This window comes from Triturus cristatus, chromosome 8 (assembly GCF_964204655.1).
Source record: "Triturus cristatus chromosome 8, aTriCri1.1, whole genome shotgun sequence".
Lineage (NCBI taxonomy): Eukaryota > Metazoa > Chordata > Amphibia > Caudata > Salamandridae > Triturus > Triturus cristatus.
Window position 1 is genome coordinate 1059684991 of NC_140591.1, and position 144179 is coordinate 1059829169.

General features: G+C 44.3%; 1 protein-coding gene across 4 annotated transcripts; it reads right to left on the reverse strand.

Annotated features, from left to right (window-relative positions):
• Positions 1 to 3250: 3250 nt before the first annotated feature.
• SLC67A2 (solute carrier family 67 member 2) lies at positions 3251 to 118076 on the reverse strand. Of its 4 annotated transcripts, XR_014967833.1 has the most exons (7): positions 117687 to 118076; positions 85125 to 85212; positions 64793 to 64836; positions 59645 to 59774; positions 42161 to 42370; positions 38394 to 38547; positions 5373 to 6473 (listed from the first exon to the last, which is right to left on the reverse strand). XR_014967833.1 is itself a non-coding variant. In XM_085622599.1 (6 exons), the coding sequence occupies exons 1-6, from the start codon at positions 117771 to 117773 to the stop codon at positions 5662 to 5664; spliced, it is 1371 nt and encodes a 456-aa protein (XP_085478725.1). In that variant the 5' UTR covers positions 117774 to 118076; the 3' UTR covers positions 3251 to 5661. The 4 variants fall into 4 exon arrangements, 3 of the variants coding, with proteins under 3 accessions (XP_085478725.1, XP_085478726.1, XP_085478727.1); XM_085622599.1 differs by lacking the exon at positions 38394 to 38547 and having other exon boundaries at positions 3251 to 6473; XM_085622600.1 differs by lacking the exons at positions 38394 to 38547; positions 117687 to 118076 and adding an exon at positions 117005 to 117117 and having other exon boundaries at positions 3251 to 6473.
• Between the last annotated feature and the right edge of the window lie 26103 nt (positions 118077 to 144179).

Consider the following 144179-nt stretch of genomic DNA (forward strand, 5'->3'; position numbering starts at 1 on the left):
CTTGTAACTAGATGCTGCTGGCTCTACAGCTTCTTGCCAGAAGGAACTGTTATGCTGCCAGGAGAAACCGCTATTGGACAACCTCGCTCGACATGCTGGCCTGTGGGGCTACAAGAAGGACTGCCACTTTGTCTCAAGGACCCTGATGTGTTGGACTGCTCCTGGTTCCCTGCTTTGTGCCCCCAAGTTGCTCTCCAGGGACGGGGTAGTGTGCAACCCCTCCTGTTTTGCTATGAATTTGTGGTGAGAGCTTTGGTAGAAAAGTGCAGGTGGAGCACTTGTCCACCCAGAAAGGAGCTACCTGGATCGGTGCGTGTTGAGCGCTTTATTGTCCTGGTCGTTATGAACGACCAGCGTGTGATGGGAGCTGTTTACTGCTCAGTTTCCCTTTAAACCCTTAATGGGGGTATTGCCCCGGGCTCCACAAACAGCGCAACGTAGCGTGGGCTCCACAAACAGTGCAACGTTGCGTTGACCCGACTTTTAGGAGGACACCAAAGTGTGACTGTGAAAGCACTTCCTGTTTTCCCCAAATCCGAAGAGCAGCAAGTCCTTTTGTACATGAAGTGGCCTAGAGGGTTGATTTCCATGGTGCGCCGCAGGATGAGAACCCCCCCCCCCAAGGGTGGCCGCCTCCAAGAAACCAGAGTTGGCCAGAAAAGCCAGCACGGCCGGAAGCCACCCGGGTACAGCGCATCAAGTTTTGGGGGCAGCCAAGTCCTGAATGAGGGCCACACTACCGACTACACGCACCGGGGAGAATCAGCGCAGATCGCAAGGCTACCCAGGTCCTGGGGGCCTCCAGTACTCTTAATCTCCCTGAATACAGGGGACCTTGCGAGGTCTGCCCCCAACTGCACCGTGTGGAGGGTTTGTAGAGGCTGTGTTGGCCAGCAGATGCACTGCACGGACGCTGGCTTTGGATTGTTCGCCAGGTGGTGGCTACACACTGATTAGGGACTGGGGTGTGTGTTCTCCCCTCTCCTTCTGGTGACATACTTGTGGGGGGGGACTGAGCCCTGTAATTGCACTGCGTGATCACGGGCACCTGCCTGGTCACTAGCTTTAGGGGCTATAGTGGGCACCACTAGTCGGGCGTAAGGGAATCCTCCATGTAGGGACCGTTCTGCTCATCCTCCTGCTGGAATCACCGTAGCTGTTAGAAAAGGCCCGCAGGAATTCTGGCGCCCTATGCGTTATTGGGGAGTGCCAGATAAAGTGATATAGGAGTGCAGGGAAACTGCACCCTATTTGTTCATGATGACATACGGCAATTCAGGTATTCTGTTCCTAAACCAAAACTGAAGCATTTCCTTTATGCTCTGATGTTCTGCTAATTAGTCGTTGTATGCCTAGCAGTGACAGGCCAATGTGAATTATTTCAGGAGTGGCATAATATGTACAGTGGTGGTGTAAGGTGACGTTTTCATCATATTTGTAAAACATGTGCAATTTAGGAGTATTTACCTTATTGCACTACCTATGCTGTTATGAACATTGCCTAGTGGCAAAGTGATTTAATGATCTATGTGAGGTTATGACAATTGCCTGGTTGGCAAAGTGATTTATGTGATTGTGGTCTAATGTGTTTTATGTATAATACAAAGGAAATGTTTATATAACCTTCTGTGGAGTCTCTTTTTGTGGTGTGCCTAGTCTGTCACTGGTGTGTATGTTGCCTAAACACTTTACATACTGCCTCTGGGATAAGCCTGACTCCTCTGCCAAACTACCAATGGGGTGAGGAGGGGTTATCTTGTGTGTGTGTGTGTAACTCTCTTACACGGACAAGAATTGTGGGTTCTGCTTGGCTTAGGTGCAAACCCTAGCCAAGCAGAAACCCCATTTCTAACATAATCTTTCTGACTTTTGCCCATTATGAGAAATTACTCCTGCCTTTTTAGGTCTTGCTTACCAACAGTGCCGTCCCCTGGAAGGGGTATTGTTTAAAAAAAATGCATTAAAACAAATTCAACAGATCTGCCTGTCTGGAGCATCACAACAAGCTTATACCATTTAAGCAGCTCTGGTGAAATGACAGTGGTAGCACAATTTAGACCGGCGAGAAAGAGCAACAGAGATTTGTGTGCATGCCACACAATTCCACTCCACTCCGCGGCACACAATAGCACTCCACTCAACTTAATGCCACACAATTCCACTCCAAGCCACACAATTCCTGCGCATGCCACACAATTCCACTCCACTATACTACAAGCCACACAATTCCTCGCCACACAATTCCACTCCACACAATGCCAATCCACTCAATGCTGCACAATTCCACTCCATTGCCCATTAACGCCACAAAATTCCACTTCACTCAGTGCCACACGATTCCACTCCATTCCAGATAATTCCACTCCATACCACACAATGCGACTCCACAAAAGTCCAGTCTATTCCACACAATCCCACTCCAGTCCAATCCTTTGTACACAATTCTACTCCATACAATGGCACTCAACACCACACAATGCTATTCCAGCTCATGCCACACAAATTTTTACTAAACGATGTACAACGTCACTCCACTTCAGACAATTCCACCCTACTCTCCTACTCTATGCAATTCCACTCCACTCAACACACTGCCACTCCAATCAATACTTCTTCAATCCATACAATGCCACTCCACACCAGCCACACAATGCTACTTCATGCCGCATAATACTATTCCACTCCACCTAATGCCACTCCACACAACGCCACCACACTCAATTGCATTTATATAGGGCTTACTACCTCTGACAAGGCATTGAAGCAATTTGCTGCATCCCACTCCACTCCACTCAATGCCACTCCACTGCATACAATGGCACTCCACTCAACATCACTCTACTGCACCCCACACAATGCTACTTCACACTATTTCATTCCACTCCACAGATTGCCACTCCACTCCACTCATCACTCTACTCCACAGAATGTCACGCCACTCCCACAATGTCATGCCACTCCCCACAATGTCACGCCACTACCCGCAATGCCACCCACTCCACACCATTCCACTCTACCAAAGCCAATATATCGCACATAGGTGCGACTTATTGGTCTTTCCAATACTTGTTCCAATTTCTAATCCAAAAATGAAAGTATAGCAACCTCTTTCTTTCTCTGGCTACTGGGAACTTCCAAACGTAGCATTCACAGCCTTCATATTTACATTCTCACTAGCACAGACATTCTTTTCAAATATCTGCACACTAACTCTAGAAGACACCAATGTTGCAAAAACATATACAAAACAAATTGTTACAAACTTTATTGACAAACTTTCATTTTGCATTATCTACTTCAAATGCATATTCAAATATTGATATGAAAAAAAACATGCCCAAAACCCAAATGCTTCATTGTACCCATTAACAAGTCTTCTAAATGAGATATTCCTATTGCTTTTTTCAATGGTTGTTTTCCCAGTTAAAGAAGGTATTGTTAACGAATGGTCTCATTTGTGTAGGTTTCGAATGAATATATTAATTTTTGCATAAAATATGTCTTTGTGTGAGGCTCAGTAACTGGAGAGCAACAATAGACAGCCTAAAATACACAAAACACACATACAGGACAGTGAACAGATCTAAAATGTTTGGCTACCATCACTAGATCAGCTACATAGTGGCAAAAAGTTTCACTGAAACCATATCTTCAACTCTGTAAATAAATACATCTTTGACATGATACACCATAACATACTGTGCTGTTTGCTCCATCATTAACAAACTACCTTCAATAGCATACAGTCAATAAAGCTGAAACAGTCAAGTAAAATACAGCTATATAGCCCAGCACTGCAGGCTATTCAGGCCAGCAAATGCTGAATGTGAAACTAAATAACAAAAGAGCAGGGCATTAATGGCCGGTAGAGGCTGCTGTGGCAGGTTCCATGTCTATGAAGACATTATACCCTATGAAGGCAGAATGCTCCATTTTGAAAAAAAAGCCTACAGATGGACGCAGGCTATAAATTCATCAGTGGCTCTCTGGTTCTTTCCTCCTCTCTTCTTTCACAGCTGCCGCTGTCATTCTGGTCAGTTGCTGTTGGATCCTTGCATGTCACTGTGCGCTTCCTCAATAGTACTGTCCTCAATGGACGACTTGACACTTCAATATTCCATTAAATATAAAAAAACACCACCAACAGGAATACAGAATTTAAGTGTAAGGCGTAAGCAGTCACTACGTGGGGTTTCCAGAAAGGACATGCCGTAAATTGCCGTATTATTGCACATGTAACTTCATGAGCCTCTAATGTGGCTTCAAAAGTGGGCGGTCAGCAGTTTGTTCCAAGAGTACTGACTCTTTATGTAACCTTTGAAATCCTTATATATCAGCAATTTCAATACGTTCTTCAATAACCATACTATTTGTATAAAAATGTGTCTACAGCGCTCATTATCCATTTAGATATCTCTATACACAAATAATTCAATCGCAATTTAAATATGTGGTCTATATCAGAACATCTATAAAATTGCAGTTTACCATTATACATTTATTCATTTAGCAGCCTACAATATTTTCTTTAGTACTATCCAAAACAAATGCAAATTCCAGATTCAGGAAATTTTCTAGCAGTCACTCTTCATTAGAACATTTTACCCATGACTCAAGATCTGCCACCTTTAAAAAAAATACCTTGATCATCAATTTCATTTAAGGGTTCCTACATTTCCACTACAGTGCCCTGGGGCACAACGGGTGTTTACACCTGTTTTGCGCACCCCCATGACACTTTGATATCACAGAGGAGGTCACAGATGCATGTGCGTCCCCTTCTGTAACACCAATAGCGCTGGTGCATGTAAAGCGCCAGCGCTATTATCAGAGTGTGTTCCCGGGAGCCTGGCCCCATGCAAATGAGGGAACCTCTTTGCCTCTGTGCCCGCGTCATATTACAAATACAGGCGCAGAGGCAAATAAGCTGTCAGGAGGCGCACTAAAAAGTGGTGCACTGTCAGTGTGCCCCCTGATGGCAGCCCTCTGGAGGGGAAAATGGGGTCCCATGGATACTCCAGACATTCCCTTGCAGGAGGGTGCACTCACACTCTGCACCCACCTGGGATCTCCACTCTCCTAAAAAGTGCAATGGGTTGCCACCTGCACTGTGAAACAGACTGTGGCTTCTAAACAAGCACTCCATTTTCACATGAATGCGCAGCCTGAGGGCAGCGTGAGTTCGCGGCTGCCCTGGGGGTAGCGCATTCATCCCAATATATGGCACTTTCCATTGATTGTGCCCGGCGCAAACTAGTAAAATGTGCTGTATATATGATACAGCCCCTGGAACTATTGGTGCCAGGTACTTATGGAGCCAAAAAACTAGATTTCTCCTAACGCATCCGGAAGGATTTTTTTTTTTTTTTTTTACAAGGTGCACTTAAATATCTCTCAAATATTACCAAGCTTGATCTTCTTGCAGGTGAAAATCTTACATAAATATTTGCAGCATCTCTTAAAGTTTCACAGCAGTATGTTAGATTCCTTTTACTCAAGCATCTCAGCGTTTCATGTCTACAACACCATGAGGTATAAAAGTCTAACTGCAGCATCGGTACCAGAATAGGATCTAATGAAACCTACAAGAAAAAACAGATCTGGCTTACCTTGCTCCACTGTTTGCCCATCTGTAATGATATTTTAACTTATACGATAACCCTAATGTCTTTTTAATTTGGAGTCTGTATGAACACAATAGCGTCGTTGATTTATGAACATCATCATTACAGCACACAAAGCCAACAATGCACCGAGGACTGGAGGTCCACAAGGGCTCAATTCTTGAGCAATTCCAGAAAGAAGAGGGGCAAATATTCGTGCCACTGAAGTCACTGACTGCCCAACGCCTAAAAGCGTGCCACTGGCCTGATTTCCACCTAAAGTCAGCTCAAGGTCAATGATGCAGATCCTTCCAATCGTGGTTGAAAAATACAAAAAAGTAGAAGATACAACAACCAGCCAGATGGTGGAGGCAGCTGAATGCAGCAAAATTGAGGCAAAAGTTAGAATGCTTGAATGGAGCAACATTCGGTATGTGTTGTACATGTAGAGTCTTGTTATTGGTCCAATAATGAAACCGGCGAGGGCACCAAGTATGTTGCTGTAACTAAGGAGGTAGCCAGTGACCTTCGGTTTTATTCCAAATCTTTCTTCAATTCCAAGTACAAAATTGCTGTAATACAGCATTAATGCAATAGCCATTAGCAAACGTACCAAAAATATGTCCCATAACTCGGAGCATGCTAATGTCATCATCTTCTTCAAAACAGAAGCTACTTCAGTCCAGAGAGACTGAGGTGTTTTATAATGTTCTGATCCATTAGCTATTGACTTAGATTCTTGGTTCAACTGCATATTTTCTGGAATTTGCTCCACAAATGCGTTGGAGCTGACGAAATCTGCTCCGGTACTCAGACAGCCTTTATTGTTTAAACCAGGATTATCATTCCATGGTAGTATCCATACAAGACCTGAAACATAAAATGTACAAGTTACACTATGTATTGACTCTTCTCTTAGTTCTGTAGGCCTGTCCTCTCAATTCAAGTAACAAGCTCTCCAGCAGTGGGAAGAAACCTGAGCATTTTGAACAGTATTAAAAACAAGTTTGGGAAGCACAATCCATCGCCCATGCACTGACCAAAAACATGATTGGATTTACCGCAGATGGTCTTCTCTTCTATTTGTCTATATAGTGGTATTTACAGATAAGACAGTCAGTCAGTCAAGGGTGAGCTAAGGTTACTTTGGAAACAGGTGTACCCGAATTTCTCAATTTAAAACCTTAAAAATACCTGAAAAAATGTATGCTGAGATGACGTTAGGGTTATTGCTCGGCTGATGCGACAACTCAACGTTTGTGGCGAAGTTGCACTTGTACTTCAAACAGACCAAGAAAGGCCCTCCTGTTCATTACAAAACAATCCTGTCCATCAGTAATTGATGCTCCTATTCTATTTAGGCTGGGTAAGGCCAATACTATCTACCTAGGTTTGCTCATCTTAGCTGAAATAGCTTCAACGCATCCACGATGCAGCAGTAAAACTAATCTTTGGTCCTTGCAAATGTGATCAGTGGCGGTATCTCCATAGGAGCTGTGCAGAAAACTGGAAAAATAAAATGGTTATAAAAGGATTTTATTTTTCCAGCTTTCTGTCGAACGGAGAGGGCAGGGCGGGGAAAATGCATCATTGCTGCAGATTGGCAGCAATGAGGAGTGGCCCCTTCAGTAGGAGTTGTGCATCCCGGTTTGGCTGGCTACCTTGCTATGACCAAACCACAATGCGCAATTCAAACTCTTCAATCCAGCTGTCTTTGACAGCTGGGTTGGAGAGCAGGCACAAGCCTTCAGTGCCTTTCAGAGCAGCCTGCTCTAGCCAATCCAGAGATTCACTCATGTTGCTTTACAGCATGAGAGCAGCGTCTGGTAGTTGGCTGTGTGACGTCAACTTGTGCTTGGAGGAGTCTAGAGGCAGGGACTGGAGAGCATTCAGGACGTGCTGCATGTTAAGGCAAGTAACTTTTATTTTTTATTTTGTCTACGTTTATATAGATGTGTTTTAATGCAGTTCTTTAGTGTGTGTGTGTGTTTTAATCTATGTAGCGATGGTGCACCACCGTATTTTGTGTCAGCAATCGCCACTGAATTTGACCTGTAAGAAATTGGCTTATTATTTGTTAAGAACATGAGTCCTGCACAAGTAATACATCCACAATTGTCTTTTTACTGAGAACCAAGTATCCCATTGTAGCACTTGACAGGGTAGTGAGGCAGAGCAGTCCAAAGCCTACTCACGAGAGGTGGTGTGGACTAATAACCCCAGTCTGCTAGTATGCAACAACTCAATAGATCATTGTGTAGTCAGAGCTTTTTCTTTTATAAAGGAAAAACACTTTAATTACACACACTACTAAATTACTAAGCATTACATTACAAAAATGTAAATCTGGTAGATGGAAATACCTTTGGTGTCACCTTTGTATCACAATATGCCCCTAGTTGGCCCTAAACCACATAGCCACAATATTCCCCACCTATTCAGATGCAACACCTTAATATAAGGAGTTGTCGTTTTAAATAAGGCAGGTAGAATGTCATCATATCACTATAAGCAATCATCAAATCTCATATTTCAATAGTGCAACGCCATTAAAATCAATGGAAGCAATGCCATTAGTTAGAAGCATTCATTATAACGAGAAACATTGTCAATATTGTCATAATCAAAGCAATCAAAACACCTGCTTCTGAGTATTTCTTTTACTAGAATTAGACTGTTACTGCAGTGAAGGAGCTAACCACAAGGAGTTTCTACACTCCAGAGCCCAAGAGCAAAAGCTACAGCTCTGTGAGGGCTTAAAATCAATGAAAATTCAGTGATCTCATAATTTTAAAGCTCAAGGAGACTTAGACTGACATTAATTAAAAATTATCTGCTGCACCTCCTGCAGCCTCCAAAGCACTCCAAGCGCAGTGGTGTTTCTGCTCTGGCCTGTGGGCAAGAGCCGTGCCATGTTCCCACATTGCAGCCAGCACAGGCAAGAAGTTGAAAGGCTGGAGTGAGCCACCACCCTCTACACAGGGACAGGGGTCTTGTAGCGTGCCGGGCCTGGTGTTCCTGGGGTTCCCAAGACCAACTTCTGTTGTGCCAGCCAGTGGTTAGATAGGGGCTCCACGGCCAAAGTAATTAGGGGAAGAGGTCCCCAAACATGCCTCCTCCACCAGAGAAGGAGGAAATTAAATTTAGAGGTGTGAGAAATTGGGTTTCGGTTTGGCAGAGGTATGCAAACTGTCCAAGCAGGAACCACAATCCCAGTCAAGGTAAATTACAACACACCCTAAATTATCCTGTGCTCTCCCTCTGGTAGCTTGGCACAGAGCAGTCAGGCTTATCTTAAAAGGTAATGTGTAACGTATTTGTGCAACACTTCAAACAGTAACAAAGTGAAAACACACAAAAAAACCTCCACACAAGGTTAGGAAAATAGATCATGATTTTATGAACAGGACAAGTCCAAAATGACAAAAATCGAGATATGAATTTTTAAAGAATAAATGTAAAATAGCGCTTAGAAGCAATAAGCACTTAAATGGGATATCTGGTGGCGCTGGACCGGGGCAAAGTCAAAATTTCAAGCCAACCTTGATGGAGCACAGGCCATATAGAGACCTGGGCATGCTGAAACAATCAAAGTACCTTGATCCCGGATGCGTCATCATTGATGCAAGGTGCAGCCAAAGTGATGCGTCCATGATGAGCCACGCAGTGGACGAGATGCATCATTTTTCTTCACGCAACTGCGACGATGTGTCGGTTCCGAGTGCGAGGCGCTGGTTACGAATGCAATGTGCGGCTGCTGCTCCCATAGCAGATGATGTGTCGATTTGCTGGTTGCACCAGGCATGCATCATGCAACAACGAGGATGCACTGGTTCTGACTCACTCAAAGGCAAGGAGGCACCTGTTCTGATGAGGATGCCTGAGTTCTGATTGAAGCAGCACTTTATACCTACTTCCAAGGGCCCAGGACTTGGTTGGCACAACTTGGATGAGCAAGACTTGCAGCAAAAAAAGCCCAGGTCCAGTAGCAGGATGGGTTGAAGTATTTGATGTCCCTAAGATTTAGAACAGGAGGCAAGCCAGTAAGCCCTTGGAGTCACACTGGGTTGAAGTGATGCAGGTCCAGTCCTTCTCATTTAGGCAGGAGAACAGCAGGGCAGCTCACCAAGGCAAGAACCCAGCAAAGCAGCAGTCCAGCAGTCCTTCAGAAGCACATCAGTCTTCCAACCTGGCAGAGTCTTCACAGATCCAGACGTTGTACTGAAGTCATGTTGTCACAGGTCCAGTACTTCTACCCAGTCGTGCCTTTGAAGTTGGGGAGACTTAATAAAACATCTTTGAAGAGCACAGGGGTCCTCACTTCCTGCCCTGGCTCTAGACTCACTCCAGAAGGGTATGTTGCCCTTTGTGTGTGGACAGGACACAGCTTATTCAGGTATAAGTTTGAGGTTGTGCCCAGGTTCACCTGCCCATCACCCAGGATGGCCCATCAAGACACACCTATGCTTCCTGTGTGTGTGTCACTGTCTAGAGGGAATACACAAAACCCAGCTGTCACCCAGCCCAGACTGAACAGAGATGGCTAAAGTAAGTAAATGACAACTTTCTAAAAGTAGCATTTGCTAAACTGTAACTTAAAATCCAGCTTCACCATCAGTTGTGATTTTAACTTGTGAGCCCAGAGACACTAAACTTGAAAAGTTCATATTGTCACGATTGGGAATTACACTTAAAAGATGTAATAAGTAAATGCCAATGTTATCCAATGGGAGAGATAGGGCTTGCAGTAGTGAAAAACTAATTTTGGAGTTTTTTCACTACTAGGGCATTTAAACCGTAAAAGTACATGTCCTGCCTTTTAAATACATTGCACCCTGCCCTCTCAGTTACCCAGTGACTTAAATGTATACTTTGAGAAGTTGGCCTTGTATATGCTGTCCACTAATTATAGTGGGCTCCCTGTACCAGTCCAAACAACCCCTTATTGGCTATAGGTTAAAGACAACCTTTATTGAAAGCTATCCTAGTGGTAGCTATGAAGAGCAGCCTTCAGACTAAGAATTGAAGGAATGAAAAGCAGCTTGTTTTACCAGTCTATAATCTCTTGAGTAGCTAAATGAAAGACAACCACACCAGGTATATATATAAAATATATGTATTTATTTCTAAACACACCCTCCTAGTCTCTTTATGAGACTAGAGATCAAAACACATAAGTTACACTTCAAATAGAACAGTAAAGTAGCACAAATACACGTCAGGCCCTAGGGGCGAGCCAAACCATATACTAAAATAGTGGTATAAGAACCACGACTTAACTAGAAACAAGGCCTAGAGCCTGTAGAATCGCTGGGACCGCAAGGAACCACCCAAGGTAGTAACACAGGGGACCCACGGGGGCCGTGTGCAGTGTGAAAACACAGCCGCGAGCTACTGTTAGCTTCTATGGGAAAAGTCGCTGTTAGATTTTTAAAGATCAGAGACACTTAGAAACGAGTCAGGACCAAACCCTTTGGGACTTAGAAAGTTCTAGGGTCAACACCCACAGGAGCACCGGAGTACTTGTGTTACCACACCCAGGGAAGCCGGGTGCATAGGTGTCAATTGGTGTTGGGTTGCGTCATCGATTTCAATTGGGGCTGGCAAAGAAGTGCTGCTGCCGGGAAGATGCGAAGTGTCCGAAGAGATCCAAGCCTGGATCGAAGTCGAGAAGAACCTGAAAGCAGAGGGGACAGAGTCTGGGTCACTTGCCAGAGACCAGGAAGGTGATAGGCGGATGCCCACTGATGTCGGGTGATTTCCAATGAAGCTTGACTCTTCGGCCACGAGGACCAGGACGCTTCGAGGACAACCAGGAGCTGGATTCAAGCTGTCCTGCGAAGGATGGGGAGTGCTGCAGCATCGGTGTCCGGATTGGACACAACAAGCCTTGGCAATAGCAACCCACGTCAAAAGGAGAAAGATGCTTCGGTGCAGACCAGCAAGGTCTGAGGGACTCACCACTTGGTTGGGAGCCAGGGAACGTCTGGAGCAACCAGCCAAGCCCAAAGAAATTCAAAGTTAACCCCTCAGGGACCCACCAGTCAACGGACCAGGGATCGCGAAGGGACCTCGAGAGGAAACACAAAATGGCGGTTCACGGGTCACTCGGGGTGACTAGGCCGACAATCTTCGGTGGATTCTCTGCTCGAGGTGGGTACTACAAGTAACCCCAGGAACGACTTCAAGAAACGTCGAGAAGTCAATGCACTTGCAAAAGTGCACGGTGACAAGGTGTTCTGGTTCCATGCTACTCACAAGGGCTGTGGGTCTCAGCTTTGCTGGGAACTCGGGTTGGCCTCTGAGATGTCTGGAAATCCTCTTCCTGGGCTGCAAATACTTCTGACTACGGCTGGAGCTTCGGAGATGAAGACCGGCAAAATGCTTTGTTGGTGCCTGCCAAGCAGTGGAGTCACTCCTTGACCCAAGGGAGATTTCTTCAGTCCTCTAGTCGTTAGTAGAGCGTCGAAGTTCCAGGATTCAGCTTCAGAGTTTCATCCAGGGATATCTAAAATTCTGGTTACAGAGGTTCCTTACTTATACCTAAGGAAGGGGTTGGACTAGCTCCGGGGACCCACCTATGGAAGGGTTTGGAAAGAGGGGTGGCTACAGCCATTTCCTTTGTCCAGTTTCGCGCCAGAGCAGGGGCTGGAAGCCCCTGAACCGGTTTGAGCTGGACTATGCACAGGGACACCAAATGTGTCCCTAGTGCAGGACTTCAAAGCACTCTGAGAGTGCTCCCACCCAGTCCCAAAACACATCATCCTGTCTGGGAGGTGGTTACACCTCCCTGTGACAGGAAACCTATGGTCCAGGCCTCCCCTGCCGGAGTTTTGGTCAGCAGCAGGAGGCCAGACCCGTGTCTGTGGCTGCAGCATCCATTTTGTGTTTTCAGGTCTCTATTAGATTTCTACCGGGTATACCAGTACTGCCATGTCTCTCCCTCTAGAAGGGTGGGATCATATCCTCACATCAAGAACTGATGTGGGGGTATGATTCCAAGGTGTTTGACACCAAACACAACATGTTTCCATGCAGCCAGTCCAAAGTTAGCATTAACCATTTAAGATATAATGCACTTAAGAGTATATGGTCAGGCTGCACCACTGACAACCCCGGAGAAGAGATTCCGAAGGCTGCAAATGGGCTCAGCTCATGCCTGGGCACCCTCTCACATATAACCAAGCACTCTGCCTTCAGGATTGTTAAGTCCTGCCATAGTAGTGACTGATACGTTTGTATGTGCAGTGATAGGTGAGGTATAGTGAACCTATACCTCAGTAAGGGGTGCATGCACCACCTTACCCAGGCTGCAGTAGCAGACCTGTGGTGTCATTTTGGGTGGCTTTCCAGGGGTGGTATAATACATGCTTCAGCCCCTGGTAGGCCTCAGGGGTATCTATGCCCTGGGTACATAGTATACCATATACTAGGGACTCACAAGAGTACCTCAGGATCCAATCTGCGGTGTACCTAAAGTACATGCAATCAATTTAGAGAGGAAGCAGCTAGGCAGGGGCCCTGAATAGCAGGGTCCCAACCAGACTAAAGTCGAAAAACAGTGAAACACCAGCAAAAAGTGGGGGTAAACTTGTGAAGCAGATCCTACTCTCCTACACAACCCCCCCCCCCTCAAATGCAGGGACATTAAACTAACCTTTACCAGTTGAGTCTTCATGTTCTAAGTGGAAATATCTGGAGAGTCCATCTGCATTGGCATGGTTACTCCCAGGTCTATGTTCCACTGTTTAGTCCATCCCCTGTAGGGAAATGGAGCACCTGAGAAGTTTGTGGTTTTCACCCTTCATCTGTATTAGCCATAAGAGGGGCTTATGGTCTGTCTGAACAATGAAGTGAGTATCAAACAAGTATGGCCTCAACATCTTCAGAGCCCAAACCACAGCAAAGGCCTCTCTCTCAATGGCTGACCAACGTTTCTCTCTGGGGGTCAACCTTCTGCTTATGAAAGCTAGTGGTTGATCCTGACCTTCATCATTCAACTGTGACAGTACAGCCCCTACCCACAACTCAGATGCATCTATTTGGACAATGAACTTTTTGGAGTAGTCAGGACTTTGCAGAATGGGAGCATTGCACATGGCCTGCTTCAGGTCATCAAATGCCTTTTGACAGCTAACTGTCCACTGAACCTTTTTGGGCATTTTCTTAGAGGTTAAGTCATTCAGGGGTGTCACTATTGATCCATACCCCTTGACAAATCTTCTGTAATACCCAGTCAGGTCTAAGAAGGCTCTCACCTGAGTCTGGGTAGTTGGAGCAACCCAGTTCATTATGGTCTGGTTTTTGCTCTGCAATGATTGAACTTGGCATCCACCTACAAGGTGGCCCAGGTACATAACCTGACTCTGCCCTATCTGGCACTTAGTAGCCTTGATAGTTAGGCCTGCTTTTTGCAGGGCCTCCAAAACATTGCTCAGGTGGACCAGGTGATCTTCCCAGGTGGAGCTAAAGACAGCAACATCATCTATATATGCTGCACTATAGTCTTCTAGGCCTGTAAGGACTTGATTCACCAAGCTTTGGAAAGTGGCAGGTGCATTATTCAAACCAAAGGGCATTACCACAAATTGATAGTGCCCACTAGGGGAAGAAAATGCTGTCTTTGGCTTTGCATCATCAGCTAGTCTGATCTGCCAGTAGCCAGCTGTCAAGTCAAATGTGCTTAGAAACTTGGCTGAGGGCAAAGTATCTATTAGCTTGTGGTAAATATTTCATTACCGGTACTATTTTTTATGCGGTAAAATCTAGTAAGAATAACTCAGTAAAATATAAGAGGCAGAATCCGTGGTATTAGAGGTTCTAAAAGGCTTTATTCCTTTACAAAGGAAATACAAATCGAATTGCAGGCTTCAAATTCCATCACCACGAAAGTTCAGGAAGGAAGGCAATACATTATTGACAGGTAATCACTTTTATAAGAAATGCATTATAGTGAAACAGATGCAGGAGGCGTAACAGTTGATAAGAGAGATAAAATATGCATACGTAACCAAAAAGGCGGACATATAGGCGTAACTTAGAAAACGTCATTATACATGATGTCACAAGTGGGTGGATCCATAAGAGAATCCTGCAATGTCAGCAGAAATATTTGGCAGAGATGCGAGCGCAGCCGCATGACGTGTGATTGACGTGCAACTAGAGGGTGGAGGGGACTTGACATTTAGCTCTACATGTGGAGACAGAAGTCTGAGGGGTCATGTCAACCTAATCCCAAATCATATCTAATATCTTATGTTTAAAGAACTGTATTATCCAAAAGGAAAGGTCTCTCGGACGGAATCTATTCTATACTGACCGTTAGTGCGTGTACGAGCGTCTAAGTGTCTACATGAGATGCGAGGGGGCAGGAATCTTCCATGGTAACAGGGGCTATGAATTACTTGCACGAGGACAGTGAGGCCTGGCCCCTTGCACGGTAGCTGGAGGAATGTTTACCTAAACTACTAGACAGGAATGCGTCAGATGAGGAGCGGAGCAGATAATCTTGAAGGTGAAATACAGTTTTTGGCAGGCAACAGGCTGGATCAGGCACCGTTAGCCGCGCAGGGAGTAGGACAAAGTTCATGGATACAGATGCAGGCTCGGGCTGGAGCTTCCAGAGGCAGAAAGCAGGAAAGGCTTGATGGCAGAATTCAGGGCCTACTCGCCTGAATCTGTAAAATGTGGAAAGTGAACCACATAAAGTCGGTGGCCTTCCATACTTAGGAATAGAATATCTGACCCATTCATGGTGGATCTGAAAGAGGACATGTTGACGGTGGACGCACATGTATTTGCGTCTTCAAAACTGGAACTGGAGGGAACATACATGTACTTATAGCATGCACATGGAGCCGTTGGGGTCTACGATAGGGGACATAACTGATCACAAAATTCATATTTCCTCATTCCCTCCTTGTCCCCTACGGACCCTCAGGAGATATCGATCTTCATCAATCCATTGATCTGTTCATATAGCATCATTTGTTCTTCTTTCTTCTTCCGGGATTTTGAACGAAAACTTGGAGGTGGGATGCACGATGTGGCACACAGGCCACAAATCGCTGGCCCACATTGTAGACATAAGCAGCAACTGAATAGTATGAGAAAGCCAATACCTAGGAAGGATAGGATCCTCCATCCCCAGGTGGACAACACGCTCCAGAACCACCCGGACCAAGTCCAGGTGCCTGGACTCTGGTGTATCTGGTTTATAATCTTATGAAGGCGGGTTATGGCTTTATATACGGACGGTGAATTTTCTGGTATGAAAATGCAGCAACTTGATCCGATGACCCTACAAGCTCCGCCCCTATCGGCCAGGATGACGTCAAGGACAAGACGATTTTGAAGCACAACAATCCGCATAGCAGACTGCTCTTCTGTTAAATTGCCTAAGGCGGAAGTAGTCTCGTTTACTACTGCTTCAAGGGTTCTAGTTAATCTACGTATCAGTTTACTTTTAGTGACTGTTCCTATAGAAGGAAAGAAACCTTTATTGAAATCTGTGTATTGCTCCCATGCCGTTTCAGTGTAATCGACAATCGGGAGATCTCTCTGCTGTCTATTGTGTACTAAATGGGTATTTCTGTGATAATCAGGAGGAGCTAGGAAAACAGGTGGCAGAAGGAATGCTATGTAACAGGTACCATCCCAATCTAGAGGTAGACGTATATATGCGGTCTGGCCACATATGAAGTAGGAATGACGGGAAGCTCTAAATGTAGACTTGCCTTGATCACTGAATTTTATTACAGTGGTGCATTTACTATGGCCCATGTGTATGGAACCATTCTTTCTTACACATAATTCCCCTTTAACTGGGAATACTGACATAGCGGGCAAGATTGGTGTGGCTTCGGATTCAACATTCAGGATCATGAGGTTAAGTGTAAAATTACCTAATCCATATACTTCATTTTCTAGATCAGTTCCTGTTCTTTTGGGAAGTCCCTCCTTGTTAGGATAGCAGACTTTAAGCAAAACTAGGTTCAGGTTTCCCCATACCCAGTTGTCTTGATAAACTGCGGAATTTGAATCTAGGGAATTAATCAAACTAAACCATGCTCCACAGGAGCCATTGTGTGTGAACGGATATGGAAAGAGGGGCAAAACTCCCTTATAGTTCTGATAGGGAGGGAGTCGGCCACAGATCCAACAATTTGTAGCATTGCTGGTCTGATGGGAATGATGTAACATACTAATGAATGTGTTGTTGCGCAGCGCAAATCTATAAGACAACTCATGCGGAGGTAATTCGCTAAAAGAATGTTCAGCAGTAACATTGTAAGCACGTTTAGAAATAGGGTAATACATACGAAGTAATATACTAGTTATAATGATCAGAAAACTTAGAAAAAACAAAATTAATAGTGTTACTGTGCAGTGACTACGAAATGATTTACAATACGCATGCTTTTTAAGCTGCATCTGTTGATTTCTTTCTCTATTCCGGTCTAGAGGATACATGTCAGAGACAAATTCAACCGATTCACCTTGGAGAGGACTTAAACAATCAAATTGTCTGACTTGCTAGACCTTAATTTCAGTTTATAAAGTTCCGTTTTCGTGGGTTCAACCAAGGGGAGCTTTGAGTCTGTCTGTGAGGAAATGCAGGGCTGAATGTTCACACTGGACGGTAGTCCATAAAATTTCTTGATATGACTCGAGTGCAACCACCCTTTACGTCCCTCGATCTTCACGGCTGTCCTTGTTGCTAGTAGAACAAGTTTTGGCGATTTCCACCTAGGCTCCAGTTGGGTCTTCCGGTCGAAATTCCGTACCAGAACCAGATCACCTGGAACCACGTCATGGGGCTTCACCTCAGTGTTATCGGGAAAAGCTGCAGCTACCTGTGAACGACAAGATTGTAGTGCAGACATCAAGGAAGCCAGGTAATCTGTCAGCATATTACAGTCAACATCAGTGATTTTGCGAGGTATAGGCGTCCCCCACATATTTGGTGGTCTACCGAAGATCACCTCGTACGGGGATAGCCCTGTTCGAGAATGTGCTACCATTCTCATGTAAAAGAGTGCAACTGGTAAGGCTACTATCCAATCGACACCTTTTTCTCTACATATTTTGGACAATCTAATTTTCAGAGTTTGATTATGGCGTTCCACGAGACCTGCTGCCTCGGGATGTCGGACACAGTGGAATTTCCATTGGTAGCCTAACAAAAGGGAAACATGTTTCATTAGTTCGGATGAGAATGGCTGGCCGTTATCTGAGTAGACAACACGTGGCAAACCATACCGTGGGAAGAATTCTCGAACTAACTGTTTGGCAGTAGTCGGGGCAGTGTAATCTGAAACCGGGTAGGCTTCTGTCCAACGGGAAAGAGCACAGACAACTACGAGGACATATTTGAATCCTCGACATCGTTCCATCTGAATATAATCCATCTGGAGGACTTCAAAAGCATGATCGGGAGGTTGAAATCCACCCTGCTCTACGGGGATGCTTTTACCTGGATTAAACTGACAACATATCATACAGGTACGTACTTTCTGTTTGGCCGCTGCTCGCAAGTGTTTGTTGAACCAAATGTGTTGAATACTGTCTAGCATAGCTTTTTCTCCTAGGTGCGCTGGACTATGTATTGTGTTAATGATGACTTGAACCATGGAATCGGGAAGAAACCATATAGATTTTTCCTTCGTCATCCATCCTTGATCCGTTTGGATCCCTCCTAATTCAGTCCATTTCTTTATTTCTTCTGGTGTAGCATGTGTCTGTATGTCAATTATATCAAGGGCGGGATCCTTAACTGTCATGCAATGTGTTGGTGTCGGAACTATTGTGTTTGTCGCTTCAGTTATATGAGTCTGGTTCTGAGCAGTCTGTTTAGCTGTTCTGTCAGCTAGGTCGTTACCCTGAGAAATGATATCGGTAACTTTTGTATGGGCTTTGCATTTCATAATTGATATTGCAGTAGGTAGATGAATCGCGTCTAATAGGGCTTGAATGAGGGGTCCGTGTTGGATGTGGGCACCGTGAGAAGTTAGATAACCTCTCTCTCGCCACAGCACGCCGAAGTCATGGACGACTCCGAATGCATAACGTGAATCTGTGTATATGTTGACTTTCTTATTTTTAGCTTGAATACAGGCTTGTGTCAGAGCGATGAGCTCTGCTGCTTGGGCTGACAAAGTGTTAATACAATTTGTTTCAATGACTTCAGTGTCTGTTGTGACTGCGTAAGCGGCCACTAACTCTCCCGTACTTGTTCTCATACATGAACCATCTACATACAATGTCAGGTCCGAATCTGATAAAGGGATATCTGTCAAGTCTTGTCTGGGTTTCGTCGTGATAGTAATGACTTCTATACAATCATGTGCTAATGGATCTGTTCCGTTTACTGGCAACAGTGTGGCAGGATTTAACGTATTACAACGTCTGATTTCTATGTGTGGTTGAAACAATGTTAATTCGTAACCGGTGAGTCTCGCTATAGTCAAGTGTTGTGTTTGTGTGCGGTTCAAGAGAACCTCTACTGCGTGTGGTACTTGTACTGTCAATTGATGTCCTAACACTATGGCATCGCTTTGTCTGATTGCTAAAGCTGTTGCTGCCACTGATTTCAGGCACGCAGGAAGAGCCTGAGCTACTGTATCTAATGTACTAGGGAAATAAGCACATGGTTTGTGTGATCCGGCTTGTTCCTGAGTGAGTACTGACAAGGCAGTACCTTCGCGTTCTGTAACAAATAGTGTAAACTGTTTATTGTAACATGGTGTTGCTAAAACAGGTGCTTGGCATAAAGCTTTCTTTAAGCTTTCAAAGGCATATGTGTGTTCTTGAGTCCAAGGGAGGACAGTCGATGTGGCTGCCTCCTGTGTTGTCAACTGGATGAGTGGTTTTGCTAGAAATGCATATTGAGGGATCCACTGCCTACAGTATGAGGTGAGGCCTATAAAAGCCCGCACCCCCTTTTGTGTCTTGGGTGGTGGCATGTTAGCAATTAACTGGATGCGGTCGGGTGTAAGCTGTCTTCCCTCCTTGGACAGCGAGTGCCCAAGGTAAACAACTTGCTGGACACAGAATTGCAGCTTAGAAGGGGACACCTTGTGCCCTTTGTCGGCCAGAAATTTCAAAACCGTCAGTGACGCTGTTTCACATTCAGGTTCGCTTCGGGCGGTGATCAGCAGATCATCGACATATTGAAGCAAGGCAGTGTTGACTGGCATGTGGATACTGTCAAGTTCTCGTTTTAGTGCTTGGCTATAGATGCTGGGACTTTCTGTAAATCCTTGAGGTGCGCGTGTGAATTTAAAACTTCGTCCATTTAAACTGAATCCGAACAGATATTGACTTTCCGGATCTATTGGGACGCTAAAGAAAGCATTCTTGAGATCAATTACAGTGAAGAACGTTGCTTCTGAGTCAATAGCTGTTAGTAATGAAGAGATATCTGGGACTACAGGATATTGTGGTACAATACATTTATTTAATTCGCGCAGATCAATAACTAATCGATATACTGGTGGTGCTTTTGGATCCGTTCTTTTAAGAATCGGAATTATCGGGGAATTGCATACATTGGAGTCGGTTTCTACAACCACTCCTTGTGCAATGAGTTCGTCAATGATTTGCAGTAAGGCCGCAACAGCATCTGGTGGTAACTTGTATTGTCGCATTCGTGGTAGTACTACTCCTGTTTTTAGTGTGACTCGATATGGTGTAATGTTCATGCAACCAACATCAGTGGGGCCTTGTGCCCATAAATGCGTAGGTAAACTCTGCAGCCGGTGATCCATGTCTCTGGACACGTAGTGACCTTTAAAGTCACGTAAAAATAGTCGTACTCCTTCCGGAGAACAACATATTATAGCTCCTAGAGCTTTCAATGTTTTTATACCTAACAAGTTTTCTGGGCATGATTTAGTAAGCAATAAATCTGTAGTACGTGTCAATGGACCAACCGTAAGTGGAAGGGGTTGCGTAACTTCATTAATGATAGGCTTTCCTGAGAATCCAAGGGAAATATTCTGTGAGCCTGAGAGGGGTGCCCCTGGAACTTCACTGCGTCGTATAGTTGTTCTGCTTGCCCCTGTATCAAGTAAAAACTTTCTGTCTTCCCCTAATAGTTCACTATGTACATAAGGTCCCTCTTGATCTACAGGAACCTCAATAAGGGGTAAGCCAACTTCCCTCTCTAGGCTATTTCATGTGTATCGCTGATAATCGGGATAATCTGCTTGTGCATACTGATACATCTGTTGCGTTGTCGCTTGTGTGGCAGCAATAGGCTGCGCTTGTGGTGGTGCTATGGTCTGTTGTGGAGCTGCCTGTTGCGGAGCTGACCTATGTTGTGCATGCTGAGGAATTTGTTGTCGATTCTGATCCTGTCTAGGTGGACGTGGTCTTTCCTGAGTCCTACCCGTGGCGATATTGTGTTTCAGAACTGGACAATCGTGTATATAAGGACCTTGTTGTTTACAATAGTTACATGTCCCTTTAACTGGACCTGTTGAATCACCCTTTTGATGACGATCAGCGGGAACTGACTGAGCAACAAGCATTTTCATTTTTGTATCTTTCATACGTCTTTGTTCGTGTTCTTGTTCTTCTCTAATTCTATTGTGGTGATATTGTAACATCTGTAACATCTGTGACGGGGTGTTACCTTGCCAGGTACTCTCAAATTTCAATACTCTATTCTTAACTTGCGGCAGGGAATTTTCAACTAATTTTGTCACAAACAAATGTGGATATGACTCGCTACTTGCTTTTATGCCACCATTTATACCAAAACATTTTTCAAATCGGGAATAGAAATCACTAGTGTCTTCATCTTGCTTTTGTTTACAGGCTGAGATTGCACCCCAGTCCTCCTTTTTCGTAGTTAATAAACGTGGCAGTACCTGCACTAGTAATCCTGGTAGTGCTGTAGTCTTTTCCCCAAGCCCTGCTCCTGCAGCTCGGGCCTTTTCTTCGTTTTCTAGTGCTGTCCAATCTATCTTTTGGTCTCCCACCTCCCATTCCTTTCTCTTCCTGTCTGAGCGCTTTTTCTGTACGTCTATATGATTCTTTACGCCATAATTCAATGGCATCTTTCTGTGACTGTCTGGCTTTCTTTTTCCATAATTCTTCTTCTACTCTCATGATGCAGTCTGCATCCCAGGTCCCCGCTGCGGGCCACCTCTGACTTTCTGGCAACTCTTTGGTGTAGTCCACCCATAAATCAAGAAATAACACGGCATCTAGGCCATGCTTATGATACATAAAGTATCCTGGAGTGTCCCTCGGTGGAATGGGAACAGCTTCTTCGAGTACCCCTTTCCTAGTTTTGATCTGTCTTAATTTCGAAAAGAACGGCATTTTTAGATCTGGTTACTTAATCTTAAACACACTTAATACAAATAAACACAATAATGAACAGTCATTCACACCACAATGTATAGAACGTATTAAAACATTTAACATTTACCATTTAACGAATAATGATGACTAATAGGAAACTAGTTACTGACATAATACTGACACTAGGTAATACTTATTTATATGCAAGACATACTAGATATACTGCTAAACAGTACAGATACACTGCTGAAACAGTGCAGACCGGACTTGTGTACCCAAACCCGTCTTGACCGGCACAGACTATGTGCACGTTTAAATGCCTCCCCGGCAATGGTACTCACCGGGTAGCTCGGAACGGAAGGCCTCGGAACTGAACTGAAACTGGACCGGACTGGACTCGACTCGACTGGACTCGGAACTTCGGAACCTGGTGGGCCTCTGTATACCTCGGATCTTGCTCTCTCAGCTAGGCTCTGGTCGGGATACTTCGCACTTCTCACCGCCTCGTCTGGGTGTTGATCGCAGCCTCAGTCACCCCCGCTTGGCCGGAGGGAGATACAGGAAATCCTGCAGGTACGCGTTTTTGTCCGTTCAGCTGTGGCAGGAGACCGGGCCTGCAACGCACCTCCGGCGCGTGAGATGAGAAAGTGTCCCTGTTCGGGCGCCAATTTATGTGGTAAATATTTCATTACCGGTACTATTTTTTATGCGGTAAAATCTAGTAAGAATAACTCAGTAAAATATAAGAGGCAGAATCCGTGGTATTAGAGGTTCTAAAAGGCTTTATTCCTTTACAAAGGAAATACAATTCGAATTGCAGGCTTCAAATTCCATCACCACGAAAGTTCAGGAAGGAAGGCAATACATTATTGACAGGTAATCACTTTTATAAGAAATGCATTATAGTGAAACAGATGCAGGAGGCGTAACAGTTGATAAGAGAGATAAAATATGCATACGTAACCAAAAAGGCGGACATATAGGCGTAACTTAGAAAACGTCATTATACATGATGTCACAAGTGGGTGGATCCATAAGAGAATCCTGCAATGTCAGCAGAAATATTTGGCAGAGATGCGCGCGCAGCCGCATGACGTGTGATTGACGTGCAACTAGAGGGTGGAGGGGACTTGACATTTAGCTCTACACGTGGAGACAGAAGTCTGAGGGGTCATGTCAACCTAATCCCAAATCATATCTAATATCTTATGTTTAAAGAACTGTATTATCCAAAAGGAAAGGTCTCTCGGACGGAATCTATTCTATACTGACCGTTAGTGCGTGTACGAGCGTCTAAGTGTCTACATGAGATGCGAGGGGGCAGGAATCTTCCATGGTAACAGGGGCTATGAATTACTTGCACGAGGACAGTGAGGCCTGGCCCCTTGCACGGTAGCTGGAGGAATGTTTACCTAAACTACTAGACAGGAATGTGTCAGATGAGGAGCGGAGCAGATAATCTTGAAGGTGAAATACAGTTTTTGGCAGGCAACAGGCTGGATCAGGCACCGTTAGCCGCGCAGGGAGTAGGACAAAGTTCATGGATAAAGATGCAGGCTCGGGCTGGAGCTTCCAGAGGCAGAAAGCAGGAAAGGCTTGATGGCAGAATTCAGGGCCTACTCGCCTGAATCTGTAAAATGTGGAAAGTGAACCACATAAAGTCGGTGGCCTTCCATACTTAGGAATGGAATATCTGACCCATTCATGGTGGATCTGAAAGAGGACATGTTGACGGTGGACGCACATGTATTTGCGTCTTCAAAACTGGAACTGGAGGGAACATACATTTACTTATAGCATGCACATGGTGCCGTTGGGGTCTACGATAGGGGACATAACTGATCACAAAATTCATATTTCCTCAAGCTCATCTGCCCTTGGGATGGGATGGGCATCAGTCCTAGTGGCTGCATTGAGACCCATGGTATCCACACAAAACCTCATCGCTCTCTTGTAATCTTTGGTGTGAGGTTTAGGTAACAGGACTACTAGACTAGCCCAAGGGCTATCTGAGGGTTCAATGATTTCCAAATCCAACATCTTTTGGACTTCTGACATGGTCAGGTTGCCTGCAGATCTTATTCTTCACAGGCAGACTGTCACCAGTGTCCACTTCACGAGTGCACCAGGTGGTCTGACTTGGAGTCAGAGAAAACATATGTCTGTACTGTACCATCAGGGTTCTGAGAAAGCAGGTCAGGGAGTGGGTCACTCTCTTCCTCCTGTCCTTCACCAGTAGCCATGAGCAAGCCCATGTCTGCCCTGTCAACATATGGTTTAAGTCTGTTGACATGGACTACCCTGTGGGGACTCCTAGGGGTTCCAAAGTCTACCAAGTAGGTGACCTCCCCTTTCTGTTCAACAATTGTATGTAGGCTACTCCATTTGTCCTGGAGGGCTGCTGGGGCCAAAGGCTCCAACACCCACACCTTCTGTCCTGGCTGGTAAACAGTCAGTACAGTATTTTGGTCATGCCAGGCTTTTTGTAATTCCTGGCTAGCCTCAAGGTTTTTAGTTGCCTTTTTCAAGTACTCAGCCATCTTGCGGCAGAGACCAAGTACATAGTCCAATTTGTCCTGTTTAGGGGGTTTGAGAGGTAACTCCCATCCCTCCTTCACCAGACACAAAGGACCCCTAACAGGATAGCCAAACAAAAGTTCAAAAGGGCTGTAACCAACCCCCTTTTGTGGCACCTCCCTGTAGGCAAACAAAAGGCAGGGCAAAAGGATGTCCCATCTCCGCTTAAGCTTCTCTGGGAGACCTTTGATCATGCCCTAAGGTTTTGTTGAATCTTTCAACTAAACCATTGCATTGTGGGTGATCGGGTGTTGCGAACTTGTAGTTCACTCCACACTCCTTTCACATTGCAGTTAAGTAACTTGACATAAAGTCTGCATCTCTGTCAGATACTACCTCCTTAGGAAAGCCCACTCTTGAGAATACAACCAAGAGAGCTCTTGCCACCACAGGTGCTGTATTGGTTCTAAGTGGGATTGCTTCTGGGTACCTAGTGGCATGGTCCACCACCACCAGGATAAATCTCTTCCCAGATGCAGTTTGAGGATCCATGGGACTAACAATGTCAATCCCAACCCTCTCATAGGGTACCCCCACCACAGGTAGTGGTATCAGGGGGGCTTTGTGGTTCCACCTGCCTTGCCACTGGCTTGGCAGGTCACACAGGAGCGACAAAACTCCTTAGTGTCTTCAGACATGTGGGGCCAGTGAAAGTGAGGGACAATTCTGTCCCAAGTCTTGTTCTGGCCCAGGTGTCCTGCTAAAGGAATATCATGGACTAGTGTCAATAGGAAGCCCCTAAACTTCAGAGGTATAACCAACCTCCTGGATGCACCAGGCTTGGGGTCTCTACTCTGAGTAAAGGAGTCCATTGTCCCAATATATCTTATGGGTGCCACTAGCATTCCCAGCAGCCTCATCAGCAGCTTGCTTTCTGAGGGGTTCATGAGAGGGGCAGGTTTTCTGCTCCTGACCCAGATCTTCCCTGGAGGAGCCCCCTGTCCCCAAGAACTCAACCTGGTCAGGTTCAAGCTCCTCTGGGACAGTTCCTTCTTAAGGCTCAAGATCATCTCCCTGAGGAGGCTGATCTGTACTGGAAGGCACTGCCTTAACCCTACTGCTCCTCCTCTTGGGAGGCACCTGGTCCATTATTCCAGAATCCAGGGCCTGTCCAGCTTTAGACATTTTGGCCTGTGAACTAGTCACAGCAAAGACAAGAGCAGGGATCCCTAACATTTCTGCATGTGTCCTGAGCTCCACTTCAGCCCAAGCTGAAGTTTCTAGATCATTGCCAAGCAAGCACTGTACTGGTACCTGCACTTACCACAACCTTCTTAAGGCCAGTTACCCCTCTCCAGGAGAAGTTAACAACTGCCAGAGAATGGTCTGTTCTGACATTGCTAGCATTGGTCACTTGGTACATTTCACCAAGTATAATCTGCCCAGGATCCACAAGATCTTTTGTCACCATTGTGACACTTGCTCCTGTGTCCCTGAATGCCAAAGCCTCTTTTCCATTCATCAAAGGCTGCTGTCTGTATTTGCCCAAGTTACTGGGACTCACAAAGGAGGACATATCCATGCCTCCCTCACAGACTAGGACAGCCTGAGTTGGAACTCTGACTAGGCCAGAGTCCATCTCAGAACCCAGGGGCAACCCTACTACACCCTTATTCTGAACATTACCACCACCAATTGTAGCTGTACTAGGGGAAACAGATGTCTTAGGGGCAATGGTGGCTGGAGTTGATTCTTTGGACTTGGTGCAGTCACTGGTCCAGTGAGTTTTCTGCTTACAGATTTTGAACCATGGTTTCTTTTGGCCTTTTCCCTTGTTAGACTGTGAATCCCCACCTGAAGCAGATTTTTGAGGCACTTGTGAAGGCTTCTGGTCTTTACCTTTCTCCCCACCCTTGTCAGAGTTTTTAGGATCTTGCTTCTTGGATTCACCACCTTGGTTCTGTACCTTATGCCTCACTCTGGTTCTGACCCACGTGTCTGCCTTCTTCCCAGGTACACCACAGATTGGATCCTGAGGTACCCTTTTGAGTCCCTAGTATATGGTATACTATGTACCCAGGGCCTAGGTACCCCAGAGGCCTACCAGGGGCTGAAGCATGTCACCCTGGAAAGCCACCCAAAATGACACCACAGGTCTGCTACTGCAGCCTAGGTAAGGTGGCGCATGCACCCCGTACTGAGGTATAGGTTCACTATACCTCACCTATCACTGCACATACAAACGTATCAGTCACTACTATGGCAGGACTTAACAATCCTGAAGGCAGAGTGCTTGGTTATATGTGAGAGGGTGCCCAGGCATGAGCTGAGCCCCTCTGCAGCCTTCGGAATCTCTTCTCCGGGGTTGTCAGTGGTACAACCTGACCATATACTCTTAAGTGCATTATATCTTAAACGGTTAATGCTAACTTTGGACTGGCTGCACGGAAACATGTCGTGTTTGGTGTCAAACACCTTGGAATCATACCCCCACATCATATCTTGATATGAGGATATGATCCCACCCTTCTAGAGGGAGAGACATGACAGTAGTGGTATTCCCGGTATAAATCTAATAGAGCCCTGGCATTACAAAATGGATACTGCAACCACAGACGCGGGTCTGGCCTCCTGCTGCTGACCGAAACTCCAGCAGGGGAGGCCTGGACAATAGGTTTCCTGTCACAGGGATGTGTAACCACCTCCCAGACAGGATGATGTGTATTGGGGATGGGTGGGAGCACTCTCAGAGTGCTTTGAAGTCCTGCACTGGGGGCACATTTGGTGTCCCTGTGCATAATCCAGCTCTAACTGGTTCAGGGGCTTCTAGCCCCTGTTCTGGCATGAAACTGGACAAAGGAAATGGGTGTAGCCACCCCTCTTTCCAAACCCTCCCATAGGTGGGTCCCCAGAGCTAGTGCAACCCTTCCTTAGGCATAAGTAAGGAACCTCTGTAACCAGAACTTTAGATATCCCAGGACGAAACTCTGAAGCTAAATCCTGGAACTTCGATGCTCTACTAACGAATAAAGGACTGAAGAAATCTCCCTTGGGTTAAAGGAGTGAAGCTCCTGCCGGACTCCGAAGTATTTGCAGCCCAGGAAGAGGATTTCCAGACATCTCAGAGGCTGACCCGAGTCCCCAGCAAAGCTGAAACCCGCAGCCCTCGTGAGTAGCGAGGAACCGGGACTCCTGGTCACAATACACTTTTGCAAGTGCATTGACTTCTCGACGTTTCTTGAACTCGTGCTTGGGGTTACTTGTAGCCCCCACCTCGAGCAGAGAATCCACCGAAGATAGTCAGCCTAGTCACCCCGAGTCACCCGTGAGCCGCCATTTTGTGTTTCCTCTCGTGGTCCCTTCACGATCCCTGGTCCGTCGACTGGTGGGTCCCTGAGGTGGTAACTTTGAATTTCCTTGGGTTTCCCTGGTTGCTCCAGATGTGCCCTGACTCCCAACCAAGTGGTGAGTCCCTCAGACCTTGCTGGTCTGCACCGAAGCATCTTTCTCCTTTCTGCGTGGGTTGCTGTTGCCAAGGCTTGTTGTGTCCAATCCGGGCACCGACGCTGCAGCACTCGACATTCTTCGTGGGACAGCTCGAATCCAGCTCCTGGTTGTCCTCGACGCCTCCTGGTCCTCGTGGCTGAAGAGTCAAGCTTCACCTTCTTCTTCTGATCCGCCCATCACCTTCCTGGTCACTGGCAAGTGACCCAGACTCTGCACCCTCTGCTTTTAGGTTCTTCTCGACTTCGATCCAGCCTTGGATCTCTTCGGACACTTCGCATCTTCCCGGCAGCAGCACTTCTTTGCCAGCTCCCATTGAAAACGACGACGCAACCCGACACCATTTGACGCCTATGCACCCGGCTTCCCAGGGTGAGGTAACAGGAGTACTCCGGTGCTCCCGTGGGTGTTGACCTTAGAACTTCCTAAGTCCCAAAGGGTTTGGTCCTGACTCGTTTCTAAGTGTCCCTAATCTTTAAAAATCTAACCGCGACTTTACCCACAGAAGCTAACAGGAGCTTGCGGCTGTGTTCTCACACTGCACACGGCCCGTGGGTCCCCTCTGTCACTACCTTGGGTGGTTCCTTGGGGTCCCAGCGATTCTACAGGCTCTAGGCCTTGTGTCTAGTTAAGTCGTGGTTCTTATACCACTATTATAGTATTTGGTTTGGCTCACCCCTAGGGCCTGACGTGTATTTGTGCTATATTACTGTTGTATTTGAAGTGTAACTTATGTGTTTTGACCTCTACTCTCATAAAGAGACTAGGAGGGTGTGTTTAGAAATAAATACATATATTTTATATATATACCTGGTGTGGTTGTCTTTCATTTAGCCACTCAAGAGATTATAGACTGGTAAAACAAGCTGCTTTACATTCCTTCAAGACTTAGCCTGAAGGTTGCTCTCCATGGCTACCACTAGGATAGCTTTCAATAAAGGTTGTCTTTAAACTATAACCAATAAGGGGTTGTTTGGACTGGTACAGGGTGCCCACTATAATTAGTGGACAGCACTTAACAGGCCAACTTCTCACATATACTAAGGGACGATTCATGCCGGGCAAGAGGTTTATTTAGCCAGGTCAAAGTGACAGTGTAAACAGCACATACAGGCTCTGCAATGGCAGGCCTGCACCATGGTTAGAGGGATACTTAAGTGGGTGGCACAATGAGTGCTGCAGTTCCCCCAGAAGCATTTAATTTATGGGCCCTGGGAATATGTAGTGCACTTTACTAGGGACTTATAAGTAAATTAAATATGTCAATTGGATATGAGCCAATATTACCATGTTTTAGAGAGCACTTTAGCACTGGTAAGCAGTGGCAAAACGCTCAGAATTCTAAGGCCAACAAAATCAAGGTCAGAAAAAGTAGGAGGAAGGCCAAAAGTTTGGGGGTGACCCTGCTCAGAGGACCATTATCCAACATGAGGGTAGCTGTGTCGACCCTTAGACCCTGTCCCATTCCATTCCATGGGTATTTAGAAAAAAATTAATTTATTTTCCCCGGGTGACCAAACTTCCTAGGCTTTTTTGTTATGGCCTGGTATGCCAATTTCAAAATATATGGACTCGATTTGCTCTTGATGGCCATTCCTACCAACCAAGAACATTTTCTTCATGTTTCTTGGGCAATAACTACACTTATTTTGCTGGGAGCTGAGCTTTTAAGTGCTCCCCTCGTCAGACCGGTCCTCTTCTTGGTTCCCTGTGCTCTTCTCCTGCTGGTGGGGCTATGTTGTGTAGCCCCTCTGCTCCCAGCCAGAAAAAACACCCTCGTTTCCTGCTCTCCACAGATTCTAGAGCCTCCTGGATTGTTGAAAATCACCTGTGGGTTAGTGGAGTCCATAATCTGCTCACAGATGTGTCAAAGGTAACCACCAAGGGTTTGTCGTAGGTCCATCTCCTCAACTGTTCTGCAGGAGGCATATGGGGACCAGCATGAGTAGCCTTGGTGACAACCATTCATGTCCTGTGGTTGAGCTGAACGTAAAGTCCTTCATTACATCCTTGCAGCGGTATCAGGTGGTGTTTCCTTCCACCTGGGCATCCTTTTGCCATTGTCATTCCCAGATCCAGAGTCTTCTCAACTGTCTCTCCCTTGTGAAAGGCTTTAAAGTGGGGTTGTAAAGTTCTAGAAGTCAGGCACACCTGGCCAATCATAAGGTGCCATATCGTCCCTCCACCAATGTCCCAACCCTCCTGCACAGCATACTGGGACAAACTTATATGGTGATTTCAAGTTGTCAATAGAAGAGCTCTGTCTCAGATGACACAGCTGTCTGATTGCTTCCCGTTAAAAGGTTAGTCCTTTCTGTGTTGGTTCCAGAGGTCTGGCCCTTCTCCTCCTTTTCTGCGGGCTCGGCTGTCCAACCCGTTGGGTACTCTGAAAAGCTAATTAACAGATAAAGATTTCTTCCCCACTCCTTTATTTCTCAGAAACTCGGTCAAACACATCAAACACAGGTAATTGCTGCATTGTAGGGGCATACCTTTGATCCCTCTACTGGGGAGCAGAGTACATTACTTGGCCCAGTAGTGGGTACAACGGCCATGAATCTGATTCTAAGCTGAGAGAGGGAAATATAACAAATCTTAAAGTGTAATAAGGTGTGTATGTGGGATGTTTTCGAATTGTAATTGCACATTATAGGTCTGTGTTTACCCACAGATTGGCACCTTGCAGGACGATGCAGGTTCAAGTGGAGCAAAACTGTACATTTGGGCAGATTTCACCTATAATGTGTACACAGTGTAAGCACCACAGATCTTCAGTAGGCACCACAGTCCTATCCTATGAATGACCACTAATATTAGAAGGCCCAACCCAGGTCAGCTCCAAGTCTTAAAGAGACAGCTCTGTGATACTGGGCTGCTTTTCATGGGAACAGTCCAGCCCAAACTTCCAAGCAAGGTCCTTCCTGGACAGGAAACAAGCATTCGGAAACTGGTATTGGGGTATCAACCCTCATCAGCCACACTAGCTTGAATTCACTGGCACAATGAGTGAGGGACCCATGCTTGGGCATACCCTTTCCACTTAGGGTTACAAATGCTGCACAAACAAATGGATGGAATGCTAGACAAATCAAACATTCACCCCCAATCAAGAGATCTGGGTTAAATTGATTGCTATTTTGCGCACCATGCCACCAGAGTTTGGACCCGGCCATATTCAAATCAGTCTTGACCCTGCTCCTCATGGGAAAAGTCCAGCCCGAACTGCCAAGCCAGGTCCTCCCTGGACCGGAAACAAGCATCCTGAGACCGGTTTCAGGGTATCGCCCCATATCAGCCAGGCTAGCTTGAACCCACTGGCACAGCAAGAAAGGGACCCACATCTGGGCATAACCATCCCACTTAGTGGAAAAATGAAGCGCAAACAAATGATGGTACGGAATGCTGAACAAATCAAACATTCACTCCCAGTCAAGAGATCTGGGTTAAATCGATTGTTCTTTTGTTCACCATGCCACCCCAGTTTGAACCCAGCCATTTGCATATCAGTCTTGATCCTGCTCCTCATGGGAACAGTCAAGCCCGATGTGCCAAGCCAGGTCTTCCCTGGAACAGAAACAAGAATCTAGGAATTGGTTTCAGGATATCACCCCTCATCAGCCTGGCTAGTTTTAATCCCCTTGCACAGCAAGCAAATGACCCAAGTCTGGGCATACTCATCTCACTTTCAGAGATCTCTTGGGAAACAGGATTACTGACCACTTCGCTACAAATGAGCATACAGCCTCCCACATAAACGTCAAATGGGATGTCTTTAAGGCTATGATAAGAGGGCACTGTCTTGAGCAATCAGTAGGAGTGGAGCTCACCCTTCATGCCGAGTTGACCACTCTAGAGGTAGAGATCCGATGCCTGGAGACTAGCCCCAAATAGCCTGGAGGCCATGCAGCGCCTCTGGGGAGAGCGCAAGAAGCATGCTGTGGGTATTGGTGAGGTTCCACTCCCTGCATTGAGGGGAACACATTGAGACCGCATACTTGGAGGGAGGGCGTACAGGTAGATTAATGGCTTGACTGATCTGCCAAACAGGATAAGGGAAACCCCATTCCCAAATTGTTAGGTCAACAGGAGACATGATCTACTTTCAAACCGTATCCATGAAGCCTTTATGAGCCACTACCGGCTGCTATACGATGCTGGGGACCCCATTGCTGCTGGTCATTTGAGCACCTTTCTTGACAGGGTGCTGTTGTGGCAGTTTCCGAAGTGGAGCCAGAGATCAGGGAGGCATTCAAAGGCATAGATTTTACCACACTTACGCCCCTCTAGCTGAAATGTATGCAGGCAATTTGGCAAGCGGTCACCAGCTGGCCACGACCAGAGAGGTTTGGATTGTCTCAGTCCCTAAGCCCTTAAGCGACACCACTAATGTGACTGTGTACAGTCCCCTCTCTATGCTGAGCTTGGACTATAAGATTCTAAGTAAAATCATGCTGGATTGGCTGCAGCCCCATTTGGCTGAGCTGGTTCATGAAGTCCAAATTAGCATTATCCAAAAGCGCAACACACCCCAAAGCATCCAACGCTTACATCAAGTGCTAGAGTGTCTGAGGCTTGGATTCCCCTCATAGGCATATGGAAGGCATTCAATACCCTCACATGGGACTATTTGAGGGTGGTTATCACTAGAATGTCTTTGGAAGAAGGGTGGAAAAAAATAGGTGGAGTGATTGTATAGCGGTGCAAAGGTTCAGAAGCATTTTTGACCCCTATGAGGTGTGCCCGGGCACGAGTCAGGAGTGCCCCTTCTCTCCCATGCTTTTTACACATGCAAGCAAGCCATTTCCCTGCCTCCTGAGACTGGACGGCCGTGGCATGTGTATCCTGCTGTGAAATGGGGGCATATTTGCTCCCAAAACTCGTTGACATGTTAATCTTTTTGAAAAAAAAACGAACGGGAATCCTATGGAGTGTTAGGTTATTGGATAACTTTGGGCTGGTTTCCAGGCTTCGCACGAACTGAAGTAAATCCTGTGCCTTCCCAGTTTCTCTGGACTGCATGTGTGCCCTGGGATCGCCGGGAACCCTGGGCCTGCAGTGGGAACCCAGAACCCTTAAGTACCTGGCGTTCAGAATAAACCACTCTGACGCCGACCTACGGGAGGGCAATCTTGGCGGTGTAGTGAAGTTATCAGGGGCAGTGTTGCATTCTGGCCATCATTGCAACTCCCCTTCATAGCCCAAATAGCACTATTCGGACGGTGATCCTGCCAAGAGTGCTTTACAACTTTTAAGACTGCCAATTTGGTATCTGGGAGCCTGGTTCCAATCCTTGAACATATTGCTTAGGGAGCTAATTTGGGATGGCTAGCATGCAACAGTATCAGTGCGCACACTTAAGAGACCCACGTCCTGTGTGGCCTAGGAATCCCGAATTAGGAATAGTAGTATCCTGCAGTGCAGCTACAGTGGATCGTCTATTGGCTGGCGGGGCTTCCACAGGATGAGCTGGGAGAGTTTGGAGACCCAAGCAGGCAAAGCATGTTAGCGAGGTGTTAAGCTCGACTCACCTTATAGACCATGCCTTCTTTGCACCACACTCTGCTGCTGGAGAGGGGCGTGCCGATGGAACTACCCAGTTCTCCCCTGGTTGGACTGCCAATAGTCATAGGTGGTTACTTCAGTGCTCAGTGCATGGTGCCTTCGACAGTGATGGGGGTGGGGTGGAGATGTTAGGGGAATGCTAGTTGGATGGTACTTTTCGCACTCTAGACGGCCTGATGGCTGAGGATAGCCTACGTGGGGTAAAGTTTCTGACCTATGGTGCACTGACTGGTGTCCTGCGCCACTTCCTGGAACCAGGACCTTCAGTTCACGACCTACTACAATCCCTACTTAACTCTGGCGAGGGCAGACACTTGGTCTCCTGGTTGCATAAAAATGTATTGCAAACAGGGACAGATGCCCTTCCAGCCTTAAGGGCTAGGTGGGAAGGCTTTCTTGGTAGATCCTAAACACAGGGAAGTAGTGTTATCAGACACTACAATATGCCTATACCTACACACGTAATATGAGATTCAAGTATACAAAATTCAACTACCTACACTGTACATATCTCATACCGCACAAATTGAATGTCATGATACATACCTCGGAGCAGAGCAGCCCCAGATACGCCCTTACAAAGGCTGGTTTCTTCCACATGGTGTGAAGCTGTTGAATAATTTATCACTTTTCGTACAAGTTTATAAGTGACCTGGAGCTTATGCTTAGTCACCGCCAACTTCACAAAGTGGAAATATACCTTCTGGGGCTGTTTACTCGGAAATCCGATAAAAAAGTGTTGAATAGGCAACTGGACACTGCCCGCCACTGCAAATTGCCACATGGCTCCCACACAGTCAGTATAGGTTGGAAGTGAGTAAATGGGCTGCCCCCAAGGAGCACAGAGGGGTACGAAAACGATCAATTGAGGACTTATGGGCTGAAGTAGCTTCCTTTAATATGACCCTTGATTACTGGTGTAACATCCTCAGGCCGAGAACTCCCCTGCAGGCCTAGTATTGGCTCGGTGCGCTACGCCATACCCTGATCCACTCTTGCCGTGGCCCTGCCCTGTGATCACTGAAATGAAATACCCAGAATGATTCCATGCCTGAGGCTGGTCCCGATGAATGTTTGCGGTCTCCCCTGCCTCCCCTTCCACTCCAAATTGGGGACACCTCAGCAGCCAACTACAATTCCTGGTCCCTTTCTGTCTTGTTTTTCCATCTGTTCGTTGGATGTTGTATTTTGGTTGAAACTAATTTCTTATGTGTTGATCGGTGTCATTATCCTATACACATACATCTCTAACACAGATGATTTCCTGATTACCAACATGGTGCAATACAAGCAGCGAACGCAGTAACCTATGAAGAAAAAATGAAAATGTCGAGAATTAATCATATTGTGATAGTAAGATGTATGCACTTATTACACTAATACTACTGTCAGAGCAACCATGTTCATGAGGCTGGTAATTTATACATGTATACCTGTGATTATTTGACACCAATAAAGAAACTTAATAAGCCATAAAAAGAGTTCAGTTGTGCCAAAAGGTGACTCTTCCTTGGAAGTAGGGTCTTTTCTCCTCTTCCTTTTCTGGTAAGAATAGAGAGAACTTCTAGTTACTGTGTTTGTGTTTCTGCAGTCCTTATATTGACTGTGGGCTTCCATGCAGGTGCAAGTGAACACCATCAATAGGAGTTGCCTGCAGAGCTTAAGCAAGGCCTTTTGGATTTTTCCCTGCAGAGAGCTGCAGGTGAAGTGCCACTGGTCCTTAACCATATTAGGGGCCCAATGTACCCAAATAATTATGGCTATATTTTACAGGACAATGGCTGCTGCGAGGCTCAGGGGAGGCGTCCCCCTGGGGTGTAGTTGTCATTAGTGCGCAGGTGCAGTGGCACCAGATCCCAGAAGTGCTTCGGCCCAATTTATCCAAATTATGGATGTATTTTCCATCCAGTCAGTGGACTAGGGAAAGAGTGGCCCATTTACCTCTCTTTCACCCAGCCTGAGGAATCTACTGCTATACCACTAACTCGTCTGAGCCTCACAGCCATGATCCAGTGCTGCGAGGATTGGGAGGATCCTCCCTGGGTTCATAGCAATGGTCCAGTGTTGTGAGACTAGTGATGCTGGGTGGTTGGGTAAAGGCTGGGTAAAGGATTCTCTGTAAACTTAGATGTTTGTCCTGCATCCTGCAGTGACTTCCGGCAGGTCGCCACATGTCACATGTTCAACATTTTTTGAACGCAAAAAGACTAATGCAGGCATGCAGGTTAATGCATAGAGGACATAAACTAAACAGGTCAGCTGGAAAACCTTAACAACCTAGCCCAGTTGGATGTCCCAACATGACGCAGAGATGCAAGGGGCCAGCATTTGTTAACGTGGTATCTGGGAGGAGGGACATGTTGCAGAGGAGGCTATCTACACAGGCCACTTTAGTAAAATGCTTACTTTTAGAGATGCTAAAAAGGTGCAATGTAAAATATGAGCGTGAAGTTGCCCTAAATGTGCCGGCAACCGCCCTAAAACTATTACTAGAAGATAATTGAGAGTCTGCCCAAGAGAAATGGCAGCAAGGAAAAAAAGGCCCACATACAACATAATTTGCCCAAGATCAAACAATCTGGTCAAGAAGGACAACCACGATTGCTACATAGGACTGCTTGTTTCAAGATGCATAACTTTCCCACTATACAACATGCGTTATCTGTTAAAGAGAAGAGAGTTCTGATTTAGGAGACTGTAATAGGGGGGAAACCCCCAAAATGAACTCCGTTTTTTTCAATCACTAACATCTTCTTGGTGAAACCACAAGCATGGTAAGCGTCTTGCGAAGTGATAATGAAAAGTGTGCTACTATACAGGGGAGTGAGCCATAGGAAAAGAGCGGCTAGGAGTGGATCTCGTTATTCACTTCTGGTAGGAAGATCCTTCGCCTACCTTGCCACCAAGACCTGGAACACCCTGCTACCCACCTCAGGCAATCCGCTTTGTTGATCCAATTCAGGAAGGACATCAAGACCTTGCTCTTCGAATGAACCTCCACACCTAAACGGATCAGCAACCCCCCTCCCCCCCAGTGCATTGAGAACCTCACGGGTGAGCATCCGCGCTATATAAGGTTCTGATTGATTCTTGTAATCAAATGCTCCCTGCCAGGGCCCAGCGCTGCGAGTCCCAGAGAGGAAGGGCCCTCCCCTCAACCTTGCAGCATGGGATCATGGTTGAAAGCCCCAGGCGAAGGTCTTTTGCGTCTCATAGATATGGTCAAATGGTGCAAGGCTCAAAAGACATATCCTGGCCGCATAGGAATGGAAAAGGGATGTGTAGCCAGGAGAAACCCGTTCTTACCTTGTACCTCAAAAAGCGTAGGCTAAGCACTGCAAGACCCAGAGAATGAGGCTTTAGTTTTGCTTTGACTACTTCTGAAGAGGAAAGATTATTTTTTCCAGTCACTTTCCTATCTGCTAACCGGTGCTGAGGCACCGCGATCCCTGTCCACCTATGCAAAAAGTCCCTCCAATAGTTTGTTGCAGAGTGACTTTTCAGATTGAACATAGCCATATGCATTCAATAATGATCTCCTTTGTTTGTGTGAAGAAGTAACTAATCATTCATTTCAAGCTAAAGGGCAACACACTGCTTGAAATAACTGATTGAAATTGCACACTATATAACTTATTGCATCCAGTATATGAGGGTGAAATTTCCAATCTTTCAGTTTCCTGTTTTCTTGATGTACTTATCCTTCACTTTTACACTTTTGTTGCACACTGCTCTGGAGATAACACAGATTTTATATTGTGCTATATGTATTTCTACACTGCAGTTACGCAAAGCTTGTTCATGCTAAAGCAGTAACATAACTAAACTGAAAAGAGAGAATAATTGAAGCTATTGAGTAAAAATCCAGGTTGTATGGCATTCTAAAATTGAACTAAAATAGGTTCTGAGTGGGTGGCAGCTGGGAAAGAGTTCCATGGAAGGATATCGTCCCCATATCCGTATGTAACATTTCTTCTGGCATAGTAAAAAATAACTGATTCGGGGAGTACAAGGTTTAATTTGGCTAAAAAAGTAAATATTTTTAAGTTCAAAAGGTTGGACAGTGATGATGTAACATTTCAGATATAATCATACAGCCTTTGAAGGCAACTATAGATTGAATGGTAGCCAGTGCAGGGATTTTAAGAGTGATGATATCCTTCCATGTATTGAAATGCCGAATAGGAGGAGGGCAGCAGCTTTTTTCTAATAAGTTAAAGTTGATAGAGGAGTTTTTCATGGATGACTAAATAAATGACCTTAAGTTTATCCAATCTAGATTGAATGAAGACACTGACTACTTTTATATGTCAGTTGCTGAGGATGTAAGGTAAACGTTTGTTCAAGAACTTGAGTTAGCCAAAGCACATGCTGGATACTTCTGTCTGGAGTGATGGATTAGAGATGGATAACCAGAAAGTAATGTTCCGAGGCCAATAACTAAATCAATTTCCCTTGAAGGATATCAATGCCCTGTTTCTAAACACTCTACATAGATGATAGCTGTAGCTAAGAGGAACTTTGCATCTGTGTATTGGAATGGGCCTCATGGTGGATTATAAATCAACAATGACTGGAACAGCAGACAAAATCAAAAACCTCAGAGGAAAATACGCTTAAACAAATCAAGTGGATCTTATTTTGTGATCAGTACTCAAAAGCTATTGTACCATTTCGACAGACACCTTACTAAAGATAATGTACACCACCATTTTGAAATGTGTATCACTCAGATCGATTAGGTTAGTACTCTACAGTAGCTGGCAGCCCATACATTGCAAATAACACTGACATTGGCAGTTTATATTGTGCACAAAGGCACAGACACAAAAGAACACATCTTCAGGCATCAGGGCACACAGACTAAGGCACAAATGCACATATAGAATAGACCAGTGGTTTGATGCACATGACAGTGGGTCTGTGGTCACTTCCTTCTCCTATTCTTTCTTGCTTTTCTTATTTCCACTCTTCTTTACTCTTTAACTTCCAATGTTTGCAAGCTGCTACTTTCTTCAGGGAGTTGAGATGTAATGTGCGACGGTAGCTGAGATTAAAAAAAAAAAAAAGACAAAAGGTGTTTATGGAAGACTACTAAGGCACCAAGTTTATCCGCTGCCCAGATGCTGATAAATGTCATGCCACTATCTTTTTAATGTCTCCTGCTGGTTCTGAATCATGATAATAGTTGCCCAAATGACAGAATCTAAGTAGGAGCTAAGAGTTCAGACCCTGGTCTGGTGGAAGAGTAACAATACCCAAACGAGCTCATAAATATCAATGTAAGCCTTTATACACCACTGTGATGAGTTAAAGTTCCACACATTATCAGGTTAACCAGCACTATTGTAAAATAATCTTCGAATGCAAGCTTGTTTGCTGCAGATGCAACATGCGGAATTATTAATATTTGGGCAAGGTCTGGAACAAAGGAGCAAGTGTTTCTAATTGGTATTCTTTGACACAAGAGCCTTCCTCTTGAAGCTATAAGGGGTCTGAGAGAAGACCATATTAGACCACCTCTTGAAGTTTCCACCCTGAACCCTATCAAAAAATGAAAACCTTCTCAAGCTTCACAAACTCAAATCAAAGACAGCAATGCTGTATTCCCCCATAGAGCAGGTACAGATGAGCAAATGAAAGTTTACTCACACAAAATTGATACAGCAAGACAACAGGAGAGATAGATTTCTTCATCCATATGGAATTGGTATAGTTCAATATATATCAGTTCAAGTTTCATCACACACATACAGCTGTAGCACCTGCTACAGCAGTAAAAACTTTCTTTCACAAATAGAGTATACCACAGACAGGAGCAATGTAAGCTTTTTCCACCCACGAGACTGGTAGAGAACATACATTAGCCTCAGAAGCAGTACAGGTTCTTCACAAGTAGACGCACTGAAAGCTTCCCTGGAGACAGCAAGAACGCAAGCTTCAAGATCAAATGGAGACTCAGTTCTATGGTGTGTTTCCACTCGGTCTATAGCCCGGTCAGGATAGGCAGTTAAATTCCAAGTGTTATTATTTGTAATGTACCCCAATGTGGGCTTGGTTAGTCACCTAACCTTTCACCGACATTTACTGTACCATTGTGCTGACCTTTTACCTAGTTAGGTGGTGCATAAATGTTGTGTGGTTTTCTCCAAAAACTAGCCTCATTTATTATGCATGAGGATTCTCAGAATCACAGCAGGACTACCATCTTCTGCATAATAACTATGTATAAGGGTCATCCCTTACGTCATCCTTGGCCGAAATGACACAGCAAGGTAGAACCCCTGAGGGTAGCTTTTGGGTATATAAACACCATATCTTTGCTGGGTCAGACAGAGGAGAAAGACTTCCATGCTGACACACAAACGCAAGACGCTGAGGTTACTGCATGCAAACATCCCAGCACACCGTGGTCTGACATCCCTCGTGGGGTGTCCATCTCGAGACCAAGATGGGGTCCTTTATTCTCTCACACCAGGTAATGGGGTTGGTTCGGTCCTAGGGGGATTCTTGGCTACACACATACATACATGCTAGGTACATCTAGTTAGGGTCTGCATCGTAGGAGTACGCATTATTATTGTCATGTATTTATATGCCTGCATGTATTCATTGTTTTAGCACTATGGTAGAAATCTACCATCCATTTACTCTGTTGGTGCTTATAATCGTTTATATTTGTTTCTGACTTATGGTTGTTGCAGCACACATATTTCACAGTAGAATGAAGATGGTTCAATAAACGCTTATTGAAAACGTCCCCACTGTTTATTCTGTGTATCTCTCTGAGATAAAGTGAGCACGAGTGACTGAGCGAAAAGTAATGTAATGTTTCCACGATCCCTGAGGGGACAGATTGTCATGTTCGATAGTTAACCTAAACTATTTTCTCCTTCGAAAGAGGAGTTCATAGTGGGACTGACTGTGAGCTAGCTGGTATACAGGGGGTGTCTTGAATCAGTCTGGAAACCACTCCCACAGTTTATGTTGTCTAAACGTGCAGGTCCTATATGGATTTATGGGAACTATACGACACAAGGGACCTAGCCTGGTGCAGGTGCCAAGAACAGGCACAAACTCTGCTGCCTGACACTTCTCAGAAGCTCAGGATCAGTGACATGGGTTTGCGGTGGAATGGAAAAGCCCCCTTCTCTGCAAGCCTATTGTTCAACCAATTGTTCACACCTTTGCTGCTCCAAACACTAAACCAAGAATTGGTCATCACTGGTGATGAACATATGCATGTATTACATACTTGCATGGTTGGAAGAAGCTCCTTTATAGCACCCAATCACAGAAAATAGGACCAAAAGCACAACCTTGCATCCTGATGTAATAATTTTTTGGGGTGGGGAAGGGGGGGGGGGGGGAGGACAACGACACACATGTAACAGGGTCTCTAATAAATTTTTAGCAGATCAGCCTTTGAGCTGGGAAACACTCCGTCCTCGCCATATGTGATGTGATCCATGTTCTCCTGAGGGGAAGGCTGGTCACAGGTGTGGCTGTTTAAGGCCCCATGGAAGAGAATTGCTTTTAGGGCTGCCTTGAAGCCAATGAGGCTGGACATCCCCCTTGAGTACAGGACCAAGGAGTTCAATCGTCGGAGACCCTGTCATTTGCAGGTTGCATTCAAATTACTTAAGTTTGATGCTGGTTGTATTCTACCTACTAGGAGCCATGTAATGCTCATCTATATAGAGGAGAATTATGAAAAATCAAACTATTCAAAAGAATGGATCTCATTTATGAACTTTCAGATCAAGATGGATTTGTTGGTTTGAAGCGCAATCACAGTAATCATGTAATGTAAATTCTACACACTCTGACCTAATCAGTATTATACACACTTTAATGCAAAGGAAAATAATGGAAGTAGTCATACAAATTGCCTGGCAGGAATGCTCTGAAGATGCAGTGTACCTACTCCTGTAGCTTCAAGCATCATATACTTGAAAAACTGGATGAGGTCCAAAGAAAACTTTTCAACCTCTAAATTGGAAATTAACTCTTTTTTAATTTCATTATTCTGAAAAATAGCTCAAATATTTTCATACATGCATTTGACAATTGGAATAAAGCATTGCCGCCAGGATATTAAATGTCTTCAAAATTGAATCCTTTTAGGGATCATGATAGTTATGCATCCAGTTTGGATAGCGAGGTTGATGACGCTCAACATTCCTAATGTTCTGGTTTAGCGGGCATGATATCTACTTTGTAGGTTAAGCTCTGGTCTGATGAGTAAGGAAAGCACAAGTACATATAATTATCTTTAAACAATGAGAAACAACGTAAAGCTGATCTATACAATACTGCACAAACTATCTGCTAATTTGCTGAAACAGAACTCAATATTAACATCATACTCTATGAAATGGAACACCTACTGTTTGGTGCTGGTCTGGGATGCCTTAATGTGCTAAATTCCACTGCTATTGTGTGGTAGCTAACAATGTAATTTGTATCTCACACAACAGACCAATTTTATTCAAGGATGTTTCTAACAGCAAACCATTCACCTATCAACTCTAATTTCACAGTATATTCATAAGACAGAAAATGTAAACAACAAGATGGTGGCTGTTCCAAACACAATAACAAAACCTACCTGCAAAAATAGCTACACCATGTGGTAATGAGAATAATGCAGAGCTTACCTGCATTCAAAACGAATATGGAAGCACAGAGGAAGGAAGTAAGGTAAAAACCGCCCTCTAGTTCTGTAAGGTAGCCGCCAACCACTGGTCCAAGTATGAAGCCCATACCGGAGGCTGAATTAAATTTTCCAATCACAAGGGGCCGATCCCTCTCGGTGACGAGATCAGAGAGAAGCGCTTTAGAGATGGAAATTGAGTGTTTGAAAATACCTGCAAACAAACAAAACAGCCCGAGACAGAGCTTTATTAGGATTTTTCAAATAGGAAAAAAAAGAAAAAAAACACAGTGCCCCAGCGTGTTTGTTATGGTGTGTACGTGTCTGGAAGGCCTACTCCCAAAGGCATTTTAGAGCTCTATAGTATTACTCTTTTACAAACTCTTACCTGCCTTTGCTTTTTTGGCCCTGAAACATAAAAAACATAGGAAAACTCAGCGACTATTTGTGCATAATTAGTAGAATCAGAATGGACTTTGCCCTCCTTGCACTCTTACCAATAGGGAGTTGGATATTTCGGGGCCAATTAACGAAGGCATGCAGGAGTACGTTCCAGTCCTACTTCCCATAGTCCTAAATGCTTTTGTGAAAGCTACGCATGATCTTGACAAAGAATATGCGTTCATTATTTAAATGCAGGTACATGCCGGCACACCCTCTTAGAACTATGCCAACAGGTAGAGGGAAGACATGTATCTAAATCTATTATTACACATAACATTACAAATATAGTTTATGTAAACCTTCACGTACATCGTATAGATAGAATGAAGCACAGTGTATACATATTGTACATGTATGAGGAGTGGTTGTGAACTTGTAGACACGAAAAGAATAAATGGGGGCTATAACACCCACTCATGACACTGGTTTTCCACAATGCAATACAAACCAGGGAATGAGTATCTACTATATGGTAATTTCTATAGGGGTCTACTTTGCACAATTTGCACATTGTCGTTGAATTGAACTGATAAGAGGTCAAGAGACAAGCCCAGCTAGTCGGTTCGTGAAACAGCTATTTCAATTTTACTACATTTTAAAACCTTGGGTGAAGTCTCTAATTTTGCACAAAGGGGAACGAAACATATGGCAGTTTACATACGCACTCAGCTGATAAATATTTGTTTTTAACCTTTTATTATTAGCAAGCAATGCATGCTTGGAAACGTTAATGGGCCACTGTTTACTTTTTTATCCTCAACATTGTTTTATTTACTTTTTATCATGTATGTTGTTGCAACGGTTTTAATCAAGCAAATAAACTTAATTACTTACTATAGGGGCTTCACTATGCTATGCCTGACAGTTATATCACTCTGAAGCAGACACATCTTTCTCAGGATGTTTGGAGAGGATGGAGGTTTGTTCTGCATTTTATTATTGACTCATGATGGTGATTTCACTGTGATGCAACAACCAGACATGCAGCTCAGTTGATAGGTGAATCCACAGATTAGTTACATACATGCAGACATTGGCCTCTGGAGACAGGGTCCACTTGAGGACCTGGATTGGAAACCCTAGGGTGTTGGTTTGTGTGACCCTGTGCAAACTAACAGGCATCGCTGATCTTGAACAGTACAAGCCCCCTTGCCCCACATTCTGGGATCAAGACACCTAAAGCGGAAGATGATAAATGTATGCCCTATGGTGCCTCAGGACAGTATGTGAGCTCCGTTTTATCTCTCTTAAGGTACAGTGATTGGCTGTATGAAGTGGGTGCGGAGATGGGGAGAGAGGCCATATGCAAAATGCTCTGAAAATAGATTAACGTTTCTCTACAATTCGTACCTTCCTACAAACAACCGGTCCAGCACATGCAGCATCCAGACTTTACCATGACGCACAAATAGGGTGGCCCCGATATGTGGAATGGCTCATGAATGGGGTGGGATCAAGAACCAGACACTTCACTCACTGATAAACAATGGATATAATGCTGTAAACAAACAGGAATTATAACAGCCTGCAGCCGTCTACGCATCATACATTTTAAATGTACACATCGGGTATATCACACACTGGCGAGGTTATACAGGTATAAATTAAGACCACATGATCGATGCGGCAGATGCAAACAAGAGGAGGCGTGTGTTTTTTGCACCAAGTGTGGTAATGCGAGGCAATACACAGACTCTGGGTAGAGGTAGAGACCCCTATTCCGCTTTCCCCGGTCATAATGCTTTTTTGGGATACACCGAAGAACTACAGGGCATGCACAGGGGATTCATTTCACTGGGGTTACTCCTAGCAAAAAGGAAGGTGGCATGCAGGTGGAGCAGGGGACGAGCTCCCAATTTCACAGAATGGCTGAATTACCTTATATATTGCAAGGACCAGCTCACAACATATGCAGAGCTACTGCCAGTGTCCTCCCTCGTAAGGGACATCTAGGACCCCCAGTTGGCCTATCTATGAGAATACCCAGACTGATGTTTACATAGACAGTCTGCAGAAACCCGGTGATTGCACCCACAGTAAACAGCTGTAAGGACGCAAAGACGCTGCCTATAGCACACATACTCCAGACACATGACAAACACGTCCACACAATGCTCCGAACCCATGCTTCGTTGCTCCATACTGAACAAGAACACGCGTAAAGCGTGATGGATTCATTTAAAAAAATCACACCGTAAATATCCAAAGGCCACTATTTTAAAATATTATGTGCGCAAATGTAACAGTTAAGCCACTGTGTCTACAATACTGTAACTTTGTTGCGAAAAATCAACAAAGAAGGGAAAAAAGCGTTACTCTACAATCACATTTCCTGACATTTCACTAACATACATTCGCACCTTACATCAACAGTTATGTAGGGAAGAGTACTGTGACATCTTCCGGTCACTGTGATGTCGTTGTCCAAGTGAACACGCAAGTGCTATGTGTGTTGTTGTATTCAACAAGCAGCCACTTCCCTCCTGGATCCACAGGAATCAATTGATGTGCAACCAGCGACAAATGCCATATGCAGCATTAATGTGCCTTCCCAGGAACCGTGGTGGAAACATGTCTACAGTGGCCCTGGCATCGGACATCTTGTACACTGATGCAGTGCTAGTGGTGTCGACTGGAATAATGGTGTGGTACTTTTGGGGTGTCTGAAGCGTGCCAATGGCTCTGGATTCTTCCACTGCCATATCCATTTTGCAGAGCTATTTTTGATTTTGATTTCTGGGTCCCTCCTCCATTTATTTCCACATTTCCAGGTTGGTAGACCTTTGAGGAATATTATCATGACGATTACGGAAAAGGAAGTCAGGCTACCACTGCACGTATGTTTTCTAAACGTGGCTTTGTGGATAGCCATTTACTGTACACTGCAAATGCACACTTAAAACCCTTCTTCACACCTTTGTGAACGTTTTTTTTTAGCTGTACCCAGGGTGTGTTAGTTGCACTATTACTTCCTCTCTCGATCGATAAAGCAACTGCGCCGGTACTCACAAAGACCATTTAGAGAAATTTGATATGACAATGCATAGATTTAATCCAATGGCTATGGTTCTGGTTACAGACATTTGGTCCTAAGTTCACCACATCCAAATGGCATATACCGTATATGCAGATGCCTGAAAATGATGCGGATAAGGAGAATAAGCCCCATGACACTATACCTCTAATACGCAATGGCTGCTCAACAAAGACTAACAATGGAAATAAAGAGCATATTCCATTAAACTCAGAAATCTCAGATATACATATCTACATGGCAGTATATCCAGGCCTTATCTCCGAAGAGAAATTTAGGCATTCTGATTACCTCCCAAATTTCGAATAAAAAACAAAAAAGGCACCAATTCCACTTGGTGATCCACATTCCTTAAATTTTAAACGTTAACTCTTCTAAATTGTATGTGAGCTCCTGATCATGCCAGGATTTCAAACTGAGATCTGCATTGAAGTTCTGGGCAATCTTCATGACTTGTTATGTTTTCTGTAGGAATCTGGCTTGGACAACCCTTATGGTCTTACAGGGCTTAAATTAATAATACCAAATGCTTTCTTTTGTGGTAGTGTGGGCGAGCAGTTTAGGCTTATCAGAGGCTAGTGTTAATGGCTTTGGTGAGCACACACAGTCAAATGAGACATGCACTCATGAATAAACTCGAAACCAATTTAGAAATATAAGAAGTATTTTTATATTTACTTTACACCAAGAGCTTTGTAACCGTTTAAGTATTTTTCGGAATTTTTTGTAGGCAAGTAAAAATGTCCTTTAAATGCACTTTTACGCTGTAATGCTTACCTACAGAGAAAAAAACATATACTGCATACAGGTGACTCTCAGGGGTGCCTTTTAGGACTTAAGGGGCTAGGAGGTCAAGGTCCAAATTATCAGCAGCAATTTGAGTTTCCAGATGCAGAGGTGCTGGATGGGTTCATTGCCTTGCGTGCTACACCTCAGACAAGGGGGGTGCCACCAAACAGACTGCAGAGGAGAACTTGAGGACTAGATCGGGAGCTCCCAAAAGGGAGCTCGGTTTATGGGGGTCCTGGGAGAAGGGGAGCACTATCTATTGCTGTGGACCTGGGCCCGGGAACTTGGGTGCAGAGGGTTTTGGTCGGCTGATGCCCATGCGTCAAAGGCACCCACGGTTCTCGGTTAGACCTGAAAGAAGGGCAAATCAGGACCGCTGGGCAACTCTAGGTGCTGGCCACTGAGATGTTGCTTGGTCTCTGTGGCGTTGGAGACTGGATAGGACTCAAACAAGCTTTGGTTGCTACAAAGAGTCCGGTACCCCAGGTATTGGTGCAGGGTGGCTCCAGTTTGTCCTGGGGGTCTTCTCACTTGGGGGGAAGACTATCTGACCTCCTCTTGGAGCACAGTGACATCTTCCTGGGTAGCCGCAGCATTGGTGGACCCGGTGACCAGCAGAACAGTGAAGCGGCGGTTGGTGCCTGCACGCAAGTGACTACTCCACTTCAAGGGAGAAGCTGACGTGTAGGCTAAATGCTGTAGGCCCACTGAGAATTTTGGAGGCTGCACAGCTGCAGGATGAGTTGGTTTGTCGCAACTGTTGGGACAGGAGCAAATAGACAGGCAGGGTTTGGCACCAACGTCCACCAGGAGTCAGCAGTTCTTGCTTCTTCGGCTCTTTGTCCTCTTCTTTCTTTAGTCAGACAATTCTAAGTTCCTGGTGTCAGGGGGCCACCTAAATACTCAATTTAAGGGTGTTAAGGGGAGTGAAGGGTAGTAGCCAATGAGCTACTTACCCTTGGGGTAAAACTACATCCCCCATACGAATCACTTGCTGTGGAGGGTGGGCATAACCCTGCCCTCAAATTCCTATTTCCACCAAAATCAGAATGGTGGAACCCTTCTTTTGAGGGGCACATCAGACAGTCCACCTTAGGGGTGTGACTGATCTGGTAGTACAACACGCCTCCTAATATAGATAATTCCAGCCTGTCCTGGTGGCAACTAGGCCTCAGGGCAGGTGGTGGCATTTCCCAGGTCTGAGGGAAGCCGGCGTCCCTGGTCCTGGTATGAAGATACACTAGTCACCCTGTTGGAGGAGGTGTGAACACCTTCCTCTGGAGCAGGCATTGTTTCTTGCCTCAGAGAGCACTGGCTCTCACCTGCAGGGAGTTAGAAACATGTCTGTTGTGGCAGGCTGGACAATACCACTCAGCCAGCATACTAAGAGGCTGGTAGGTTTCCAGCGGGCTCCTCTAAGGGGCCCTCTGGGTGCATATATTAATAAATCCACTACTGGTATCAGTATGGATTTATTAAGACAAGGTGTTTCATACCAAACACCATAGGTTTCAGTGAAGCCATCATGTAGCTGGGGAACTCGTAATGACCTGTGTCCAGTACATATACTTAAGATGGCCTCCATGTTCACTTGTACTATCTAGCATTCGAACTAGACAGCACAGGGGCATATCTGATCCTGCAGATGTGTCCTCACACAATATAATGCACCCTGCCTTAGAGCTGCAAGACCTGTTGCAGGGGTGACTTACATATATTGCATACAGTATTTGTGGGCATGGCACACCGGGCGTGTGCTTTGTTGTGTTTTCACTTTTGTCTGAACCATTTCACACAGCCTGAAATTTCCCTTAGGGTGTCAAAATTCTTGCTGCACCCCTTACAGACCCTCTTTAGTACCCATGCCCTAGATAGAAAGGGTACCATTTAATAGGAACTTACAGGTGTGCCTTTATAAAGGTCTTGCCAATTGGGGAACAACTGTACAGTTACCTTGTTTTCCGGAAAGAACACTGGCACTTGGGACCTAGTTAGCAGCAACCCAGTGCACTTCTCTTAAAATTGCATCAGATACCAGGCAAAACATGGGGGTGACCATGTCAAAAAGTGCCACTTTCCTACATTTTCCAACTATGTACAAATCACTATGAAAGAATTAGCCACTCTGACTGATTTATTCACAGGCCCTAAGTAATATCAACAACTCACTTAATGTTTCCTAGAGAGATTCAGAAAACAAACGAGCAGAGGTTTTCCCAGATGTATTCACCAAATACACTGTTTAGCTGTGGAGTTCAGGTGGGTGGGGGGTCTCCAAAGCAAATCTTTAGAAAAGAGTTTCAAGACAGTTCAAGAATAGTCTTTCCCTGCAGGGATATCCCAGTCTATGACGCCAATCTCAAATGTTTAGATTTATGCCGAAGCAAAATAGCTATAGCGTTCCTTAGAAAGAAAGCAGGAACACATGTAAGAATGTCATTTACAATCTGATATTTGTCCTTCTCTGGGCTGGCTTTAGGCAGTGTGAATGGTATAGTGGGGGGCGCTGTGTTTAGAAATAACTTATGGGTTTAAAAGCACCTGCTGCTGTTCCTTGTGTGTCCAGCAGTTTCTAGACAAAAATAAAATGTCAAGATAACTCTGGTGCCTAATGTTCCTGCAGGAGAGAGATTGGAGTTGTGTCTAATGGCAGTTTTAACTCATCATAAAGTAGTGCAGAGGATGAATATGCCTGCTGCAAAGAATGTGTACCATGCACATCACAGAACTGTATTTTATGTGGCTAGCTTAGGTTGTTACAGCTTTTGTCACAGAGTTCATTTTGTTACTTGGAGTTCATAAGTTACAAGTGACCTATGAATTGCCATCAAAGAGCTGCATGTAAACTGCATGGTACAAGTTTGAATGTTATCTATTTTACCCAGTCTTTTATTATGCTAATGTTGAAACAAGGTCTCGCCTCTGGGACCTTATATGTGTTTAGCCATACAGCACATGATCCTGGGTGCTACAACATCTACGGTTACTTCACGTGCCACTGGTGAACGGCCACAGACACCTACGGTCAGGCTTTCGTGCTATTTAATGAACACTGGAAATGCAGTTCATGCCCATATTGGGCAAGTCTGCAACCTAAAGGAATTTAAATGATGAATAAAAATAATGTTATTCAAATAATGCCTTCACTGACTGCACCAGTCGGTGATGCAATGAAAGCAAACCTGTATTGATTAATGACAGGAGAGACATGATGAATGTTACTTTATTGTTTTTGCAGCTTCTTTCTGAAATGTGTAAGTAAACGTGGGATTAATGTATCTAATTCTTTGTAGTTTCAACATGCTTAGTGTAATTTTGCATTCTGTTTAAAAGTCGTTATTCACCAGAATTTACCATGTGCAGTGCCTAGAAGGCGCCTAAAGGCAATCTTTTCAATGTATAGTGTGCAACGGAAGAGTGCTTAATGAATTAATCAGATTACCCAATGCATCACACAATCTAAAATAATTAAATGAAAATAGTCTGATAATCATTAGCTATATTCCAGAGAGAGCCTGGAGCACGGAATGAGCACGTAGGACACTTGAAAATAGCGTCTGACATTTGATCTCGGTCTTTGAAAAGCAACCTGGATAGGTTTGGCCTCGCTTTTGTGCCACTGCCCGTTTCCTGAGTGGAATGTAATGCAACATAAAACCACATTAAAGGCATCCATTTCCTAACCAGCAACAACGAAAAAGAGGAACAAAATCACTCTGCCTTACAGAACATGGCATCATTTACATTCATGCCACAAAGAACCTGATTTCAGAGTGAAAGGAAACACTTTTAAATCCAGTGGATTTGGGGGAGGGCTCTTCTGAGCATAAGTGTAATCCAGCTGGCTGGGATAGAAGGTGCTTGTTTGGCTGGGATGCTGCCTTTCGTAACGCTGCAAATACACGCTGGCTGTGCATGACCAGCCAGAAAATCGAAGACAGCAAATATTACTGGTTTGCACACACAAATGAACATTAAAGGATTTACAGTGTTCCAATACCACCATCAAGGGCTGGTGGTAAAAACTAGGATAACATTCGGTGTAGCTATCTTACCCTAGAAATGGAACCTGTCTCAGAGAAAAGCAACATCTATTTCTTCCCATTTTGATGTTCTACATGAATTGCTTGCACTCAACTGTTGCTATTTGAAGTAGTGACTTCGAATGTCAAATAGAGCTGGGCGACAATGTTGCGAGAGCGTTGCCACTTAACAAAGCAACTTAAATTACAGCCAAACTTAAGAGCATAGAAGTCTATAACACGTGTCTCTCAACTAACATGTAATTGTGTGCACGTGTCAACCTCAGTGAACGGCTAGAGCCTCCACAGCAGGCTCCGTAGCTCGGAGCCCACAGCATTGTTCATAGACAGGAAGCAACAAACCAGCCTAGACAATAATGGGCCAGAAAAACTCCTTGTGGCTTTCCTGACTTTACTGTGAGGTGTGGCGCCGCGGCCAGGGCGACTGACTATGGAATCTGTGGCTCACGGTTCGATCCCCGGCAACGGCGGCAGATTAGCCCAGCACCATGTGACTCTGGGCAATAGCTTGCTTAATCTTCCCGACGGCCCCCAGCGCCTAGAGACCCTTACGGGTGATTGTTTGCGCTTTACAAATGTGGATTATTATTATTATTATGATTACGGGTGACCGGGCAGCAGACTGCGCATGCATTTAGCAGAGGGAAAGCGGGTGGTGCGAGGATGGAGCAGCGAGTGAATGGGAGGCATTTTGTAATGTTTTGACAGCGTTGCCACTTAGCATAGCAACTTAATTTGCTGAAGACTCCACGGCGGGTGCCAGAGCTATGTACCCACAACATTGTTCATAAATAGGAAGAAACAAACCAGCCTGGACTGAGCAGGCAAAAACAAAACCCTTGTGGCTTGCATGATCTCACTATGGCGACTACTGGTGACCCGGTAGCAGACTGTGCATGTGTTTAGCAGGAGCAAGGTGCAGTGGAGCAAGGCCGGAGCAGTGCGTGAACAGGAAGCATTTTGTAGTGAGTGAGCATTCCGATGGAAAAAAAGGCTACAACGGCGAAGTGCTGAAGGTGGCTGCTGCAAATGTGACTAGATGAAAAGAAGAATTACAGCCCTGTTTACAGAAACAGATCTCAAGATTGCCCGCTCCAGTGAAGTTCGGTTAGAAAAAGAAACAAGCATTTGCAATGCAAATAGGTCTCGCATTTGTGAGTTAGAGCTATTGACGTTGTAAATGGCAATTTCTTTTTTACCTACACGTATTATTTTTGGAATGAATGTATGTAGTGTGCAAAATCCCTTGGAAAGGTCCTGCACTTTGTAATAAATATATTGAAAATGACGCAGTGTGGATTGTGTCAACAATTGCTTGGCACGTACCTCATATGTGAAGTGTCGCCACACATGCACACTGTGGTGCTTTAATAATGCGAAACTCATTAATAAAAGTAGTGCTTACAGACTAAACAACGCGATCGGAGCATGTGAATCTGAATCCCGGCTTCTCTTTCATTTTCTGGACTATTTGACTCACTATCATGCGTCTTGGTTATCACCAAAACACTGGGAGGCAATGAAGTTTGCCAACGGGGCAGGGGGGCTTTGGAGGTACATGAAAATGTATTCATTGCCTAGTTGTCAAAGATCGCCTGGTGCTATTAGTTAAAAGAGTGGAGATTTAATTAAGATATTAAGAGTACTTTACTCGCATCTATGAGGAAATCGACATTAACTAAACAAAATGCCAGAATGCATGTCAGTTTTCACAGTGTTTTAGACAGTACTGGTTGCCTAGTTTCATTGCATTAATTTTTGTGTTTACTCTTTTACACAGCATCCAAAGTAGGTTACCTAACCCCAAAGCCCTAAGTTGTTAAATGACCCATAGAAGGGAGTCTTTTACAGTTGAGCAAATGTGTCCAAATGTAGTTTTGGTAGTGCCATGGAATGATCAGCCAAAGAGGTACTCGATGAGCAGTTATTTAACTACACGTTCAAAACGTACGGTATTGTGGCTGTTGTTTGTTTGTACCCAACCACCTCTTTCAATGTGTTTATTAACACAGAGGTTCATCTACCAGACAGTGATCACAGAGGGGCGACTAAAGCACAGAACAAAATGTATTCATTTATCCTGAGTGTGAAGGCACCCAGAAGGCTTAGGTGCCCGCTCGGAGAGGCTAGGGATCCTAGCGCTTCTACAGACTCTGCCGTGCTCCTCTGCACCAGCAGGGCACAGCTCAGAATCTGCCTCTTCTGCTAAGAATATATTGAGGGGATGAGGTTGGGGCATGCGGGAGTTGCCAGGAGATTTCCAGGTTATTGAAAGTGATGATTCTGATGTGAGGCAATGGAGACTGACTTTGTCTGTTTGTCTGCACCAGTCTATTTTTCTCCCATCTACTGGGCTCACTGTCATGTATCCATTCATCTCTCTTTGTTAGAGGTGCGCAAGCCAATATATTAATTAGCAGGTAGAGCCAGCCGGAGAAGAGCCAAGTGTATACGAGCCAGTGGGCGAGACGTGAAAATGATCGGCATGTTAATCATACAGTAAACATGATTTAAATGTGCGATAATGTCTCTTCAGAATTCACAAAAGTGCATTTCTTTAGCGCGTCACATCAGTACACAAGAATATAGCACTGAATTGAGGGGAAGTAATTAAAAGTTGTTGTTTCAAGCATGAGTTAAAACACTGCCGCTCCTCCTGCCCGACAACAATGCCATTTGTGAACTAAGAGGCGTCAGTTGCCATGCATACCCCGAATGCTGGCTAGAGTCTTATTATATTTAGAGTAACATTAAAATCTAGTTCATTAAACAAGAGAAGTTTTTGTACAGCAAGCATCTTGAACGCGCATATTTCAAGGTGGCAATAATAAAATGAAAACGGAAGTGCCGGCAGGCAAGAAAACACGAACGAGAGTGGGAGGGGAGGGGCAGGGGAGGTTAAAAAGTAACAGACTGAGGGAGGGGGCGATGGGGTGGGGAGACAGGGAAGAAAATAGTGCTAGGAGTAAAGGGGCCAATAGCCGTGGAAGGATACAAATGATGAATGAGGAAGGACTAACAAGCCTCAAACCAATCGGAAGGCAGCATTTAAGACAAAAGCCAATGGGCAGAGAGTGTGTGGAGCTTCCACGAAGCTTCCACACTACAGTATATACTGCATGCCTCGCAAAGCGATGGCAGCGCATGCGCGCTGTAACACTAGGCAAGACCTAAAAAAGCTAACCTGTACTATGCAACCACACAACATGCTTTACCCTTTCACTCCAAGTAGGACAGTGTGGTGCGTAAGATTTGTTCCTTCTTTGGTACGGGAACAAAGACCATTGTCACCATGAGGCTCAACAATTCTACTTCAATTGAAGAGCTGATCCCCTCAATGGTTTTCACCTCAGACTCCAACACACCGAAAAACACATTGTCTCAATTTAACGCAGTCTTATTCCACTGTGCCCCCCACATTTGCCTTCACCCGTAATCCACATATCTTTAATCCTTCCTTTGTACACATCCACTTCCTGCTTTATTTTCCCCATTATCAACCACTGACTCTTTTCCACATTTTTGCAATCACAAAGGAAAAATCTAATAAAAAGTTTTTGCCTCCTCAATAATTAAATAGATACACACAACATCACTGGGCATATTTCTGTAGTTCGGAATTGAAACTTTAAGAGCTTTACTCTACGCAATACCTTCTCTAGCAGACAATTTAACCGGCCCCTGGACAACCCCATTAAACTTTCAACTCAGAATGTAGCAGTGAAACAGAAATTTTCAAGGCTTATGCCACATTCAGTAAGATACAGTTCCATTTCGGCACTAACAAATTGCGGGTCATCATCCAGTATAATTTCCTCTGGGAGCTCTTCCCTGTAGAACACACCACCTAGAAACAATTAAATTATCACTTAAGTGGTCAATTTCTCTACTATCCTGAGCCTTAAGGACTATGCCAACTGCTTGTCTTTCTACAACAAAAAGTGGCCCAATTAGATCAATACCTAACTTCAATTAGGTCCCTCAGTAAATTCAAATGGATACTTTCAATAATAAACACCTTCACATATCTGCCACTTCTCAAGCACAAATTAGATTCCCGTGCCTAACAGCATCCATCCCCGTCCATACAACGCGTTACCATGAATATCTTTTTATAACAGACATCCCTAGATGACCTTCATAACATTGGCTGAATATCCACTACCCCAACCCAAACTGACGTAAAAGTGTGTTACTTCTGATCAAAACCCCATTTCAGCATTTGTTATCTTGTATTTATAATGTATTTTCACTTTTCTGAGTACTTTCCATTCTTCAGGACACCCATCATAAAAATAAACCAACTTTTTGAATTTGAACACATCTATTTGTGAAATACTAACTTATATAACCTGCAGGTCTGGTAAAAATGTTTCGAATCCTGATGAGGAAGATCTGTACGAAGGGTAATATGTCCACAACTATGCACATTTAGAACATCAAGATAATCCACCTGTCAGATGAGTGCCAGCCAGGTCATGCAAGCAATAAAAATCAGTGCCCTGTGTCATAAAGAGATTGTAATACCTTACATGAACAAAGTATGTACAGCTGACAAGAGCATAAGATGGTAAGGACATAAGGTTCAAACAGTCCACTCCCTCCCTATCCCAGCCTAGGCTTGTTCATGCATCCGTTTCAGTAAATGCTGCAGGTTAACACCTGTAGTGTGCCAATAAATTACGGTGTGCACCTGGGGGGGGGGGGGGGAGGGGGGAGTGTTCTAAGCACCAAAACATATTTCTCGAAATTCAGTGGGAGAGCTGATGTGTGCCTCAAAAACAAAAAAAAACAAAAGAGGAAGGAAGAAAAGCCTAGGTGTGCACGGAAACCTGCCTCCATGAGGCCAAACTAGAGATCCGGCTCATTATGAAGTTTCACATAAGAACCAACCTCTTCATCTTTACTGTTTCATATAATCGATGCGCCCCCTCTTTGAACCAAAAACATATATGATTTGCAATGATGTGCTATATATGGCTGTATTCATTTTATCAAATAAATGATAGGCTGGCCCTAAACAATGAACATACATCCATCAGAGTGTGAAACATACTACCAGGCCTATGAGAAGGGAAGTAGAGGCAGATATCAGTTGAACAAGGTGCCAACTAAACTAGAACCGGTCTAGAAACATAATATAAACATTTACATAAAGGTGCTTTGTAGAACAAAAAACACAGGCGAGCTCAAAATATATTTGATTTTCATACAGAACTAGTGGTACAGTTTTGGGCTCAGCATGCTAACTGTTCCTTCATTAGGCAATTAATTGTCTTAATAGATTAGGAACAAAGATGGTAATAAAAGTGGAAACATGCAAGGGGGTGTGCAGGAGTAGTTGGGACGGATAAGAAAATCAGCTCTATAGACGGTGGAGGGAAAATGAGATCAAAAGGAATGATTACGACTGATATTAAAGCAATCATTGTTGAAAGAGACAGGTCCTTAGTAACTTGAAGTATGTGAATATCCTGGGTGGGGTTCCTGTTTAAACATTTTGAAACAGTGACCACAAGCTTTGGGATTTCTTGTAAAATGATGGCATTCAGAACTGGAGAATTAGCACTCCTGTTTTGTTTGCATGTACAGCTAGCCATTAAGACATACACATACATTAGCAGGTAGCCAATAAACCTGATACATGCGCGCTCTTCGCCCAAAACTATTAACATTTGAGAACATGAGGAGAATAGACGTAAATATCTGGGCCACTCCACTTTAGAAGAAAAGCAATCAGAAACGAATCCTAACATTTTCAGGGAAAATTACCCCACCACCATTATACTAATCAAAAATTTGTGGTTCTCCATTCATCAAAGTTCCAATCATATTGAAAAGCTGGCCCAACTTGAACTTTTGACTGAAATACAGTGAAGTGAACTTCATCGCCATCTTCGCGCATACAGGTGGAAACGTTTACTTTTTCTTTCATATAAATGCACGTCACTTGGCATCTAAGCAAGTATCCCAGCAAGACGATAACAAACGGCCTGTGAATAACCGAAGTATGTGCATATTTGGCAATCAGGGATACAATCTAAAATGGCCTTCATCAGAGATTTCCCTGAAGACGTTTCAGCCCGAGTTCAGATGGGAGAAGGTAAAAAGAACAAGAGCGAGCAGTGTCTCATTCCAGCGAGCAGGTATTCACAATGAACGAGAAAGGCACTTGGGAACGAAGCAGCCAATCAAGGAAATAGCCGTGTCCAAACAGCCAAAGCAGCATCACACACACAAGAGCATCGTTCTCGCAGATCAGAGCACAGAGACAAACATCGCTTTGCCTTCTGAGAATTAAGGCATTCACAAGCGCGGGGCGCCGCATTTTCAAAATTACAGACAGAGAAACGGAAAACTGGACTTCGTTGTGGAACAGGAAAGTTCACACAGAACACAAATATGGAACCTGTGCATCGTGTATGCAAAAAGGAAACAAAAACACAAGGAGCAGAGCAAAGATAAACTATGAAAAGTGAGAACCACAGCAGTTCAGTCAAGTTAGAGAGGAACAGGCAGCACCCCTGTCGAAGAGCCCCGAACACACACATGTCCACTGTCTATAGGTAGCAGAGAAACTCAGATACCTTTAACGCTTCATTGTCACCGATAAGAGACTTCCTGGGGAACAATTGCAGCAGTTTATTCACTCGGTGTTTACACGCACGTTCAACTAGAGGCGCATTATCAGAGACGGGACACGTGTCTCGCTCTAACTCAGCAAAAACAGAGCATCTCGTGATTCACGGCGCTGACGCACAAGAATGAGTGCCTCATTAAAACAAGCCGTCTCCGTGGAGCAAGTCAGCAACGAGGTGTGTGCGCGCGCGTTAGGCAGCCGGGGTCGGCAGCGGCGGGGTGTGTGCGCGCGCGTGTGTCTGTGTGTGCGTCTGCGCGTCCACAGACCCCGATCGCTGCGCGTGCCCCGATCGGTCTTCCTTGGGAGGCAACTAGGCAACAATAGTACTCGTTGGCGGCAGCGCTTCGCGCTGCAACGCCAGCGAGACCTAAAAAGTAGTCCGCAGAGCACATTCTATAATGGGACAAGTTTAAGAGTTCAAGGAATTGAGTGGTGCTCACGGGAGGAAACAAAACTAAAAAATGAGGAACAAATAAGGACAATCAAACTAACAAATGAAAAGGCAATGGGTGAACTGTAAGCCCACAAAGTGTATACAACATGTCTCGAAGAGACAGTCCAAGCGCTACCTAGGCTTAACCTAAAAAAGGATTTGTTTGGGTAGCATTACATTATTAGTAAAGCCAACCACTGTGGTATGTTTTAACTCCTGAGGTTTTGCTTCTCCAAACCAAACACTCTTAAAATACACTTCCTACTAGTATGAATGACATGTAACGCCTACACCTTGTGATCTTTGTTGTCTTGTGTAACATTTTCTAGAATGATTTACACACGTATGATTCACTGTCTCTGTATAATGAGTGTGTGATGCAAAGTGCTCTGACACCCTACACTTGTATGAGTAGCACTATAACATAAATGAAATACATGTGAGAGAGAGTTTATGGAGAAATGAGGGGCACTGTCAGAGGTTGGTAGTGGGAGAATCTATGGAGGAGATCGTCACTGGGGGGCTTTTCAGCTTCTAAAAATGTAACATAAAATTCAGTGTTTTCTGACATCAAAGAGCTTGAATTATCAGAAAATGGGTAATAAAATTCGAAGTTGTTCCGAACATGGGCCCCCAAAATATTTCTTGCCCATAGCCCTAAAATCCTTAAGATGAAACTGGTGGTCACTGTGATGCTTGTCATGATTCAATGAAATACACCAAAGAATTCACTATGTTAGGCCAGTCTTAATTCAAGGCATTGCCAAGAAGGATGCCAAAGCTAAGGGTCCGATAGAGTGCATCTTTCTCTGTAGAATATCAAATATAATGGAAGGCGGGTGCTACCCCTTCCTTAAATTCAAGTGCTGAATATACAGGATAATACCCAGCAGCATATTCTAAGTAGGGGTGGGTGGAATGTTTCCTTCAGCCAGCGGAACTGGCAGAGTTAGGAGACTTCACGTTACTCTTGTACGAGTTAAGCCTACCCCTAATTCTAAGAGCTCTGGAAAGTTTGAAAATCATGTTTTTGGAGTTAGGGTGCTTGCAATGATTAAACCAGGGGTCAGTGAAAAGGTCAATGGCTATGTGCACAAAACGGACGTGCTCACCAGTTTTTGCCCGGTGTTCCACGTTATGTTCATATACATCCACCTCGCCACAAATTACCTTACTGTTGGCAACATTTACCACCTAATGCCAACAGTCACAAACTAATTCATCAGCTAAAAACTGCACAATTTATGAGAATAAAATGTATTGCTTGATTTTAAGCTTACCTAGAACTCTCAATATATTATCTTACCCGTGGACCTGAACCTCAATTTTGCGCACAAGGTAGGATGAGTAATCAATGTTCTAGTTTGCTGCTTATTCGAGTCCAACTTGCATTTTTCAAATTCAAGTTTGTGACTACTGAGATGAACAGTGTTTAAGATCTGCTTTGTGTACAGAATCCATTCTCTAATACTTGGACTCCCACTAGCATTGGGGAAAACACCCTTCCTTCACCCACATCTGGAAGCTCAATGGAATCAGTGTAAACCCTTCTCTAAAACCTCGTTTGAGATGAGACCCTGATTCATAAAGTTCCAATTAAAAGTTACAGAAGAACACACAACTCAAAGTAAGACCTGGTATTTTGACCGCCATTGGGCAATGGGTCTAAAAAAAAGAAATATTTGCTTGCCCTAGATAAGATTCTGCCCAAACAAAATTGGCTACTGTAGTCATACCCTCGGAGGTGACAACTCTCTTCATATGGAACCAACTAACCATTGCTGACCTCTCTGCATTTGTGGTCCTTTTTTCCCCAGGAGAGGTTAAAACATATTGCGATGGCCAGTAGCATCTTCCTTCAAAGTCTTCTTAACAGACAGGAGTTCTCACCCCACACATTACTCAACAGAGAAGGGCTTGAGAGGGCAGAGAAAAGTTTCTGCTCTATGATGTTAGATTATATTTTCCCCGTCACTTAGACCAATTCCTTAAATTTTCCATTGCATCAATAATGGATTATGGCTTCGAAAAATGTCTAAAATGAGCCTCCCTTTTAAAATTAAGACACAGTTTCATTTTGCCCCAGTAAAATATTAGTTACTCACCAACAGGGATTCTTGCAATAGCAAACAAATATATGTTCGTGGACAGACCAAGAAGACCATAACCAAGTGAGCTCAGAAGAATGCAGACAAGAAGGGAGTGTCTTCTTCCAACTACGTCACTCCAACTGCCCTGTTGTGGATTAAAATATAGATTTATTTAAAAAGCACAAAACTATGTTGTCAATGAATGATAGAGTGTAACTCAGAGAAATTGCTTGATACAGTACAAATACTGTTTGGCAACTCTTGAACAACAACGACATTGTTATGACAAGCAATTCCAAATCTATGTTTTTTGCAGGACAAACCCATACAATTTATTGCGATAGTAAAGACCATCTCACTCTGATGTAAGCTCCATCTAGAATATTCATCAGACATCTTATAACCCGACAAGTCTTGACTTCGTGACACTCTCCAGGCAGTAGCTGTGGAGTTGACTGACAGTGGCATTGGTTAAGTACAGTCCACATCCAGAATGGAGCTACCTATCAGATGTTTATGATAAGAAGACATGCAACCATCAATGGATTCTTTTGTTGTGAAGAATGTGTGAAAGTTCACATCTTTCAGGGTCATCACAAAGAATCCTTAAAAGTCTTGAACAACTGGAATGACAATGAGTGAACAAGGAGAGGGGAATAGCTGGGGAGAAAAAAAAGGATAGAAATGAAAAAAAAAAAAGAGGGGGATCTTTTTCAGGTAACACACAGTTTTTTGTGGTCTCCTCGTCATCAACCTGATCACCACCGATATCACCACCGACATCCCACATGAGAATGTATAAACTATGTCTAACACCTGTGTTGCGGTGGTCCACTTGTTTAGAGTCCCCGTACCATTACATTATTCGTAGACTTTCCAAGATGGTCCCCGCCGTTTTAGACATTTTAAGATGGCTTCCTTCCATATTATCTCCAGTCTAGCTGACCTCTCTTTTCAAGCTTTCTGTTTGCACTCAATAACCAGACCCTTTTTGGGTTGGTTTCATATCTTCAGTTCCCATTTCACTTATAAAATATGCCACTCGGAGTTCTCAACGAAAGGCATCTGAGTCACTCGCGCAAGATGGCCCCCGGTATTGCCATCTGGAGCGGCCATTTTGGAGGTTTACGGTCTAGTTGTCAAAGCAATCATGACTGGACGGTTCTGGCAGTATTTAGTGGACTTCGGGAGACAGACGCGGTAAGATGCGGTCTCCGGGGGTGCCATTAGGTGATTTGCCAGAGTGCGCTTTGACGAAGTATGTTTTGCTAACCCTTTTCTCCTTAAGTTCCTTTCCTAGGAACTAATGAGTTTTCAATATCAAATTTTAGATCAATGTGAGACACCGGGAGAATACCCCTCGATGGATTTAACCCAGATCTTTGACTGGGCGAGAATGTTTGCATTGTCAGCATTCCGTCCCTCATGTGTTTGCTGTGTAACGCTTTTTGCCCTAAGTGGGATGGGTATGCCCAGACGGGGGTTCCTTGCACACTGTGCCCCTGGATTCAAGTTAGCCTGGCTGAAGAAGGGTGACATACCCTGAAACTGGTCCCAGGATGCTTGTTTCCGGTCCAGGGAGGACCTGACCTGGCAGTTCGGTCTGGACTGTTCCCATGGGGCACAGGGTCAAGACTGATTTGCTTATGGCTGGGTCCAAACAGGGGTGGCATAGTGGGCAAAAGAACGATGGATTTAACCCAGATCTTTTGAATGGGGGAGAATGTTTGCATTGTCAGCATTCCGTCCATTATTTGTTTGCTGTAACACTTTTCACCCTAAGTGGGATGGGTATGCCCAGACATGGGTGCCTTGCTCACTGTGCCACTGGATTCAAGCTATCATGGCTGACGAAGGGTGACAAACCTGAAACCGGTCCCAGGATGCTTGTTTCTGGTCCAGGGAGGACCTGGCCTGGCAGTTCGGTCTGGACTGTTCCCATGGGGAACAGGGTCAAGACTGATTTGCATATGGCAGGGTCCAAACTGGGGTGGCATAGTGGGCAAAAGAACGATGGATTTAACCCAGATCTTTTGACTGGGGGAGAATGTTTGCATTGTCAGCATTCTGTCCATCATTTGTTTGCTACAACAGGGTTCTAAAGCGGTTTGCGGAAAGAGAGCTCTCTACTCAGTGGGATACGTATAACATTAGAGAAAATTGTCACGCATATTGATTTACAATTTGCGATGCAGTTACTCACACAGTTTGTAAGTAGTTTGCAAAGCAATTTGTCTTGCAATTGGTAACATAAATTAGTCCCAAACTGCTATGCAATCTGTTAAACCTTACATACGTAAGGGATCGTGTGCTTTGTCATTGTAGGCGGTCTTTCAGGTGATTGCACCTGTAGCTGTATAGTGATCATCTGAAAGGTCATGCGAGCCATCATGCAAGCAAATATTTACCATTTTATAATAAAGGCAGCAGGGAAATACTATATGCAGTCATCCCAGAAGCGCCAGACCTCCAGTTCCTGAAGTGATGCTAAACCATCAGGAAGTACAATATTGAGCATTTGTTGAAATCCTACTTCTACTGAATTTACAGCCATCATTTAACACGAATGTGCTGGCCAAAGGTTTGTTGTTAACAGAAATTTCATTTAAAAAAATGCCCTTTGTAAGGTTTCATATAAATCCTGATTATCTCCAAAGGTGTACATCAGTAAAGGGCGAATTGACTTTAAGTAGTTTATCTAGATATTGATTTTTATTCATTTGAAGAGCACATTTTCAAGATGGTAATGTCTGAAGTATCACAGCATGTGTATGTGTGCCGTATCCTAACATCCTACGGGTTTATATATTCACTTTTCTGTAACTAAGACAAAAGAGTGCATATATTGGAGGCCTACATTTGGGCACAAGGTATATATTTTTATCTCAATAATATCTTCTAGCATTAGCAAAATGCACCGACTCCTTTTTTATATTTATGTCTTATGAACTGGAAGCGTTCACCATTACTTTCAAGACTAGCGTCTGCCTTGGAGCCATATTGGACAAGTGCGCTTGCTCACCCAAACTATAAAAGAGGGTACTTCTACAGGCGAGAGGCGGTACGCGAGGTGGTACGCAAGTTGGTACGCAAGTTGGTACATGCATGCTGCTCCTAGGAATACCTTTCTCTTAGGTGAGCTGTCGAGGAGTTATTTTTTGGCAGTATGTTTTTAACACTCATGATTAACTTACAATTAGACTTTCGTTATAATGAGCTGCATTTGTATATTTTATTCAGAACACTGTCCTGGTTAAATTAACCTGATATTTACAGGGGAATGCTACACTACACCGAACGCAAAGTCTTTGATGGATGATTCAGTTTGGTACAAACTCATAATTAGTTTTCCATTTATTATGGGAACAATTTTAGTTGACTCTAGTTTAGCTTAGATTTAGGAATAATAACCATTACGACTGCATAAGCTGGCCTATTTACAAGGTCACCTATTAACTCTCAAATGCATTAAAAGTGTAGGTGATGGTTCACTCACTTGGTTTTCATCTTCCGTGTACAGAGGTTTGAAGTTCTGAGGTGCTTTACAGAATATGAACTGTGTTAGCACGATCCAATTATGGGAAACCGCACTGATTGTGTTCTACTGGACTTTTTATGGTATTGATGTAATGTCTGTTGTTCATTTACTACAACAATCTAAATAAAATGTACTTTATCTTACTATGTAAGCTGGCAGAGGAGATTTGCTAATGCAATCTATATATTTCTCCCAGCCCTAAAGAAGCTTTGTGGAGGGGTGGGGCTAAACAAAGGTCCAGAACCCTTGCTCCCAAGAACAACTATGACAATACTATGGGGTTACTGTTCCTCTAGTGCTGAATCTCAGACTGGGAAAGTGGGGGAGTGGGGGAGAAATCCTCCTCACTTGGAAGTGGTGCCCTCACACACCTGTGAGGGTGTCATGCTTTATCAGCAGGCTTTGCCCCTCATGGGGTCGGCGCTGCAATACCCCACGGACCCCGCAAGAAGGCTCTTTATCGATGATCTTTTTAGAAAAAGCTGTGATGGTGAGTGCGGGTGTGTGGGAAAACAGGTGAAGCAGTGGATTAAAACTACTTATGGGGTACCACAATGTTATATTTAATCTGGGGTCCCCACAAGTGGGTTAAAAAGAGTATGTAGATTGTGAGCTCCTCGTAAGGAAGAAAGGCAATCTACCAAGGTTATTGGGGGTTCGGTCGACATGTTTCACACCTCAGTGGTCCAGGAGGGATCTATGGCGGTTCATCAGGACCAAAGAAAATGACAATCCCTACCCTTATGTGGAGGGATTACGTCTTGTGTGGTATTCACTGATATCATAAAACAAATGAAGGTGTGTCACATAGGTAACTAATGGCAGTCGACCAGAAGGATTCTGAAGTACCAACCCTCCAGCTAGGAGTAAAGTGCACCTTGGGTCCAGACAGAGGACAGAGACAGTGCTGGGCAGTAATTCTGGTGGATGGTCGGGGTGTGTGGCGCAGGAACCTACCCTTCTTTCTGACTGTCCGGAGGACACAACCTATTACATGCAAACGGCAGTCTTCAAATTCGCTGGGATTATTTACACGTTCTCTTTTTTCAGTTCGACAGGTTTGCGGTGCTGCTGTCATGCAGGGCACAAAAGGAGAAAGGATGCACAGATCCTAGGCAAAAATAGTTTGTGTGTGTTTGTGCGTATCTGTGTTCACCTCCATAGCACAGGCCAGACATAATGGCTTTGTCAATACTTGTTTTTCATTCTTCCAGCTTTATGAATTAAGAAGCTGGCAAAGTTTTAAAAAGAATTACAGCCAGTGATAAATTGTCATGAAAACTGTCATACATAAGCCACTGAAACGTCATATGTAAGAACACTTGCAAACCTTAAAATTTCACATATACGCAGATTTGATACTTGGCAGCTAGGATGAATTTGTGCAAGGTGTAATCAATGCGCATGTATTCTGCTGCCAGCGAGAGCTGAATCTTTCTTCAGCCAACAGCAAGTAACTGAGGTAACGGTCAACTCATACAATGGTCGCCTAAATTAAACAATTAAGAGGCAGCAGTCTGCTTACAGATGTCTTTAGAAGCCCTGATCAGTCTCAATTCACCTAGTAACCATTCAATTAAAGACAAAGCATAACTCAAATTACTGATAAATATACAAGAACTTACCACCAAGGTACTGGAGAAAAGCTGCAAAATTCCATAAAGAGAACCTAAGGGCAAATTTGGAAAAAGGTACATCGATAAGATTGAAAAGTATTTGAGACCAGACGATTTGAATTATACATGACTTTCCTCAGGTTTTTAACAAAGTATAAACGTCTGACCAATTAAAGAGAGAGAGATGTTAAATTGTGACCAATGCAATGTAAGCTTTAGAATAGTGTAAGGTTACACCACAGCATTCAGGTTAAATCAAACACTGATTTCCCCCTAACTTTGTAAAATTTAGCCTATCTAGTAAAAACTTGGAAAACATAGCATAGATTAAACTATTGTACAGCATGCCACTGCTTCATAAAAGCAAACTGGTTAATTGTAATTAAGGTCACAGTCAACCTTGGCTTTTACGTCAACAGCACAATGGATTACAGGACTAGTGATAGTATACTCAAAGCACTAAATGCCCCAGTATGCAGAGCACTGATGGTTTTAATTAAACATTGGCAAAGACTACTGGCTTTACCAATGTATTTTAGCCATGTTCTAGAGCAATGTGGTTGCTGTGCAGAATGGTCAAAAGTTATTTCTTTTAAAAGCTTCATGACGTGGCCAGGGCTGGCTGTGTCACTGTGGTGTTTAGGTTTCGCCTAGACAATGCATGTGCGATCTCTGCAAGACATTTTGTTTGCATTCAGTGGGCTTTTTGTGTTTGGCCCTCTTCTGGAGCATGGACCAAGTACTTGTGTTCTTCCAATCTTCATTTTTGGAGATACTTTTTTGTGGGGTGGTTCAAGCACACCATATGTTTTCGTTCTGTCTCCCATATTCCCATCCATATAGCTTCTATTCCCTCCCACCCGCCCCCCTTCCATGTTGCTTCTTTTTCCTAAAACCCCCCTGCTCAACAATTTAAGCAAATCAGCTCATCTATGACAGCAAATAGGTCCGTCGTTGTGACACAGAATACGCATTTCCTTGTACTGTCAAGTGGGACTGTGATTTTGTGCCTTCCAAATGAACGCTGCAACATGATTTCTTGTCTACCAAATATCATTTACCATGTAAAATATGGTTTCCACTTAATTTTTCTACTTTCTCCGAAATACAGTGCTCACCAAGGTGTGCCTCTGAGAAACAATGAAAAAAACTATGAGTGGCTCCTTTTCAGAGATCAAGGACCCTGTAGACTTTGAACTGAGGCTCTGACGTAGGCCTTTGACTGCATCCTCTAGGCCACTACACTCTACGTCCATGCACTTTGCCCTCCTACACTCTATGTGCCACTCTAGTCTACTCTGCAACACTCCACACAACTGAACTCTACGCCACTGCACTGTATGCCACTCTGTACCACTTTACTCCACTCTAGTCTATGCCACTCAATATAGTGCCACTCATGCCACTCTACTCCGCACCACTCCAAGCCAATCTAGTCCACTCTATGTATGCCACTCTACTCCACACAATTCTATGCCATGCCACTCCACTCTACAAGACTCTGTTCCATGCCACTCCAGTCTACCCTACAACAACCCACTCTACACCACTCCACCCCACCCCACACTGCTCCACTCCACTCCACTCTAAGCTAATGTTCCCGCTAATTATTCTTCCTTATGTGCGGCAACAGAATGTTTGCATGCACACTTTTCTAGTTTGTGTGGGCAACCGAGTGATGTGAAACTAGACAAATGAACCAGCTATCATTTAGAGGTCAAGTCAAGTCAAGGAAAGCTTTATTCAACTGCATTTTGTAACAAACATAAAAGCACATAAAAAAAAAGAAAACACAATATTTTCATAAAATCACACACAATCGAAAAACCAGAATCAAATAACGATATTTAAAAATCAGGATAAAGCTAATGCGACCAAGATAAAACCATCTAAGAAGAGGCAGATCCCCATTCAGTTATAATCCATCAATTATAATACTTTTCCTTTGATGAAGTGCCTTCTTCAAGAACATTGCTAAGCACCAGGCTATATGTTCATTCTCTAAGAACTGAAGTTTAATTAATGCCGGGCGGCATTGCCTCGGCCCCTGATGTTTTAAAAGTGGAAGAATCCATGCTTTCCTTAACACTGTATAAAATTTACAAAATAAAACTAGATGAATAGTGGACTGGTTAGAATAATTATCGCACGGACATGATTGCAGTTTTCGTGACCAGTCATTAATTTTACGAACGGTCACGAGTCTGTGGACATTGTCCAGGCAAAATCTGGTTAATAACCGCCTGTCAAAACCACCAGATACAAATGTTAAGTATGGTTCCATGTGTGAAGTGGTTAAAATTAACTGATGTTGTTTAAAATCTTCCCTGACATTCTTATTGTAATCAATAACTGGAGACCCTCTTTTCTTCGATCCTTTCTGGTAGTTGCCTGCATAGACCTAGGGTCAGCAAAATATTCTCGGTGCCCAAGATCTTTCCTAAAATCACGCATATACCTAGCCCAAGGAATCCTTAAAACCCCTTACAATTTGAGGCAATCCTGTAGAATCTCCCTGTTTAACTTCGTCTGCTCTTTTGACCAAATCCTGTGCCACAGGAGGATAGGTTCCAGTTTTATAAGGTCGGAGATGAAAGGAAGGCCCAGCTCATCGTGGAAGGCATAAGAAGGAGTACTAGCTGGAACCGATAAAATATATCTTAAAAAGTAGTTTTCCACAACTCGTATCGGGTGGGTAGCAGTAAAACCCTTAACTCCCGCCCGGTACATTGAAGTAGTAGTGCATTTGGCTTTACACATTTGAATGAGCTCTCCTGGTGGTTTCCTACCTAGCTTCTTGGAAAAAGAAGCGAGGGTAGCTGTTGTCTTAATTCACACCAGTTTTTTCGCAGATATGGCTTGAGCCCATGAATCGACTTGATTAAATAAAATGCAGAGGTATGAAAAACTCTTTGTCAGGGCTAACTTCTGCCCGTCCACACACATGCCTCTTGACCTCTGACTCCCATGACCACAACTCATAATAAAAGTCTTTGATATATTAATAGAGAGACCTAGGTCCTTCTTAAAATCAGTAAAACTATCTCGGACCCTCTGGAGACCAATTTGTGTTCTAGACGTTAATACTGCATCGTCCGCATAGAGGAGAGCAGGTATAGATCGTCCACACACTAAAGGGAAATCTTGACTATTCCTAAGCAAAGCTTGATCCAGTCAATTAATATAAAGATTAAAAAGAAAGGGGGCCAGCACACAACCTTGCCTGACCCCCCCCTTCTAATGGGAAAGGCAGTTGTACGCTCGCCACCCAATCCAAAACGCACACTCGCCGTTGCGCAGTTATACAGACGCCTTAAAAAAAGAATAATGTGAGGGTTGACCCCCGCAGTCTCAAGAACCTCCCACAATCTGCCAAGCCTTACAGAGTCGAAGGCCGCCGTAAGGTCCACAAATGCCAGAAACAAACTTCCCTTCTTTACTCTTGTGTATTTCCCCACTAATATGGCCAGATTCAAATTCTGTTTGATTGTCCCCAGACCCTCTCGAAAGCCATACTGTATATCTGATAGCACCAGGCCGTCATCTGCCCATGCTTGCAGGCGTTCCAAAATGACTCGCCTGGCTACGTTTACCATGGAATCCAATAACGAAATGGGTCTTTAACACCCAGGATCATTACGGTCCCCTTTTTTAAAAATTGGAACGATAATAGATTCCACCCAGGTCTTTGGCATTGAAGCCAAACAACTGGTGTTAATAAACTGGGTTATTATTGGCCCCCAAAGAGCGATATTTGACTTGAACAGGTCCACTGGTACTGCGTCAGGGCCTGGAGCCCTACCTCCCTGGCTCACAGACAAGAGCTCTCTCCACTTCCTCCAGCGTAAACTGCAAGTCTTCTTTATCGATATTATCCACTAACATATCACTAACTGGTAAATTGAGGTTTCCCTGCCCATTATACACCTTTGAAAAGTGTCTGATCCAGGACTCCTCAGGTATGGCGATTTCTATTGAAGGACCACCCGCAGGTTGTAAAAACTGCGTTTTCACTGCTCTCCAAAAGGCATCACTATCTTTCTGTTGTGCTGCACTATGAAGGAATTCCCAGGCTTCCCTTCTCACAGCACATCTTCTTTTCTTAAGGGCCAGCCTATAATCCATTTGTGACTGCCTAACCTTATTAGAAATTCTGGGCTGCCTATGTAACTCATTCTTTAGGTTGGTGTATGCTCGTGTGCATTTAGTATTGAACCATCCCTGACTTTTAACTTCATTTAGAGGTAGATAACATGCATTAAAGTTACTCCTTAGTTACTGATTGGTTTAGGCTATGAGGAAGTCATCATTTTATGCTTCACTAACTTACTTGCTTATTTACAAACCTGTAAACTCAAACTCATCAAGCAAATATCATGTGCTCAGTCACTTATTTGCTCACTCCTTCACTCACCCCAATCACTTGCATAATTGTTCAGTTTCTTACTAACATCCACACTCTCATTTGCTTTGACACTCATTTATTTGCTGTTTCACCCTTTCATTGATTTTTTACTTGCTTATTCGCTCACTAATGTGCACACCTGCTATCCAATAGCAAGTGTACAAATCCCAATCACTCACCAATTGAGTGTCCAGTCACTCACTGCTTTGATCACATACTTCTCCATTCCCATATTCAACTGCTCACCCACTTGCTCAATAACTTGAACACTGAGCAGTGGATGAAACCTCCACGTTTCGCCTTGTTGTTCTCAGAGGCTAGCTGACCAGACAGACATGGCAGACAAGGCTGCGGGGAAAGCTTTAGGGATGCTCTCCTGCTGCTGCTCACGACTGTCCTTCAGGTGTCTAAACGTCCTCTATTAGCATGTATAAAGACAAACACACATCTTTAAAAATGCATTTAGCAGCGCAGCTTCATCACCATCAGCAGATCTTCAAAGGCTCCAATGAAGCATTAAATAAATGCAGTGGAATCCTTTGTAGTGAGCGCTGACTGTACATCTCTGCGCCAACGGAAATCTAGAAGTGTGCACCCTCTAAGGGACGCAGATTAGAGGGAACTATGCTCTTCACCACTCTACTCCACTCTACTGTACAACATGGCTAAAATACATTGGCAAAGCCAACAGCTCTCGAATAGGCGAAACCTAAAGACTTTGCCAATACTTCTTTTTCTTATGGTGGGCGTGGATGGGCAACGCAGACAACAGGAGGGAGAGTGGGAAGAAAAGAGCAATGGGACAACAAAAAGCACTATGACACAGCCAACGCTGGCGGAGTCATAGCATTTTTGGTTCTTATGGTGGGTGGCAGATGGGCAACACGGACAACGTTAGGGGAAGAAGTAATATGGACAAGAGGGGTTGCAGGGGGAGGAAGCAACATGGAGAAGGGGCGTGGGAGGGGTAAGAAGCAACATGAATGGGGTGGGAGAGGGAAGAAGCGACATGGATGGGGTGGAAGTGTGGAAATGTGGATTTTCCTGATCAGTTATGTCCCCTATCTTGGACCCCAACGGTTCTATATGCATGTTACAAGTACATGTATGTTCCCTCCAGTTCCAGTTTCTAAGACGCAAACATATGTGTGTCTTCCGTCGACATGTTCTCTGTCAGATCCGCCATTAATGGGCTGGATATTCGATTCCTAAATATGAAAGGCCACCGACTTTATATGGCTAAGTTACTCCATTTTTACAGTTCAGGCAAGTAGGCCCGATTCTGTCCTCAAAGCCTTTCCCTGCTCTCTGTCTCTGACAGCTTCAGCTTGAGCTCGCATCTGTATCCATGAACTTTGTCCTACTCCCTGTGCAGCTAACGATGTCTGCCTCGGCCAGTTTTCGCCTGCCTGCCAAGAAGTTGTATTTCACCTTCGAATTATCTATTTTGCTCTTCAGCCGATGCATTCCTGTCTAGTGATTTAGGTAAACATTTCCTTTAGCTCACAAGCGAGGACTCAGCCTTTCCGTCCTCCTGCAAGTGATTCATAGTCCTGCTGCCATGGAAAGTTTTCTGCCCCTCGCATCTCATATAGACACTTAGACGCTTGTACACGCACACACAGTTAGTATAGAATAGATTCTGTCCGAGAGTCCTTCCTTGTGGATAACATAGTTCTCCAAACATAGGATGGTAGATATGATTTGGGATTAGGTTGACTTGACCCCCCAGACTTCTCGTCTCCACATGTAGAGCTAAATGTCAAGTCCCCTTCACCCCCTAGTTGCACGTCAATTACACGTCATGCTGCTGCGCGCGCATCTATGCCAAGTATTATCTTATAGATCCACCTATGTCTGATAATACAAACCAATCATGTTTCTTTTATTCCTTGTTACGCCTAGTTTCGATTATGTCACTGTCACGTCATTTTTCTTATCAAATGTTACGCCTTTTACATTCGTTTCATTGTAATGCACTTATTATAAAAATACATGTCTGTCAATGAATTATTGTACTTCACTTCCTGAACCCTCGTGGTGACGGAACCTGAAGGCCGCGACTCGAGTCGGCCATTTTGAATGGAATAAAGCCCATTAGAAAACCTCTTATACCACGGATTCTGCCTCTTGTTATTTTGAGCTATTTTACTTTATTTAAGATCCCGTATGAAATTCAGTCCGGTATATTTTATTTACCACAGAATGGCGCCCGAATAGGGACACTTTCTCATCTCACGCGCCGGCGGTGCGTTGCAGGCCCGGTCTCCTGCCACAGCTGGACGGACCATAAACGCGTACCAGCAGGATTTCCTGTAAGCTCCCTCCGGTCAAGCGGGGGCGACTGAGGCTGCGATCAACCCAGACGAGGCGGTGAGAAGTGCGAAGTATCCCGACCAGAGCCTAGCTGAGAGAGCAAGATCCGAGGTATACAGAGGCCCACCAGGTTTTCCGAAATCCCGATGTCCAGAGGGTCCGCTGTCCGTATCGAGTCCTGTCCATTCTCTGAGGCCTTCCGTTTCAAGGAGCTACTCGGTGAGTACCATCGCCGGGGAGGCGTGTTGACGCGCACATAGGTTGTGCCGGTCAAGACGGATTTGGGTACACAAATCCGGTCTGCACTGTTTAGCAGTGTATATGTACTGTTTAGCAGTATATCAAGTATTCCGAAGTATTCAGTTATTGTCAAGAATTCAGCGTGGTGATTAGTTAGGCAGACTGTCATCATTGTCGATCATTGTTATAATGTTTAATGTTTAATGTTTAAAGTATTCAGAAATGTCTTGCATATTGTGGTATGAATGACTGTTCATTGTTCACTGTTCATTTATTGTGTTTTTCGTATTAAGAAAATTCAAGAGTAAGTATCAGATCAGTTGTAAATATGCCGCTCTTCTCGAAGTTAAGACAGATTACTACCAGAAAAGGGGTGCTTGAAGAAGCAGTTCCTATTCCTCCTAGGGACACTCCAGGGCATTTCATGTACCATAAACATGGCTTAGATGCCATATTGTTTCTTGATCTATGGGTAGATTATACCAAGGGATTACCGGAAAGTCAAAGGTGGCCCATAGCGGGAACCTGGGATGCAGAGTGCATCATGAAAGTGGAGGAAGAGTTATGGAAAAGAAAGGTCAGACAGTCACAGAAAGACGCTGTTGAGTTATGGCGTAAAGAATCTCATAGACGAACAGAAAAAGCACGTAGACAAGAAGAGAGGAGTAAAGAAAGTTCAAATAAAGTTCAAGAAAATCTATTAATTGAGGAAGGTATCCGAGTGAGATCAGAACAAGTAAATAGACAAAGAAATGCTCTTATGAATGGTATGTATCCCCTACTAGCCGAAGGATTACCTAAGGCTGCTCCAGAGATACCAAAAGACTTGCCACCCCCATTATTTCCAATTAAGGTACATCCAAAGGGGCTTCCCAGAACCGCAGAAGATGTTTTTCTTTCCTCATATCTAGATGACGCAGCTCCCGAGTATGCTAACGCCGCACCACATAGACCGTCTGGCGGAGGGGTTCAACGTCAGGATCAGGTATCTGTCCCCGTGCAACAGCAAGTTCCGACACAAGCGTCGGCAAGCACATCTGTTTCCGCATCTGTCTCCGCAGTCGACTCTACAGAGGTATCGACACCCATAGTTGCTGTGTCACGTTCAACGAACCCATTCACACCCGACGCCCCAGATAGGGCCACGGGAGGTGCTAGCAGTACTTTTACACCACCTAGAATAAATAAACTTGTTTTTCAAGAGTCAGCGCATTCACGTACACCTAAATTCGTAAGTGAACGTACGCTTAAAGAACTCCTTGTAAATTGTAGATATGACCCGGTGGTTGGTAAAGAGGACGAAATGGTCCTGGCATCATTACGTATCAGGCGAGCCGCAGAGTATTTAGCGAGGTTACCAGGGATGACTACGCATCTAGACAACATATATCATTTTGTTCAAACAGGACGAGATCCAGGATGTATTAACAGAGCTATGGAATTCCAGAAAGTAGAGATACAGGGGGAACTGTTACGTTTCCTCATAAACTGTATGATCAGAAATCAAGATCGTCCGGGGGTAGACCCGAATGCAATGCTTATTCTTACAAGATGGAGTCAGAATATATCAGAAGGGAGACACGATAAGCAAAATTGTATAATAGCCATGTGCCGAAAAATCCGTAAAGAAATAGAGCGTATTCATGAAGAAAGATTGGGAACAGACGAGTTTGAGCAAGATGAAGTGTCCGAATCAGGGAATTCCGCAAGACAGTCAGAGACCATAGCCTATGTAGGCAGAGGAAGATCCTGTGAAAATACTAGATGTTTTCCTGATCCAATACATTCTGTATGCCCAAAAAACAGCAGAACGTATCCGACGCCTGTAATAAATCTGAAGTCTCCTGAACATTCGTTTCAAGCCGCAGATAAGATACTACGAGAACGAAGGGGTTACCACCTCCTCGATTCCATGGATGAGCAAGAATTAGCCAGATCAGCCGTTCACTGGATTGACAGTCCTGAAAAATACGGTGATGAGACCGTAGCACACACGTTTCTCAATCTCAGTACAGATGAACAACGCTTAGCTGGAATCTATATGATTCAGCAACTCCTCATATTATATAAGTGCCAACATGCTGACCCTGGTCCTTTACCTGATATATTAACGGAACTACTCACAAACAGATGGAGAGGTTCTAGTAACAAGCTAATTAAAGAGATATTAGTGTCACGTAAACAGTATGTCCTTTTTGTAAGTCCGGATTCTCTCTCGCTGCCCCACAGAGAAAGAACGCCGTACTATATGGATAGACAAAATCCTTTACGAGAAGTGCACCCAATAAAAGGCGAAGACAATGAGTTTCACCGTGTATTTGTTTACACACCCATATCAAAAATGGAATTATTAGAAATGAAGAAAGTAGTACCTAGTCATGACAAAGACCCAGCGGGTTTCCACCGAGAAATTAAAGACATGTTACTGATGGGAGAGTACACCTTTCCTGATATTATGACGATATTAAAGGTGCTTTTGCCTGCTGGCATTTATGAAAAACTGAAAGAAAAAGAGTGGGAAGTAGGAGACCAAAAGATAGACTGGACAGCATTAGCAGAGGAAGAAAGGGGCCGAACTGCAGGTTCGGGGCTCGGGGATAAAGTTAAACTGTTACCAGGTTTACTAGTACAGGTACTGCCACGTTTATTAACTACAAAAAAGGAAGATTGGGGTGCAATCACAGCCTGCAAACAAAAGCAAGATGAAGACACAAGCGACTATTATGCTCGATTTGAAAGATGTTTTGGTATAAATAGTGGTATAAAAGCAAGTAGTGACTCATATCCACATTTATTTGTGACAAAATTGGTGGAAAATGCATTGCCTCCAGTGAAGAATAGAATATTGAAATTCGAGAGTACCTGGCAAAGTAACACTCCGTCGCAAATGCTACAAATGTTACAGTATCATCACAATAGAATTAGGGATGAACAAGAACACGAGCATAGACGCATGAAGGATACAAAAATGAAAATGCTAGTTTCTCAGACAGTACCAGCAGATGGTCACAAAAAGGGTGTGACACATTCTGGTGATTCTGCAGTTCCTGTAAAAGGAACCTGCAATTACTGTAAACAACTAGGCCATTATGTACATGATTGTCCAGTCCTGAAACGTAATATAGCTACAGGTATTGCAAAAGAGAGACCACGATTAGTTAGACAAGATCAGAATGAACAAGGAGCTATGCAGCATGGACAGTCCATGCCAGTTCAGCAACAGTCCATGCCAGCCTCACAGCAACCCATACAGTTTGTGCCAGCTGCACCACCGTTGCCTGCTACTGCCACACAAACCACAACACGACAAATGTATCAGACTGCACAGTATGAATACCCTGAATATCAGCGCTACGCATGAACCAGCCTAGAGAGGGAAGTCGACTTACCGCTTATCGAGATTCCTGTAGATCAAGAAGGACCTTATGTACATAGTGAATTATTAGGTCAAGATAGAAAATTCTTACTCGATACAGGGGCAAGTCGAACAACTATAAAACGTAGTGAAGTTCCAGGGGCACCCCTCTCAGGCTCTCAAAATGTTTCCCTTGGTTTTTCGGGAAAACCTATTGTTAATGAAGTATCACAGCCTCTACCACTTACGATAGGACCTTTGACACGAACTACAGATTTATTGCTTACTAAATCATGCCCAGAAAATCTGTTAGGAATTAAAACTCTGAAAGCACTAGGAGCCATAATATGTTGTTCTCCGGAAGGAGTAAGGTTGTTTTTACGTGATTTTAAAGGTCACTATGTGTCTAGAGACATGGATCCCCGACTACAGACTTTACCAGTACATCTATGGGCACAAGGCCCTACGGATGTTGGCTGCATGAACATTACACCCTATCGAGTTACATTGAAAGCAGGAGTGGTACTACCACGAATGCGACAATACAAGTTACCGCATGATGCTGTAGTGGCTTTGCTGAAAATCATTGATGAGCTGATTGCCCAGGGAGTAGTTATAGAAACAGACTCCAATGTATGTAATTCACCGATAATTCCGATTCTTAAACGAACTGACCCTACTGCCCCACCAGTATACCGATTGGTTATTGATTTGCGTGAACTAAACAAGTGTATTGTACCACAATTCCCTGTGGTCCCTGATATATCATCATTGTTGACAGCAATTGATTCCGAAGCAACATTCTTTACTGTAATCGATCTCAAGAATGCCTTTTTCAGCGTCCCAATAGATCCGGAAAGCCAATACTTGTTCGGATTCAGTTTAAATGGGCGCAGCTTTAAATTCTCACGCGCTCCCCAAGGATTTACAGAAAGCCCCAGCATCTACAGCCAAGCACTGAAACGAGAACTTGACAGTATCCACATGCCAGTCAATACGGCACTGCTTCAATATGTCGATGATCTGCTGATCACCGCAAGAAGCGAGCCAGAATGTGAAAAGGCTTCTCTGACAGTTTTACATTTCCTAGCCGACAAGGGGCACAAGGTGTCCCCTTCTAAGCTGCAATTCTGTGTTCAGCGAGTTATTTATCTTGGTCACTCGCTGTCCAAGGAGGGAAGGCAGCTTACACCAGATCGCATTCAGTTAATTGCTAACATGTCAATACCCCAGACACAGAAGGAGGTGCGGGCTTTCATAGGCCTCACTTCATATTGTAGGCAGTGGATCCCTCAGTACGCATTTCTAGCAAAACCACTCATTCAGTTAACCACACAGGAGGCAGCCACATCGACTGTTCTCCCTTGGACTCAGGAACATACACAAGCTTTTGAAAGCTTAAAGAAAGCTTTATGTCAAGCACCTGTTTTAGCAACGCCATGTTATAGCAAACATTTTACACTTTTTGTTACAGAACGCGAAGGTACTGCCTTGTCAGTACTCACTCAGGATCAAGCAGGATCACGCAAGCCATGTGCTTATTTTTCCAGTACATTAGATCCCGTAGCTCAGGCTTTGCCTGCATGCCTGAAATCAGTGGCAGCGACAGCTTTAGCAATCAGACAAAGCGATGCCATAGTATTAGGACACCCATTGACAGTACAAGTACCACATGCAGTAGAGGTTCTTGTGAACCGAACGCAAACACAACACTTGACCATAGCAAGACTTACCGGTTATGAACTGACATTGTTTCAACCACACATAGAGATCCGACGGTGTAATACATTGAATCCTGCTACACTATTACCTGTAATTGGAACAGACCCACTAGCTCATGATTGTGTTGAAATCATTGAAATAAAGACGAAACCTAGACAAGACTTGACAGACGTTCCATTGTTAGATCCAGATCTGACGTTGTATGTAGACGGATCGTGCATGAGAACAAGTACAGGAGATTTAGTGGCCGCGTATGCAGTCACAACAGACACTGAAGTTATTGAGACACATTGTATAGATACTTTGTCAGCCCAAGCAGCAGAACTTATTGCTCTAACACAAGCCTGTATTCAAGCCACAAATAAGAAAGTTAATGTATACACTGACTCACGTTATGCATTCGGAGTTGTACACGACTTCGGCGTGCTGTGGCGAGAGAGAGGTTATTTAACCTCCCATGGTGCCCACATTCAGCACGGACCCCTCATTCATGCTTTGTTAGACGCAATACATCTACCCACTGCTATATCGATTATGAAATGTAAAGCACACACGAAGGTTACTGATACCATTTCTCAAGGCAATGATTTAGCTGACAAAACAGCTAAACAGACTGCTCAGAATCGCACATTAGACATGACAAAGCCAATAGTTCAGACACCAACACAGTGTATGACAATTAAGGATCCCGCACTTGACGTAATTGACATACAGACACATGCCACAGCAGAAGAAATAAAGAAGTGGACTGAACTAGGAGGGATACAGACAGATCAAGGATGGATGACGAAGGAGAAATCTGTATGGTTTCTCCCTGATTCCATGGTTCAAGCCATTATAGCTACAGTTCACAGTCCAGCACATTTAGGAGAGAAGGCTATGCTAGACAGCATTCAGCACATTTGGTTCAATAAACATTTACGAGCAGCAGCTAAACAAAAAGTTCGTACCTGTATGATATGTTGTCAGTTTAATCCAGGAAAGAGTGTTTCCGTAGAGCAGGGTGGATTTCAGCCTCCTGACCATCCTTTTGAAGTCCTCCAGATGGATTATATTCAGATGGAACGTTGTCGAGGATTCAAATATGTTCTCGTAGTTGTCTGCGCTCTCTCCCGTTGGACAGAGGCGTATCCCGTATCAGATTACACTGCCTCGACTACTGCCAAGCAGCTAGTTCGAGAATTCTTCCCACGGTACGGTTTACCACGTGTTGTATATTCAGATAACGGTCAGCCTTTCTCATCCGAATTAATGAAATATGTCTCACTTTTGTTGGGATATCAGTGGAAATTCCACTGTGTCCGACACCCCGAGGCAGCAGGTCTCGTGGAACGACATAATCAACTTTTAAAAATCAGATTGTCTAAAATATGTCAGGAAAAAGGTGTGGACTGGATAGTAGCCTTACCAGTTGCGCTATTCTACATGAGGATGGTAGCACACTCTCGAACAGGGCTATCGCCTTATGAGGTGATCTTTGGTAGGCCACCGAATATGTGGGGGACGCCTATACCCCGTAAAATAACTGATGTTGACTGTAATATGCTGACAGATTACCTGGCTTCCTTGATGTCTGCACTACAATCTTGTCATTCACAGGTAGTCGCAGCTTTTCCCGACAACACCGAGGTGAAACCTCATGATGTAATTCCCGGTGATTATGTTCTCGTCAGGAATTTTGATCGGAAAACCCAATTGGAGCCAAGGTGGAGGCTTCCTAAGTTGGTCCTGCTGACGACCAGAACAGCTGTGAAGATCGAAGGAAGAAAAGGATGGGTGCATTCCACCCATATAAAAAAATTTAATGGACTTCCTCCTGACACAGACAGTACTTCCCGTGTGTCTTCCCCCATTGACTCAAAGCTACCTTTGGCTGAGGCCAGTAGCACCGAACTCTATAAACAGAAACTCAGGTCCAGATCTAAACTGTCGGACGATTTGATTGTTTAAGTCCTCTCCAAGGTGAAGCGGTTGAATCTGTCCCGACATGTATCCCTTAGGTCTGAATCATGTAGAGTCCAGAATCATAATGAAACGACATGCTTATTGTAAATCACTGCGTAGCCACTGTATTGTGACTTTATTAATTTTGTTTTTCTTGAGTTTTTTAATAGTTACTGCAAGTATATTGTTGCATATGTATTATCCTGTTTCTAAACGTGCTTTCAATATAACTGATGAACATTCTTTTAGTGACCTACCCCCACATGAGTTGTCCTATAGACTTGCGCTGCGTAATAACACATTCATTAGTATGTTACATCATTCCCATCAGACTAGTAATGCCACCAATTGTTGGGTGTGTGGCCGACTTCCTCCCTATCAGAATAACAAAGGAGTTCTGCCTTTCTTTCCACATCCGTTCACACACAATGGCTCCTGTGGAGCATGGTTTAGTTTATTAAATTCCATAGACCCAGACACAGCAGTTTATCAACAACACTGGATATGGGGAAATCTGAATATAGTTTTATTCAAAGTCTGTTACCCCAATAAGGAGGGTCACCCCAGTAGAACAGGAACTGATTTAGAAAATGAAGTGTATAAATTAGGTAATTTTACGCCTAATCTTATGATTTTGAATGTCAAATCCGAAGTTGAACTAATTCTGCCCACTATGTCAGTATTTCCAGTTAAGGGTGAATTATGTGTGAGAAAAGTTGGTTCCATACATATGGGCCATAGCCAATGCGTTACTATAGTAGAATATAGTGATCAAGGTAAATCTTCATTTAGAGCTTCTCGCCATTCTTACTTCATATGTGGCCAGACGGCATATATGCGTCTGCCTCTAGATTGGGATGGTACCTGTTACATAGCATTCCTTTTGCCACCTGTTTTCCTAGCTCCCCCTGATTATTATCGAAATGTTCATTTAGTACACAATAGAGAGCGAAGAGATCTCCCAGTTGTCGATTATACTGAGACAGCATGGGACAAATATGTAGATTTCAATAAAGGTATCTTTCCCTATATAGGTACTATATCAAATAGTAAGCTGATACGCAGACTCACCAAGACTCTTGAAGCTGTAGTAAACGAGACTATAGCCGCCCTAGGCAATCTGACAGAGGAACAATCAGTGATGAGAATTGTTGTTCTCCAGAATCGTCTTGTCCTTGACGTCATCCTGGCCGATAGGGGCGGAGCTTGCAGGGTCATCGGATCCAGCTGCTGCATATTCATACCAGAAAATTCGCCATCTGTATATAAAGCTATAACACGCCTTCATAAGATTGTAAGCCAGATACACGAGAATCCAGGCACTTGGACGTGGTCCGGGTGGTTTTGGAGTGTGATATCAGCCTGGGGATGGAGAGTTCTATCCTTCCTAGGTATTGGCCTTCTCATACTATTCAGTTGCTGTCTATGTCTACAATGTGGACCAGCGATTTGTGGTCTGTGTGCCACATCGTGCATTCCATATCACAGTTCTCGTTCAAAATACCGGAAGAAGAAGGAAGAAGAAATGATGCTCCATGAGCAAATCGATGGAATGATGAAGATTGATGTCTCTTGAAGGGCAAGAAGGGGACAAGGAGGGAATGTGGAAATGTGGATTTTCCTGATCAGTTATGTCCCCTATCTTGGACCCCAACGGTTCTATATGCATGTTACAAGTACATGTATGTTCCCTCCAGTTCCAGTTTCTAAGACGCAAACATATGTGTGTCTTCCGTCGACATGTTCTCTGTCAGATCCGCCATTAATGGGCTGGATATTCGATTCCTAAATATGAAAGGCCACCGACTTTATATGGCTAAGTTACTCCATTTTTACAGTTCAGGCAAGTAGGCCCGATTCTGTCCTCAAAGCCTTTCCCTGCTCTCTGTCTCTGACAGCTTCAGCTTGAGCTCGCATCTGTATCCATGAACTTTGTCCTACTCCCTGTGCAGCTAACGATGTCTGCCTCGGCCAGTTTTCGCCTGCCTGCCAAGAAGTTGTATTTCACCTTCGAATTATCTATTTTGCTCTTCAGCCGATGCATTCCTGTCTAGTGATTTAGGTAAACATTTCCTTTAGCTCACAAGCGAGGACTCAGCCTTTCCGTCCTCCTGCAAGTGATTCATAGTCCTGCTGCCATGGAAAGTTTTCTGCCCCTCGCATCTCATATAGACACTTAGACGCTTGTACACGCACACACAGTTAGTATAGAATAGATTCTGTCCGAGAGTCCTTCCTTGTGGATAACATAGTTCTCCAAACATAGGATGGTAGATATGATTTGGGATTAGGTTGACTTGACCCCCCAGACTTCTCGTCTCCACATGTAGAGCTAAATGTCAAGTCCCCTTCACCCCCTAGTTGCACGTCAATTACACGTCATGCTGCTGCGCGCGCATCTATGCCAAGTATTATCTTATAGATCCACCTATGTCTGATAATACAAACCAATCATGTTTCTTTTATTCCTTGTTACGCCTAGTTTCGATTATGTCACTGTCACGTCATTTTTCTTATCAAATGTTACGCCTTTTACATTCGTTTCATTGTAATGCACTTATTATAAAAATACATGTCTGTCAATGAATTATTGTACTTCACTTCCTGAACCCTCGTGGTGACGGAACCTGAAGGCCGCGACTCGAGTCGGCCATTTTGAATGGAATAAAGCCCATTAGAAAACCTCTTATACCACGGATTCTGCCTCTTGTTATTTTGAGCTATTTTACTTTATTTAAGATCCCGTATGAAATTCAGTCCGGTATATTTTATTTACCACAGAAAAGGGGGTGGGAGGGGAAGAAGCAACATGGACTAGAAAGGGCAGGAAGTGGAGAAGCAAGAGTGACCATGGTGATGGGAGGGGGAAGAAGAAACACAGACAGGGGGTGCAAAAGGGAAGAAGCAACACAGACAATGGGGGTTGGGTGGTATGGGAAGAAGCAACATGGCACGGTGGGCGTGGGAGTGGAAGAAGCAAAATGGACAAGGGGAGCTGGGAGGAGAAGCTGGGAGGAGAATGGTATATTAGCACACATGCCCGAATATGGGGCACCTCTGCATTTCATGGGTTTTACTATCTAAACTCATTGAAGAAATACACAGTCATATGAAACGGAGCAAGAACACAGCATGTCAATTGGAATAATAATATCTTAAATAGGAATAAAATGGGACTATTCAGGGGATATTTATATAGAATTGGTGCAAACAGAAAAGACTGTGCCCTTTTTGCATTCTTACTAATGATAAGTTGGATGTTTAAGGGACGATTGATAATGGCACACAAGATTGCAAAGGTAGCACACCGTCCCCTACTAATTCATGATTCTATTACTTTAGTGAGCCCAGCCTAATGCTCTTGCATTAACTTCACGCACAAGGACTCTGAACAATCTTGGCTACTGATTTTATGTATCATACGACGGACAATGGGGCCTCTGATGGCCTCTTGCTGTTAGACCTGTCTGCTTGTGATACACTACACCATTCTATATTACTCAATCGCCACAAGACAACCAGATTTAGAGAATCTGCCTTAAACAGACTCACTTCTTTGAGATATGGATGTATTAACAAGTGGGCCTCATTACGATGGTGGTCGGATTTCATCAGGCAGGTGTCTGACCAACTATATGTCGGCGGTTCCACCTGCTCGATTAAAATGTGAACATCATGCAGGCGGTCAGAAAACTGCTCTTTTCTATTGCAGCTTGTGCTACAGGCCTAGAAAAGGGCTGCAGTACAAGCCGCAGGGGAAAAGGGCAGTTCACATGGTGCATGGATGATTGAGGAGGCACCACATGTGCCCCCCCCCTACTTTGGGCCCATAGCGGAGGCCCACCGGGGATGGGGCTCTGCTAGGGGCCCCCAAAGTCCCATTCCATCTGCCTTCACATGGCGGCCAGGCCGCCATGTAAAGACAGAGGGGAAATGGTCGAGTTCCCTACGGTGGTGCCTCTGTAGACACCAACCCCATTGTAGGGATTACGCTCCGACGATGAACCAACAGGCTCCTTGAGCTTGTCAGACAGCCGTCCCTCCGCCCGCTGTGCTACGAGCGACCGCATCATTATGCATCGGTCAGACCGCAGCCTACGATGTAGGACGGACCGCCACCGACAGTCTGTCGGGAGCGATCCACCCGACATCATAACCAGGTCCAGTCTCACTGCTCCCTTTCAGCTAGAAAGAATGGTCTTTGTTGATCGAAATTCCATAGGGCTCCTCGCCCTCCCTACAATAATATGTTTTGTAGCTGAATGGTGACAAAACTCAAATTGTATTCTTTGGTGACAGCAAATTATCCTGCTCAGAGGATATTTGGTCTTCATTTCTGAGAGCTTTCGTCTGTCCAGTTCCAAATGCATGAAAAACATCTGGTTTGACTAGCACCTCTATTGCAAAACTCATATTCTGGCAGTGAAAGACCTCAGAAAAACCTGTCCATCTTCCAGAGTTGAAGGGTCTGCAGCTCAATCAACTGATCTCAGCTGGACTAAAGCAATGCCCTGTACCTCATTTGTATTTGTTTTCCAATTGCGTAGCTGGAGAGGATACAAAACATGGTGATATGCCCCGTGGCTAGTATTCGCAAATTCGATCACTTAAGTCAAGTCAAGTCATCAACACTTCTATAGCGCAAACATATCACTCCAAAGAGTCTCATGGCGCTTGCAGCAGCTGGAAGCGGAGAGGGAAAAAAGACAGAACAAGATTACTGATCGAATAACCAGGTTTTGAGTTTATTTTGAAAACACCCTAGAACGGGGATGGACCGCAAGTCGACCGGCAACTTGTTCCAAGAAGGCGGAGCTAAGTAAGAAAAAGATCTACCACCCTGCCTAGTGGTATAAATTCTAAAAGGAATGAGCAGGGACTTAGTACTTGACCGCAATACCCTCTGGGGCTTGTACCAACAGAGTTTTCTGGACCAGTATTGCGGTTTGTTCCCATACAGATATTTATGGGTAAGGCATAAAACCTTGAAGAGAATGCGCTTTCTCACTGGGAGCCAGTGCAGAGCTCTAAGACATGGGGCAGAGGAAGTTCGTTGAGGGAGATTCAAAATCAACTTGGCCGCAATATTTTGTAACGTCTGGAGTTTATTTAAAAAGGATTCATTTATGGATAGCAAAAGTGCATTTCCGTAGTCCATTCGGTTGGTAATCAAACCCTGAAGCAACGGTTTTCTTGCTTCCAGGGGATCCACTTAAAGACTCTCCGCAGTGTACGCATCATTCCGAAACAGGAACTGACCACATGATTAACCTGGGCCCTCATGGACAATTGATTGTCCATGTAAAAACCCAAGTTACGGACTACCTCCTTAGGAACAGGACAGGCACCAAGGTCATAGGGCCACTTATCCAAAGCACGCCAGTTGCCACATTCGCTGCCAGTCAAGCAGTTCATCCAGTTCAAGGTCCTCTGCCTGGTTAATCAAGCCTATTATCTCAAGAGTCAAAAAATACTACCTTTCTAGATTTCTCCCTATTATCCAGGAAGCCGTCTCAGATTATGATCCGTTTCACCACTCTCTGTACCTCACTTACATAATGCCTGATCCAGTGGAAAGTCCTTCAGATTCCTTGAGTCCGGACTCTGGAACGAGTACCACACTAGTGTAACGAACCTTGAGTGGGCCTCCCTGCAAGGCATGTGGAGGGGCCCCTTCTGGGCTCAATCAAGAGCTCTGCAGCCAGGGTGCTGTGTCTTTGGCTTGGTGGTGATAATATGGTATTGCTTTTGTGTTGTCTGTATTCGAGGCATTGGTAGCACTGCTAATGGCAGTGGTATTGCATGTGTGAGATAAATAATTTAATATGCCTAAAAGTCTGAGGGTACTTTTTACATGCTGACCGAACAATTCTCCAAAACAACCAACAGTATAAGTTGAGAGAGCATTATTCTTCTGAGCGGAGCAAGAGCACACATCAAGTATATTTTAAAGAATTGGGAACAAAAACCGCAAATGGTGTCATTGCTGGACCTAAAAAGCAATTGCTCGTTTACGCCCAGTGATTTTGCTATCAGAAAAATAAAAACCCTGCACTCACTTGAACGAATTTGTTAAAGCGACAATAACGAAACTTCTGGCCGAGTTGGCTATTTTTGTGACAGTAAAGTACCTGTGCTGAAGAGGTTTTTATTAAAGGCACCCATGTAAGAACAGTGTATTTCTCCGCTCATCGTGAGACTTTGTAACCAAAACCAGGCGTTTGTCAGGACGAGTGCCTTGTCGCTTTTGAGTCATGACTTCAGCATGGTACCTGTAGTAACCAGATCTCCTCTCACAAGATCAAAGTACCGAACATTCACATATGTTATTCTATGAGTCATCTACACACTCTACTCACCTATCACTCCAGCAGCTGTTGGACTGACTCCAAGGGACTTTATGTGATGGCTCAGTAAAGGGACCACCATGCTCACACCAAACAAATCCTGCAAGTGAAAAGATGGTACTGTGTGAAAACCTAATCTCTTAACTGCATAGATTCAGGATGTATTCTGAGGTTGCCAAGTTAGTTTGCCACATTTTGAACTAAAAGCGAATTCATTCTAATTTGCAATATGTATTATGCAGGAATAATATACCAAAACGTTTGCTCTAAGAAAACACTGATTCCAGAATGTCAATGGCAAGTATATCAGCATGGAATGGATACTTAATATATTCTTAATTCCACATTTAAGCCCCTTGAAGATATTCCTAGCTTTATGGTGCATACACGAGGAGTTAAGAATAATCAATTTACACCAACATATATACTTATTTGGATTATATATGGTATGTTCTGACAAATATTTTTGTAGGTTATTATTAAAAACTCTATATTCTGGTAGTAAATCAAGTTACTTTCCCATATTTATGGATTTTGGAGACACTCATTTTGATTTGTTTTCTGCATGCACTAGTTAATGAAGGGAGAGTTACAAAACGTTGTAAGAAGTGCAACTGTTCAACTAAAGAAGTGCTGACAGTGCTAGTCAAACAAATGTAGCACACTGGTGCTAGATATTGTGTTCAACGATTTTAAAAGGTTAGACTTGTAGAACTAAGAATGCACCTAGAGAATCAAAGACAACCCTCTACTACAGAAACGGAGTGTCTGAAGTCCTAGATCAGACAAGCTTAAAATATATGTTTTCAGATTCCAAAAAGGTCTTTCTATTACATCGCCCCTCAGTCATATAGCAGAAAATGCACACTTATTGTATGTACAAGAACAAAAAAAGAATTTCGGGCAAAATTCAAATCAGTTACAAGTTTCTGTTGCAAACTGGTGTGGGAGCAGAACAATACCCCAATATTCTGGACACCCCAAAATGCAAATTACCTCCAAATATTACTCAGACTGTTGTCCCCGATTTGATCCTGCATATAAAAGGCAGTCGTCCTGACATTAATAGCAAAAACAATAACTGGGACCACTCAACAACTGAGTTCCAGATCAGATAAAAGTTCAAGGGTTTTAATACAGAATTTCAAAATCAAGCAGTACAGAAAAATGCCATGAAGGCCTTAATGCAAGTTATAGAGAGTAGTCAAAATAAGAAATTAGTCATAGTCCCAAATGAGACACAAAGTCAAACAGATCTTATCTGATTAAGGGAAAATAATCGGACTCATGCTCAGAATCAAGGGTTTCTTATATGAAATACTTGCATAACAAATTAGGAAAAACGCAGTCTCTTCATGGTGTGATGGGAAGTAACAACTTATTTGGCTAATCAGACATTCGCATGTCACATTAAAGTACATAAGCAGTAGCCCATTTTAAGAAAGCCTTTTCCATGCCACCTCCATCCCGAGACAATCTAATATAAAATATTTTAATAATAACATTGCACTAATATCTAGAAGCAGGCCCAGCAACCAAACCACAGTGGATGGGCCTTGAGAAACTTACAACAGTTAGGAGCACTAGAAAGTTCATTTAGATCTTTGTATTCAAGCAGTAGGCAAAAAACTATTAGATCAATCGGTCTTATCGACTGCAAAGCCTGTGGGGAGAATAGATGCAAAAGGGGACGAGATGGGAAGGGTAGAATAAAGGAGTAAAATGAATGTCGTTAACGAATCAGAAAAGCATCCATATTAACCAAGATAGAGTTTTCATAAAAATGTGGACTAACTAAAATGTTAATAAAGTCTTTTCTATACGTCATATTAAACTTGTTTCAACTAGAATAATGCTTATTCAGCCTTTGTGTATTGGATCCAACAATGAAATCATTATTCATTGGTATTACTTATTGAACAAAAAAAAGCTTTAGAAGAAATGCTACCACACTAGTTTCTACAAAACAGACTGTGTTCAGGATACAAAGGAAGTGTGGTAGGATGGCTCCACAACAGATGGGGACTTTCAATTTGCCATGATCAAATGGTCATGATGAAAGCACCACTTGACTTTTAGTGAGTGAGTCTTTAAGCAGTTACCTCATGAAAGCAAGAACTGTGTGCACCTTTTGATGCTGGATCTATGAGACAGACTTTAGGATGAAAGAATATAGGGGGATTGATGATTTAACTGAATGTTTAAGTCATAATGATGCTAAAGAGCCCATGGGTCGTGGCAGAAATAAGTCTGTGAGCAAAACGATGTAGACAAATGCGTTTGTGGATCGAGTTGGCTGGTGTGTGCGACATCTACATCCAATCAGACAGAAAGTATTTTCAGAAAGGGGATTTTAAGGGAATGGTTGTGACAAAGAGTGGGTTAAGGGGGTAATTTCAGACGCCAATACCTAAAGGAGAACTCTAGTAGTCCTGCTCCATGGAGAGTCACAATGAGACTGTTTCTCCCTTCGGCCACTCTGTCAAGACAGAAGTTAACCCTTCAGATAATCTGAAAAATTTTATATTTGGGCAGGATCTTGGTGCAGGCCGATGAAGAGGTCAAGACTTACTCTGGAAGCAGCCAGCTACACTGGGAGAGTGCGGTACAAAAATAGCCAGGGTGCGCATAGTGAATATAATCTGGGTAGTAATAGTACATTGTTGCTTGTTGGTCGACCTTTTTTCAACTTTTTTTCTTTTGAATTAACGACAAAATAAGGCAATATTAAAGTTTTAGGCAACATAAAATGTCGACAACACTGCTGTCACTTTACCAACTGTGAATCTGCGCTTAAAGGTCGAATGGAGCAGAAAGCTGGCTGGTAAAGAAGTTTCAAAAGTGAGATTTTTGATCAATATACCTTATGAAAAATATGTTTATTACAAACTCACAGGACTGCTATTTGGCCTGCTAGCTGGTTTACCCAAGGATGTGCAAAAGCCGTAAGAGCAAATGAGTGTGTACGTCAGGTCATATTATCTATTATACAATTTGCATGCATGCCAACATTTTAGAGCAGGAAAATGGGAGATTATGAAAAGAAAAAAAAATAGGGGGAAGCTTACTTTCCCCTGTGATTCCTATTGAAGCAGAAGCAGTTTTATGAAGAAGACGGCTAAAATAAAGCCTTTTTTTTACTTTAAAAACCGTTAGTCTAGCGGAGTTTGGCCGGGCTCTTGATCGGGCTGTGTAATGGCCGCTCTTTAGAAGGGCTCTGCCGGCCGAGCCTATAATCCAGCATGGGCTGAGTACCCGCTTACCGGGCAAAAATAGTGGGCCCTGATTTATGCCTATGCAGTGGGGGTACTTTGGATGGCACCGCAGGCTCTTGGCAGCTGCGCTAGATGAGTGCGTGCGAGGGCCGGCTGACGACGCAGCTAGGCCTGTGCCGCGGGGCTGAACTCCGGAGTTGCGTTGATGTGAGAACTGTAACAGAGAAGCCATCGCGGAGGGGCCACTTGCTGGGTGGCACGGCTTAGGATCGGCCTGTCGTGATTCGTTGAGGCTGGGACAGACCCGGGGAGAGATAGAGCTCTCTGGAGATTGCTGTCATCATTTACAGGTTGTGGCATTGGGGGAAGGGGGGACTCCCGCTCGGGAACTAGAGCTGCACCACCACTGAGGCCTACCAGACCAAATATGGGAGTATTTGAGCCCTTTTGCAAAGTTGCAATGGTGTTGCATGGTCCCCATTGGCCGTGAATTGGTTAATGCTATGGTTGTTCGCCATTGGATTCTTCCTTTTCTGGTGGAGCTTTGGATCGAGGCCTGCTCGTGTCCACTGAGTGCGGACCTGGCTCAGGGTGTGGCAGGCTCTTAACTTATTGCTGTGAGGCGCTGCATGCCGGATTGTGCAGCCTGCCTTGAGTCCCATTGATTGATTCAGAAACTGTCCCTCTCTCACACCAGTTTCTTTTTCAAATCATATTGGACTGGCATTACTTTATATCAATTTAGAAAAACAAAACCAATCAAAACTTCAGTTTGAAAGTAGGCAACTAACAAGACAAGGGGATCGGGGGTCACACTCTGTGGCATCTCCCGAGTGCTCTGAGGTGGACCCACAACAGGATATTGATATAAAAGAAATCCTGGTAAATGTAAGCTCAAGCCTCAAGACCATAGACACAAAGCTGGATATCCTCACAAGCCGCTTAATCAGGTCAAACAGCGAGTGGACAAGCATGAGGATCGCATTGACTATTTGGAGCACCGCGAGTTGGATGCACATTATGCAGACGGATTCCAGGGAGCAACTACTGAAAATGGGTAGAGTGCTGGAAGTGATCAAGGCGCAACAATCTCGGATTACTGGCGTCACAGAATCCACAAACATTACTAAAATGGAAGATTATGTTGAAACTATGCTTTGTGATCTCTTTGGGGAAGGCTTATCCACTGTGTTCATTGTGAAACATTGACATCGCTCTCTGTGGCGTTAATGATCACTGCAAGACGCTGCAACTATTTGCATACCTAAAGCGGAACCCAATAGATATTTGCTTACTACAGCAACTTCACCTCACGGAAGGGACTATTACTCCGCTGCAATCTGTGTGGATTGGGGAAAAGTATGTTGTTCCCTATTCCAATTATGGGACTGGAGTGGCGATCCTCATAAGAAAGGGGTTGGCCTGACGCATGGGCAAAGTTTAGTGCGACACACAGGGCAGATATTTTTTGCTTTCAGGAGTCATTCAAGATTATCTCTGCCTATGGTCCTTATATGGATGACCCCCAATTCTTTGCGGTGGAATGGGAGGCTGGCCAAGGCGCTGGGACCTGGGGCAACTGTGTGGGGTGGAGATTTTAAAGTAATTCCTAATACTGAGATGGGCTGGTCAAGTGAGTCCAGACGCCCGCATCCACGGGCTGCGACCCATCTGCGTCTCATTTTGGGTGACTTTGACTTGACTGACCTATGGCACTATTGCCATGCAGACCAAGGGGAGGGAACCTGAATAAACACAGCCCATGCCTCATGACGGAGGATAGATTATTCGCTGGTGTTGTAAGACGTTCTGGCAGGGACGGCCCAAGCATCCCACTTACCACAAATGCTCTCTGATCATGCTCCTGTCCTTAGCACGGCTGGACGGACTCCCAGGAACCTTTACTTTAAAACTACCGCCCAGCACCCTGAGAGATCAGGTATTTAGGGAAGATATTAGAGCAGCAATTTTGGATTACTTCGAGCACAATGATAAGAAGGACACATTGAGGGCATCTCTTTGGGTGGTCATTAGGGAATTGTGCGTCGCCAAGCAGGCAGTCGTCCTCCGTGCCCTATGGGGAGAACTGGTGCACCTCGACAACGAATTGCACTTCTATAGTGATCAGGATCTTCCCAGACTAGCAACTATACAAAGTAAACTCTCTGAATAGGAGGAGGCTGCCCAGTGGGAATCGCACTATTTGGGAAGTGAGACCCGTGCCAGGGGATTTGGGTAGGAAGATAGACCGGCAAGTCCCTTGTTCAGCTGCTTGGTAAGCCCTGGGCAAGTGACTACATAACTGAACTACAGGATGACAAGTCACATGTACAAATCGGCACAGAAGCCGTCCAAAAGATCATGGTCTACATTTTTTCCTCTCTATACAGAACTAGACAGGATTTTTCTCCTGCAGACCTATCGGATGACAGACACTCGATGCAACTTTTGTGGCTTGAAGAAGGCCACAGACTATATTTGGATGAACCATTTCTAACTGAGGAAATTATTGGAGTGATCGGCGCTCTGCCTTGATGGCTTCACTGCCGCATTCAATAGAGAATATGCATCCTTGCTTGCCCCGCATCTATTAGCAGTGTATAGGAGTCTCTCTCTTTGGTAGCTCTACCCCACTCTTTGCACATGGCTCTCATTATTACCATACTTAAGCCTGGTAAGGACCCCTGGCGCTGTGATTCATACCATCCTCTTTCCCTAATCAATACAGGCAATAAAACCCTTGCCAAACTCCTTGCCTCACACATCCTCTTTTTACATCCAACCATGGTGAAACCTGACCAGGCCATGTTTGTGCCAGGCAGGGCCACCTCTCATGATTTTCGCACTTTTTTTGTGCTCCTCCATACCATTGACCCGGCCTTAGATGCAGTAGCTGTTTTTTTGGACGCCACCAAGGCATTTGATTCCCTTGAATGACCCTATCTCTTTGCCCTGCTGAAGCGCCTAGGCTTGAGTACCACCTTCATTAAATCTATTAGTGTGCTCTACTCCCCGCCTATGGCTCACTTGAGAACTAATGGCAGAAACTCAGACCCCTTTGTGGTCCCAAGAGGTACCCGCTAGGGGTTCCCCCTTTCTCCCATACTATATGCGAATGTAATGGAGCCACTGGCGGCTTGTCTTCGCCAGCATCATGCCCATCAGGGACTGGCATTTACCCCGCGCAGAACATTAGTGTTTTTTTACATGGATAATGTCACTTTATATGTCAGGATATGTCAGGGACCCACTTGAGCCGTCTAATTAGGGGATTCACTAGATTCGGCGGGCTGTCAAGGATTGAAATAAACAGGGCAATCTATTGTCTTCCCCTTGACGAATGAGACTCCACAAACTGACTCAGAGTTCCCCCCTAGTCTTGGCCGATGGCCCTGTTGAGTATCCCGGGGTGTGGCTTAGTAGAAATATTGATGAGCAGTGGTGAAACAATTACGGACGCCTGCTAGCTTAGCAGAATGACAGACTTGAGGGCTGGTAACAACTTCCCAAGTCCCTGACTGGCTGCCTGGCCATTGCAAGAATGGTAATTCTCCCCAAATTTCTATACCTTTTAATTAATTGATTGATCACTTCCTTTGACCTTTCACTTTTGTCGACAAATTAGATCTCACCATATCTTCCTAGCTTGGGCAGGTGGACAGCCGCATATCGCTTGGGAGATCATGGCACCCCCTTTGAACAGGGTGGCCTAGGTACCCCTGATATGGCCTTATAATATCTCAGTGCACAGGCCCAGTTTGCCCATTATTGTCTGTTTCCCATTCATTTCCTGGCACACATTGCCCCTGATTATAATTGCATGGCCCCTTGCCCTTTGTAGATGGCTCTATTCCTGCCTCCTGAGCGCCCACAGGAGCAAATTGACACTGTGGCGTGTACGGTATGGGTGTGGGATGAACGGAGGCAAAGGGCTCATGTTTGTTCCATCGGTGCCACTTATTGGACACCCCCTACTACCCATTATGAGCGACTCTGGGACATGTGCTAGATTGCGTAAGCTAAGCTTCACACCTATGGGTGTGATCTACCCTGACTGCACCTTTCCCCCACCACAGGAGGCCGTTCAGGTCGGCAATAATAGATACATTTGCATACTATTAATTGCGCGCCGTCATACAAGTGCTTCATAGTTTGTTTTGTGAGGCCCACCTACATTTCAAGCACTACAGATGTTTCTGACCTCCACATCTCCTTGGGGACTTGTTGCGAAATTATATAATGCCATGCACACTTCAGCGCCTATACGCATTCCTATGAACAAAAGCACTTGGAATGCTGAAATTATGCCCCCGCTGATGGATGCACAGTGGCACTACTGTTGCACCCAGTCGTGGGTTTTATCCCCCAACTACTGCCTCCATCTTATTCAATTTAAATTCATACATCAACTGTATTATACCTCCATGAGATTGTTTCAAATGGTCCAGAGCACAGACACATGATGTAAACGCTGGCACTTCCCAACAGCCTTTCATTTAAAAAAAAAAACAAATTTTTAAACACATTGCTTGGGACTGCCCAGGTATCTCCGATTATTGGCATGACATTTTTACTATGCTTGCTGATATTATAGGTTGGTCCCTTGAACTTTCCTCCTGTGTTGTGCTATTGGGATATGTTTAGGAGGTGCCGTCTAAGAGGCGCAAACTGACGGCGCTCCTCCTTTTGCTTGCCAGGTGCAGGGCAGCAATGAGTTGAGGGCAACGTGCATTACCGCTTGCAGCAAACTGGCTCAAGCATGCTACTTATTGTCAGCTGAAGCTTACCACCTTTTTGGAACTCATGCCTGTACGATCCCGCATAAAGACATTTGGCTCCCACTGAAGGACTTTTTACGTGCCTGCGCTGAGGCGACTGAGGCCGCTGCTATAGAGTCTGAACCATTGCCCTTGTCTGTTGATACTTGAATGAAACTTCTATTGTAGCACCCCTCTGCTATACGGCCGCAGTCATTTAATTGTTGGGTGTGAACATTACAGAAATTGCCACCCAAATTGTGTATGATTTACTGAGTGGATGTCCTTTTCTCTTTGCTTTCTGTTATTTTTTTCCCCTTTTCTTGTATTTACTATGCAGTGAACTGTGGTGAACAATGTCTCCTTAACTGTACTGTGACATTATACGGTAAGCATAGGTATACTTTCTGTTACAGACTACTTTAAGGACTGTATTGATTTATAAACTCAATAAAAAGACTACAAAAAACACAATTGTGAGTCTCTCGTCTGAGTCAGGTCTGTTGGTATGTATGCATTTGGCGTGGCACTAATTTGCACCCAGTGTCCCACTATGAGACACCACTGTGGTCAATACAATCTTGAACCCATGGGATAGGAGCAGCTGATAAAATACGTGACAATTTAACTAAGCCATTGGCGCATGCTCAGTTAGGACAGGAATGGCTGGAACAGCAGGCAGAGGCAGCTGACACTAATGACATGAACAGCCGGTGCCAGCTCTGGATGAACTAATATTTATTGTGACTCAAGGAACACTTACAAGTCACTTATTTCTGTAGAATGACTGTATTTTGAGACAGCTGCAACTTAAAGCTGTATATGCCTTCCACAAACCCAAATGTTCTTCTGCCAGGACTTACTAAACCCGAAGATCATTAATAATTATGCTGTATGTTTTAGTGATTATAATGTGAACATGATTTAGCAAGTATAGCTTGATCATATACATGTACTTCCGTAACATAATACTACAAGTGCAAAGATTCTTGTTGTGGCACATTCAGATTTGGACGCACCCTTGTGGTTATTATTTATAGTTCAAGTACAAGTGGCTAATATACTTTACCACTTCTAGTTTGAGTCTGAAGCAGCACGATTTTAGAAATCATATTACACAACATGTTGATACAAAGAAGACACGAAAGGTTGAAAGTACACGTTGCACACATTAGACACAGTGTAGTAGAAGCATCGTAAAAGCGTGCTTTGAAATGTGAAGAGAAAGAAAACACTTTTATAAGACAACACTGATAAATATAAACAAGTTGCAATAATGATCTTTAATGCATATGTTGCTTAATAACATTTATTGATGAAAATTGTGATGCTAAATGAAGTGGCCTAGTGTTTTCCATACTCTTTGCTGAGAATGCACCATTTAGAAAGTTGGTGCAAAAATGTGTAGTAATGAAGTTTAAGCTTGACATTTTGCAATATGATACTAGAGATTCTATAGTTTATGAAATATTAAAAACAAACTTTGTTGGAGGAAATTAGAAATGATTTCATTTAATTTTATTTGAACCAAAGTTAGAGCTCATTTCATTTAAACTTGCAATGCTAACTTAAAGCCTTCATGAAAATGCCTTTTCTCTAGTTCTGACTTTTCCCCTGAATTAATACAATGGATCGTTCTTTTCAAGTAAAATGTTACTCAAGTCAAGTCAAGTCAAAAGATACTTTATTCGACAAATCAATGCCATAAAGGTGAACATATAGGAGGCAACATTTCATCAATGAAAAGACATTGCGTTACAAATGACAAATACAATTTTAAGTTTTGTAAACCAGAAGATAAAATTAAAGTTATTGGATAAAGCAGAGGGTTTCATATAAAAAGTGCATAGTGCCAAATTCATATTACTATATACAGAAAGCAAGTTAAAAATTCTTAACTGGGGCAGATGATAACGTATAAAATATTGAATACTAGCGGGTGGAGTACTAAATACTACCTTCACATTATCATAAACAATTTGACAAATATTAATATTTAAGAAGTTAATTTTAGTACTCACAGAGTGGTAGACACTACAATTTAAAATTACTAAATAGAACAGGGGGTATCCAGTGACGTGCAAAATGCTGTAATATAAAGTGCAACGTGCTAAATTTACAATTTAAATAACAGTAAACATTCAAGTAATCATGATTACATAAACAAAAAAGATGATTTGATAGTAATTTTTAAAATGACAACTTTTTTCTACATCTAATGGCTCCTGATAAAACTTGCAACCCCAAAACAGACCATAGGTGAAGATAGCATTTGGAGGTATAGCAAAGCGGGCCTAACTTGAAGAAAATGGCAATCTTTAAAAAGAGGAAGTATAAATCTTTTACGCAACTGAGCATAAAAATCACAGAAAAAGATAAAATGTAAGGTATCTTGTTCTGAAAAAACGTCACAAGGACAAGGTTTACGAGTACCTTGTTTCGAAAAACCTTGTGGGACAGCTAAAAACCAAGGGATCAAGTGTAATCGAAATCTTGTTAACAAAACTCATCGGTTTCGGCCTGTTATATAAATCTGGGCAACCTAGCCATTTAGTCAGGTCCATTATATACTTTAGCCATGGAATATCCAAGGCTCTAGCCGAGGCTATACAGTCCATGATTACCAATTGGTTTAGTTTTGTGCTGGGGCTAGCCCAATTTCTGAGCCAACGTAGCAAAGGGGCTATCGCTATCTCATCCTCAATATACCCCCACCCCAGCCTCTTCATGTAAAATAAACGCCGGGGTGGTGGAAGGTACCGCTAAAAGTTTACGTAAAAACTTATCTTCGGCTCTTTCAATCTTTTTACCTTGCTTATAGTCCCAAATATCACAACCATAGGACGCCATGGGGATACACTTTTCTTTATAAATTTCAACAGGGCGGGTAAAGGTTTGGTTCCTAGCTTCTTTGCAAAATTTAGGGTAGCCTCATTTGTCCCGTATATGTTCCCCCTGACATTCCCAAAAGTTTCTTCTATGTTTCCAGTGAAATATTCCTGTGGGAATAGAATTTCAGCTATGGCTGTGTCGCAACTTTGTATTTCTTTTGGATCACTTAGGCCTGTGAGGACTCATTTCTCATGACTAGCTTGAGAAACCAACTTGATGTTTCAACTATCTCAGGAGACATGATGCATTCATGGACATGTGGTAGTCTTTCGATGGTAGTGTGATGCTGCGCCACTGGGCATTGATAAAAACTGTATAAAAAGAAGAAACCGCAAAAGAGAGGCATCAAGCATGAACCATTGATTTTTGATGCTTGAGACCCGGATGCTATGGTGATCGATCTTTTACTTTGGTCGGTTTGTTGATGCTACTATCGTAGATGATGGACTGTGACTTTCTTTGCTGAATAATTTCAATTTTTTAGCCCCAACATTAGCTCTGAATTAATAGACGCGCGCCCTACTGGACTTCGAGTCTGAACTCTACCCCTTTGGTAGGACCTGAGCTGTTAGAAATTTGAACCATCCTTCTGCCTTAAAGGGTAGTGGGCCCATGTAACTTTGCAAACTGAATATTTTTAATGACCATTCAATAGAGATTTGCCTAAATGTTTGTTGCCTTATTGCAAGCTGAGATATTCTTGACTGAAGTCCTTAAGAAATTGCTCATTTTAATGAATTAAGATCCTTTAAAACAATAACCAAATTAATTTAAATATTGCCCGAGTCTATTATTGAGCCCTGTTGGTTCTTTCATTTAAACTGTGCTACTGTACTGATGTTTTAAATGTGTTGTAGGGAGAATCAGCGAGCCCTATCAGAACATCAGGTTTTACTTCTTTTGTTGTGTTGCAATTGCAGAACTTTTGGTTTGCATTATCCTCACTTGACTTAACTTCTTGAGGAGGTAGGGTCTTCCAGTTGCTATTCTTTATTTCTACAGTATGGTCTTAAGAGTGGTGTACCTATATTTGATTTCTGACTTGTGAGATGGCGGTCAATTAGTGGCCCTCATCCAACAGATAAGATGGAGTTTGGTCACCCTACTTTCCACTCTACCTATCATCGGAGAAAGATTCATTAGAGGATCATTGCCTTTGTGGTAATGGAAACGCTTCAGACTGCCTAATCGTAGAGGGGCCAGTAAGGTTAGAGTAGTAAGGAGAGTAAGCAAATTAAATAGTACAAGAAGAAACTTTTCATGCATGCTTCACGCTGCAACAAGTCAATTAAGGGCCTGATCAGAAATGAACGGGTAATATGGTACACCAATAACACGCATTGGATTGCCCAATGCTGTAAGTGGGCCATGGCATGTGTCCAGGCAAATGAAAAAAAATACATTGAATCAGGGCCTCGTGAGGCCCTCTATTTTGGTGATACACTGGCTAGGGAAAAAACATTGTTCCTTCCTTTCTATCACATGGTAGTGTCATTAGAAGTCCATTTTGTGACACAGAAATAATTTTCAGGTGGCTACTGTTGTTTGTCACTTATGTTCCAGGGCATAAGGCATTCTATCATTGCAATCAAATAATTAATGCATTGGCACTTGCTTTTAAACTTTTGTTGTCGTTTAGTTTTTAAATTGGTTTTGGCTCAGGAAAAAGGTGTTTTATAAGCTGTTGAATAAAATATCCTGCTGCTTTGATTTAGGATTAGATTGGTGGGACCCCATTTAAGAATATGTCAAACACAAGATGTTAATCCACATGAATTAATTATGCAGGCCATGCCTTGTGTAAATGATTCTCAAGCCACACTCGGTTTAGGGCCTCACCACCTTTTCATCCCCCCATTTAAATTACGCAGATTACCAATACGGGTTTCAGGGGATACATTTACAAGGAGATTAAGAGTTTCAACATTTGAAAAGGGGAATAGTATGCAAAAAAAATGGAGTTCTCACATGGTTTTCCACATGTTTTCTCAAATTTTGGCACTTTTTACCAGGCATAATTCCATCTACTGTTTGTAGGTGCATATGTGCTTGGATTTACAAAGACAGAGGTTTTCTCAAGAGACAACATTTTTGGGCTGTAAACTTTACAATTGATGAGGTAGTGGTAAACATGTTACGTACTTCTAAATGTTTCAGTTCCCATCTGTAAGCAAAACAGACTCAAAAGATGACAGTTTATTGACGGACCATATTTTGAAGGGGAAACAGAAAGATGACTTGAAAATTTGACAGCAGTAGGTTTCTTTAGGACTGGAAGAGCATTAGCTCTTAAATGACGTGCATACGAAAGAAGAAAATTAAAATGATAGTAAATGACAGACACAACTATGACATGGTGAAGGAACCCGTCACATATATATTTAGAATATTTTGCATTTTGTTGTGATAAGCAATAATAGATCCTAAAGGAAATGCAATGGGGAAAAGGGTGTTTCATTGCAAACTTCGCAAATTAGTTGCTTAGTGATGACAAAGATTACCTGCAGGAAACTGGATAAAATGTAAGGAAATAGAGAGGCTACAGTAAGTATTCAAGCACTGGCAGAATTTCCACACAACTAAATACCCTAATGCCTAAAAGTAAAAGCAGGATTCTGTCAGGAATCCTGGAATCATTCCTGGTAGCTTGGTACCAGCAGAGAGATTTCCATCAGAGATAACACATTTTATTTAACAGCATCAAAATATATAAAACAAGGAACTAAATCAAACTGTTAGATCTGGCATCTTTTGGCATGGTTTCTCCAAACATTTTGCCTTTTAACCTGTTTTTGACTTTGTGCTGAGCTTCCTATGCACTTTTTCACTGCTGACCAGTGCTTATGTGCATGTGATCTGTGTCTAAAATGTAATGGCATTTGATCTCTCCAAGATTGGCATATTCGATTTACTAATAAGTCTCTAGTACAGTGCGCAGGGCCTGTAAATCAAATGCTACCAGTGGGCCTCCAGCACTGATTGTGCCATCCACATGAGTAGTCCTTCAAACATGTCTCAGGCCTGCCACTGCAGAAGCTGTGTGCAGTTTTAAACTGCCATTACAACCTGGCAAGTTCATCTACTTGCCAGCTCAAACCTTCCCTTTTATTACATGTATGTCACCCCTACGGTAGGACCTCAGTAAACCGATGGGCAGGGTGCAGTGTATTTAAAAGGTAAGGTATGTACTTTGGAGTTTTACATGTCCAGATAGTAAAAAACTGCTAAATTCAGTTTTCACTAGAGCACGGCCTATATCTCCCATAGTTTAGCATTTCAGCTGCCTTGTAACACTTTACAAGTATAACTTCCAATTGGAAAAGAAAGGTAGAGTGCGTTTGGTGTCTAAAAACTCATAATTTTAAAACACATCTTTTGGTGCAGCTGTTTTTTACATTGCAGATCTAAACAAGCATTGGCACAGTCAATAGGTCTCGCCTTTGGGACCTTATAAGTGTTTAATTATCCAGCACAATATCCTTGGTGCAACAACATCAAGTGTTGCATGGCTAAACACTTATAAGGTCCCAACGGCGAGACCTATTGGCTATGCCAATGCTTGTTTAGGACTCCTCTGATTCCACGTTTCCTCCAGAAAATCAGAAAGAGATCGAGCTGGACTATTAACTTGGTGTCCTGTTCCTTCTACATTGAAATGTCCACATCCACCCACAGAGCTGGGATGCCCAAGGGTAGCCATGCGCTATATAAGAAAGTATTCATTCATTCATTCATATTACTCTCCTCGGACATCTTTGAGTTCCTGGTAGATAGGAAATCCTCCACCAGAACTCTGCACAAGTAGCAAAATGGATGAGATTGGTTGAATGAATATATGTATACCAACACTGATAAGCTTGTGATGGAGACGAAAAGATGTGTTTTTTTCCCAGAAATAATAATCTGAATTTTGGAGAAAAATGGCAGAATTTTCCAAATATATTTACCACTGAGATTTCCGTGATAAATAAAACGTTGGGAAAACTTATTTATAATATGATCACTTTTTTTATAAACATTACTGCTGGCAAACTTACTTGATGCACTAAGGTGATCACTGCTATTAATCTTACAAACGGTGGGCAGTAATGGAAAAGAGTTTAAGAGTGTGAAAAGATGCCTGAGAAAAAGTGGCTCCAACATTCTAAGGCCCACGTTATGAATGGGCTTGTAGTCCGGGTGGAAATCCCCCATGACGCAGTAATTAAGGTGATGTACTTTCGCCCAATTATGAGTCCTCTGAATGAGGGCTATTTTTTCTCATTTCTGCAGATTTCCACACATCCCAAGCTCTTTTTTTCAAAGGCAAATGTCGGCAGATATTCACTGCCAGGATAAAATGTCGGAGGTGCGGGGTTATCGCAAAACTCAGAATGCTGATTCAGCTACAGATTCTGGTTTGGGGCTGAATGACAATTGTGGGCAATCTCGTAATGAGGGTCCTGGTGTGCACGCTCTCTCCCATTCTTAACACTCGCCTACCAACAGCCTTAGAATGAATATTGGGTCCTACAACCAACAAGCGCACACACCTCGTGCAAGTAGGGGGTGGGGGGGGGGGGGGGGAGTGCAGCCGAGAGCAGGCAGCGTTTTCCTAGCGGGAGCTAGCACAATAATTGCCAACATATGGCCCCGCTCGCCCCTGCAAGGGAATCGCCAAGCGTGCACGCGTTGCATTGCAAGCAATGCAACGCGTGCACGTTTTTGCCTGCAAAGCTGAATCGATTTCAAGAGGTCTCTTTCCTATGCAGTGCATGCGCGCTGCGGAGGCGAGACCTAAAAAGCAGCTTTTCAAAACTTGCCATTTTCTTACTTTAACTATTCTCTGCCTCTGCCTGTTTTTGGAATGCACGTCTGGCTTTGGTGACAGCTGGGCTTTCTGCATTCCCTATAGACAGCCACACACAAAGGAAGCCGAGGTGTGCCCTGCATATCCTGATATCCCATCACCAGGCTGATAGGTCTCCCTGAGCTAGAGTGAGAGGAAGCAGCTGACACTTGCACCTGAATGGGACTGTGCCTGTCCCCATATACAGAGCTGCATACCCCCCGTAGTGTGTCTGGAATCAGTGCAGGAAATGGCAGGGTCTTGTGCACTAAAATGACCTTTCTTTGATTTCTCCCTACTTCAAGGGCTAAAATGGGTATAAGTACTGGACATCTGATACCATATACTCAGAACACTTCTGGAACTGAGCACATTCTACCAAGAAGAAGAGATGTTGTGCTGCCAGGAGGGACCGCCACTTTGCAGCTTGCTTTGCTGTGTTAGTGTGAGAAGTTGGCCAACCAACCCTCATGGTGACTTAAGAGGTCAAAGATAACCTTAGGAAAGCTATCCAAGTGGTAGCTGTGGAGAGCAGCCTTCAGGCTTAGTCCTGAAGGAATGTTAAGCAGCTTGTTTTACCAGAATGCAACCTTATAGTATTGGTTAAACGAAAGGAGAACCACACAGTAGTTATAAAAATATGTATTTATTAATATAACACTATCTAGTACGACACAGTATCTCCTGCACGTGAGATAATCACAAAGCACACAATATGGTAGCACAGAAATGAAAGTAAATAGCACAAACAGGACGTAGAATCGCTGGGACCCCAAGGAACCACCCAAGGTGAGTAAGTAGGGACCCCACGGAGGACGGGTGCATTGTGGGAACACAACTGTGTGCTCCATACAATTCTAAGGAAAAGTCGCGTGGAAGTTTTAGAGTTTAAGGACCCTTCCCAGTGGACTCTGAAGAAACCCAGTGGAAGACAGAAGGTTGGAGAGCCGCCCCACCCATGGATACCGAGGTCCCCAAGTTACCTATCCCAGGGAAGCCAGGTGCATAGGTCTGAATTGGTGTCAGAAACCGCTGTCAAACTCAATGGAGGACTTCGAAGAAGAGCTGCTGCTGGAAGAAAGAAAAGTGTCAGTTGGAATGACAATGTTGAGAAGAACCTGAAAACAGAGGGAAGAGAGCCTGGGTCACTCAGGAGTGACCAGGGGCTCGGTAGTCGAATGCCCACAGATGTCGGGTGCTTCAGGTGCATTGAGGGAATCCTTGACTCTGCTGCTACGGGGACCAGGAGAGGTTGAGGACGACCAGGAGCTGGAAACGAGCTGTCCCACGAAGGATGTCGAGTGCTGGGGGGTCAGTGTCTGGCGGGAGCACCAACAAGCCTTGGCAACGGCAACCCACGTAGAAGGTCAAAGATGGTTACAGTTCGGACCACCAAGGTCCAGGAGACTCACCTAAGCAAGGGGGCTCAGGGCAGGCCAGGAGCAACCAGGGAAGCCCAAGGAAAGTAAAGTTGACCCTTAAACGGAATCACAGGCCGGAGGCACAGGGGTCGCGAGAGGACCTCAAGCAATTTCACAAAGCAGCAACCTACGGAGCACTCGGTGCGAGGAGGCCAGAGTTTTTTGTAGGAAATGGTGCCAGAGGTTGGGGCTACTTGGCGCCCAATGCACTTCGGGAAACTCCAACAAGCATATGCACTTGCAAATGTACGTGGTGCATAGGGGTTCGGGTATTGCAGCCCCCACAAGGGATTCTGACTTCAAACTTGGTGAGCTCGGACCTCGAGGGACGTAGAAACCCACCTCCTGTGTTGCTGAAACCTTCAGAGTCCATAGGAGCTTGGGGTCAGCAGACCGGACAGCAGTGTTGCGGTGCCTGTGAATGCAGAGGAGTGACTCCTTCGCTCCAGGGGAGATATCTTCAGTTGTCCTTGATGCTCCACAGGTCCTACACAGATCCTGTATGGTGCACGGGCACAGACGATGCAGCAGACTGAGTGGGAGATGAAGTCAGGCCCAAATGAAATCCAGCGAAGTCCAGAGTGTCCAGGCGGTTGAAGTTCAATGGCTTCTGGTTCAGAATCTTGTCCATGTAGAATCTAGGTCTACAGTCAGGTTGGACAGATTCATGGGGACCCTCCCGGAGGGGGTCTGGACAGTGGGAAGGTTACTCCCATATCCTTTGTCCAGTTTCATGCCAGAGCAGGAGCCAACGGCTCCCAGGACTGATTTGAACTGGACTATGCACGCGGACACCAAATGTGCACCTCATGCAGACTTTCAATCGCTGGCAAGCGCACCCAGCCAGCCCTAATACACGAAATCCTGTCTGGGAGGTGGTCACACCTCCCTGTGACAGGATGCCTATTGTTCTGCCTTCCCCTGCTAGAGCTTGGCTCAGCAGCAGAAGGGCAGAAATGAGTCTTTGGTCGGCAGCAACCATTTTGTGCTGTCCAGGACTAGAAGGCTGGTACCAGGAACACCAGGGACCCAACAAAGCTCTCTTCTGAGGGGTGGAAGGTGGATTCAAACCTCCCACACCAGGATTGATTCCACAATGTTTGACACCAAAACACAATAGGGTTACTTTCAGCTGTTTTAGAGTTGGTCATCAAGCAGTTGCATAATGCCACTCTGTATGTCGTAAATGGCTGATACACTGACAACCCGGGAAAATGGACTTTGTAGGCTGCAGGGGTGTCCTGCTCATGCAGGGGCACCCTCTCACTTAGAACCAAGAACCCTGCTTTCAGGACTGTTAAGGCCTGCTATAGGGGTGACTTATAGGTTTCAAGTGCAGTGACCCTTAAATATTAGTAAACCTATATTTTAAGTAAGTGGTGCATGCACAATCTTACACAGGCTGCAATGGCAGGCCTGTAGGTTCCATTTTGCATGGCCTCTCATGGGTGGCATAACACATGCTTCAGCCCATGGAAGGCCTCTGGGGTACCTATGCCCTGGGTACATGGGTACCATATACTAGGGACTGACAAGGGTACCCCAGTATCCAATCTGGAGTGTACCTAGTACAAAGCATTACAGTTTAAGGAGAAAGCAGATAGACTGGGTTCCTGATTAGCAGAATCACAGTCAGACTAGTCAAAAATCTGCTGAGCACCAGGCAAAAAGTGGGGGTAACTATGCAGAAAGATCCTACCTTCCTACAGTTAGCCTGCTGCTTCTTGCCTGGGAGTGAAAGGACTGGACTTTACTCTCTATATCGTGCATCTCTAAAGGTTCTCCAAGGGCTTGTTGGGCATGCCTCCTGTTTCTGAAGTCTTAGGCATATCAAAGAATTCACCTGCATCTTGCTACTAGCACCTGGGCTCCTCTGCTGTGAGTCCTGCTTTGCCGAGGGGTGCCAGAGTTTGACGGTGCAGCAGCGGTAAACATTTAGGGCCCAATTCAGTGTTTGATGGTGCGGCGGCGGGCCCGCCGCCGCACTTCCAACCCAGCATGAGGACCTCCCGCCCTATAATTACTTTTTGAGTCATTGGCAGGCATGTTCTTTGCCGTTCCCACAGTGGGAACGTCAGAGGAAGTTCCAGCACAGCATGGGCTGAAAGGTCCATGCTGTGCTGGAACTTCTGTGCAATCACACAGTGTACATCCACAAGGCGTTAGACACAAAGGGGTCCGGGTGAGCCCTCTTTCTTTCCTCACCACCACTGTTTTCATGGAGGGAAGACCTCCATGAAATCAGTGGCAGTGACGAAAGTCGTTAAATGCTTGGCAGGACACAGACGGTCCCGCTAAGCATATAGATACCTCTGGACCGCTGCCCCACCGCCAAGGAATCGTGGTTCCCTGGCAGAGTCAGTGGTTCCAGGGCGGAACGACCACTAGGGTTGCAATGTGGCGGTGGCAAGACCGCCACCGGGGCACAACCACAAGTCTGGCGGCCCTCTTGCCGCCAGACTGGTAATCAGGTCCTTAGTGTCTACTACACCTACCCTGACTAGGATTGTGGTTCCTGCTTGGACAGGGTGCATACCTCTGCCAACCAGAAACCCAATTTCTAACGGAAACCACATTAGCAAAAATAAATCAAAAGTAATGGTTAGAATGATCCCACTATGACAAATGTGTTAGTGCATTAGAAGTTATAATTTTTAAAAAAAATAAAAAAACAAAGGGAAATCTATGAGTCAGGGCTTTCCAATGGGACCAGGGCAACTTTTCTGGCAGACCTCAATGTAGCAAGGATTGGGTATGGCCAAGAAATGCATTCACAGCTAAAAATCATTTAGTTTGGCAAAGCTGGATTCTGGAGCCAACAGTTCAGCAAGGTTGGATGTCTTCTTTTCGTGGTACTGCTGTAGCATCATCCTTCATTCTCAAAAGCTGCATGCAGAACAACATAGAAAAAGAGAGCACTGATTTTTCCATGGATAAGCTTGGAAGCTTGCCCTTGTCCTTCAGAGGCTGTAAAATTTTAAAGTACCAGCTTTATCAATAACTTCTTTCTCGATGCTCCAATTGTCTTCAAATTTCCATGATCAGGTCTTAGTATACCAGCCAAGACAGTTCAATGAGAGACATGCTTCACTCTCTTTAGAACTACACACAAATATATAGTTCAATCTATTCTGGTCTTGTTGGTGTTCTACAGGTCAGTAGAATACTGGTCCTTGGAACTTTCCCTTCTTCACATTCCTGCAAAAGGTAGTACACATAAGTGGGTACTTCTACTTGAGTTCCGAAAACACCTTTCTCCTTGTAGGGTGCACTGGCCCTCAGAGTAGTTATCTGAAAGTGATTCAAGAGGAAGCTTAAGTCAGTCACTTGACAGTCCTCTTCCAGGGATCCAGTGTCCCTCCACGAAGGCTTTTTAGGTCTCACCTACGCAGCAAGCATGCGCTGCCTAGGAAAAAAGAGCTTTAGCAATCAAGTCGGTTTTGAGGCCAAAAACATGCACGCGTTGCATTGCTTTCAATGGCAAAGCGTGCACGTTTGGCAATTCCCTTGCGGGAGTGAGCAGCCGCGCCATATGTTAGCAATTATCGCGCCTTGCTGCTCGCTCCCGCAAGGGAATCCGGCTCAGATCCCCTCCTCTCTCTCTCCTCGCTGCCGCGCGAGGCGCGCGCGCTTGTTGTTATTGAAAGCATGTGGACACATTTAAAAATAAGAATTCTGCAGCCTGAACATGATTTCCATATACTTGCAATCAGAGGTGCAAATAAAAGGTACTATCAGCTTTGAATTACTGTAATCTAGAGATGTAGTTTAAATAATCACGAATGCCCAAAAAAAACAAGGACAAAGATTTGAAAGAAAAAGCATGCCCAAAGTAAAAGTATTACCCGGCCAGCCTTACACTGCGGTATATTTCTTTTTAGGCAAATAAGCAGACGTGACCACAAAAATGAGGTCATCCGCAGTGTAAACGAGTCAGTGACTTAAGTGAGCTCACCCACTGCCCGAAGCTTCGGTGGTAGGAAGTGAAATTTGAGTGACAGTTGACAGACGAACGATGAAAAAGGCTGACCCACAGAGCCTCTATACATGCATGTACAGATTTTTCTTACTGCATGAGGGCGACGGAAAGCCGCAGCTGTCGCTAGGCTAAACCTACAAATAACGGCCAAGAACATTTATTTTGGATACATTGGGATGCCGCTGAAAGTGGGGAATAACTATTGGAAACTTTGTTACCACTGGACAATTCTACGCCATCACGTGGCAACTGTTGGGATGTGTGGCGTCACTTTTGCCACACCTTCTAATTACTGCACGCGCATGAATGCCACGGAGCACAGGAAATGGTTATTTACTCAGACCCAGAGAATGTTTCTGCTGTCAGTCATTGGGTCCTCTTTTGTGGGCATGGTAAGGTAGAGATGATTAGTCAAGGAAACACAGTACATCTTTTGGTGATACGGAGTATAACGCACGTATAACGCACGTCGTCACTCAAGTACAGGCAGCATACATGGCGCTGTGTGAAGTCACAGGACTGTCTGTGTACCTTATGTTTTACGTTAAAAGTAAAGATTGCGGCTCTGCATCCCGACGTTAACATGAAAGGTCATTGAAACAAGACGTGTGTCTAGTTCCAGTCCCTTAAGATTACCTTTAACTAATGCTTACATATATAAACCTCATAATCCACAGCTGTGACATCATTACTGTGAATTAAGGGTTCACGGTCAATGCTAAACATAAAACCCATGCAAACGTCCAGTTCTACCAAACACAGCCAGTAAATAGCAGATAGAAGCACTTAACCCATTTATGTGAATCGCAAAAAAAAGCTAATTTACATAAACCATCATTTGGTTAATATCACATCGAAATTATATTACAAGTTATGGAATATCCTAGACCCATATCGCTACCTTTGGGATCTGATGGCATTTATTACAAAAAACTCAGACACTGAAATCTTGTTTTAAAGCCCCGGTCATACCTGGTTGTCATTGAGGTACTTAAAATGATTTACATATTTAAAAAAAAGGAGAAAAAAAAAGAAACAGGTGCATCTGTACATGGTACATAAAGTTAAGGGCGCATTTCTGCTACAGTTGCTGGGTTTGATTACCATTGGGGTAAACACACAGATGTAGTCTGAGAAGGCCAGGATCGATAATACAATGATGCATTATATTAAGATACCATTGAAATTTGAAGTCAATTTCGCAGCCTAAATATCTCAGCCCAGAATTAGTAAAGTGATGGATCCTGGGTTCAGGGCTCATAGCATCCAAACCTGCGCTCTAGGCGCTACATGTGTACTTCACAACCACTGAAGTTGGTGGGTGCGACATTGGGCTGTTAACAACATTAAGGCAAAGTTCAGAGCTGGGGTGAAGCTATCAATGGTGCAGCAGGTTGAGTGGCACCGGGGCCCATGGCTTCCAGGAACCGCTGCATCCCAATTGCGGCATATTCTTCCTTTCCTTAGGGCCCATGACACCCTTGCTATGCCACTGGTTTAGAGGCAAGGATATACTTGCATGAGATATTGCGCTAGAGTCTTTCAGACCTATCAGAGGCTTCCTTGACTTTCTGCTGGCGACTGGAAAGGCCTGTCTTTTTTAGGTATCGACCTCCTGCAATCACTTCAGCTTTCTTCAGGTTTAGTAAAAGCTTGTGAATGTGGAGCTCACACAGGATTGGCCTTTGCGTCTGGCTTTAGTACGCAATTGGCCAAAGGCGTGTGGATGTCCCAGCTTCTTTTGAAAGGTTTACTCCCAGAGCGTTTTGCTCTCGGGAGCCAGCAGCGGCGCGCAGGGGCCATCTGGCTTTAATCAACGTGTACACGCTTGTTTCACATGTAGGATGTGGTTGTAATAAAACGTAGCCACTGTGTCCTGGAGTCACGAAACCTCTGTGTCCTGGAGTCACGATTTTTAACAGGGCTGTTACGCCTAACTTTTGCATTTAGCTACGAACAGTGCCGTAATGTTTTTGCCTACAAGGAGGGACGGAGTTGTCAAACTTCTTGTGGGGATAGTCACGCAGTTGCTTGTTAATTTAACGCATACATATGTAATCCACAAAGTGGCACTTTTCGTTTTGCCTGCCTCTGCCCAGTGCTTGCATGCACCTCGGCAGCAGCCTGTAGCTACATTCAGAAGGAGACTTCTTAAGACCTGGCTATTTACCCAAGCTTATAACTAGACTCTATTGACAACTAACACATGAGGCCCCAGCAAAAAACTTCTTAAGTCCAGCGCCAAGAAACCACTCGGTGTACGAGCGCTTTCTAAGAAATTTTAACATAACATAACGTAACACATTCAGAATGGTTAAGCATATGCTGGCGGGGACTGTGCATGCTGGTGTAGCAACAGATTTGCAGAAATCTCTAAAGGCACAGGTTTGGCATGCAGCTGAATTGTGCATCCTCTACCACTTTGACAAGGTTTTAACTGGTGTAGGAGCTAAGGAGCTGGGATGGGATGATGACGGACACAGAGCGCGGGCTTTTTAAAGATCACTCTCATGACTTCTCTTTCAGAGAACAGCTGATCTATCAGTCACTGTGACGGCTGTGTCTCTGAGTCCTACGTGTGCGCCCTGGTGTTTGTTGGACGCCACATCCTCTGCAGTCCAGCCGAGCTGGCACGGCTGCCTTCCTATTTGGTAGCAGTGCTTGCTTTTTTCAGCGCTGGTACCCAGTGCAACTTACATTTTCGAGCTCCCTCCTGTTTTTTCTGGGTATTTTTTTATTTTCTGCTCTTTGAAGTGCCTTAACAACAAGCGGAAGCCTGCGCCTCCCTCCACCTGGTTCGCACTCTGTAAAACTGGGACCCAACTTCTTCATAGCTTCACTCGGTCTGTCGACAGCCCAAATAACACTGCGGTCTCTGTTGCAAACCTCAGGACTGCTCCAAAGGTCGGCCAGCTATTATGTTGCAAAGTACGGCGATGCCACAGTAATGCCCGATTGTGCGCTGTTCAAGTGCTGAATAACTCCAAAGAGAAGGAAGGTGTAAATTGCCGCCACCAAACCCAGCATTCTGTATGTTCTTGAGCGCAAGCCAGATGTCCCCCACAGCATTGCCTTGCCCTAGAGCTGTTCATGGTCAGGCATTCAGAGCACACCGGCTTAGGACAAGCCTACTCCCATTAAACCGGTTTGCATAGTTTTAGACACACTTACATTGGGGCATGCACTTTGATCACCAGCACATCTAGTTAATGGTTGCCCTCTATACCACTACGATGCAGACTCTGAAGGGACGGATTTTGAACAGAAAACTACCATCAGTTAGAAACCTATGCAACCGCTTTCTACGTGCACACCATTGAATGCCTGCCGCATCTCAGCGCCTAGCAGCACTGCTATATGCACAAAGCTTCTGTGTTAAAGAACAATAGATGTTGTAGCACCCAGTATAAAAAGTGCTGCATTGCTAAATACTTATAAGGTCCCAAAGGCGAGACCTATTGGCTATGCCAATGCTTGTTCTATCTGTCTCTGTTCGAGGAGCATTCTGGGACTCTTAATTTATAGTTGTCACTCGCTAGTGATCGGGGTCTTACTCCATGACTATCAAAGTAGAATTTTCACACAGTCTTCACTTAGCGTTGCAGTACTTCCTTATCACAAAAAGCACTGTTCCTTGGTTATCCAAGGACGGTGCAAAGAAGAATAGTCAGGCTCCACCCCTAGAGCTCTCAAAGCCCATCTCCAAGTTCACCCCTACTAATCAAGGACAGGCCTCTCATGATCAAACCCAAACACGTCACTCTAGTGTCACTTTTCAGCAATAACCTCCTTGCAGTGAGGTATCAGCATAACTCTGGGAGGGCCTTCTTCAAAGTGATGCCCAATAAAAAATGGGAGAGATACGTGATATTAAACATATGTGTTGGACCCAATATCTTTGGCGTGGTTTTTCACCTACCTACTTTTTGCCTTCAATCCTGTTTTTGCTTTGTTTTTGCTGGCCTTAGGACTCTGTGCACTTTACACCTGCTAACCACTGGGCTTGCTCCCTAAACCATGGCAACATTGGCTTACACTTAACGGCATATTTAATTTATCTGTAAGTCCCTAGTGAAGTGGTACGACACATGTCCAAGGCCTGTCGATTATACTCTGGTTTCTCTTCAAACCGAATAAATCCAACTAGTGGGCATGCAGCACCGATTGTGCCACCCACCTATATAGCCCTTTGAACAAGCATACAGTCTGCCATTGCAGCCTCTGTGAGCACTTTTAAACTGCCATTTCGACCTGTCAAAATAAGTCTTTAGCCAGGTACAAACATTCCTTTTTATTACATATAAGTCACCCCTAGGGTAGGCCCTAAACAGAGCATAGGGCAATTTGCAGTGTATTTAAAAAGTAGGACATCTACTTTTAAATGTCCTGGCAGTGAAAAACTCCTAAATGCGTTTTCCACTACTGCGAGGACCGCCTCTTCTATAGCATAACATTGGATTACCTGATTACACTTAATAAGTGATACCTTTCAATTGGGAGCAGGTAGGAATGTCAAGCTTGGTATCTAAAGAATTGCAATTTAAAACCCTCTTTAATGTAAAGTTGAATTTTAAGTCCCAATTCTGAAAAAGCCACTTTTAGGAAGTTATCATTTTTTTCCCAATCATTTGGTGCCTGCAGTCTGTATCTTGGGTCACATGACTAGGTGTAGCTAGTAGTTGCTCTTTGAGAATTTTTTCAAGACAGTTATACTGTAATATTCAGTCCATTTTTGTAATCCCCTGCTTGCTTCCTAGCAGTGTCTACAAAGAATCAAAATACTACCAATCTGGTCAAACGGAAGCAGTTCAGAAAAATGATTGCCCAAGTGCACACAAGTTGGCCAAATGGCAAGCCGGGATTACAAAACGTGTCTCCTGGTTCCATATTTCCAAATAGTACAGTAGACCACAACTAGGGTGCCAGGAATTCTGATGGCAATGCCAAGCGGAAAATGTCACTCTCTGATGGGCCCTGCCCAGCTGTAGAACGTAGTGTTTATTTCCATCATATTTAAGTGAAATATTAAAGCTGATATTCGATGTCAAATATACTAGTTCCATGGCTAAAACGTACCTACTGAACCAGGACCTGTGGCAGTGGGTACTTATTGGACAGTATGAATGGTAGATACTGATGTCAACTACTGGAGTTTTAAAGCTTACAAATGCCATTCCATTGGCACATCAGAATCCATTTTATAAATCTGCTGTTCAAAATTTGCAATAGCGAGCAGTAGATGATAAAGAGATTACAGCTCAAATATATTATGAATAGCAATCACAATCGATAAACTCATTGTTCTGCTGAGTTATATTTTAAGATGGCTTGCTTTAAAGGCTGGGGATTTAGAATGAAACACCCAAAATCTGCTACGCGACTCACAGTTCCTCTGCTCCCCAACAAATATCTCCTAATGCCTACTTCCTATGCAATGTGTCTCCACATATACAACGTGTCTCCAAAGGCACTAAGTAACCTGTGAAGTGATAATGCAAAGTTGGCTTTGCAGCACTAAACCATGGCTTTGACGCCTAGGGGAGGGTGCACCCCTCACCTGAATCCCACAGTGTCATATCTGTGTGGCCCAGGGTAGGGAACTCACCTCACCTGGACCTTAAAGAGCTAGACTATTGACCTGAGGCCCAGGGCAACTGGACCCCCTCCCATGGGCCTTGCAGCAATAGACCAGAGCTGTGAGGCCCAGGAGATGGGACCACCCTATCCTGGGCCTAACAGTGCTATAACATGGCTAGGGGCACAGATAAATGGGCCTACAGATCCTGGGCAGCACTAAACCATGGCTTTGACGCCTAGGGGAGGGTGCACCCCTCACCTGAATCCCACAGTGTCATATATGTGTGGCCCAGGGTAGGGGACTCACCTCACCTGGACCTTAAAGAGCTAGACTATTGACCTGAGGCCCAGGGCAACTGGACCCCGTCCCATGGGCCTTGCAGCAATAGACCAGAGCTGTGAGGCCCAGGAGATGGAACCACCCTATCCTGGGCCTCACAGTGCTATAACATGGCTAGGGGCACAGATAAATGGGCCCACAGATCCTGGGCCTCACAGAACTAGCCTATAGTTATGGAGCCCAGTGGGAACTGCCTACCTCTCCCCCAGCCCTCGCAGCTCTGGGTCATGATGGGAAGGTGTAGGGAAAGGAAGCCCCTTCACCTGTGCTTGCACCACTAAGCCTCTGCTGCGCAGCCCAGGAAATAGGGCTCCCCTACCCTGTGGCCTGCTCTCCTGGGCCTCACAATTCTAGTTCATGGTTGTGACGTCCAAGGTAGTGGGGTGCCCTATCCTAGGCCTTGTAGTCATGGTCCAGTGCTATGAGGCCTAGGGGAGATCAGCTCCCTCTCCCACACCTAATCCAAACCATTCCACACAGTGAGACAAATATGTATATATTACCTACCGGTGGTTGCCGGTAGGTGGGTAGAGTCAGGGCCTAGTTTCCATAGGAATAGGGTTTTTTAATTTGCCAATTACTTTGGCGCCGCTTGATGAATCTTCACAAAATTTTCAGAACTTATACTGTAGTCAATTCAGCTGCTGTGTTGAAAGTTTTGGGGTGATCTATCCAGCAGGGGCCAAGAAAAAAGGGGGATCCCAAAATGTGTTTTCCAAATGTTAATTCCCATAGGACCTTTGAACTAACCCTGGGCAGGTAACTCCGCTCCGCCAGCGGAATTTGCGGAGAATTGCCTACACCGCACTCCGTTGCGAACGGGGAGGTAGGCAAAACTCCGACTCCATGGCGGAGCGGAGTTAACCAGCCTCTCCACCCTCCCAAAATATGTAAAATTTTAAAAAGAAGGCCCTTACCTGCGTGGCTGCCTACTCCCCTGCCTGGCCACTCTCCTTCCTGCTCCTCGCGTCCTTCTTCAATTAAAAAAACCCTATGTTGTACATCTTGGGCGTGCGGAGCGGAGCTCCACAGAGTTTTTTTTTCAAACTCTGTGGCGCTCCGCGCAGAGGCATTATGCCAGCTCCGCCCACCCTTACTTTGAACACACCTACAGCCCGAACTGCTGGATGGAATTACACCAAATGTGTCAGAAAACTAGATCTTGGGCTAAAGATCGTGTTTATTTTAATTTGGTGTAAATCCATTCAGTAGTTTTAAAGATATTAAAGGGGGACAAAATATAGATATCTGGGGACGTGGATCCAAAATTAAGGACTTGTTGATCAGAGTGGCAAAGAAATATTGGGATTGGCTGGCTGCAACATGACAGAAAAGTCGCTGCCACTATGTTCTTTCCTTGCATCGGACCGGTGAGGAGAAAATACATCTAAAAACATATAGAAGGCATCAAGATATAGGTATCCTGACCCCAGAGGACACATAGAGGGGTTCCTTAGAGACCCCTTATGGGCAAAAAAATGCCCTTTTATTTTTTTTTGCAGGCCGATACGTGGATTTGCGGGGCTCAGCGCTGCCCCCCTTGTAAACTCGTGGAGGATCCGCGGAGCCAGAAAAAAATTGAAAAAAAAAACCAATGCATCTAACCCCATGCAGCGTGCTAAAAAAAAAACTATAGAAATTCACAGAAAAAAACAACATGCTGCGTGCTAATAAAAGCAATAGAAATTCACTGAAAAAAACTAAAGGTTTCAGGGATGTTATAGTTAGGTTCTGAATTTACTCGCACAAAACCAGAAAAATACAGAAGTTATAGTTATACTTATCTGAAGAAACTATAACTCATACCATTAAATAACTTAAGGCAACGATTCATAATTGTTTAACATAAGTAGAACAATAAGTATAACTATAACTTCGAATTTCTCTGGTTTTGTGCACGTAAATTCAGAACCTAACTATAATTTCCCTGTAACCTTTGCTTTTTTCAGTGAATATACATATATAATACAATTTTAAAATATATGTACTTATTTTATTAGTGTTATTATTTATATTTTGATTATTTTCCTGATATCTGCACCAGAAAAGTTGATTCTTGCAAATTCGCTTCAATAATAGTTAGTTGATGACCCTTCCTTGGAAGTTATTTTCTGTGATTTCATTGCCTGTGATTTTGTATGCAAACTAGAGGCACATTCCCTTTCTGCCTGGGGCCCCAAAAGTCCTAGGACAGGCCCTGCATGATTTAGGTACTCTTCACACGATCAACAGGTGAAGACACAATATCAGACGGTGAACACAATGTGATTTGGAAACCTTTCCAAAATTTAGGTTTTCGGCCTGTGTGTCGAGATATTGCAGTTTGCTACCTCCCCAGGACATAGTGGCAGGCTCTTCCTGCATGTTTTGGGGGAGGATAGGACTAGTGGCTACTCAGGCTGTGCTAGGGGGAACAGCCCCACTAATCCACCATGGCCTTGCCTACTACAAGGCTGCTCAGGCCTTAATGGATTCAAAGTCTCTCCCACTTCTTGCCCTGCCCCCTCTCCCTGTCGGCTCACATAACAAACATTCTTTCAAGGTTGACAAGTCTGATGATGCCCTGCTGAACAAGGGACAAATTAGGAGGGGACAGAGTGCCACCACTAGTTTTTGAAAAAGGACCCTGTTCTCTTCACAAGTAGCTGAGAGATGTCACTTTGTGCCCCAGCACTGCAGCAGCTTGTATTTCCAAATACTATGCGTGTAACCTGACCTTGAATGTTTGTAAACATCCATCCCTCTGGCAGCAACACCTTTATTTGTTCAAATGTCCGAAAAATGGGTTGTGTTTAATCTATTATCCCAGATCCAATCCACTAACCGTTGCATTTTTTTTTGTTGCAGATTTATATAGCGCGAACTTGACCCAAAGGTAATGGAGCGCTTTACATGAGCACCAGTTACGGTTTTTTAGGTCTCGCTGAGTCAGCGCGCATGCGGTGCTTGGAGAGACTTTAGTAGGTGAGTTTTCAAAGTGCTGCTGGCTGGAGACAAGCTTGCGTTCACGCGAGCGTGCACGCGCGCAGCCGGCAGCTCTGCAATGTGTACAGCTGCGATCACTTTCACTTGCGCAGCCTACTTTCACTTTTCGCGCGCGCGCACACACCACTCGCGTTTCTTGTTTTGAGTTGCATCTAGATTAACGAGTTTGGATACAACACATACTGCCACTGTGGTACGCAAACCTGGTAAGATTGAAAGGAGCATATACATTCTCTGCGTGACTGCAAAAGACAATGCAAGAAAAAAGTTACAAGCCTTGGCTTGTTCTGAAAGGTGCTCTCCCTGATTACAGGCTACATCTCTAATGGCCCTGTCAGCAGTGTTTGACACAACTGACCATGTTAATCTTCTTTCTAGATAAAAAGCCTCTGGGCTGTGACCAAATATCAGTATGCTTGTTTGAGTCATTCCTTACAGTACAGTCTAAACCCATTTTTTTCGCCCCATTTAAATCAAACACTAAGCTAGCAACATGTGGTGTGCCACAGGGATCTATAGCTTCACTATTGCTTTTTAATATTTACATGCCCTCCTTAGTGTCAATCTTGAAGGATATTGGTATACAACCCTATATGTATGCCCATGATACTCTGAGGATTTTCAAACTTTAACAGCCATCACTATTTAAATCTACTTCCAACGACAATCATTCCAAACTGACTAATTCCCTTACCATCATTCACCACAGAATGGCACATTTGTTTTCTAAAACGTGACACCTCAAAAACTGAGAGACTTATCACCAGAGACTATGTTCAGAAAATGCAACCTTTAATTTGGTCTGGAATAATAGGCCCTTCCCACAGCCCTCTAAGACTGAAAGGAATCTGACCATATACGTGGGTGTCAAACTTACATTGGGGCATCAGAGGACTACAGAACGCTACATTACAAGTGCATTGTTCTGGTACCTAAATTTGGTGAGAAAAAAAAAAGATCTCGTCCTACATTGACAGCAATCACAGTACACCTATTGTCCAGACATTAGTTCCATCTCCTGTAGATTTTGGAAATGCTTGCTGTTTGGGTCTCCCTGCGAAACAACTGAAACACCTTCAACTATTCCACAATGCAGTGGCGGGCCTCATCACCAGGACTCCTCGACAGCATTACATTATTCCAGTGCTTAGTTGCCCATCAAGAAAAGAATTATACTTTAAAGTCGTGGCAATAGTACACCAAATGATCCATGGGACAGCCCAATGGTTTCTTCATTCACAATGTGCTATAAACAAGCCGATTCGACCCTTGCGTCCCAAAACCCAGAAGTAACAAGCATTGGCATAGCCAATAGGTCATGCCTTTGGGACCTTATAAGTGTTTATTTATCCAGCACAATATCCTTGGTGCAACAACATCAAGTGTTGCATGACTAAACACTTATAAAGGTCCCAAAGGCGAGACCTATTGGCTATGCCAATGCTTGTTTTTGGTAGGCACGGGGAGATTAAGTGATTTGCCCAGAATCACAGGATGTGGAGTCGACCCTGAGGCTCGATCCTTGGTTTCCCAGCTCCAAAGTCGGCAATCTAGCCGTGAGACCACACCCTCTCCCTTATTGTATTGCTTAATGAACTGTACATGTGTGACATTTCTGTGCTTTGAAGCGGGATAAGAAACACCGGCGCGAAAGAAAACGTGTATTAACAGCAAGTTTAATGTTTAAAATATATATATTTTTTAAACTACACACACCAGCACATTTTGCATACCTAATAAGAAGAGTTTAAATATGCAATTATCAAGTGTTTCTTTTTTAGCTATGAAGTTTAGATACACATTAATAAGTGGAAAAATGCATGTAATTTATGAAAAGTAAAACCAAAAATGTTCTTTGTGCTTATGTTAATTTATTACTTTGGTAAAATAGGTCTGACCTTTGTAGTTCGAATGATTACACGGGCATGACAACACCATGTAACTTCCCTTTCTGTGATGCATTATGAATTACATATGATGCGATTGTTCGCTGTTCGCGCAACGAGTGAAAATTTTGCAAGGGTGGTAAGTCTGAAACCTTTAATGTCAACAATGCAGGATGAAGCCGGACATCATTGTGGCTGGGTGAAGTTCTTTAGAAATGGAAAGGAGACTGCGAGCGCGCTTTACAGTCATTTAAGTGAACGTGGCCGCCATGGTGGAATTAGACAAATTCGTATCTCCTGGAACATTAATAAGAAGTTTGGCACTATGACAGAGATATCCACCCCTCTTTCTGATTTGAAACACATTACTTTTTACAAAGAACAAGACTCTGTCCTTTCTTCAAAACCAGACGACATCCAAAAATACTTCGTAAAGGCTTAGTACTTGAAAATCGGCTACATTATTTGGTGATATTGGCATAGTATAGAAATGCACCTTTTGAAAAACATTTTTCTCTTTTTGTCTATTTTTAAGCTTCGCTAAACTACATCGAATATTTCGGTAAAATATGGCTTCTGCAACAGCGTGGAATTTATTGACGGGGTTACTTGCGGATCATTCAGAATCCTTCTTCCATTTCAATGCTATTAAATAGGGTGACACCAAAAGCAATGGGAACATTACGATACTTACCAAAAACCCCACCGCATATAGACAGCTTATGAAGCGGCTACGCTTTCCTCCTGGAGTGAAAACGATCGCTGAAACCTTGGTGTCCATTAGAAGAATGTGTTCTTTACTGCAACATCGACATTCTGCAGCTGTGATTATATAGCCGGATATCAGCAATCCAAATGCCTTTGGCAATAGCAACACAAGCCACCCATGACTTGGCTAGGAAGCAGCAGGGATGGACGCTTATTGTTCCGCCCACAAAGATCCTGTAAACTAGACCGCACCTGCTTCTCATAGCTGTGGTCGGCGTGCTAGTTGAAAGAGGCTGCTGCGCATTCTAGTGTTTATCACACTCTCCCGGCGCTATTACAGCAGCAGTAGCACTGGCAGCCCCCTCGCCCTGTCGGGGTAGCACACGCAACAAGAGCAGTACTTATGCTGGGAGTATAATTTATGTAAAACAGTTTCCCAACTTTTTTGAGAAAAGTCAAACGTCCTGGAAGGGTAACCTATCCATGCCAAATTCTATGTCAGGACCGGAGGCTCCGATTATGCTTCTCATTCCTGTACTAGGAAATGCTCAGCAGCCAATCATTACAGTAAAAGAAATAACACGACAATACCCATGAACACACTGGGTATCACCTGATAACCATAGAGAATCCCCTATAAAAGGTCCATAAGAGAATACCACATCCTCTTTCTTTGCTGCTCCGCAGCCAGTTAAGTGCTTTACCTTTCATTTGCCATATTGCCTTGCACTGCATTCATTTGCTTTATTACGCTGTGTTTTATTCATTCTGTTTTTCTGTACCTGTATGTGCGCTTCATAGGCACTCTGTTTATTTGCATTGGTGCTGTTTTTATCAGTTTCGCCGTTGTATCCGTGCGGCGCCCGTCGTGTGTTCCGATCTCTGTTTCAGCCGGTACTTTGGTCATTCTGTGTTTGTTGCAGGGAGCGTGTGATCGCCTCCCCGGTTCGGGCGCGTTGCGCCTGCGCTTGTCTTTGTGGAGCGGGAGTGCAGGGCTCAAGGACTACGCGAGTCTCTCGCATAGTCCTTTTTCTATTGTGGTTCAGGCGGCCGTTACCGCGCATGCGCGGCGGCCATTTTATTGGTTTACATTTCATGCGCACATCGCAAATTTAGCGCGGGAGCAGCGCTTCCTTTGCTCATTGCCCACAGCCTGTTCCAAGCCCCATTTTACGCCCATCTGCATCAAATCCTCAGTTTGGGCTGCATAATCAAGCATAGGCTTTGCCTAGAGTGGAGTCATTGTTGGCAAGGCCTCCCTCCACGTTTAATTGGCAAACTATTCAGGTTGCTGTGTACCTGTATTTTTTGTTGGCTTGCCTTAGGGGTTTTGCCACTCCCCCCTGTCTTTGCCTTTGGCTTTCTTGAATTGCTTTGTGTTGTTTCTTCCTCTTGTGGGCATTAATTTACACTTTAGTGTGTGGCTATGGCTGAATATTATGATGAGGAAGAGTATTATTATGATGTCGGGGCCTCTGGCTCCATGGAGCAGGATTTGGTGTAAGCTCTTGACGTGGGTGTTCAACACTCCGTGAATAAAGCGCTGGTCCGCGCTATTGAGCCCTTAAAACAAAACGACACCTGTCTAATTATGCTTTGCAGCAGGGCTGGCTACCTACGTCTTCTGGGCGTTCTTCCTCAAAGTCTACCAAAGTTGCCAATCCTCACAAGTCAGACTCTGTTAAGTTAGCCAGGGCTCTCTCTAATGACCATTCCTATGGTCAGTCTTCTACGGAGGCTCGGGCCTCTCAGTCTCATCGGACGGACGATGATGACTCTTCTTCTCCAAGGTCTTCGGACCATGACGCCTCTCCTCCTCCTAAAAAGGCTCGTAAAGAGCATTTTGTAGACGCGCCTACACATCCCCAAATCCTTACTTTTGACCCTTCTGACATTGTGCACCCTAATTCTTCTTCTTGGCTTCCGTCTGCGGAAGTGGCGGAATATGTCCAATCACATATTCGTCAACCGTTCGACAAAGAGGTGAGGACCCGTCTTCGGTCTGAATGTCCTCGGCCGGATTTACCTGATAAATTGTCTGACACTCCAGACGTTGATCCAACCATGGTTACTTACCTTAAAAAATATGCTAAAGATCCCAAAAAGGGTATTGACAGGGCATGGCGCTCTTGTCAGGATAAGTTATTAGATTTACTGGGTCCCCTCACAAAAATTTTGGATTTGGGTTTTCGGGCTAAGGAGTCTTCCTCTGCCATTGATCCAGATGAGTTAATTGGTTGGTCTCAAAGGGCCATTTGTCAATTGGGAAACGCTAATTGTGCCATGTCATGTGAGCGTCGCCGCTCTATTCTTTTGAAGTTGGACCCAAAACTAGCAGAATTGTCCACTTCTGAGTCTGGCTCTTTGGCTCAGGGTTTGTTGTTTGGTCATCCTTTTCTTAAAGAGTTGACTAAACTTGTTGCCACGTTTAGTGGACTAGATAAAGCTCAGTCCTCTCTTAGGCGTGCTTTTCGCCCGGTTTTTGGGCGGGCCGGACGATATAGGAGACGATCGTTCGACCGTGGCTCTACACAAAACACCCAGCGTGGCTATCAGTCCCATCGTGGAGGTCATCAGGACTCCGGTTATAATAACAGATCCTACTTCTATCCTTCTCGCAAAGGCCTAAACCAATTCCGAAGGGACGCTATGGTGGAAACCAAGGAGAACCTCACGATTCCTCAGCTTCAGGTGAGTCTGATCTCAGCTTCAGAAGTTTTGTTGGGGAGCAGAATTCAGTTTTTTCTCCCCAGTTGGCAACTGATCTCGAGCGATGCATGGATGTTGGAAACTGTCAAGGGTTACAAGATAGAGTTCTTCAGCTGTCCGATTCAGCCTCATCCTCCTTCGCCCCTGTTTTTTTCCCTTCAAGATCAAGCTGTTCTTTCCGCGGAAATAGACTCTCTTCTATGGAAAGGGGCCATAGTTCAGACCACCCGTCATCCTCAGGGTTTCTCCAGCAACGTCTTTCTGGTTCAGAAAAAAGGGGGTGGTTCCAGGCTAGTTCTCAACCTCCGGGACTTCAACGGTTGGTTTGTTTATCGCCACTTCAAGATGGAGGGTATCCGTCTTCATCGGGACCTTCTTCAGGAAGGGGACTGGATAGTCCGTCTCGATCTGAAGGATGCGTATTTGTCGATTCCCATTTACGGTCCCCATTGTCGGTTTCTGCCGTTCCAATGGCAGGAAGTCTGGTTCGAGTACAACGTTCTCCCTTTCAGCCTCTCGTCAGCACCCTGGTGCTTCACGAAACTTCTGAGGCCTGTTGTGGAATCTCTGCGAGCCCGGGGTGTTCGTCTGATGATTTATCTGGACAATGTTCTCATCATGGCTCATTGCCCTCGTCTGTTAATGACTCATTTGGAGTGGTCCATAGATCTTTTACAGTCTCTCGGATTTCTGGTGAATCCTCAGAAGTCGATTTTCATTCCGTCTCAGTCGATGGAATTCCTGGGATTTCTTGTCAATTCCCTCACTTGCCAACTCCTCTTGCCCAATCAGAAGATCAGATCTATCAAGAGGGAGTTGAATTTGGTTTTACACAAACAGGTTGTATCATTGAGGTCTGTAGCTCAGATAGTCGGTCTGTTAGCTTCCTCAATACAAGCCATATTTCCAGGTCCTCTTCATTACCGTGCACTTCAGCGGCTCAAGATCCGCCATCTCCAGAAAGGCCTCCGGTATTCCGATCAAATTCTTCTTTCGGAGGAGGCGAGGTGGGAGATGTTGTGGTGGTTAGAACACATGGAGTCTTGGAATGGTCGAGCCCTGTTCGGAGTGTCTCTGGAGGTGGTGATAGAGTCCGACGCCAGTCGGTGGGGATGGGGAGCTCGTTGCGGTCAGATAACCACGGGGGCCGGTGGTCTCAGGACGAGTTGTCTCTCCATATCAATTGTCTGGAGCTTCTGGCAGGGTCGTTTGCGATACGCTGTCTGTCCCCACGCATGACGAACTGTTGCATACTTCTCCGCATGGACAATGTGGCAGCGGTATGTCAACAAATTGGGGGGGACGAGGTCCAAGATTCTGGCAGAAATCGCCAAGGATTTCTGGCACTTTGGTCTTCAGAGAAACCTCTGAAGACATAGCATTCATACCCGGAGGGTACATAGCATTCATCAGGACCAAAACCTGTTTGAATAGGCTCCGCCTTTTTACACGCGGTGTATAAAAGATCAACCACTAAAGGACCGGGGGTTGGGAGGATCAAACTCCCGTATAGTGTAGTACTAATGCGAGAGTATCCTGGATCACTATCCTACTTGCTCTATGTGAGGTCGAGGGTGGAAGGGCCTACTGTGACATTTGTCATCTTCAACGTTTCCAGCCGTCTCATCTATGGTCGTCCGCTTTGCCTCCCCGCCGTACAATGAGGAGTTTGATCCTCACAACCCCCGAATGCTATGTACCCTCCGGGACCCCAAAGCAGAAACATGTTGACCATATCTAGCACGGTGAAGGGATAATGAGTTCCCATATCACGCCCACTTCTTTTAATACCATGCATTTGTTCTTTAATTAAATTAGTTTGCTGACAAATGCAATGGTTTTTAGATCACTTTTCACTAATTCACGGGCCACCACTTAGATTTAGAAGTGCATCCCTGTCTCCAGGTGTATGCCCGCCCTCTATCAAATGGAGTTTTTAGAGGGCAAGGACGGCCTATGATGAAGCATGACACCAGGTGGTGTGTGAGGCCAGTCCATCACTTTTTGTGAGATGCCCCCACTGGACATGCATCTCTAGAGACCCTGTAGGAATTTGTAGGAATCCCAACTAGGGACAGCCCCATTTGTGTATACATGCTCTCTAGTTAAATGTAAATGTAAATTTGATACTTGTATAGCGCACTACTCACCCGCAAGGGTCTCAAGGCGCTTGTACGAATACCGCTGTGGAACCCATCCTGGCTTTCCCTGTGAGGCGTCCACTCCTGGGCACCTCCAAGGTGGAGGCCAGGCATCCTTAGCGTTGCGGGGGCCGTTGTGGAGATTAAGCAAGTTATTGCCCAGAGTAGGACTCCATGATTGGAATAGGCACAAGGCGAGAATTATCAGGTCCGTGGAATTTTTGAGCCCAAGACCCGCCGAGGCGGGGAATTGAACCCTGGTCCCGGGCTAGACCTCTACATCAGGGTCTGCCGCTCTAATCATTGAGCCACACTTCTCCACTAGTTACAGACACATATCTCTGCAACACATTAACCCGTAACACTCACAGTACGGCCTGCGGGACGCCAGTGGCCCAGGAGGCCTTTTGTGGCAGCCCACGGACCTTGCCTTGTACTTTCTATGTTTCAAGTGAAGCCGGCAGTAAACACAGAAGATGGCCGCAGGAGCATACATAGTGAATACATATTAAATAGGTATTCACTACGTATGCTCCTGCGGCCATCTTCTGTGTTTACTGCCGGCCTCTGTGACGTCAGAGCACCCTCGGAAAGCTTGCCAAAAGGCACTTTAAAAGTCAGCTGTAAGCACAGCTGACTTTTAAAGAAAAGTATCAATGCCACACTCCTATAGTAACGCAAAAAATATAAGTCCACACGGTAGTTTTTCCACTGTTCTTCTTTGATGTTTTATTCCAAATCTTGTAAAATATATGCTTCAGTTCTTCATCTCAAAGACAGATAGCCATAGAACCAACACGTGTTTCGTCTTAGGGAATTAACTCAAGACTTCATCAGGGCGCAAACAGCAATATCTATGGAAAAAGTATAGATGCATTCCTCTTCCACAATCAAAAAGTGCCGTCCATGTACTCAAATAAACCCATCAAGTACGAGGTATTAAGGATCAGCAAAGTAGCTTCTTCTATAGGGAATGATCCTCAAACGTACGAGTTCTGTCCTGGAAAAATAATGAAAACTTCGACAGAGAGTACTCCGCTGCAAATCCAGGACATTGATACTTTTCTTTGTACTATATGTGTGTAGACAAGTGTTTACACACATTCAACAACGTGGGGTGGTCGTTGTTCAATCACCTTGGAGCACCTTCATATTAGAGATGATATTGTTGCCTTTCTAAATATATAGTTACTTTGCGCAATCTACACCCACTACCCCTTCTTCTTGGTTTGTGACTTTTAAAGGGCCTTTTAGGAAGCTTCCTGTTTGGACAGAGACAGATAGAGGCAGAGACAGATAGTGACAGAGACAGAGACAGATAGCGACAGAGACAGAGAACAATAGAGACAGATAGAGACAGAGAAAGATAGAGACAGATAGAGACAGAGATACAGACAGAGACAGACAGAGATGGACAGAGAGAGATAGAGACAGACAGAGACAACAGATAGAGACAGACAGAGTCAGAGGAAGATAGAGACAGAAGCAAAGATACTGACAGAGACAGAAACATGAGACAGACAGAGACATATAGAGATAGAGACAGACAGAGACAGAGAGATAGAGACAGATAGAGACAACAGAGACAGACAGACAGAGACATTTAGAGACAGACAGAGACAGAGAGATTGAGACAGATAGAGACAAAAGACCGAGACAGACCAAGACAAACAGAGACAGACCGAGACAGACAGAGACAGATAGAGTCAGACACAGAGATAGGTACAGAAACAAAGAGGGAAACAGGGGCCAACAGAAACTGATAGAGATAGAGACAGAAACAGATAAAGAGACAGACAGACAGATGGAGACAGAGTCAGAGATAGATACAGAGAAAAAGAGAGACAGGGACAGAAAGAGACAGATAGAGGCAGAGACAGACAGAGACAGAGAGAGACAGTGACAGATAGAGACAGACAGATAGAGACAAATACAGATGGAGATAGATAGAGACAGAGACAGGTTGAGACAGATAGAGACAAATACAGATAGAGACAGGGATAGAGACAGGGACAGATAGAGACAGAGACAGATAGATACAGATAGAGACAGAGACAGACAGAGCGATAGAGAGATATAGAGACAGATAGAGAGAGAGCGAGAGATAGATAAGGAGAAATAGATAGAGATAGATAGAAAGAGAGAGATGGAGAGAGATAGAGAGTGATCAAGAGAGATAGACAGAGAGAAATAGGGACGGACAGAGAGAGAGAGAGACTATATATATTATATATATATATATATATATATATTCACTGAAAAAACCATAGGTTTCACACATGTTATAGTTAGCTGGACATTTTACTGATAAAAAACCAATGAAATTCCCCCGTTATAGTTACTGTAGGCAACTATAACTCACGCGACCGTAATCCTCTGCTGATGCTAATACTGTATTTAGACACTTATTTGCCCATGTCTTCTTCCATTAAATTTTAGCTATACATATATTACAAATATTTTTTTTTCATAAAGACACATATGTCATCAGCAGAGGATTACGGTCGCGTGAGTTATAGTTGCCTACAGTAACTATAACGGGGGAATTTCATTGGTTTTTTATCAGTAAAATGTCCAGCTAACTATAACATGTGTGAAACCTATGGTTTTTTCAGTGAATTAGCAAGGTTTTTTAAATGCTATTTCCTAACTATAACGTGTGTGAAACCTATGGTTTTTTCAGTGAATTTGTACGTTTTTTTAAATGCTAAGTTACTTTACGCCATTTGTGGCGTGCGCGCCCACTTAACGCAGTTCGTTCCGTGCACGGTTTTTATCAACTTTAATAAGCCCTGTACATTTGGTGGCCTTCGGCCACCAAAAGCACAGGGGGTGAGGTCAATGTGGATAGTGTTTTCTTTATTTCGATTTTATAATTTCATGTTGCCAAAATTACGTTTTTTTTCTCTATTAATAAGCCCTGCACATTTGGTGGCCTGCGGCCACCAAAAGCACAGGGGGTGGGGTAAGTGTGGATAGTGTTTTTTTTATTTTTATTTTTTTACCGTAAGCGTACGGTAAGCGTACGGTAAGCGTACCCCGCGAAATTGCCGAAAAAAAAATAAAACCGTTTTTGCTCTTGGGGGATGTTTGGGGACTCCCTCAACATGACTATGTGGGAGGGAGTTGTCAAAACAGCCCCGTAACATGTTTTTGGCCATCATGTTTGATAAACAACACTCAGTGCGAGAGACAAAATGGCGGACGCCGCTTCCTGGTTTCGGCCGATTCGAATGTTTACTAAGATCTAAGAGCCAATCAGAATCGCGCTCGCGCACGCCACCGTACGCTTACGGTAAGCGTACGGTAAGCGTACGGTAAGCGTACCGTAAGCGTACCGTAAGCGGGCTCAGATATATATATTGATTTAAAGGCTATTTTCTCAGAATCTACTGAACAGATTTACACCAAACCTACAAAAGGCACTTCCTTGACCTAGGGACTACCTCTCTGCCAAATTTCTAGTAATTCTGTTCAGCCGTTCGGGCTGTAGCTCGTTCTAAAGGTCCTATGGAAAAATGCATGGGAAAAACGCGTTTTGGGACCCCCCTTTTATCTCAGCCCCCGCTTGACGAATCCCCCCGAGACTTTCAGGGTAGAAGTGGAGCGTAGCGCCCCACCTATTTTGAGAAATTCGCGAGGATTCGTCGACCGGCGCCAAAGTTATTCAAAATAGAATGTTGAGGTTTTCCTATGGAAAAGGGGTCCTAACTATAACTACCTACTGGCGACCGCCAGTAGGTAATATATATATATATATATATAGAGAGAGAGATAGATAGATAGATAGATAGATAGATAGATAGATAGATAGATAGATAGATCGGGTCCACTGAGCCGGGTCTGGTGGCTCAGTGGACTAATGCGTCCGCTGCAGGGGCCTGTGTTCAACCTCATGGTCACAGTTTTTTTTCCTCTAGCCCCACCCCCACCCCCACTGACCTTGCCCCCACTGGTGCTGCCCTCTGCTACAAACCACACTGTAAATTTGATTTGTTATCCACGCATTTACATCTGCCCCACAGTCACTCATCCTGCCCTCTTTGCGCGCAGCATCATAGTTCCCACACTTTTTTTTAATCCACTTCTACCACTGCCCTTGATGATATATAAATAAATCTCTAAATGTAAAACTAATGCACTTTAATTGTGTTCTAGACCTGGCTTAATGACCCCAGACTGATAAAGTAAACAAAATCAGAAGGAAATGAAAAAACAGACAATTTTATGTAAAGTTCTATTTATGTATGATGTCCAGGCCTTTGCAGAATCTTAAAACATAAACAAATGGCCGGTATTTTCTGTCGGAAAGGTAGCCCCATGGTAGCCCATTAGCTGTGAGATGCTTACATCTACATTTGAAAGGCTATCTCTTCCCTCTTTCTCACTGTGCTGTGTTTCCTTTGATTGCCTGAGTCATGAAATATAATTCAGTCCACAGGGCATTATAGGGTGCTCCAGTCGGAGCAGTGAATAATATAACAGTGGGTCTTCCGTTGTGCTGGGAGACCACATGTATTTTAATTTTTGTGTTTGCTTTTTTAGGTCGAGCTTGAGCCAGCACGCAAGTGCTGCTCTGGCCATCTGTTGTAGGTAGAGTACAGAGGAGAAGCCCCGCCCATATTTTTCATTGGCTTGTGTCTTTGTCCTTCGTAAATGCTGGCGTCTGATTCTCTAATAGGCTTGTTAGTCCCTCCTTATTACCGCCATGTTGTTATTTGTATCCTTCCATGGCTACTGGCCCCTTTACTTCGGTTCTTACATGGTAAGCACTATATTCTTTATTGAGTTTCTCCTACTTGAGGCAGGATGCCGTGCTTTGTTTACATTCAGCGCATTGTGCACGCTTTCCCTTTTGGAGCTGCCGGGACAATCGCGACCTGCTTGTTTTACTGGGGGTGGCTTTTAATGCCTCATTGTTTTCCCAGTCTGAAGTGAGCTGCTGTGAAGTGTGAGGTGGGGCAGCTGGTTGTGCTTCCAGGACACAGATGTGTGCGGACGGCGAGAGCTGGGCAGGCCCAGCCAGTAACGGGAACCCGAGCAGCTTCGGACACTGCAAGAAAGAGGCCTTTGTACCTCAACTGCTGCCGCCGGCAGCATACTCTGCCGCTGCCTTTTGTCTCTCCTCTCCCTCCTATCTGACAATCGATTCCTCGGTGAGGCCTTGGATGGGGCTGAGTGTATTCAGGTTTGGTGCTTGAGGGTATGTGTTCTAGTGCTCCTTTCCAGGAGGGCACATGGGCTCTTTCTGCAAATATATCGATGCCTGTGTTTAATGTGGATGTTTGTACACAGCATGTATTAATTATGTGTCCACATGCATATGGATGTTTGTACTTTCTCTTTGTTCTGTGTGTTTAGCACTTTCTTTGTTTTGCCTCTGTTGTGTGTGTGTTAAGGACATTCTGCTTTTCGTAACATAATTCAGTATTTCTGTCAATGCTGGGGCACCAGTTGCTTATTTTTGCACCAAATATAGAAAAAGAGACATGTAGGCAATCAGTGGGTGTTCCGGAAACCCCGTGCATGGAAACACCAATACACCCCGATAAGTTAGTTATTTTCCGTAGCTAGATATTAGACTGAAAGGTTTGATATTTTTTATATATTCCCTCAGAGCCATAACAGAGCGCGACTGCTCTATCAGAAACTGTTTCTGTGGCTTTGACGTTAGTGTGGTGCAGCATTATGCCACTTTTTCTCAGGTTACTCTGATTGTCCTGCCCTGTCACTGTGGCCGCTTTAGCAACACTAGGCACTAGAGTGGGGTAGCAGTGTTGCCAAGGGGCCCAATGCAGGTTAGACTAATGGACTTTGAGAACAACATAAGGCAAAATGTAGTAACGTTTGTGACTGACCATTGTAAAAACATTTTGCTAGACCTTTTTAGGTTGACCCTAGGCAGCGCATGCGCTGTTCTGCAGCATGCTGTATTGAAGTTTGGAATAGAAGCCTTTCACCCATATTTGCCATTGGCTTGTTTCATTGTTCTTCGTAAATGCTGGCTTCTGATTAGTTAGTAGGCTTGTTAGTCCCTCCTTAGTACCGCCTTGTTTGATTTCCATGTTGTTACATCATAGTCTTGAAAGTACCAGCGAGACTCCCCTTCAATGTTCCAAAGGGCATGATATGCCTGAAAAAAGCACGTTTACAGCTATTTTCTTGAGCTCCAAGTCATGTTTCTCAGCTAAGATGTGTTTATTCTGGTTTTCTAGCAAAACGATGTTCATGATTCCTAGACAGCATAACATAAATGTTCTAATGTGGGGAAACATGTTTGCATGAGCATCATACAAGTATGAGCTATATATTGTGGGTTAATCTGTTCTGCAAGGCAAGGTAAAAAACATTAAAAAAGATAGTTTTTGTGTTATAGTCCCTTTTGTCCCAGGTGTCCAAAAAACAACATTCGATCATTTGTGTTGTTATCTGGGTGTGCCGAAGTCAGCCACACTCTGCAAATTGTATGTGCACATGAAACCGGCATTATTTCTTGGGTAAAAGTAAAGGAGTATGCCACACAAACCCCAGGCAGGATTATTGGGGCAGTTCTGGATTTCTCTGGAAAAACAAAGACAAGCCCAGCTCTTATCTGAGTGTATATTTGCAATCTTGAGTAGTGCTGTGCCTGCTTGTCTTGCACTAAGTAAACAGCTTACAATTAAATGTACCTGGCATGCCTTCAAAGTCCCACTGGGATGCATGGATCGTGTGACCTGCTTGGGAATATTCATTTGCGCTGTGGGAGCACAGCACACGTGGCGCTACATAAAACACAACTTTCTCAGCGCAAGTAGCTAAAGGCACTGCTCAGCACCCTCTCCCTTATCAACAGATGCCCCTCCTCTCCCAGATGTCCAGCCTACACACAAAAAACTCTCACCACCCCTTGTCCAATCCTGCCGACCAATGCCCATATGTAGTATCACTTCTTAGTACTTCTGCAATACATTTAATGGGAGAGTACTTGCACTTCTCAGGAGTAAATAGGTACTCTGAATAGTGTGTACCTGTACTTCTATATTTCCAATTCAAGCACTGGGAACAGCAACATGTTTCCTCTTCAGAATAAAATGCATTGGCTTATGTTATGTTACTGGTCTTTTTTTATTTTTGTTATTTAAGCTGTGTGTGTGGCATGGCTCTGAGGTGTCTCAAATATGTTTTTCAGTGGTACGCTGTGCTTCCTGGACTAAGGGGTTGCTGCATAGTTCTGGTATGCACAGACCACAATATTGAGGATCAGTGTGCTAAGGTTATGGTTGTGGAGTTGTACCTGTAATATGTGTGCTTTTGTGTGCATATGTTCTTCAAACCTTGCTGTTTTGCCTAGGCCATCTTGCGTGATTGTTAAACGTGGTTGCTTCTATGGTGTGCTGCTTTTGACAAGTTAGTGTTCATTAACTACACAGTTCCATGCCACACAATTCAACTCCAAACATTGGCAATCCACACCACAGAATTCAAGACCAAGCGACATAATTCAACTCAGAAGCACATACCACATACATACAATCTTCACCACAGAATTTCATATCATGCCACAAAATTCGACAGCACACCACATAATTAAACACCACTACATACCACTCCACAACACAAAATATCATTCCACATAATTCCACTCCATAACACACAATCACACATAATTCCAGTACACTCAATGCCACATAATTACTATCTACATAGTTCCACTTCAGACCATGCAGCGTAGTCCCACTACACAAATCCACTCTATACAACCCAATTCCACCACACACAATTTCACTACTAACAATTCCAATCCAGCCCACATAATTCCAATACATACTACATACATCGACTCCACAGCAGTCCAAAAGACATGTAAAAAACATTATTGTTTACAACTCCAGTACCTTTAAATCTCACAAATGCGAGACCAATTTGCATTGCAAATGCTTGTTTTAGGGGGGCCAGTCCCACCTGGGCACCGCCAGGCCTCCATTGCATTAGGGGCGGTCGAGGGAGCCCCTTCTCTTGCTGCCTCACTGGCTCCTGTGCTGCCTGCTCCTCCATATGGCACCGTGAGCTGGCAACATCTCTCTACCTGCCCACATGCAGCCTCTTGTTTCTTAGATTGTCCCTCTCAAACTCTCTGACCTTCTCCTTTTTATGAACTTTATGTTTCTGACGCACCGACTGCAAGCTCAGGGTCTCAGCTAGACTCAACCCATGTAAGGGATTTACTCCTAGAACTGGTGACAGTAGTGCCATAGAAATTTGATGTGGTGTGCATACCTGGTGCATTCTAGAAACTAGAGGTTGTGAGTATCTTGGTGGCAAGTGCTTTAGAGGACACACTCTGCATGTGTCTTAGATAGATCTGTCCTAAGGGGATACTAGAGCCTTAATTCACAGTGCTCTCTTCCTGGGTTCCTACCATGGTTCTTTCCCCAGCATCAACTACATACTTGTCCCTTTCACCTGGTCTCAAATGGTCCCCAAATAGATAGTAAGGACCTCTCTGTCCCTACTTTTGGGAACCCTCCTTCCTCCATCCATGCATAAATCCTAATCTGATCTATGGACATGGTGCTGAGGTCTATTGCCAAACCTGTGTTCTCCAATCTGTATGTGTGCAGACTCTGTGCGTAACACTGGACTCATTGTACTACTGGTGCAAATTAGAAATGGCCAATGCCACACCTGTATCCAAGGCTCCAAAACATTAGGCGCCCTAATGCTTGCTGCTAGTTGTCAGAACACCATTCATAGGGCCACGAGGCAAGCAGGAACTACTTGGCTCAACCATGGGGGTTGTGGCCTTTTATGCCTGATGTTCCGGGGCCCAACCTACTTTGTATCCTTAGCAACAGGGCCAAGTTCCCCTTCAGCACTTGACTCTCAGTGGTAGTGCAGGTCAAGCAGTCCAAGGCTTCTCAGGGGGAGGGAGACAAAGGGGGTGAACACAGGCGCACAACTCAAAATACATTAAGCAGCAGCAATAAATGATTGTTCTGTCAAATGCCTGCTTTTATGGAGTATTTATATACAAATACACAGTAAAAAACGACATTCACAAACATTATACACAGTCCTGTGAGGTCAGGTTTCCATGGTTTAATAGAGGGGCCCTGAGTCCTACTACCCTCTGTTTAGCGATAGTGGTTATCCCCCATTCACTTTAGGCAACATTTATTTTAAGCCCCACTAGTGGTCCAAGTTCCACTCCGACTTTTTATTAAAGTTGAAAGTATTCCATTGCTAAAGCACTATAGGGCAGTTGAGTTCCCATGAGGCCGTCTAGCCCATAAATCTGTTCTAACCTCACCAGCAGGACCTGAGTGACCAGAGACTTCGAGTGCTCCCCCTTCTCAGCTACCTAAGTGAGGAAGAATGAAGAAAAGATTTGCTATAGAAAACAAGCATTGGCATAGCCAATAGGTCTCGCCTTTGGGACCTTATAAGTGTTTAGACATGCAACAGTTGCATAACTAAATACTTATAATGTCCCAAAAGCGAGACCTATTGGCTATGCCAAGTGGCCGTGCGGCCAAGAAAGTGATCGGGATCAAACATCAAAGCCGCCGTACGGCCGCGAAAGTGAAAGTAATCGCGGTAAAAGCGGCGCGCGCGCCCGCGCACATGCACTGTATCTCTAGGCTGGCCTGGTAGCACTTTTTGGAGCCCTCTCACTAAGTCTCGCCAGACCAGCGCATGCGCTGGGTCAGGCGAGACCTAAACAACGAGGACCTTGGCAGCAAAAAGCTGCTGATTAGTTCTTCCCAAGCACTGCCATTTGGTAGGTGGTAGGGGGTGATGGGTGGGACTGCAGTTTTTTGTTGTCAGTGGTGAGGAATTTTAGAAATCTCAGGCCAAGTAACTTTAATGTCTAGGAGACCTTCTGTACCATATTATTTTCTATGAGTTGCAGGGCTTATGTAGAAATGTCTATGAAGGTTAATATTTGTACCCTTGTCGCCCTATCAAATCTTCAATCTTAATTTAGAAGTGGAGCTGTAATTTTTCCATATAAGCTTTCCAGTGGTAGATACCTATTTCTTTAATTCACTGCATGACCTAATCAAATATAGCACAGCTTATATAAAAGAGACACACCGGGGGGCACAAAATAAATGTGCAAGTGGGGTTGTGTGGCTAGCTGAAGCTCCGTGCTACTCCTGCATCTTCTGCCAGCATCTGTCTCTACCGTTCCCCGCTTAGTTGGCATGCATTGCTCTCTGTGCCCCTTGGGAGCTGCAGTGAGGTGACGTAGCAGGAAGATCAGTGTGAGGCGCAGAACCTGGCTGCGGAGAAATATGGCGGCTACGGCCAGATGCAACTGTGCTACTAAGCCCACGTGGGGTGCCTCGTGTGGCTGATTTAGTCTCCTGGCCTGCTTCTTTCCTGGGGATTTGCAAAGTGAGAGTTGGTGATAGGTGGGACCCCCACTGTGTCCAGCCCTGGTGAGTGGTTATGGGGGCCATGTGTGGGGATCGCTGGGCAGGTGGCAGGTTCCAGTGGTGGCCTTGCGGACACGCGGTCCTCTGAAACTGTGCCTGGCCATGGAGATCTGCTAGCATGCATGCGATGTGCTGATTGCCATGGGGACAAAGGACCCACTCATTGGGTTGGTTGCCTCACGCTGACCTTGACGTGAGCACTTCCGATTTCTTTGTAGCAAGCTGAGAGAATTTTCCAGGTGGGCATGGTGAAGATAACCTGTGCATGCTCTATGTGTTGTGAAAGAAGAATGTGTTACACAAAGGCAATCGCGGTGCGTGTGTTACCTATGCATGCTCAGATCACTGTATAGATGTTTCGGGAAATGTCGTACTTTGTAAGGCAGCCGCAGTGTTCCCACGTGCTATTAATGCAGCGTGCTTTACAGTAGTGCCTGGGGTGATGTAGCCTAGGGGATGTAATTTTTTCAAACAGCCAATGGCTGCTAAGGGACTTAAAATTTAAAATGTAAAACATTGTACAACCCCCTTCAGCCTACTGATTTTACTGTTAGTTGCTAGCTGCCATAAAAAGGGAAGAGGCAGTGAAGAAAAACATTTTTTGCTATTGATTAATATGCTATATATGCCTCTTGTATCAGTAGATGAGACTGCATCTCATCTTATGCTGAGATCAATGGTAATTTTATCCACATACACTGAAGTTGTACTTACATGAATGCTTTATATGTCATAATCATAGTGCATGTGCAACCCCCTGCCCCAAACCCAGGTGGCATGCTCTGAAACCCTGGTTGGTGGTAGCCCAGGAGGAAGGGAGAAACAACCTCTTCACAATTGCAGCCATGGTATCTCGTCATTAAGACCCATATGAGATGTTTTCAGAATTATATATTCATCTCTACTTACAGGTGAACGATTTTTTTGCCGTTTCTGGTACATTTGTTGCCATTTTCTCCAATATAACCTACAATATTTTTTTGTCAGTGTGCTTGGATTCCAGAAAGTGATGCGTCAGTTTAGTGGTACTCCTTCTATGTCGTATTGTGCTGAAATACTCATAAATTTAGATTTTTTTCGTTGTCATTCCCACATAAACTAAGCCGCATGAACAAGTGATAAGGTATATCATATTCTCACTATTGCAATTGAAGAGTGATTTCAGTCCCCATGGTTTCCAGTTTTAATATCCACTACTTTGGTTTGTGTGGTAAATATGCACACTAAGCAGTTACTGCATTGGTAGTGTCCAACCAGGGCTTCATAACCCAAGATAGTGATCTGCTGCGGTATTGGAGTGGCCCCGGCCTTGGTGAGTACCAGCTTGTCTCACACTCTGGTATTGCATTTGTAGGAAAATAGAGGGGATGGCCATTGTTTGTTCCACCTGTTCAGTATCCTCTAATGTTTTCAAACAATGTTTTGTACTTTATTTGAGATAGGAGTGTATGTGGTTCCACACGCTATTCTGTGTGTTTGTTTTTTAATTTGTCTCCAGAAGTGAGTCTCTGTTATTGTTCTTGGCCCGTTTATGGGCTCTTAGTAAAGTCTTCCTAGGGTAATTGCGTGCAATCAATTTTGCTTCCAGGGTTGTTTCCTGTGTTTCAAAAGTTTCATGAGTGGAGCAATTACATCTGACTCTAAGGAATTGCCCTTCCTGCATATTCTAATGGAGGACCCTCAGGTGAAAACTGTCAAACAGTAGCAAGCTGTTCTTGTCCATAATCTTGTGTACCATAGTTTCTTTCTATGCCTGTGTTATAAATGGTGAGGACCAGGTCTAGAAAGACTGCCTCATTCTTATTGATTACAGTTGTGAAACTGAGGTACCTATCTCTGGTGTGTACCCACTTCCATGCCATAGTACTAAGACTTCACCAATATACTGGCACCAGGGTATAATGTTGTCTTTATATGGGTTATTGGGGACAAAGATATGGTCAGCCTCAAATTGGTGTACGTAGAGGCAGGCCATACTCGGGGCAAATGTACTGCCCATTGAGTTGCCATGTATCTGATGGTAAAGTACATACTCAAATTCGAAAAAGTTCTCAATGAGGGTTAGTTCAACCCATTCTATCACAAACCATCTAGGGGTCACGAAATCCCTCTCTGTGTATTGAAAGATCCTTTCAGTTACATCAATTGTGTGTTTTTACTGGATGCTTGTGTAAAGTGACTCAATGTCCATAGTGACAATCATGTCCTCTGCGTCATTGATCTCCAAATCATTCAATAAACATAGGACATCTTTTGTGTCGTGTAAGTATTATGTTGATTTATGGACTATGTTGCACATGCATCAAACTAAGAAATAGCGATTCCTAAATAGCGAAAAATAAGGAATCACTATTTAGAAATTGCTATTCCCAATGCATGACCAATTTTGCTAATTTTTAACGAATCGGTAAAATTCGCAATCGCAAATAACGATACCGGCACCGAGTCGCGCTATTTCCGAAAAGCCTAATACCCACCTCGCTATTTGCGAAATTGCAAATAGCGAGGGCGCTTTTTGAGGCATGGTGATGACATCACAACCAGGAAGTCATCAAGCCCATGCTTCATTTAGTGCTCAGTGAGAGGGAGAGGAGGAGGCTGAGTGCAGGTGCAGAACAGGACATCCAAAAACTGTGCTTGCAGACCTGTCCCTTGTTAAAAATGGATACTTCAGCATCAGGGGAGAGTACACCAGGCAGGACACGCAAGCTGAAGTTTAGTGAGAGGGAATTTGAACACCTCGTTGAGGAGGTAGTCAGCAGCCATGACAAGCTGTTTGGCAAACTGTCACTGAAGGTCCCAGAGGCACAGAAGCGCAAAACCTGGCTCAGGATCCATAATAATGTTAATGCAGTGGGGGTCACCCACAGCTCAATAGACAAACTAAAAAAGCGTTGGTACGACCTGCGCAGCCGTGCCAAAGAGAGGATTGCTGAGAGGCTGAAGGAGGCCAAGAAGACCGAAGGGAGACCAGCAACACCGCCTGGAAACACACCCATGGAGGACCTGGAGGAGTCCACACTCCAGCCTGAAGCCATGGGGGGGAGTGACCCAGCTGGACACATCCGGAGCGCCCAGCACACCTCAAGGTAAGATGCATGCAAGTGACCATTACAAGAGACATATCAAAATGTGCACATCGCCCCAGTTCAGCACAAGTGTACAGAAAGCAACTCCAGTCCACATTTTCCACCCACACCCAAATGCATTATGGGACACACAGGCAGGTTCGCAGGCAAACAGACAATAAGAAGATAAAACAAGTGAACAATATGTGACAGTGAATAATTTATTGAGAACCAAAGTATGCATAATGTGACATGATATAACCCTTCCAAAAAAATTAAACCTTGCACTGTTTAACATCACAGATGCAGCAGAAGGAGAGGCTGAGGACAGTGTCTGCAGGGACACCCAGAATACTCTGGCTGTGGCTGACATCGATACACCTCTGGTCCCACAAACAACAACCTGTGCCGCCACTACACGCAGGGCAACTGTTCCACCACTGCAGACCATGGAAACTGAGGATGAGTCAGTAACAACACCAGAGACAAGCCAGCCTCAAGGTACCCCCACAACAACAACCCAAGCACAGGTCTGGCACAGCACAGACCAAAGCTGGAGGCGCAGAGGAAGGTTCTGCTTCACACTGCAGGAGGACCATTCCACAAATGTCTAGGGTGTGCTGGAGGCACAGATGCTCCAGGTGCAGTGCCTGCAGGCCAAAATCATGAGGTTAGTGCAGGCCCAAATCATCACGATGGCAAGTAACATCGCTGTCATGAGTGATTTAATGAGGGAACTCACTACAGCTGTGGTGAAGGGCAACAGACAGTCAAATGGGACCATGCAGGAGCTGACCAGAGAGATGCAGGAGAGCCAGGTTACACAGAGGAGATGGCATCGCCAGTTGATGCAGCGCCTGCAAGGCTATACCCAATCAAACAATCGTCTGAGTGCCAACACTCCACTGCTATCCCGTAGATCCATCTCCATGCAGATCGAGATAACTCATTGTTGTCGGGATGTGGCCAAGGCACTGGGCCAGGTAACCAATGCCGTGGAACTAATGCAGTCTGCCACTGTTGGGGCTAGCAATGTGACGGGGAAGAGGGGAGTGAGGAGGCCTCAAGCCTCAGTAGCCTGTCAGTGGCAGTCACCACTTGCAGGAGGTGCACCACTCGAAGCACCCCATCCTCCGTAGGCTCCATGAGGGATGGAGATGAAGCAGGCGAAAGGCTTCTGGGGGTGCGTTGAAGGAAAAGATAGACAGGCATGTCCAGAGCCAAACAACCATAGTGAAGTAACCATTGCCACTGACATTACTAGTGACTGAGTTTCAAGTCCTATGATTATGTCATTGTATAATTAAAAGAAAATGCAATCCCTGTGCTACTTGCCATGTGATATGTGTGCTTCAACACTACAACATGATTTAATTATGACAAATATAGTACAGTTTGGAAATGCTGTGTCTTGTCTCATCACTACTCACCTCAGAAAATATGTTGTGGGATTTCTGCATGTCTCCTTTGCCCTTCTGCTGAGCTTGCCCAATGTGCTGGTCTTGGTTGTGGCCCCTGCTGGTTGTCCTCCTCTGGTTCACTGTCGGTGAGTTCAATGGGTATGCCCCTCCTGGTGGCAATATTGTGTAACATGGCACATGCAGCCACAATTGTGCAGCAGGTGTCGGGCCGGTACTGCAATGCACCACCAGTCTTGTGGATGCAGCGGTAGCGACTTTTCATCAGCCCAAAGGTGCATTCGATTACATTACGTGTGGCGATGTGCGCTGCATTGTACCTGTGCTCATTTGGGGTGGCTGGGTTGAGGTAAGGCGTCATAATGTAATTTCGCACAGCATATGCACTGTCACCTACAGGGTAGTGAGCAAAGGGTTAGTAACAGTTATGCATTGCCATTTGACCATTGTGTGTGAGGAATCATTATATGAGTTTACCAAGCAGATGTCCTTCGCCAAAATCACCCCTGAGCAGACGGGTGAGTATGCCACTGTGTCTGAATATATAGGAGTCATGTGTGCTCCCAGGGTATTGAGCCACAATGTCTGTGATGATATGGTTGGCGTTGCAGACTACTTGTCTGTTGATTGAGTGATAGGATTTACGGTTCCTAAACATTTATTCATTCACTGCTGGGGGACAAATGACAACATGCGTTCCATCTATGCATCCTATTACGTGTGGGAACCGGGCTACCTGGTAGAAGTCCTGTTTGGTCCTATTCAATTCCTGAGGGGTTGTGGGGAAGCTAATGTGGTTATGGATCCTTGTCATCATGGGGTTCAGGAAAGAATTAAAGATACATGAAAGGGAACTTTGTGACACCCTTCCAGCACACAGCTACTACCCCGTGGAAACTGCCGGACGCAAGTAGGTGTAGGCAACATAGGACCTGCACATGAGTGGGAATGACATGGGTCCTATGAGTGTAGCGCTGCATTAGGGGTTCCAATTCTGCTATTAGGTCACGGATCATGTTCATGATCATCATTCAGCCTGTACTTGTCGTAGATTTCTTTATCAGTTTGTCCTAACAATGTGAAGTGCACTCTGAAGATGAGCTCCTGTATTCTCCTTCTTCGCTGTGCTGCTGCCTGGAGCCTCATCCTACTCGTCATCAGGTAGAGCACTGCCATTGTGAATGTTTCAGAGGCCTCCTGGGTCGGTTTAAATAGGTTTCGGATGATTTGCACCTGTATGGCATTTTCACTCATGGTTACCACCTGATTGTGATCCTTATTAAAGTGCACTTGCTAAATTGCAAATTTCGTAAAAATCGCAATTTGTGATTTTTCATGTATTTTTTTGTGGTTGTTTATTTGCGAATCTCTATTTGGGATTCGCAAATAAGGATTTCGCTAATAAGGATTCACAAAGTATGTCTCCGCAAAATTTGCGATTCCTTATTTTTGCGATTTAAGGGTTTTTCTCAGATTTGTGTTCATGCATTGGGATTAGCTAAATTGCGCTCGCAAAAAAGGTTTATTTGCGATTCGCAAATATTGCGAGCGCTATTTAGCTTGATACATGTGCCTGTAAGAGTTTTAAGAACCTGTCACAGAATTGTGACAAAGGTTTGAGCAGTGTCCCAATACCTGAGTCTAAATGTCTCCCTGGGGAGGAGGATGTGATCTGTTTGCGTATCTTTTTATCGCTATGAGGAAATCTGACCATGTCTTGTAATCCAGTCGAAAAGTGGCTTCTTCCATGATTATTTTGATTTTATTGCTTAACCGTGGGGTGGAATACTTTCACAATATTTCATAACTACCTCTATCAGCACCCGCTGGCTGATAAACGTAGTTATGACACCCGGTGGCACCCGATGTCATACATGATTTTGTCCATAACTACAAGTTCCCCTCCCTGGTTGGCAGGTTTCATCACCAAGTTGTTGTTATTTCTCGAAATTGTCAGTGCCTGGGATTCACTTTTTATTAGATTACAGAAGGTATTCCTTCCTTGTGATCAATATCCTCAATTTTCCTCAGGACCGCCTGCTCAAAAGCAAGGACTTCACATGTTGATGATTGTGAAATAGGCTGGAAAGTGGACTTTCTTCTGAGGCTTGTGTTTGAATTGCACTCTGGGCCTGACTTGTGTTCACCAAAAAATGCTTCAGTGCGGATGTACACACATATCAGTATTTTGGGAGGGGACAAATCCTAGTCCTTTAGCTACTACTTCCTGTTCCATCAATAGTAAGATTGACACTACTCAGATTTGCTATGATGTTGTGTCCCTGCTTGTTGATCGTTTGGCTTCACTCCCATTGCTCCCTGTGACCAACTGTCCTGGTTGTTCATCTTCCCATTGTAACCTGGTTGCCTGTTTTTGTTGTGTCTTTGGTTTTCCTCTGCCTCTGTATGAAAATGGGGGCCATCCCTGCGTAAAAGCCAACGTACACTATCTGAGAAGGTACAAGCTAACAGTGCTCTCCTCCAAACTCTCTACTCACAAGTTGTGGACCAGGCCAAGATCATGTCTGACCTCTCAGAACATGTGAGGTATCTTGAAGACAAACCTGAAGACGATGAAGGGCATGCGAGCTGCAATAACGTATTGTGGGCTTGCCAGAAGGCGCTGAAGGGTGGGACCTGATGATATACATTGAAAATTGGCGCCAAAAAGAAGACTTTCATCAGGGCTGTTCACCCTTCTTTGCAGCGGAGGTCACCCATAGAGTCCCTGAGTATGGGCCTCCTCCTGATAGCGCACCCTGACCAATGGTGGCGCACATTCTAAATTATAGAGATCATGGTATGGTGCTGCAATCAGCGAGAACTGTGAGTCGATTCCAGATAGAGAATTTTAGCATCATTATATTTCCAGATTGCACTTTGCTGGTGTAACATAAACGCTCTTCATTCCTCCAGGCTAAGAAGAATCTTCTTAGAAATAGGTCTCCGGTACGCCCTTCTTTTCCCTGTTAAACTGCGCATAACAGTTAAGCAGTGTTCACACTTCGTCCTGGAACTTGAAGTTGCCTAGGATTGAATTGAACTGTACCAAGCCCATCACTGAGCTAAGGAGGCAGAATGCTCACAACGTGCCACTGGGACAGTATCATGACAGAGCAGCAGGGCATCGTCAACCAGGTGCCCCCCATGGCATGGACTCATGGCACATACCTGCGGTCATCGACAATCTCTTGAAGTGACTTTGTCTATTACCAGAGATCGCGGCTTCCCTGGTCACTTCTGAAAGTATTTCATCCTCATCCTTGGAGGGCATGTCAACAGATGATTGTGATGACGTCTGTGGTTCTCCATGCCTTCCCCTGGAAACATCACAAAAAGCTGACGACCTACCTTGATCCTTGGTTTTAGGGCTGCTTAGTGACTGGGACACTGGTTCTATCTTTGTGACACCGTGATGGAGCCCCTGTGGCAAGGGGGCTTACAGTTTGGCCATACCCACCATTGCAAGGGAGGGGTTAGAGAGGAGACTTGAGCTTGTGGGGATATAGCCTCCAGACTGCCATCACCACAAATGAGCGCATTGTGGCATTTCATGAGTGATTGGAACTTTCATAAGGGCACAGTTACTTTGGGACTGAGCACGCAGGACGGCGCGGGGCTTGCTTTTGTGGCTGGTGGCCTGCATCCATACTCCTGCTTACTCACTACAGACACCTGATGGGAGTGTGTAGACTTTATTGATTGTTGTAAATTAGTGATTGCATGGCCAGAGAGTTGAGAAAGTCTTTCCAGAGGAGGGTGGGCAGGCGTTCACTGTTGTGGGTGTGTTTATGATGTGATACATCTGTACCTCTCATACCATTGACTGTGGGTGGTAGGAGTGGGGGTGGGGAGTGGGCTGGATCACCTGAGACCTCAATCCATGGTGGTGATTGCTTTTTGCAGGTAAATAGCGCACTATAAGTTTGTCACCTGGAACATTAGCGGCCTTAATGCACCCATCAAACACTACAAAGTCAATCCTTACTGAAGAGGTGGGGGGCACAGATTGTGTTTCTACATGAGACTCACCATGCACACAAGGAAGGAGCATAACGGTGGTGACAATGGAGGAGCCAGGACTACGACACCACATATTCTGCTTTTGCCAGGGGGACTCTGGTATGGGGGAGGGCTAGAGTCCCTTTAACGGTAAAGGACATCTTGATTGATCAGGAGGGCAGATATATTTTCCTCTATGGTAAACTTGAAGGGTTGTAATTAGTGCTCAGTACCATCTATGTGCCAATACGGTTCACTCTAAATTCTGAATGCTCTTATCAAAGCCATGGCCCAATGGCACGGCGTGCCGCGAATATTGGGAAGGGACTTTAATAGTATTCTCGATACATCATTGCACAGATCTGTGCAACCACGGCTGCATTGCTTTGCCAGCACAGAATGCTGGTTAGCGGCACAGATGGCTTGGCAGCTGAGTGTAGGTGGATGTCTGGTGGCAGTGTCAACCCCTTAAGCAGGACTATTCTGTTTACTTCCAATGTCATGCACTCATCTGGTCTCAACCGCGTAGATGATTCTGGAACCGATTCTGTACCTTCTATCCCTCCCGAGAACAGCAAATGCCTAGGAACTGAAACATTAGTACACATACTGTCCCCTAGAGGGAAGGATAGTTGGGATAAAATAAGAAAAGAGAGACTTATAGTATTGGATCTGCTCTGCGGCTGGGCGACACTGCGCAACAGGATCTTTCACTTGTGATGCATTCTGCGTTTGTGAGGTAGATGAGCACTGGACCCGAACCTCTGGTTTTGCGATGACTCAATGCACTGGAAATAACAATCGGAGGCAGTTACCATCTGTACACTAACAGGTCTCTGAATACAATCATTATAACTTCACTTCAGTGACATGAACCTACAGGTTCCATCCACACGACATGAGAGCAGAAAGTTTGGAGATTGGAGTTTGGGACACTCCTAAGGATTAAACTCGGAACACAGATTTCGGCACAAGGTTCATACATATATCAAAGAATCTGAAGTGCTTTCTCTAGGCATTACTGTTCATCAGAGAAACACGGAGCTCAAGTCTTTAATCCTTGTGCGATAACAGTTCTAGTGCCATGGTTGCAGGAAGGGTAAGGTGTATAAACACACAAGAAGCACTGGAGAAAATCAGAGAGAGGGAATGGAGGAAAAGTTTTTAGTCTTTGAAGACATAGATACTCTGTCCTGCGTATTGCTATAGGAGGTTTAGTGTGCACTTACCTGATATCAAGTACTTAGCCTTGTTCTAGGTCCACCACACACAGGGCGCAGGAGGGAGTCAGACACCGACATATAATATTTCCCACTCTGTTCCAGACTGTGGTACATGCACCAAAGAATATAGCTGACTATAACCATGTCAAGGCCACTATACAACATGTTAGGCTCCTCTCACCTAAGCCTATGTGGCGCAGGCAAACTAAGATGCTTGACAAACTACCATTTAGACATGACATAAAGACACTTATTGAGCAGTTCTTCACAGAGAACAAGACTAAGGCTTCCTCACAGTTTATAAAGAAGGGAGTCATTTAAGGTCTGGATTAGAGGAATGTGTATCCAGATAACTGTGAGGGCTTGCTGATCCTTATTGGACACATTATACAACATAGAGACTGAGCTTTGCACCACAGTGATACACGTTGCGGTAGGACTCAATTCCTTAGAACACCAATCACAATTACTACAACAACACGCAGAAGGCATGGAAAAGCTACGGTGCCTAGACCATGCTGCATAACTGGACAAACACGCAAAGAAGGCAATAAGACGCGAAGACTCTTGGCACCACTGCGCACTCCATTTCCAGGGCGCTCTGCGATCACCTCCATTGGTGATCAAAATAGGCGGCTTCTCCACTCACAATTGGACATTAACACAGTGTTTTATCAATACTACTGGAATTTAAATAAGCACACTGCCCTGTACCCCTCAGCAAATATTGATGACGTCTTACTTCCTATCAAATGCTGGACTAATGGATGGCCATAGAAGCATCTATTACTGAGCAAAAAATCAAAGGGGCTTACTGGACTTTGTAAAGGCCAAGGTTCCTGGCACAGATGTGATCCCCTCTGAGTTCTATTCAATGTTTTCGCTGACTGCTGTGGCATTTTAGTGGGGGGAGGGTGTAGGAGGGGCAGTGCGGGGGCAGCGCAGGGGAAGGCAGCAGAGGGGAGAGCAGCGAGGGGGGCACGTGAGAGGGTGGGAAATTTAGAAAAATAATACTTACCTGAATTTTATCAAGAAAAAAATGACCTGGTCTCCACTTTAAGTTACTGCTATTTATTTAAGCAGACTTAGATGCCTAGACTATCTGTTCTTAGGCATGCGCAAATTTGATAGCATATGTTTACGACATATTATGATACGTTTACAACATTCATATGTCTAGGTGCAACACACAAACGAAAAATATTTCCAATGATTGACAATATTCATAAGTACAATACAAAAATATGTGAATACACAATAACAAATAATATCACACGCAAAAGTTACCACATGGCAACATCACACCAATGTCACTTATTGTACCAGTCATCAATGCTCTGGGCTCTGCTCCTCCTCAACCACGAATCCCAGCATGCCACAGGGTCCCCTACACCAATCTAGGCGTGGCTCTCATGCTGGTATTACCCAGCATGAGAGAATCACTGTGATTAGTTTGAGTGCCATAGTTAGGCGCTCACTAAGGCCCAACAACCC

What these genes read in the sequence shown, in the direction of transcription:
- SLC67A2 (XM_085622599.1), bottom strand. Translation starts at nt 117,773, where the DNA reads ATGGACACCAAGGTTTCAGCGATCGTTTTCACTCCAGGAGGAAAGCGT. An exon ending in AACAGCTGCTGGAGTGATAG is followed by an intron (nt 64,837 to 85,124) that starts GTGAGTAGAGTG and finishes ATTTGCCCTTAG; the next exon opens with GTTCTCTTTATGGAATTTTG. An exon ending in CATATTCGTTTTGAATGCAG is followed by an intron (nt 6,474 to 42,160) that starts GTAAGCTCTGCA and finishes TTTATGTTTCAG; the next exon opens with GTCTTGTATGGATACTACCA.